This window comes from Engystomops pustulosus, chromosome 8 (assembly GCF_040894005.1).
Source record: "Engystomops pustulosus chromosome 8, aEngPut4.maternal, whole genome shotgun sequence".
Taxonomy (NCBI): domain Eukaryota; kingdom Metazoa; phylum Chordata; class Amphibia; order Anura; family Leptodactylidae; genus Engystomops; species Engystomops pustulosus.
Window position 1 is genome coordinate 32,990,072 of NC_092418.1, and position 142,907 is coordinate 33,132,978.

General features: G+C 44.0%; 1 long non-coding RNA gene across 2 annotated transcripts; it reads left to right on the plus strand.

Moving 5' to 3' along the window:
* Positions 1–35,531: 35,531 nt before the first annotated feature.
* LOC140076057 (uncharacterized) lies at positions 35,532–99,054 on the plus strand. 2 transcript variants are annotated; one of them, XR_011849508.1, is made up of 5 exons: positions 35,532–35,620; positions 53,355–53,468; positions 96,454–96,554; positions 96,667–96,793; positions 98,701–99,054. It is a non-coding gene; the product is annotated as an uncharacterized lncRNA (long non-coding RNA). The 2 variants fall into 2 exon arrangements; XR_011849509.1 differs by lacking the exon at positions 35,532–35,620 and adding an exon at positions 52,131–52,215.
* The last annotated feature ends 43,853 nt before the right edge of the window (positions 99,055–142,907 follow it).

Sequence of the window (142,907 nt, forward strand, 5' to 3'; positions counted from 1 at the left end):
AAAAAATGTGTGCTTAACATGCTCATTCCCAACCCATTCACTAGTGTTGTCTAAGGCAACTAATTGGCTTATGTACCCCAGCAACTCCTGACTACGACAACACTGGAATCAGGAGACAGAGACATAGCCTGGTCCGCATGGGGCATTCCAGGATTCCTGTAAAACTCTGATATGGTCAGCCAGAGACCTAGCAAAGTTCACTTTTTGTCAACATCTTACACAAATTATACCATACACAAATATATGGGTTTATAAAACTACTGCATAAAGGTTGTTTTTTTTCAAGACTGCCAGCAGGTTTCCTTGAAGGAGCTTTCTGGAATTACCCAGGTAAACCATGAAGAGATAATATTGGTGGTTTTCCCATGGAAATCCTAATCTGTTAGCCAAAAGACCCAGTATTTATTACTGATTTTAATAAGAATGGTGTAATACTTTATTTGTCCTGTGGAGGCACTATAGGAAAATTAAACAAAAATAAACACTTGCAATTAAGGGTAACCTGGAAAATACACGCAGCTTATCATTCGAAACTTCTTTAAAGGAAATCTACCATCAAATTGAAACATGATAAACCAGGGACACTTACCCATAGATCCAGGCACCATGACTGGGGGGATCTTCTCATAGTTTACAGTGATATACAGTGATCCTCCGGTGGAATGATGGCGCCATTCACTTGGGATTATGATGCGCCGAGTAGTGTCAGTATTGGGACCTGTGCTTACATTTGCCCCAGAATTCATATGGCAGTGGTTTTTGTTACACCCAGTGGAGTAACCACTCCTATCAGTATTCATGTGTATTGAAGTATGGCCGCTCCTGCCACTGTCTGAGAGCCACATTCCGTACACCTGAATACTGATAGGAGTGGATACTCCTCTGGGTGTAAATAAAACAGCTGGCAAGTGAATTCCGGGGGCAACTGTAAGCATTGTGCTTACATAAACATAAACAATAAAATCATGAAATATATAGTCTATATTTCATGATTTTATTGTTTATGTTTTTAATTTTAATTTTTTTTTTATATATATTAAATGGTTGAACCGCTGAAGCTATTTTAGCTTTTTTATAACTCGGGGTTACACCGCGGAAAGTTACTTTCTTTTTTTTTCCTTCACCTGGGATCCACAGAAAAGTTTTTCTCTAAATACCCAGGAATTTCTGACAGCCTTATACCGGTGAGACCTTCCACCGGCTGCACCCACAAACGCTGACTAACGGAGTTGTGCCTGGAAGCACAACCAACAATGGTGAGCAGGATTACCTTACACCTGTCTCTTTTTCTCTACTCTCTAGCACAATCCAAAGTGACTGGCACCATCATTGCATCGGGGAAGATCATTGTATATTTGTGTCCCGCCTCTTTCGGTGTTCCTTGTTGCGTGCCTCCGGATGTGCAGCCGCACCACCGATACTATACAACAGCTGGATATGCGAGTTGTACCTATCATACAACACAACAAGGTGAGCATAATCGAAATTCAGTACATATTCGGTTATTAATCCGACACATAGGGCACCTTCACCTTTTTTTCAGCTTTTTTTTCTATAAATCTTCTTATATTTGTAATCCATGGCATCCGTCCTTCTAAAATCTACTTCTAAAAATATGCTAATGAACCTGAATAAAACCTGGGTGGTTTCAAGAGCCTCTCAACTGTGTACTGTGCAGGAGCACTTACCCCCTCCAACTGTGTGTCGTAACTTCCTGTGCTGCAGTGATATTACATCTGACAGAGGGAGGGTGGAAGTGCTGAGGGAGCAGGGGGCAAGTTGAGACAGTGTAACATCCTGTGAATCTGCAGCATATAGGGGCTCTGGGAAGTTGATTTTAGAAGGAAGGAGGCTATGGATAACAAATATAAGAAGATTACCCCAGTCACGATGTCTGGATCTATAAGTGTCCCTGGTTTACCATGATGGATTTTGATGGTAGATTTCTATCAAGTAATAAGGGATTGACCCAAGTAGGAAGCCCCTGTAAAAAATAGTTTTAGAAGTTCCCTTAATACATCACATCTTAATATCTTTTTTTTAAGAGCTTATTCGATACTTGCCAAAGGACTCAGCGCACATATTCCCGGCGATGTAGCAGACAGACTTTATCACCCTAATAGGATGACATTACAGTCCTGGCCAATCCAATAGGTAAAGGCTCTAAAGAAAATGAAGAAAAATGACGGAGATGGAAGGGATTCCACTTTTAATCTCGGTTCTTCCCTCAATAAAGAACAGAGGAGATACAGGGACAAATACGTGACGGAAAGGTCAGTAAAAACATGATTCAGCCTAATGGACCAGATACAGCGCTCTGTTACTCCGCTTTGACACAAACCATGGATTCTGATTAAGAATCAGGACACTTTAAGGTGAACAGAAGCAATTTTGATAATTGAATTCATTCACAGTAAAAAATAAAGTGAAGCATTTTTTTTTTTGGCCACAGTATGAAAGTTGTAATATTTTATATCTGGCAGCTGTGTGGTTATATACACTCATCCTCTCAATAAAGTAATTGGAAGCATTGGGGACATTGATATTACTCAAAATTTCTGTGAATGGGTTCTCCCATCCAGGACAGGTATGACATTGATGATAAAATCAATCATAATGTTAACGATACAGATTCTGTAATGTTTACAGCGTCTTATACATAGGTAAAAGGAACATCCCCATCTCCTGTCTACAGCTCATTTGCAGATATTTATGTTCCATGTTCTATGTTTCCATGGTAGCAGACTACAAACACAAAACTTTGCAGGCTGATTCTGAAATTTAAACTGTAAATTAAATTTAGCATGGGTGAGAAAGAGCATGACTGTATGATACTACTGGCGGTCCCCTACTTAAAAACACTCGACTTACAGACGATCCCTAGTTGCAAATGGACCTCTGGATGTTGGTAATTTACTGTACTTTAGCCTTAGGCTACAATAAACATCTATAACAGTTATCACAGGTGTCTGTAATTAAGTTTTATTGTTAATCCTGGTTATCCATCATAATAAACCAGGGACACTTACTCATAGATCCAGACAACTTTCAAAATTATACTAATGATGCAGAAAGGCTACTTGGCCGTCCCCAGAGCCCCTCCCTGCTGTAGATTTTCAGGCTGTTACACTATCTCACTCTGCCCCTGTGCTCCTCCTTTGCAGTTCCCTATCCCTCTGCCTTATGTAATCTCACACAGGGGCAGTTTCAGACTTAGAGGTTGTGGATCCTCTGAACCACTGCGGACGATGACACAAGCCACTACCTGGAACCGGAGTCTAAGTGGTAGCGTATTTTCTCCAGAGCCTGTAAGCGGGTTGGACTTGCTGCGGCGTGGTACCACCAGGTCGTTCCACAGGCGCGACTTCTCTGCAGTGGAAGCCTAGGTAGAGGTACATGAAAGGCAGGCAATCTTGTAGTCGGGAACAGGCAGGAGGTCAGGATGGGCAGCACAGGGTCAGAGTCGTATCAACAGGACAGGGCAGGCGGCAGAGGAGCGAAGTCAGAAACATAACTGGGGTAACAACGGGAATTCTCAGAAACCGCGCAAGGCATCAAAACAGCTTGCTCAAGGCACAAAGAGAAGTGCTGGATTTTTAAAGGTGGAGGTGTTCAGCCAGCACTCATCAGCGGTGCGCTGGCCCTTTAAATTTCCTGAAGATGCTGCTCGCGTCCTAGGAGCTCGGCCGTGTATCTGAAATGGGGAGAGGTGAGTTGCACAAGTGCCGCGGCTGCGAGCACCGAGGGACACGGGTGAGCCCGCGACCGCCGATATGATATCGGTGGTCGCGGGACCACCCGTGACAAGGAGGTGTAAGTGCTCATTGCATATTGTAAGAGCCTGTAAAACTACAGAATATAGGGGCTCTGGGAACCGTCCCAGTAGCCTTTCAAGCTCATGGGCATAATTTTAAAAGCTGATTTTAGAAAGCCGGTGGTCATGTATTACAAATACTGTATAAGAAGATCACCACAGTCATGGAGTAGACGTCCCTGGTTTGATGGTAGAAGTACCTTCAGAGACGGCTAGTTATAGGATGTGGCCCTGCATCCCCCGTGGCAAGCTCTTCAGGTAACTCATTAGTATTGTAATTCTGAGAGAAAATAAACGGATATGAAAACATTAGTAAAACACTTTCATAATTTCACTTTCGATTATTAGCCGTGGGCAAAGTTTTCACCATGAAGACTTTTAAGGTCATTTTTTAGACCCGTCATAATGTTCTCTTCAACCTCCATTTACATCTCCTACAGAATAAGGAGCGGCGAAGAGTCGAAGACTCTCCCTCACTTAGATGTTAAATCTTTAAATAAGCCCCAGTAATGACTTCTTCATTCAGTCAAATGTTCATTTCGCTTTAATGAAAATGCATTTATCACAAATCATTGACCTCTCGCATCCGGCGTCTTAGATGGATGGTTTGCTGGAGGATCTTGTACGGAGGCATTTGTGGGGAATGGATCCTGTGACTTTCTACACTGGACACAATAAAGAAAAAAAATTCCCCTTAGCCAAAAAATTACAATATGCATTGAAAAAAAAAAAAAAAACTTCTGTCATGAATTTCATTAGCTCCAAGATGAACTCTGTGCATTATTAACAAGAAGACGCGCTCCGACACCCTGACAATTAACTCTCGTACATTATGAATAATCGCCGCGAACGGCTGAACAGAGGAATCGTAAGAAAGTAAATATTTGCTTAAATAGATGAAGGTTTAACAAGCGATAAAAGTCCTTATTTTTTCTGAAAAATGACTTGTTAAAACTAGAAAAATACTTAAAGGGGTTCTGTATTTTTTCAGTAAAAATAATATTGATGACCCATAATTAGGATGGATCAGGTCTGGGGAGGATCAACACTCACCGAACAGCTGTGGCTAAGGAGTAATAACAGATTACGGAGCCAAATGAACAGCTCTGTTCCTTGTATAGTGGCCAATGGAGGGAACTGCAGATATGCTCCTACTAAACTGAATAAAAGTTAGACTTCAGTCCTGTGAGCCAAGCTCTGTTCTGAAAAGTTTGATTTTAATGGCTGCGTAATCTGTGTGCGCTAAATAAAGGAATTATTATTACTATTATTATTAAAAAAAAACCTGCAAAGAAATAGGATAATTATAGAAATTAGAAAATTGTCAATTGACACATACTTGATTGACTTTCGATGTGATACAGGCGGCCCCCTACTTAAGAACACCTGACTTACAGAGGACTCCTAGTTACAAACGGAACTCTGGATATTGGTAATTTATTGTACTTTAGTCCTAGGCTACAATATGTCAGCTGTAACAGTTATCACAGGTGTCTGTAATGAAGCTTTATTATTAATCCTGGTTCTTATGACAATCCAACATGTTTAAAATCCAATTGTGATTAGGAAGAAAAAACAACAGGGCTATCGTGGGGCGCTAAACATATACTACCCCAAAAAATTCAAATACAACAGTTTTAAGCCAAAATTGTAGACAATCTTTAATAATCTAATAAAAATACACAATAAAGAGAACTATAAAATAATAAAATGTTAAAAAAAACCTTAGATGTCCAATCGTGACGCGTTTCGGGCGTTCCGCCCTTTTTCAAACATAGGACAATGATTGTCCTATGTTTGAAAAAGGGCGGAACGTCCAAAACGCGTCACGATTGGACATCTAAGGTTTTTTAACATCAAATGAGCTTTTAATAATATATAGTAGCCATTGGTTATGTAACACAGATATTCCACAATGCTTTTCCTGATGCTTCTTTGAGAAAATAAAATGGAAAGTAGCAATAGATATTTTTTTGTTTTTTATATGGTGGGTCATCCCCCGAGCCAACATTTATGTATACACAGTACATGATTACATAATGCATTATTGAATGATACATATCCACCAGTTTTCGTAGTCGATATGACCCCATGGCCAGTATTATCAGGAGCAATAATGTAAATTCATGGACCTGGCTTCCTGCACCCGAAGATACACACATTACAGGCAGTCCCCGGGTTACGTACAAGATTGGTTCTGTAAGTTTGTTCTTAAGTTGAATTTGTATGTAAGTTGGAACTGTATTGTTTATCATTGTAACCCCAGCCACATTTTTTTGATCTCTGTGACAATTAGATTTTGAACATGTTGGATTGTCATAAGAATCAGGATTAACAATAAAGCTTCATTACAGACACCTGTGATAACTGTTATAGCTGATTATTGTAGCCTAGGGCTAAAGTACAATAAATAACCCACATCCAGAGGTCCGTTTGTAACTAGGGGTTGTATGTAAGTCGGGTGTTCTTAAGTAGGGGACCGCCTGTATGGGCATTTATTTACCAATAAACTAGAGATACTTGGAAGAACAAACCTCTGCTTCATAGGGGAATATCTCCCAGCTCCACGAGGAAGTGATATTTCGCTGTGGTCACCTTGAGTGGCTGTGGTTGTCACATAATGGGGCACATTTACTAAGGGCTTTGCGCCAGTTTTCTGTCGGACTTTGCACGTTCTTTTTAGTGTATACGGCTTGCAAAGGTATTTAAGAGGTGTCTACGCCACAATTGTGTTACACGCAACCCTTTTGTGGCGCAGCTGTACTAGGCACCATGCGACACAAAATATGGGGCGTTAGAGTACTCAATCCGACCTTGCGCCAAATTTAACATGCAAAGTCATACAAAGGGGCACATTACTTACCCGGTCCTGATGCGATCCCCGATCCAGACGTTTCGACTAAGATGAAGTCTGGCGCGATTCACCAACATCGCGCGCCCCAAGATCCTGCATCTGTTGCTTCCCCGCTGAGGTCCGTCAGAGTTAACCTCCTTCTTCCCGGTGTATGTGAGTGAATGTCTTGCAACAAAATTTGCGATCCCGCGCGTTGTCCGAATCCGTCGGGCCCATCGGTCGACGGCCTGCCCCCGATTTGTGTCCCGCAAAATTTGATCGAGTGCGCCAAAAAGCCCTCTTAAAGGTGCACCAAAAAAAATGGTGCACACTGCCGGAGCAGTGCAGGAGGCTCCAGATTCCTGAAGAACTTGCACCAGAAATCCTGAATCTGGTGCCCCGAGCACTATACACAGGTAACTGCATATAGTACAGACTGCACTGTTCTTAGTAAATGTGCCTGTGCAATACTGTTGTTTTAATATTGGTAGGGTTTACTGTGGGTGGAATTACCTGTGTAAAACTCATTTGTTCTGCATTCTCAAAATCAGACACCTCCACCTATTGGATAATATTGGGAGTCAAGGAGGACAAGCATAATATATGGACCTAGAGTAGACGATGCTTTAGGCCGCATGCACATGAGCGTATGCCCGCCAGGCCGTAGCCCAAGTGATCCACGGCGTACGGTCCATAACACGGGGAAAGATAGGACATGTCCTATCTTTTTGCTGTGTACGGAGCGGTATGGAGCCGCATGTGTATGGCACTGTAACAACCCGTGTGGCCATTGCCGTCTATGGGGGACGTATGATGTACATAGGTCCTCCATGCGTTCATGTGCACGCAGCCTTACTCTGTAAAGCGACCATGCCGGTTTACAGAAGTTCAGATGTCTTCAATGGGTTCCCCAATAATCTCTTTGAATTGAATCTATTTCCCTTAGTGCAGGGCTGGGGACAAGTTCACATCCTATAAAGTTATATTATGTTTTATTATACATGCATATCAATAAGCCCAACATTATTGCATCATATCTATAATAGACATATCTACATATTAAGGCTGCATTCACACGGCCGTAGTAGGCTGATATACCTCCCCATAGATGGCTATGGCGATTCGGCGGTGGCACTGTACCAGGCTGTATACAGGGAAAAGATAGAGCATGATTTATATTTCCCCCGTGTGTACAGCCATACAGTGCTGTTTACTATGGTGCTGCTGTGTCTTCAGCAGCGCGAAATATGCTCGCCTGGCGCTGGGAACCTGTCATCCGATTTTACCCAATCAAATATCTCAGATAGGATGTGAAATGTCCTTTCAAGAATTCCCTCTTTTATGTGAAATCTCTTTTGTTTACCTGTAAAAAGTCACACCCAAAGTCGGAACATCACTTCAGATTTTCATGTTATTAAACCTTTAAGACCAGGCCATTTTGTTTTTCACGTTTCCATTTTTCAATCCATAACTTTTTTTATTTTTACGTTTACAGAGTTTTATGAGGCTTGTTTCTGTGTAACTTATTGTTCTTCCTAGTTCCAGCATTTCCCATTCCATGCCAGGTACTGGAAAATGGAAATATTTCAAATGCAATTAAATTATAGAAAGAACATATTTGCAACATTTTCTTGTGGATGCGGTTTTTACGGCTTTCACTGTGCACTTCAAAACACAAAGCTACTTTATTCCTTGGATAGGTACCATCATGAGGATACCGATTTTATATACCGGTTTTATTATATTTTAATAGATTTAACAAAAATGTAAAACCTTTTGTTCAAGAAGAATTCTCTTCATTTTGCCTATTCTGATGCCAATAACTTTTTCATACTTTGGTGTACGGAGCCAAGATGGTGGCGCCTATGTACAGTACAGACCAAATGTTTGGACACACCTTCTCATTCAAAGAGTTCTTTGTATTTTGCTAACTATAAAATTGCAGATTCACACTGAAGGCATCAGAACTATGAATTAACACATGTGGAATTATATACTTAACAAAAAAGTGTTAAACAACTGAAAATATGTCTTTTATTCTTATATACTACTTTGCACACTTGGCATTCTCTCGATGAGCTTCAAGAGGTAGTCACCTGAAATGGTTTTCACATCACAGGTGCCCTGGCAGGTTTAATAAGTGAGATTTCGTGCCTTTAAATGGGTTTGGGACCTGACCAGAAGTCAGGTAGATACACAGCTGATGGTGAGATATGCAAAAGTATGATCCTTTTTTTCAATATGACCCAACACGCATGTTTCTAGGTGCTATAGAACAGAGGATGAAGTGACACTCCCCTAGACGCCTCTAAACTTGACTCATTGCATGTGCAAATGGGATGAGAAGAGTCATATTTGTCTGCCTTTGGATGAGATTGTTTATAGGTAAATGGGTGGGATTCCATATAAAAGAGGGAATTCTAGAAATGACATTTCATACCCTACCTGAGGGGGCTGCTAGTTTAATAGGGTAAACCCTGGTGATAGGTTCCCTTTAAATCAACTTTATGGTAATGGATAGGTAGGGAGAGACAATGCAAGTTCACAGTAAATATCAGGTTTATATATGATGGAAATTTTCTCCTTAAAAAAATAAGGCAAAAGATTAATTCTATAATAGACAATCGTAACTATTGTCATCATCAGAAAATCCAAATCATGGATTGGTGCTTCCTTGCTGCAATAATTGCAGGTATTACCTATAGTATGGAGCGTGTAATAGCCGTCATCTCCACCATGTGTTTGTGCTCTGGGCTCAGGCATGAGGTTACTTTGTTCCAGGATTGTTTCCAGGGTATATCTCAGTAGGACAGAAGAAAATTGAGGACAATGGACAATGCATGATTTTCTTTTAATTCACATACATGTAACATGTGAATACTTATTGTCAATCTGCTGTATGAATCCCCTATTGTGATATCTCTATGGGAGACCCCAGACTCGTGGATGTATATCAATTTACCACTGTCTATAGTGAATAAAAAAATAGATTCACAGAAATGATAATGCAAACAACAACAAAAGGCTCTTAGAGCACAGAGAAATATTAGGCATGTGAGGTCGAACCTGTAATTGCAGCTCCTTCTATTGAAATGATTATTGATCGGTACCATTAAATGTAGCTCCAAGGGACGAGTACAAGCAGGAGGTGCACAGCTACAGGAGTTTCCTCAGGGGATTCATTTAGAAACACTCCATTAATCTATATCTTTGAAAATTTGACTTTATGATATTCAAAAAAAATTTGAAAAAGTTCCATGTATGGGATACATATATTAGATGGTCCTTGGGGTTCACTAACTTTTTAAAACACTTATTTTTTAATGGTTTTCCATAAGAATAGTCCTTAGAGAAGAGTTTTCCAGGTAACTATGATATGATGGTATAATCCTACATACAGCAGTAATAAGCAGAATGTATATAACAAACACTATTGATTATTGCAAGTTAACTCTTTATGTAAAATAAAGTAAGAAGTGCTTAGGGGAAGTAGGGGAAATATTTAAATGTACAAAGTTAAATGCTCCTCTGATCCAGGGCCCCACATCTACACCTGTAAAGGCGGCCTGCAAAGTTTGGTATACAGCTATGATGCAGCACACCCGTGGGTAGAGCCTATAGCTTTGGCCAGTATCACAGCTTTCAACGTAATGCCACCACATAGAGTCTTTATGCCAATATAGGATGGTAGCGATGGGTGGTTCCTTGCTGGACTGGAGATGAGGGCAGAGGTTAGTATTAGTTCTTTCTTATTTTGACACCACTATGGGCCAATAATAAAAAGTGTTCAATCCTAGATCACTAGAACAGGAGTTTGATTGGGTCCGATGTACCCCCATCACTCCCCTTGTAGCTCCATAGAGATGAATGCCATAGAGATGAACGGAACAGCCCAGCAATGCGCAACCGATTGCTCTGACCATCTCGGTGGTGCTACAAGTGGTGCGATGGGGGTACATAGGAAACCATTGGACCCCCATTCTTGTGATCTGTGGAGGTCCAATCTGTGGATAGGGCCTAACTTGCTTTGTGGGAAAACCCCTTTAAGGTACAGTAGTACTGGCGACCTAAGCAGAGCCCTAAAGAAATGACCCCTCAGCATCATCTCTTTCACCATACTGTAATCGATTTAGAGCAGTCAGACAGGTAACGTCCTTTTGACAATTTCCAAACCCAGTTTTGTCCCTCAGATTTCCAGATATAAAAGTGTCATTTGTTGCTCCACAAAACACTGTTTCAGTGATGACACTGAGGTTAAAACTACTCCATCTGACTCGACATTGGGTTCAGTGATCTAAGGCTCACATGTAACGGCACGGCCACAAAAAGGGAGGGAAGGAGACACCAGAATTCAGTGACTAAGAGGAGAGCCCCGATACTGGGCTCTAATTAGTCTAACAAGCAATAGGGATGAGCAGACCTAGTCAGGTTTGATTCAGTGAGTGTCAATTGCTGGTGTTAACCCTTTAAATGCCAGTGGCAAAGATGGTCAGAGGCATTTAATTGCTGGCAGCCCATTCACTGTTTGCTAGTCTATAGGGGAAGCCTATAACTTTTACATACTATTTGTAAATCTAGACCATTGTGTTCCCTATATTATCGTACGTTAAAGCGATAAAGCGGAAATAGATGATTTCAACAAACTGTATTTTTCAGCCTTGAAAGCAAATCTAGTAGCAAAATCCATCGTGATAAACCAGGGACACTTACTCATAGATCCACGCGCTGTGACTGTAGTTATCTTATTATATTTGTTATTCAAGGCCTCCTTCCTTCTAAAATCAACTTTTGAAATTATGCTAATGAGCACGCAGGGATCCATGGGTTTTTGCCAGACTCCCCAATGCTGTAGCTTCAAAGGTTATTACTCTGTGCTGCAGCACTTCCCACTGTGTGCCAAAACTTACTCTGCAGCAGTGAGACTACATCACAGACAGACAGAGGGGGAAGTGCTGGGAGAGCAGAGAGGGAGACAGTCTCCTGGAGCACCAAATGGCTTTGGTAACACTCCCCAGATTAGCATCATTTTAAAAGTTGATTTTAGAACTATTGAGGCCATGACAAATATAAGAAGATTACCACAGTCACGGTACCTGGATCTATGAGTAAGTGTCCCTGGTTTAGAATGCCTGATTTTAATTGTAGATTTTCTATAACACACATTGCCAGAAAAAAAACTTTTAATATAAAGTAGTTCAAATAATGTTAATTTTAGAAGAACTCGGTTCTTAGATTTTTATTTCATCTTTGATTCTAGGTATCAATATTTGCTTCTTTAACAAACTCCTGCATTTTAAGTAGATGAGAAGAAGGATAGCGATGTATCAGCTAAGATGAATCAGCTCACGTGGGTAGAAACAGATCTTCTTGTTCGTCAGATGACTAGAAACCAAATTGCTTTGCTGTGTCCTTGGCTGAGCCCATAATGGAGTAGAATGTGTCCTAGATAGAGATGAGCGAACATACTCGTCTGAGCTTGATGATCGTTTGAGCATTAGCGTACTCGAAACTGCTCGTTGCTCGGACGAATACTTCGCCCGCTCGAGAAAATGGCATCTCCCGCCGTTTTGCTTTTTGGCGGCCAGAAACAGAGCCAATCACAAGCCAGGAGACTCTGCACTCCACCCAGCATGACGTGGTACCCTTACACGTCGATAGCAGTGGTTGGCTGGCCAGATCAGGTGACCCTGGAATAGACTAGCCCCTGCCCGCGCTGCTCGGATCATTCTGTGTCTGGATGCCGCTAGGGAGAGAGCTGCTGCTGGTCAGGGAAAGCGTTAGGCTGTTCTATTAGCTTACTGTTAGGCAGGAGTGATTCTACAAGAACCCAACAGCCCTTCTTAGGGCTACAATAACATTATCCTTTTTTTTTTTTTGTTTGCTTGTGGCTGGGCTTGCTGGCACTAGTAGTGCAGCTAGTACCATATTGTGAGGAATTTGCAGGGGGACTTGCTACCGTTGTGTTTAGCTCTTAGTGACACTCATATCCACCTCAAACACCAAAGTGGGACAATTTATTAGGGGTTTGATTAGAATTAGGCAGAGCCTGCTGATTTATTTATTTTTTTACCTTTATTTCATTTTATAGCTCAAACTCATCTTGCAAAGCAGTGTGCTCTCATTCTAGGCTACAAAAGAGCCATAGGAGAACCCCAACGGCTTACTTAGGCCTACAATAGCGTTATATTTTCCTTTTTTTTGTTTGCTTGTGGCTGGGCTTGCTGGCATTAGTAGTGCAGCTAGTACCATATTGTGAGGAATTTGCAGGGAGACCTGCGACCGCTGTGTTTAGCTCTTAGTGACACACATATCTACCTCAAACACCAAAGTGGGACAATATATTAGGGGTTTGATTAGAATTAGGCAGAGTCTGCTGATTTATTTTTTTTTCATCAGGCACAGCACATCCAGTTGTGTGCTGTCAGTGTAGGTTAGAAACTAGCCATAGCAATAGGATAGCATCGTTTTGTTAAAAAAAAAATAAAAATAAAAAAAAATAAACACAAAAAAAAAAATTAAAAGTTTACACTTTAATTTGGAAAATGTTTAACCCGAGGGCTAGGGGTAGAGGACGGGGGCGTGGACGTGGGCGTCCAACTACTGCAGGGGTCAGAGGCCGTGGTCCTGGGCGGGGTGAGACACCACCTGCTGATGAGGGAGCAGGGGAACGCCGCAGAGCTACACTCCCTAGGTTCATCATGTCTCAAGTTACTGGGACTCGTGGTAGAGCACTGTTGAGGCCAGAACAGTGCGAAGAGGTGATGTCGTGGATTGCGGACAATGCTTCTAGCCATTTGTCCACCAGTCAGTCTTCCACGCAGACCACCCATGTCACCGAAATCAGCACTCCTCCAGCTCCTCCACCTCAGCCTCCTTCCCCCCAGTCTGCCCCCTCCCAGCAAAATTTGGCATTTGAACCGGCATACTCTGAGGAACTGTTTTCTGGACCCTTCCCACAGTCACAAACCACTTGTCCGGTTGCTGCTGAGCAATTTTCCGATGCCCAGGTTTTCCACCAGTCTCAGTCTGTGGGTGATGATGACATTATTGACGTAGTGGAAGAAGTGTGTAAAGAGGTGTCGGACGATGAGGAGACACGGTTGTCAGACAGTGGTGAAGTTGTTGTCAGGGCAGGAAGTCCGAGGGGGGAGCAGACTGAGGGATCGGAGGATGATGAGGTGACAGACCCAAGCTGGGTTGATAGGCCGGGTGAACACAGTGCTTCTGAGACAGAGGCGAGTCCTATAGCAGAACAGGTTGGAAGAGGCAGTGGTGGGGCCAGACGGAGAGGCAGGGCCAGAGCTGGTGCATCAGCGCCAAATGTTGCCCGTAGTGAAGCTCCCGTGGCGAGGGCTAGATTTTCAGAAGTCTGGAGGTTCTTTAAAGAAACACCGGATGACCGACGGACTGTGGTGTGCAACCTTTGCCAAACCAGGATCAGCAGGGGTTCCACCACTACTAGCTTAACTACCACCAGTATGCGCAGGCATATGAATGCTAAACACCCCACTCAATGGCACCAAGCCCGTTCACCTCCGGCCGGGCACACCACTGCTCCTTCCCCTGTGTCATCTGCTAGTCAGCCCCCTGCCCAGGACCATGACCCAAACACCTCCCGTGCGAAAACCTCATCTTCGCCTCCACGATCCTCCACAGCATCCACCAGCGTTCAGCTCTCCATACCCCAGACGCTGGAGCGCAAAAGGAATTATAGCGCAACCCACCCACACGCCCAAGCCCTCAACGTCCACATCTCCAAGTTGCTTAGCCTGGAGATGCTGCCCTATAGGCTGGTAGAGACCGAGGCCTTTCGAAACCTCATGGCGGCGGCCGCCCCTCGGTATTCGGTCCCCAGCCGCCACTACTTTTCCCGATGTGCCGTCCCAGCCCTGCACAAGCACGTGTCAGAGAACATCATCCGTGCCCTGACCAACGCCGTTTCTGACAAGGTCCACCTGACCACGGACACGTGGACGATTGCTGCCGGGCAGGGCCACTATATATCGCTGACGGCACATTGGGTTAACTTGGTGGAGGCTGGGACCGAGTCTGACCCTGGGGCTGCTCATATACTGCCGACGCCGAGGATTGCGGGGCCTACCTCGGTCCAGGTCTCAAAGGCCTACTATGCCTCCTCCTCCTCCCACCCCTCCTCCACCTCCTCCTCCTCCGAATTACAATCCGTGGGCATGGCGCCATCAGTCGGTAGCTCTAGGCACTGCAGCAGTGCCATCGCTAAGCGACAGCAGGCGGTGCTCAAACTGCTGAGCCTAGGCGATAAAAGGCACACCGCCCAAGAGCTATTACAGGGCATCACGGCGCAGACTGATCTGTGGCTGGCACCGCTGAACCTGAAGCCAGGCATGGTTGTGTGTGACAACGGCCGTAACCTGGTGGCGGCTCTGCAACTCGGCAGACTGACACATGTGCCATGCCTGGCCCATATGTTAAATCACATAGTTCAGCGTTTCCTCAAGACATACCCCAATCTGTCTGATTTGTTCACGAAGGTGCGCTGCATCTGTGCGCATTTCAGGAAGTCCAGCACAGATGCTGCCACTCTCAGGGCAGCGCAGCGCCGCCTCCAACTGCCCGCTCACCGACTGTTGTGAGTCGTGCCCACGCGGTGGAATTCAACATTAACCATGTTATCCAGAGTTTACCAGCAGCGCAGAGCGATTGTAGACTGCCAGATGTCAACTTCCACCAGAACTGGTAGTCAGGTCAGTCAGCTTCCTCAAGTCTACAATGAGGAGTGGACGTGGATGTCTGATATCTGTCAGGTGCTGAGTAACTTCGAGGAATCAACACAGGTGGTCAGTGGCGATGCCGCCATCATCAGCCTCACCATCCCGCTGCTTGGCCTGTTGAAAAACTCTCTGATCAGCATGAAGTCGGAAGCTTTGCGCTCGTCACAAGAGACGGGGGAAGAAGATTCCCTTGTTGATAGCCAAAGCACCCTTAGGTCTGTTTCTCAGCGCATATCGGAGGAGGTGGAGGAGGATGAGGAGGAAGAGGAGGAGAATGTTGGCGAGACAGAAGAGGGGACCATTGTTCAGTCCTTCACTGTTCAGCGTGTATGGGCAGAAGAAGAGGAGTTGGAGGAGGAGGAAATGGGCAGTCAGGCCAGTGAGGGGAGTGAATTCTTGCGCGTTGGGACTCTGGCGCATATGGCAGATTACATGCTAGACTGCCTATCCCGTGACCCTCGCGTTCAAAGAATTTATTCCAGCACCGATTACTGGGTATTCACTCTCCTGGACCCACGGTACAAGCAAAATCTTTCCACTCTCATCCCTGGAGAGGAAAGGAGTGTGAGAATGCATGAATACCAGCAGGCCCTGGTGCACAAGCTGAAACAGTATTTCCCTTCTGACAGCGCTAGCGGCAGAGGGCGTACTTCTGCGGGACAAGTAGCGAGAGAGAGTAGGCGAGCAGGCAGCTTGTCCAGCACTGGCAGGGGTACGCTTTACAAGGCCTTTGCCAGTTTTATGTCACCCCAGCAAGACACTGTCACCTGTCCCCAGTCTCGGCAGAGTAGGGCTGATCTTTACAGAAAGATGGTGAGGGAGTACGTAGCTGACCATACCATCGTCCTAAATGATCACACAGCTCCCTACAACTACTGGGTTTAAAAGCTGGACATGTGGCACGAACTGGCGCTGTACGCCTTGGAGGTTCTTGCCTGCCCTGCCGCTAGCGTGTTGTCCGAGCGGGTTTTCAGTGCAGCTGGTGGCATCATCACCGATAAGCGTACACGCCTGTCGACTGACAGCGCTGACAGGCTGATGCTTATCAAGATGAATAAAGCCTGGATTTCTCCGGATTTTCATTCTCCACCAGGTGAAAGAAGCTCAACCTGAATAATGTATGCACTCCTCCTCCTCATTGTCCTCCTTCTCCTCCTCTTTGTACACTAAAGCATAGGAAACTGGCTATTTTTTGCCAGGGCCAACTGGCTCTAGCTATAGTACTCTATGTATTTAATTTTTCTGGAGGGCCACCTACCCGGTCCTCTGTTTTAAGCAATTTTTGGGAGTGCCACATACAGGCACTCAATCTATTTAATTTTTCTGGAGGACCACCTACCTGCTCCTCTGGTTTGAAAACTTTTTTGGACTGCCACATACAGGCACTCAATTTATTTAATTTTTCTGGAGGACCACCTACCTGCTCCTCTGGTTTGAAAACTTTTTTGGACTGCCACATACAGGCACTATCCAAATTAAATTGTCTCCATAGCAGCCTCCACATGTCGTCTTTTTAGCTGGCTCCACACATTGTCTCCATTGCTACCTCCACACGTCATCGCCATAGCTGCCTCCAAAAGTCATCCATATAGCTGCCTCCATACATTGTCTCCTTATCAAACGAACTGTGTCAGGCAGAATTTTGGGTTGTTTTCATGGATTCCACATCAAACTTGTTAACTTTGTCGCCACCCTGCTGTGTAATCCACAAAATATACTGGCAAACTTTTATCATTTACCAATATTATTTCAGCTGTTTGGGGAGTAGTGCTGTTTGGGGAGTAGCCTAGAGACAGGGGCTTGGATTGGCGAAAGCACCTTTAATCTACTACTAGTTCACTGCCTCCATACATTGTCCCCTTATCAAACGAGCTGTGTCAGGCAGAATTTTCAGGTGTTTCACCAGATACATAGTGGAACTCGGCCCATCTGTCGCCGCCATGCTGGACACCTGAAGTTGCAATCATAGCAGCGCAATATGGATGCCTCATACTGTCGCTCTTAATCATGGAACCATTTCCGTAAAAACAATTAAAAATAGAACCACTATGCTATTCCATTATTCCTAGGTGAAATATTCAAACGACCCGGCCTGATTTGAAAATTATAATTTTTTCAAAGTAAACGCTTCTGGCCCCCAGGCCCATTTTGGGGGGGGAGGAGCCGAGAGACAGGGGCTTGGACAGGCGAAAGCTCGCCTGGCAGTGGACCGCCAGCTCCATCCCAAGATTAGGCAGCCTCAGAGGCATCCATGCATGCTGCCCCTGCTGTTTCCTGTCCATTTTGCCTCCAAGATCCTCCACAGCGTCCACCAATGTCTCATTTCAACTCTCTATACCCCAGACGCTGGAGCACGAGAGGATATGCAGCACATCATCCCCTTATCAAACGAGCTGTGTCAGGCAGAATTTTCAGGTGTTTCACCAGATACATAGTGGAACTCGGCCCATCTGTCGCTGCCATGCTGGAGACCTGAAGTTGCAATCATAGCAGCGCAATATGAATGCCCCATACTGTCGCTCTTAATCATGGAAGTCGTCTCCATGGCTGCCTCCACATGTCGTCCCCTTATCAAAAGAGCTGTGTCAGGCTCATTTTTCGGGTGTTTCACCAGATACGTTATGGAACTTGGTCACTATGTCGCCACCATGCTGTGTTATCGACTAAATATACCGTCAACCTTTTGTTCACATAGGAAATCATTTCACCTCCTTTGGTGAAACCTGAGTCCATTTAGGGTATGTCGCCATGAGACTCTCTAGCCTGCCACTGCTGCCGCTGCCTCTGCATGCCGTCCCCTATAGTGTCAGGGTCAATTATTGGATGTTTTAGATGCTATCTAGCCTCATTCGGTCACTCTGTCATGGCCATGCTGTTGCCCATAATTTTGGCATAATGGTGCGATTAAGCAGCCTCAGAGGCATCCATGCATGCTGCCCCTGCTGTTTCCTGTCCATTTCCATGGTGTTTCCATCCTTTTCTGAGGTTCGCAGAGCCTTGGTCCCCTTGAAAAATGCTCGAGTCTCCCATTGACTTCAATGGGGCTCGTTATTCGAGACGAGCACTCGAGCATCGGGAAAAGTTCGTCTCGAATAACGAGTACCCGAGCATTTTAGTGCTCGCTCATCTCTAGTCCTAGCCCATTACACATAAGTAGCCTTATATGCCTTGGTTTAGAGGAGTCTAAAAATGTCTTATAGGCTTAAGTTGTACTAGAAAACAACAAATATATATAATGTGACTTTAAAAGAAAAATCCAACAGTCTTATGAAAAGTGGACCTCGTATTTTGACAAACTTGGAATATATTAGTAGTCCAGTGAGTGTACAGGGAGTAACACTATTTCTAGGCATGATGTTACTTGTAGTCCACACCTGTAGCTTTTATTTTGCAGTTGTCTCTGAGTTGGTGGATGGACACCTAGCTGCTGTGACTTCTCCTCTCTATGTATTTTTCTATGTAAGCTTACATCTCAGAAACATCTATCATTCTTGCAAAGCAAGAAAAGTCCCCGGGTTACATACAAGATAAGTTCTTTAGGTTTGTTCTTATGTTGAATTTTTACATAAGTTGGAACTGTATATTTTATAATTGTAGCTCCAGAAAAAAAATATTGTGCCCAGTGACAATTGTATTTTCAAAATGTTTTGCTGTAATTGAAATAAATAAATAATTAAAATAAAATTGAAATTATCAATAAAGATTCAATACCTTACAGGTGATCAGGGAAGATTCATAGTGGGCAGAGAGGTTTGTCTGTAAATAGGGGGACTCTGTAAGTGGGGTGTCCTTAAAGGAAATCTACCATTAACTTTTATGCATTATGAACTAAACATAACTTGAGAATGCTGTAGCTACACTGATGCAGAAACATATCTTGTTTAATTCTTGAACTGAGTGGTTTTGCTGCAAAAACTATTATATAATTATGATAATGAGGCTCTGTCGCTCTGTGGCTCCCAGGGCGCTTCTCCTCACCCTAATTATGCATGGCTCCACTGTGGTATTCTTGACAGGCAGAAGTAATCAATCGCTGCGCCATCCCCCAGCTGCTGTCAACGGAAAGCAAGTCTGCAGCCAACTTTCCCAAGGTCCTGAATTTTATAATTCTTTTTTGCATAAAAACAAATGGTAGATTTCCTTTAAGTAGGGTACTGCCTGTACTACGGAAGGGTAAGTAGGTAGGTGATGTGTGAAGTAACTTGTGGTTCTCCCATAGATAGGAAATGGAGCTGCTGGACAACTTGACCCTCCATCTATGCACATTCAGGATAGTCTTGCTGCTGTGGATAGGGGATAACAACATAACTGGATAAGGCATATGGACAGGAACAGTAGTGGATTATTATAGCAGTGGGTGCAGAGGAAAGCAATCAAGATTATTAGGGGAATGGGGGGACTAGAACACAATGACAGATTTCAAAATTTAGGGTAATTCAGCTTAGAAAAAAGATGTCAGAGGGGAGACCTCAATACAATGGGGCAGATTTACTTACCTGGCCCATTCGCGATCCAGCGACACGTTCTGTGCGGTGGATTCGGGTCTTCCGGTGATTCACTAAGGTAGTTCCTCCACCAGATGTCGCTGCTGCGCTGAAGTTCCCTGAGGTCCGCCGGAATGCACGAGCCTATACCTGGTGAAGGTAAGCGCGAATCCCGCAAAAATTTTTTTTTTAAATGTGGCGGTTTTTCCAAATCCGTCGGGTTTTCGTTGGGCCACGCCCCCGATTTCCGTCACGTGCATGCCAGCGCCGATGCGCCACAATCCGATCGTGTGCGCCAAAATCCCGGTGCAATACAGGGAAAATCGGCGCAAATCGGAAATATTCGGGTAACACGTCGGGAAAACGCGAATCGGGCCCTTAGTAAATGACCCCCAATGTGCATATACCATTAACGGGCAGTACAAGGATCTTTCCAAAGCTCTTTTTATACCTGTGACTTGGCATCCTCTACACCTAGAGGAGAGCCGGTTCTACCATCACCATAGACAGGGGACATCTACACCAAGAGGAGAGCCGGTTCTACCATCACCATAGACAGGGGGCATCCTCTACACCTAGAGGAGAGCCGGTTCTACCATCACCATAGACAGGGGACATCCTCTACACCTAGAGGAGAGGTGGTTCTACCATCACCATAGACAGGGGGCATCCTCTACACCTAGAGGAGAGCCAGTTCTACCATCACCATAGACAGGGGGCATCCTCTACACCTAGAGGAGAGGTGGTTCTACCATCACCATAGACAGGGGGCATCCTCTACACCTAGAGGAGAGAAGGTTCTACCATCGTCATAGACAGGAGGCATTCTCTACACCTAGAGGAGAGGTGGTTCTACTATCACCATAGACAGGGGTATCCTCTACACCTAGAGGAGAGGCCATACTACCATCACCATAGACAGGGGCATCCTCTACACCTAGAGGAGAGGAGGTTCTACCATCACCATAGACAGGGGGCCTCCTCTACACCTAGAGGAGAGGTGGTTCTACCATCACCATAGACAGGAGCATCCTCTACACCTAGAGGAGAGCCGGTTCTACCATCACCATAGACAGGGGACATCTACACCTAGAGGAGAGCCGGTTCTACCATCACCATAGACAGGGGGCATCCTCTACACCTAGAGGAGAGCCGGTTCTACCATCACCATAGACAGGGAGGATCCGCTACACCTAGAGGAGAGGCAGTTCTACCATCACCTTAGACAGGGGGCATCCTCTACACCTAGAGGAGAGGCGGATCTACCATCACCATAGACAGGGGGCATCCATTACACCTAGAGGAGAGGCGGATCTACCATCAACATAGACAGGGGTCATCCTCTACACCTAGAGGAGAGGTGGTTCTACCATCACCATAGACCGGGGGCATCTTCTACACCTATAGGAGAGCCGGTTCTACCATCACCATAGACAGGGGACATCTACACCTAGAGGAGAGCCGGTTCTACCATCACCATAGACAGGGGGCATCCTCTACACCTAGAGGAGAGCCGGTTCTACCATCACCATAGACAGGGGACATCTACACCTAGAGGAGAGCCGGTTCTACCATCACCATAGACAGGGGGCATCCTCTACACCTAGAGGAGAGCCGGTTCTACCATCACCATAGACAGGGGACATCTACACCTAGAGGAGAGCCGGTTCTACCATCACCATAGACAGGGGGCATCCTCTACACCTAGAAGAGAGGTGGTTCTACCATCACCATAGACAGGGGGCATCCTTTACACCTAGAGTAGAGAAGGTTCTACCATCGTCATAGACAGGAGGCATTCTCTACACCTAGAGGAGAGGTGGTTCTACTATCACCATAGACAGGGGTATCCTCTACACCTAGAGGAGAGGCCATACTACCATCCCCATAGACAGGGGCATCTTCTACACCTAGAGGAGAGGAGGTTCTACCATCACCATAGACAGGGGGCCTACTCTACACCTAGAGGAGAGGTGGTTCTACCATCACCATAGATAGGAGGCATCCTCTACACCTAGAGGAGAGCCGGTTCTACCATCACCATAGACAGGGGACATCTACACCTAGAGGAGAGGTGGTTCTACCATCACCATAGACAGGGGGCATCCTCTACACCTAGAGGAGAGCCGGTTCTACCATCACCATAGACAGGGAGGATCCGCTACACCTAGAGGAGAGGCAGTTCTACCATCACCTTAGACAGGGGGCATCCTCTACACCTAGAGGAGAGGCCATACTACCATCCCCATAGACAGGGGGCATCCTCTACACCTAGAGGAGAGGAGGTTCTACCATCACCATAGACAGGGGGCATCCTCTACACCTAGAGGAGAGGTGGTTCTACCATCACCATAGACAGGGGGCATCCATTACACCTAGAGGAGAGGCGGATCTACCATCACCATAGACAGGGGGCATCCTCTACACCTAGAGGAGAGGTGGTTCTACCATCACCATAGACAGGGGGCATCTTCTACACCTAGCGGAGAGGTGGTTCTACCATCACCATAGACATGGGCATCCTCCACACCTAGAGGAGAGGCGGTTCTACCATCACCATAGATAAAGGTTCTTTACTGTAAAAGCAGTGAGACCATGGACCTCTCTGCCACAGGCGGTTGTTATGTCGGACTCTATGTACATGTTCCAGATGCCTTTCCGGAGAGCAAAAATATCACGGGTTATGGGGAAAAAAACATATGTTTAATTCTTAAAGGTTGGACTTAATGGCCCATGGCCACCCAAAAGCACCCAACAAATTTTATACCATCACCCATAAAATCAGTGTACACCTGTTCCTGCCCTCAATACACATGTACACAAGAGCCATTTCAGGACCTTTGAAGGTCCTCCAAAGGTCCTAAAACCACAGATTGAAATCAGACAGAAGGGACGCATCCTCCATTCCCCAAGAAGCTGGATTCAAGTAGTTTGGTTCTGTCTATGGCAACATGGAATGATGATCATTCTGCATGGAAACCTGATCCTGAACCATAAAGCTTACATGTGCTTCCTCTGGCAAATAAGTAGTTAACCTTGTTTTCTCCTATTGACTATTTTTACGGTTCAACTCTTGATTATTTTTGGTTAAACACGTCTCGGCCTCATCATATTATGTGCCGCCTGTGTACGTTCTGTACCTGTCATCAGCTGTAAATTGCTGGAAGAAGATTGCTCAGCATTATTACAGGCATTAAATGGAGCCTGAAGGCTGAATTTCCCGACTGCCGTTCAGATCTTTTAGCATCTTATCCTAACTGTATAGGAAGTTACCGTTAAACTCTTGAGGCTATTGTCCAATCGTACCATGAAAATATTATCCGTGTTATCAGAGGAATATTAACCCTGTTCTGACCGAGGGCCATTGATGACTTTTATAAAAATTTCCTCTATAGAAACTTTTGTGTGAAATACATATGACCTTATCATGGCACCAAATACCCTTATAGGGGCACATGCAATTGTTCAATGTCACAGAAGGTAAATAGCAGAAAATTTTGGCTTTTTATTTTTATCCAAATTAAGTATTCCCCAAAAATATTTTTGTCTCTCATTGTACAAGCTTATGTTTTCTGCACCATTTCTGGTTCCTCTTCTTTGCTGTGAAGTTTGGCTGTGTGACACTGTCACCTAACCCCGGGCTATGACACTTAAGGGGTCATTAATCTTTAGTCAGGACATCTGTGGTGTCTTTTTTATGGTTATTCCAGGTTTTGTGATTAGCATTACAGCCTTGCAGCGCTGGGGACCTGGGTTCAAGTCCTAGGGTCAACATCTGCAAAGAGTTTGTATGTTCTCTCTGTGTTTGCGTTGGTTTCCTTCGGGTCTTCCGGTTTCCTCCCACACTCCAAAACATACTGGTAGTTTGATTAGATTGTGAGCCCCATTGGGGACAGGGATTGATCTGGCAGCACTGCGAGAACTGTGTGGGCTGTATAAATAATTATATTATTATTTGTTATTTCAATGCCCAGCAAGTTTATGTGCAAAATGTAAAACATGTAAAGCATGTAAACTAATTACAATTCCAATTTCCATTTTAAAACAGGGTCCAAGGGAAAAGTAGCAAGTAGCTATGCAGCTGTACAGGTGGTCCCCAATTTAAGGACACCCGACTTACAGGCGACCCCTACCTACAGACAGACCTCTCTGCCCCTTGTGACTGCTGGTGAAGCTCTCTGGATACTTTACTTTAGTCCCAGGCTGCAATGATCAGCTGTAAGGTGTCTTAATCCTTGTTTCCATGACAGCACAAAACTTTGAAAATCCAATATTTTGTCTGGAGTTACTTTTATAAATTCCTACTTAAATACAAATTAAAGTTAAGTACAAACCTAAAGAACCTATCTTGTACCTAACCCGGGGGCTGCCTGTACTTCAATAGTGCACACAATCCTTCCTCTGCATCTGCCATGGACCAGGTGCAGATTTGCGCCTGAAAAAGTCGCAAAAACAGAGAAAAAAAATTAAACTTGAGGCAAATGTCACATGGAACGTCTGGAAAATAAAGATACGTAAGGCAGACTGCACAAAGTGGAGACCAAGGTGTAAATGAGAAATGACAGCAAAAGTCGCAGTGAAAAATCGCAAAAAAAAGTCTCAAAAAGTAAAAAAAACCCAGCAGAAATAAAGATTAGAGATGAGCGAACACTAAAATGCTCGGGTACTCGTTATTCGAGACGAACTTTTCCCGATGCTCGAGTGCTCGTCTCGAATAACGAACCCCATTGAAGTCAATGGGAGACTCGAGCATTTTTCAAGGGGACCAAGGCTCTGCACAGGGAAGCTTGGCCAAACACCTGGGAACCTCAGAAAAGGATGGAAACACCACGGAAATGGACAGGAAACAGCAGGGGCAGCATGCATGGATGCCTCTGAGGCTGCTTAAACGCACCATTATGCCAAAATTATGGGCAACAGCATGGCCATGACAGAGTGACAGAATGAAGCTAGATAGTATCTAAAACATGCAATAATTGACCCTGACACTATAGGGGACGGCATGCAGAGGCAGCGGCAGCAGGCTAGAGAGTGGCATGGCGACATACCCTAAATGGACTCAGGCTTCAAACCAATGGGTGGCAGAGAGGAACCAAAGGAGGTGAGCAAGAAGTGCTCAAATAATATCGGTACATGATAAAAGTTTGCCAGTATATTTTGTGGATTACACAGCAGGGTGGCGACAAAGTTAACATGGAAGCCATGAAAACAACCCAAAATTCTGCCTGACACAGCTCGTTTGATAAGGGGACCATGTATGGAGGCAGTGAACTAGTAGTAGATTAAAGGTGCTGCAGTTAAAACTATGTTAGTTGGATCTTGGCATGGAGCTGGCGCTCCGCTGCCAGACGAGCTTTCGCCAATCCAAGCCCCTGTCTCTAGGCTACTCCCCAAACAGCACTTTTGTATAAGATCAAGTGTAGTAGCGTTCTTATAAGTTTAGGATATGCCGGGTGAGGGGAATGTAAACAGATGCGCAAGAAGCGCATGATGCGCATGGAGCTGGCGCTCCGCTGCCAGGCGAGCTTTCGCAAATCCAAGCCCCTGTCTCTAGGCTACTCCCCAAACAGCACTTTTGTATAAGATCAAGTGTAGTAGCGTTCTTATAAGTTTAGGATATGGCGGGTGAGGGGAATGTAAACAGATGCGCAAGAAGCGCTGAAATAATATCCCTAAATGGTAAAAGTTTGCAAGTATATTTTGTGGATTACACAGCAGGGTGGCGACAAAGTTAACAACTTTGATGTGGAATGCCCTGTAATAGCTCTTGGGCGGTGTGCCTTTTATCGCCTAGGCTCAGCAGTTTCAGCACCGCCTGCTGTCGCTTAGCGACGGCACTGCTGCTGTGCCTAGAGCTACCGACTGATGGCGCCATGCCCACGGATGGTAATTCGGAGGAGGAGGAGGTGGAGGAGGGGTGGGAGGAGGTATAGTAGGCCTTTGAGACCTGGACCGAGGTAGGCCCCGCAATTCTCTGCGTCGGCAGTATATGACCAGCCCCAGGGTCAGACTCGGTCCCAGCCTGCACCAAGTTAAGTGTAGTAGCGTTCTTATAAGTTTGGGATATGGCGGGTTAGGGGAATGTAAACAGATGCGCAAGAAGCGCATGATGCGCATGGAGCTGGCGTTCCGCTGCCAGGCGAGCTTTCGCCAATCCAAGCCCCTGTCTCTAGGCTACTCCCCAAACAGCACTTCTAAGAACCTTTTGTATAAGATCAAGTGTAGTAGCGTTCTTATAAGTTTAGGATATGCCGGGTGAGGGGAATGTAAACAGATGCGCAAGAAGCGCTGAAATAATATCCCTAAATGGTAAAAGTTTGCCAGTATATTTTGTGGATAACACAGCAGGGTGGCGACAAAGTTAACAACTTTGATGTGGAATCCATGAAAACAACCCAAATTTCTGCCTGACACACCTCGTTTGATAAAGGGACGATGTATGGAGGCAGCTATATGGACGACTTTTGGAGGTAGCAATGGAGACAACGTGTGGAGGCTGCTATGGAGACAATTTAATTTGGATAGTGCCTGTATGTGGCAGTCCCAAACATTTTTCAAACCAGAGGAGCAGGTAGGTGGCCCTCCAGTAAAATGGAATAGATTGAGTGCCTGTATGTGGCAGTCCCAAAAATTCTTCAAACCAGAGGAGCAGGTAGGTGGCCCTCCAGTAAAATGGAATAGATTGAGTGCCTGTATGTGGCAGTCCCAAAAATTGTTCAAACCAGAGGAGCAGGTAGGTGGCCCTCCAGTAAAATGGAATAGATTGAGTGCCTGTATGTGGCAGTCCCAAAAATTCTTCAAACCAGAGGAGCAGGTAGGTGGCCCTCCAGTAAAATGGAATAGATTGAGTGCCTGTATGTGGCAGTCCCAAAAATTCTTCAAACCAGAGGAGCAGGTAGGTGGCCCTCCAGTAAAATGGAATAGATTGAGTGCCTGTATGTGGCAGTCCCAAAAATTGTTCAAACCAGAGGACCGGGTAGGTGGCCCTCCAGAAAAATGGAATAGATTGAGTGCCTGTATGTGGCACTCACAAAAATTGTTTCAAACAGAGGACCGGGTAGGTGGCCCTCCAGAAAAATTAAATGCATGAAGTATAGCAAGAGCCAGTGGGCCCTGTCAAAAAATAGCCATTTTCCTCTGCTTTACTGTACAAAGAGGAGGAGAAGGAGGAAAATGAGGAGGAGGAGGAGGAGTGGATCAATTATTCAGGTTGAGCTTCCTTCACCTGGTGGAGATTGGAAATTCTGAGAAATCCAGCCTTTATTCATTTTAATAAGCGTCAGCCTGTCAGCACTGTCAGTCGACAGGCGTGTACGCTTATCGGTGATGATGCCACCAGCTGCACTGAAAACCCGCTCGGACAAGACGCTAGCGGCAGGGCAGGCAAGAACCTCCAAGGCGTACAGCGCCAGTTCGTGCCACATGTCCAGCTTTGAAACCCAGTAGTTGTAGGGAGCTGTGTGATCATTTAGGACGATGGTATGGTCAGCTACGTACTCCCTCACCATCTTTCTGTAAAGATCAGCCCTACTCTGCCGAGACTGGGGACAGGTGACAGTGTCTTGCTGGGGTGACATAAAGCTGGCAAAAGCCTTGTAAAGCGTACCCTTTCCAGTGCTGGACAAGCTGCCTGCTCGCCTACTCTCCCTCGCTACTTGTCCCGCAGAACTACGCACTCTGCCGCTAGCGCTGTCAGAAGGGAAATACTGTTTCAGCTTGTGCACCAGGGCCTGCTGGTATTCATGCATTCTCACACTCCTTTCCTCTGCAGGGATGAGAGTGGCAAGATTTTGCTTGTACCGTGGGTCCAGGAGAGTGAACACCCAGTAATCGGTGCTGGAATAAATTCTTTGAACGCGAGGGTCACGGGATAGGCAGCCTAGCATGAAATCTGCCATATGCGCCAGAGTACCAACGCGTAAGAATTCACTCCCCTCACTGGCCTGACTGTCCATTTCCTCCTCCTCCAACTCCTCCAACTCCTCTTCTTCTGCCCATACACGCTGAACAGTGAAGGACTCAACAATGGTCCCCTCTTGTGTCTCGCCAACATTCTCCTCCTCTTCCTCCTCATCCTCCTCCACCTCCACCTCCTCCGATATGCGCTGAGAAACAGACCTCAGGGTGCTTTGGCTATCAACAAGGGAATATTCTTCCCCCGTCTCTTGTGACGAGCGCAAAGCTTCCGACTTCATGCTGACCAGAGAGTTTTTCAACAGGCCAAGCAGCGGGATGGTGAGGCTGATGATGGCGGCATCGCCACTGACCATCTGTGTTGACTCCTCAAAGTTACTCAGCACCTGACAGATATCAGACATCCACGTCCACTCCTCATTGTAGACTTGAGGAAGCTGACTGACCTGACTACCAGTTCTGGTGGAAGTTGACATCTGGCAGTCTACAATCGCTCTGCGCTGCTGGTAAACTCTGGATAACATGGTCAGTGTTGAATTCCACCTCGTGGGCACGTCGCACAACAGTCGGTGAGCGGGCAGTTGGAGGCGGCGCTGCGCTGCCCTGAGAGTGGCAGCATCTGGGCTGGACTTCCTGAAATGCGCACAGATGCGGCGCACCTTCGTGAGCAAATCAGACAGATTGGGGTATGTCTTGAGGAAACGCTGCACTATCAGATTTAACACATGGGCCAGGCATGGCACATGTGTCAGTCTGCCGAGTTGCAGAGCCGCCACCAGGTTACGGCCGTTGTCACACACAACCATTCCCGGCTTGAGGTTCAGCGGTGCCAGCCACAGATCAGTCTGCGCCGTGATGCCCTGTAATAGCTCTTGGGCGGTGTGCCTTTTGTCGCCTAGGCTCAGCAGTTTGAGCACCGCCTGCTGTCGCTTAGCGACGGCACTGCTGCTGTGCCTAGAGCTACCGACTGATGGCGCCGTGCCCACGGATGGTAGTTCGGAGGAGGAGGTGGAGGAGGGGTGGGAGGAGGAGGAGGCATAGTAGGCCTGAAACACCTGGACCGAGGTAGGCCCCGCAATCCTCGGCGTCGGCAGTATATGAGCAGCCCCAGGGTCAGTCTCGGTCCCAGCCTCCACCAAGTTAACCCAATGTGCCGTCAGCGATATATAGTGGCCCTGCCCGGCAGCACTCGTCCACGTGTCCGTGGTCAGGTGGACCTTGTCAGAAACGGCGTTGGTCAGGGCACGGATGATGTTGTCTGACACGTGCTGGTGCAGGGCTGGGACGGCACATCGGGAAAAGTAGTGGCGGCTGGGGACCGAATACCGAGGGGCGGCCGCCGCCATGAGGTTGCGAAAGGCCTCGGTCTCTACTAGCCTATAGGGCAGCATCTCCAGGCTAAGCAATCTGGAGATGTGCACATTAAGGGCTTGGGCGTGCGGGTGGGTTGCACTATATTTGCGTTTCCGCTCCAGCGTCTGGGGTATGGAGAGCTGAACGCTGGTGGATGCTGTGGAGGATCGTGGAGGCGACGATGGGGTTTTTGGGCCAGGGTCCTGGGCAGGGGGCTGACTAGCAGCTGACACAGGGGAAGGAGCAGTGGTGTGCACGGCCGGAGGTGAACGGGCTTGTTGCCACTGAGTGGGGTGCTTAGCATTCATATGCCTGCGCATACTGGTGGTAGTTAAGCTAGTAGTGGTGGAACCCCTGCTGAGCCTGGTTTGGCAAATGTTGCACACCACAGTCCGTCGGTCATCCGGTGTTTCCTTAAAGAACCTCCACACTTCTGAAGATCTAGCCCTCGCCGCAAGAGCCCTCACCACGGGAGCTTCACTAGTTGACAGTGGCGCTGATGCACCAGCTCTGGCCCTGCCTCTCCGTCTGGCCCCACCACTGCCTCTTCCAACCTGTTCAGGTCGAGGACTCTCCTCCGTCTCAGAAGCACTGTGTTCACCCGGCCTCTCAACCCAGCTTGGGTCTGTCACCTCATCATCCTCCGATCCCTCAGTCTGCTCCCCCCTCGGACTTCCTGCCCTGACAACAACTTCCCCACTGTCTGACAACCGTGTCTCCTCATCGTCGGACACCTCTTTACACACTTCCACTACGTCAAGAAGGTCATCATCACCCACAGACTGTGACTGGTGGAAAACCTGGGCATCGGAAAATTGCTCAGCAGCAACCGGACAAGTGGTTTGTGACTGTGGGAAGGGTCCAGAAAACAGTTCCTCAGAGTATGCCGGTTCAAATGGCAAATTTTCCTGGGAGGGGGCAGACTGGGGGGGAGGAGGCTGAGGTGCAGGAGCTGGAGGAGTGGGGATTTCGGTGACATGGGTGGACTGCGTGGAAGACTGACTGGTGGTGGACAAATTGCTCGAAGCATTGTCAGCAATCCACGACATCACCTGTTCGCACTGTTCTGGCCTCAACAGTGCTCTACCACGAGTCCCAGTAACTTCAGACATGAACCTAGGGAGTGTAGCTCTGCGGCGTTCCCCTGCTCCCTCATCAGCAGGTGGTGTCTCACCCCGCCCAGGACCACGGCCTCTGACCCCTGCAGTAGTTGGACGCCCACGTCCCCGCCCTCGTCCTCTACCCCTAGCCCTGGGGTTAAACATTTTTAAAATGAGAGTTATAACTTTTTTTTTTTTTTTACTTTTTTTTGGTTTTTTTTGTGTTTTTTTGTGTTTTTTGTTTTTTTTTGTGTTTTTTGTTTTTTTTTGAGTTTTTAGAACCAAACAATCCTATCCTATTGCTATGGCTATTTTCTAGCCAAGTATCAAAGGAAGCACACTACTATGCCAGATGAGATGACACTGAGTTAGTGCCTAATAGAAATCCAACCCCTACTGAATTTTCCCACTTCAGCCTTTGCTATGGATATGTGCGCCACTAAGCGCAGAACACAGCGGTCGCAAGTCTCACTACAAATTGCTCAGAATTGGCAAGTACATGCACTGCAGAAACTACAGCCACCAGCAGATCAACCAGAAATCAAATATATAGAACGCTACTGTAGGCTTCAAGAAGCTATTTGTATTCTCCTATGGCTATTTTCTAGCCAAGTATCAAAGGAAGCACACTACTATGCCAGATGAGATGACACTGAGTTAGTGCCTAATAGAAATCCAACCCCTACTGAATTTTCCCACTTCAGCCTTTGCTATGGATATGTGCGCCACTAAGCGCAGAACACAGCGGTCGCAAGTCTCACTACAAATTGCTCAGAATTGGCAAGTACATGCACTGCAGAAACTAAAGCCACCAGCAGATCAACCAGAAATCAAATATATAGAACGCTACTGTAGGCTTCAAGAAGCTGTTTGTATTCTCCTATGGCTATTTTCTAGCCAAGTATCAAAGGAAGCACACTACTATGCCAGATGAGATGACACTGAGTTAGTGCCTAATAGAAATCCAACCCCTACTGAATTTTCCCACTTCAGCCTTTGCTATGGATATGTGCGCCACTAAGCGCAGAACACAGCGGTCGCAAGTCTCACTACAAATTGCTCAGAATTGGCAAGTACATGCACTGCAGAAACTAAAGCCACCAGCAGATCAACCAGAAATCAAATATATAGAACGCTACTGTAGGCTTCAAGAAGCTGTTTGTATTCTCCTATGGCTATTTTCTAGCCAAGTATCAAAGGAAGCACACTACTATGCCAGATGAGATGACACTGAGTTATTGCCTAATAGAAATCCAACCCCTACTGAATTTTGCCACTTCAGCCTTTGCTATGGATATGTGCGCCACTAAGCGCAGAACACAGCGGTCGCAAGTCTCACTACAAATTGCTCAGAATTGGCAAGTACATGCACTGCAGAAACTAAAGCCACCAGCAGATCAACCAGAAATCAAATATATAGAACGCTACTGTAGGCTTCAAGAAGCTGTTTGTATTCTCCTATGGCTATTTTCTAGCCAAGTATCAAAGGAAGCACACTACTATGCCAGATGAGATGACACTGAGTTAGTGCCTAATAGAAATCCAACCCCTACTGAATTTTCCCACTTCAGCCTTTGCTATGGATATGTGCGCCACTAAGCGCAGAACACAGCGGTCGCAAGTCTCACTACAAATTGCTCAGAATTGGCAAGTACATGCACTGCAGAAACTAAAGCCACCAGCAGATCAACCAGAAATCAAATATATAGAACGCTACTGTAGGCTTCAAGAAGCTGTTTGTATTCTCCTATGGCTATTTTCTAGCCAAGTATCAAAGGAAGCACACTACTATGCCAGATGAGATGACACTGAGTTATTGCCTAATAGAAATCCAACCCCTACTGAATTTTGCCACTTCAGCCTTTGCTATGGATATGTGCGCCACTAAGCGCAGAACACAGCGGTCGCAAGTCTCACTACAAATTGCTCAGAATTGGCAAGTACATGCACTGCAGAAACTAAAGCCACCAGCAGATCAACCAGAAATCAAATATATAGAACGCTACTGTAGGCTTCAAGAAGCTGTTTGTATTCTCCTATGGCTATTTTCTAGCCAAGTATCAAAGGAAGCACACTACTATGCCAGATGAGATGACACTGAGTTAGTGCCTAATAGAAATCCAACCCCTACTGAATTTTCCCACTTCAGCCTTTGCTATGGATATGTGCGCCACTAAGCGCAGAACACAGCGGTCGCAAGTCTCACTACAAATTGCTCAGAATTGGCAAGTACATGCACTGCAGAAACTAAAGCCACCAGCAGATCAACCAGAAATCAAATATATAGAACGCTACTGTAGGCTTCAAGAAGCTGTTTGTATTCTCCTATGGCTATTTTCTAGCCAAGTATCAAAGGAAGCACACTACTATGCCAGATGAGATGACACTGAGTTATTGCCTAATAGAAATCCAACCCCTACTGAATTTTCCCACTTCGGTCTTTGCTATGGATATGTGTGCCACTAAGAGCTAAACACAACGGTAGCAAGTCCCCCTGCTAATTCCTCACAAAATGGTAAAAGATGCAAATTAAAATAAAAAAAGTAGAACGTTATTGTAGCCCTAAGAAGGGCTGTTGGGTTCTTTGAGAATCACTCCTGCCTAACAGTAAGCTAATAGAACACCCTAACGCTTTCCCTGACCAGCAGCAGCTCTCTCCCTAGCGGCATCCAGAGACAGAATGATCCGAGCAGCGCGGCCAGCGGCTAGTCTATCCCAGGGTCACCTGATCTGGCCAGCCAACCACTGCTATCGACGTGTAAGGGTACCACGTCATGCTGGGTGGAGTGCAGAGTCTCCTGGCTTGTGATTGGCTCTGTTTCTGGCCGCCAAAAAGCAAAACGGCGGGAGCTGCCATTTTCTCGAGCGGGCGAAGTATTCGTCCGAGTAACGAGCAGTTTCGAGTACCCTAATGCTCGACCGAGCATCAAGCTCGGACGAGCATGTTCGCTCATCTCTAATAAAGATACATTTCCCCTATTGAGTAATCCATGCCATCAGATGACATGTGCATGAGTGGGCTATGGGTACAGATACAACAAATCTGGGATCATGACCTAGACCAGGGGTATAACTACAGTGGTAGCAACCATAGCAATTGCTATGGGGCCCACAGTGTCAGGGGGCCCCGCCATCCAACCTAACACTAAAGAATAGAGGATGTGCACCATTATATACATATTTTGCTGCATATTGTACATTATAATATGTATATAACATATATGTGATGTATATATGCTGTGAGTATAAATGCTGTAAGTCTGTATATGGCACTATATATTGGTGTATGTGTGATGTGTATATGCTCTATATGTTGTAAGTGTATAAATGTGTGTATGAGTGAAGAACTGTATGCTTATGTACATAAATATATGTATATATATATATGAGTGTAATATGCACATTTTAAAGTGGGAAGGGGGGCCCCATTCTGAAGTCTGCTATGGGGCCCTGTCTTTGCTAGTTACGCCCCTGACCTAGAGTAGTGATGGCAAACCTTTTAGACGCTGAGTCTAAAAGGTTTGCCATCTAAAAGATTGTCGCATTGCAAAGTGCCAATACGACAATTTAAGTAGCAACTTATTACTCCCTGCTCTGTCACAGGTTTAAATTGTATAGGCACCTGAGGACACCAATACAGTAGAAAGAAGGAGAAGAAGTTTGGATTATCATTGTAGCTTCCTTCTAGGGTCCTGGGCTGCCTGGGACTGCAAGAGGCCTTGAGTCCTGTCTGGCGAACTCTGCGCTGGGGTGATGGCGCAGGTGCCCATAGAGAGGGCTCTGAGTGCCACCTCTGACACCCGTGCCATAGGCTCACCACCACTGACCTAGAGAGTATTCTGCAGCCAGAACAGATCTACATGAGGAAGACAAGGGAAAAAAGAAACCAAATCTGAAACCATGACCTTAATAGTACCCAACAGCCATGAGGGAGGCTATAGTCAAAGAATTAACAAATTTGAAACCATGACCTAAACAGTACAATACACATCTACATGAGGGCGTTAGGGTTGTAAATACAATACATTTGAGACCATGGATAAGAGATCTGAGACCAACGGAGAGCACCGTGTAGTCAGAGTGCATTTACATGAGGGAATTCCCAGTCATGTCTACTATCTGTCTCTGTATAACACGACAGGGTAGGGATATTGTAGCTTATTCTGCTTTGCTGGCTCCACTAAAACGACTTTACATCTAGTTGTGTACTAAGGATAATTGGTGGAATTTATTACTGTGTTGATAAATCACCTTTTAATAATTGGTCGATCTTGTGCACCAAAATGGGGTGCGTCGTCTTAATTTCATTGGCGCACAGGCTTTTCCAATGAGACCACGCCCCCTCTTAGAGGCCATGCCTCTTAGCCATTCTAGTCGGGAAAGTGGATTAACAAACTCCCCTGCTGTGGCTCGCTTTATGACGGGGCAACCAAATCCGGACACAATTCAATTCAATTCATTTTGAAGACACTATCGTTCCCTTAATCGCTCTGATTTGAGATGTCGAAAAATAGTTATTTACCATAATGTGATAATCAGGTGTCTAACTATTCCCCAAATTATTTCAAACATCACAATTTGCTGTGTTTTATGAGCTTCAATGTGAAAGTGTATGTACATGATCTGTACTCATTAACCATAATTAATTCTAACAAAGCAATTAACACCTGTTTCCAAAACACAGAGTTCCCCTTGAGGTTCCTAGCAGAACAGCAATGACTTTGTCTCTGGCTGTACTGTGACTCAGTGCTGTGCAGGAAATCCGAGGTTTGGTAAATGTGATTATTGATGCTTGTCCCTTTAGCACATTGTCTAAGCAGATCACACACATCATTATTCACGGACAGACGAGAGCGCTCATGGCCATATTGATCATACTGAAGCTCACATGCCTAAAAGATTGATACAATAAGCTTTGTTAGTACAATGGTAGTCACTATAAATGTCATATTATTTTGTATACTATGTATCATTTGTTGGTGAAAATACTGCATGTATAGGATTAAAAAGTTCAAGGGCAGTTACCAGGGGCGTCGCCAGGTCAAAAGATTCGGGGCTCGTGCCCCGGATCTTTTGGCCGGTGCCCCGGATCTCCACGGATCAGCAGGTCACCGGTCCCGCTGTCCAGGGAGATTTTTCCATTCTCATCTTTATCTGTGTCATCAGGACACAGATAGAAATTAATAGTGTAATGGTACACAGGACTGTCAGCTCCCCGCAGCACTACACGGAGCAGGAGACATCATTATGTGAATACATCGCGTCTCCTGCTTCCTGCAACTCAACACAGCAGCCGGGAGCAGGAGACGCAATGTGATGACGTCACCGCCGATCGTCCTGCACAGAAGACAGGATAAGCAGGGAAGACAGAGGTGAGGACTAGAAATTTTTTTTGTTTATTAGTTAACAGTGTGGGCATTACTTTATAAAAGGCATTTCTGTGAACAAGGGGCATTATGTGGACTAGGGGCATTATGTGAACTGGGGGCATTACTATCAACAAGGGGCATTACTATCAACAAGGGGCATTATGTGGACTGTGGGCATTACTTTATATGGGGGCAGTACTGTGAGCAGGGGGCATTATGTGAACAGGGGGCATTATGTGAACAGGGGGCATTATGTGAACAGGGGGCATTATAGTGAACAGGGGGCATTATGTGGACTAAGGGCATTATGTGGACTGTGGGCATTACTTTATATGGGGGCAATACTGTGAACAGGGGGCAATACTGTGAACAGGGGGCATTATGTGAACAGGGGGCATTATGTGAACAGGGGGCATTATAGTGAACAGGGGGCATTATGTGGACTAAGGGCATTATGTGGACTGGGGGGGATTATAGTGAACAAGGGGCATTATGTGGACTGGGGGCATTATAGTGGACAGGGGGCATTATAGTGGACAGGGGGCATTATGTGAACTGGGGGCATTATGTGAACTGGGGGCATTACTTTATATGGGGGCATTACTTGATATGGGGGCATTATTATGAACAGGGGGCATTACTGTGAACAGGGGGCATTATGTGGACTGGGGGATTATAGTGAACAAGGGGCATTATGTGGACTGGGGGCATTACTGTGAACAGGGGGCATTAGAGTGGACAGGGGGCATTATGTGAACTGGGGGCATTATGTGAACAGGGGGCATTACTTTATATGGGGGGATTATTATGGACTAGGAACATTACTTTATAAAGGGAGCATTTCTATATAAAGGGGGTATTACTGTGGACTGGGGGCATTACTTTATTAGGGGAGCATTTCTATATAGAGTGGGCATTTCTAAATATAGGGGGCATTTCTATATAGAGGGGGCATTATTGGACTGGGGGGCATTAATGTAGAGTGTGGGTAATACTGTAGCCTCCGGGGAATTACTGTGGGCATTTTACATTGACTGTGGGCAATAAACCGGTCATTACTGAGGAGTTTGGGGGCAACACTAAGGAATGTGGACAAAGGAATAAGGCACTTTTAGGTAGGAGTTCCTTTCAGTGGGCAATGTTAGGACAGGAGCCACAATCGGGGAAGGGGATTATTAGGAAGGAGAAACCAATTGGGGAGGGGGCCACAATTATGGGGCGTAAAGTGTAGGGTCTTTGAGGGGGCATTTGTTAGTGTTAGGAGTCACAGTGAGAGGGAATTAGGTGGGGTATACAAGAATTAAGTGGGTGGCATTATAGCACATAGGCCAAATGTATGTAACATTTATTGGGTAGGTGGCACAATGGGTGTCATTATTAAGTGTAAGTGACACAAGAGAGAGGCATAATGCAATGTATGGGACCATATACTAGGACGGGTAATTAGATGGTTCATTATAAAATGTGGCTAATGTACAGTGTCTAAAAGTGAATGTGGAGTTAAAGACGACCAGTCACCAGATTTTAACCCCTCTGACTAACAATGCCTGCTGATAAAGGGTTACAAGTCCTCTTCATATCACCTAAAATTACCTGCCAGTGGGTTCCTGTACCATAATTACAGTAATTTTTCTGATATGCAAATTAGCTTTTCTGACTCATCTGTGGCAGCCTTAGAGAGAAGAGTCAGAGATACCAGTGAGCCAAGCCCCATGAGCAGGACACGCCCCTCTGATGCCAGATAATATGATATATAAGGTGATTTAAGTGGATGTAAGCCAAACAATTTTTAGCTAAAAAAGGGCCTCAGTCAGTTATTAGAGCTCTATAGGAACCTGTCACTGGCACTATATGTGCAAATGTGGTGACGAGTTCCCTTTAATGCGCGTGGGTCATTACTAAGTTTGGGAGCCAAATTCAGGACAGTACAGGCGGTCCCCTACTTAAGAACACCTGACTTACAGACGACCCCTAGTTACAAACGGACCTCTGGAATTTGGTAATTTGCTGTACTTTAGTCCTAAGCTACAATAAACAGATTTAATATTTATCACAGGTGTCTGTAATTAAGATTTAGTGTTATTCTTGGTTCTTATGACAATCCAACATTTTTAAAATCCAATTGTTACAGAGACCAAAAATATTCTGTCTGGGGTTACAATTATAAAATGCATAGTTCCAACTTACATATAAACTCAACTTAAGAACAAACCTACAGAACCTATCTTATACGTAACCCGGGGACTGCCTGTATACTGCTACAATGTCCCACATTATAAATTGTGGGGGCCACACTGAGGGGGGGGGTGTTATACAGCTCAGGATTTGTAAAGAGGGCTTTTTATGGTGTAGGGCCTGGAATGGGGGGAATTTTACTAGGAAGCATTATTTGTATACTGACACTGGTGCTTAAAAATACTGTTACAGAGTTTTAGGGGTAGCAGCAGGATGACACTGTGGGGGGGCGGGATGTAGGGACAAGAGGAAACTGAATAACATAAGATGTGTTTGTGGTAAACAACACAGGTACAATGCGTTGCTGAAAGAGGATACATGGTGACGCCGGGCCTAATGCAGAAGATATAGAACAAGTACAATGTGAGGACATGTCACCCGCATTCAGTGAATGGAATAGGTAGGGATTTCGCCTGTGTTTCCTGTAACTGTATAGGTACAGGTATTGTTGGTGCAAGAACATTTAAGGGGGTTATGCACAGGAGTGGACAGTTCAGAAAATTTGGTACATATGCATTGGGGCCCGTGCCCCGGATCTTTTGCTACCCTAGCAACGCCCCTGGCAGTTACTGATATATGAAATATATATTCTACACATCATAAATACTGCTGGCTGTACACCGGGATATTTATGGATAACAGATTTGCACCAATGATTAAAGGGGTTGGACAGTATATTATATTGATGGCCTGTATCCAATAAAAGGCAAAACTAAGAGTGGGGCCCCTAAAATAAAACAATTCTTAGAACAGTCACAGTCAGGCTCCTTTAGCCCTGCACAATAATAACACTTGGTAGTTTACAAGCAGTATGTGATTTTATAGGAGACAGATGATAGGTAGATTGATAAAAAATAAATGTGAACGATGATATAGATTTACTTACATACTATTACTGAGCAGGGGTGGCTGTATATACTATAACTGGGGAGGGAAGGCTGTATTATAACTGGGGAGGTGAGACTGTATATACAATAACTGGGGAGGTGAGACTGTATATACAATAACTGGGGAGGTGAGACTATATACAATACTGGGGATGTGAGACTACATATACTATAACTGGGAAGGGTAGGCTGTATATACAATAACTGGGGAGGTGAGACTGTATATACAATAACTGGGGAGGTGAGACTATATACAATACTGGGGATGTGAGACTACATATACTATAACTGGGAAGGGTAGGCTGTATATACTATAACTGGGGAGGTGAGACTGTATATAATATAACTGGGGAGGTGAGACTATATATACTATAACTGGGGAGGTGAGACTACATATACTAAAACTGGGAAGGGTAGGCTGTATATACTATAACTGGGGAGGGAAGGCTGTATATACTATAACTGGGGATGGGAGGCTGTATATACTATAACTGGGGAGGGGAGGCTGTATATACTATAATTGGGGGGACTGTATTATAACTGGGGAGGGGAGGCTGTAAATGTTATAACTGGGGAGGGGAGGCTGTATATACTATAATTGGGGGGGCTGTATTATAACTGGGGAGGGGAGGATGTAAATGTTATAACTGGGGAGGGGAGGCTGTATATGCTATAACTGGGGAGGGGAGGCTGTATATAATATGACTTGGGAGGGGAGGCTGTATATACTATAAATAGGTAGGAAAGGCTGCGCGAGAGGGAAAGAAATGTCTTATTGAAAATTCTTACCTGTTTTGAGGAGGGACAGTACACTCAAGGTAACTTATGTATTCAGACATATTCAGCCACAATCAGGCCAAGAATGAATGGTTTTAACATTTCAAAAACAATGAAAGCTTCCTAATGGACAGAGTACCACTGACAGAGTCAAAAGTTGATTTTGCCTTTGACTCTCCTTTGAAGAGGTACTTGTTCCTTATTTGATGATTATAATTACTTAATTATTTGCCTTTCATGTTTTCTCAGGTAATTCAATTGCCTAAGTGCTAGAGTGGCAGATTTGGAGCCAGGGTTTTATCTTGCAGTTTAATTAAATTACATTTTATGTTCAGCTAATTAAACTTTCATAAACATCCTTACTGTAGTTGCACAGATAAGGTGATATTTTGATATTGTCTCTCCCTGTACCTGTTATGTTGTTGTAGATGGTGAGCCATGATGTTCCCTGTTCCCTTGAAGCGTTTCTGGATTTAAAGGGCTATTCCCATCCAGAATATATGCTGTTAATTTGTGATTAGTGTGGATCTATTAACAACTATACATCTTTAATAGTCTCCATCTAACAGCTACTCTTTGGGGCAGATTTACTTACCCAGTCCATTCGCGATCCAGCGGCACGTTCTCTGCGGTGGGTTCGGGTCTTCCGGCGATTCACTAAGGCAGTTCCTCCGACGTCCACCAGGTGTCGCTGCTGCGCTGATGTCCACCGAGGTCCGCTGGAGTTCACGATCCTATTCTTGGTGAAGGTAAGTGCGTGTCCAGCGACACTTTTTTTTTAAAAATGCGGCAGTTTCTCCGAATCCGTCAGGTTTTCGTTCGGCCACGCCCCCCATTTCCGTCACGTGCATGCTGGCGCCGATGCGCCACAATCCAATCGCGTGCGCCAAAAACCCGGGTCAATTCAGGAAAAATCAGCGTATTCGGGTAACACGTCGGGAAAACGTGAATCGGGCCCTTAGTAAATTACCCCCAATGTAACTACTCCTTACGTAGCCATGCTTGGCTTATCTGGGGTAGGGGGTGTATTGTAAGCTGAATAGAGCCTTTTTTCTCTCTCTGCCTTCTACACTACTTTTTCTGGCCAGGGATCTCCAGATCCTGTTTTTTAAAAATTGTAATTCTGAATTATAGTAGTTATCATTTTTTTCTCATGTTACGCTGCATTTTATATTAATATAGTATGTTGTATTGCAGCATTTACTCATATATGGACACTTTAACTATAAATACAGAAAATGTTGACTTAACTGTATAGATCCAGAAGATAGAATAAATACACCACCAGAACCAAGTTAAAGAGAATATTTTCATATTCTGCCATTAGAAAGCATTGCCTCTATCCCTTCATTGTCCCTCTACATGATGGAAACCTAAGCAATGAGGTCCTAAAGCTGTATGCAAATGACCTGTGAAATGTCCAATGAAGCATTAGCATATTCAAGCTGTCCACTCTATTCATGAGTGGGAGGCACAGCCACACCCCCAGTGCTTGACTGACAGCCTGTGTAATGATGTGAGGCTGTATAATGATGTGATGGCTCCATGTGCTTGCTGGTGGCCACGCCCCCTGCAGCCTGTGTGTCTGTATAGGAAAGATACAGCAGCTCCAGGCAGCCATGTTACAGCAGAACATGTCAGATTCATGTGTAGCTGATGTCTGTGTCTCTCACCTGTATATTAGGAGGATGCAGCATGTCAGCAGATGCAGCACACACACTAGCCATGCTTTACTATACATTACACACAGACATGAGCAGGGGGAGGAGAGGGGAGGGGTAACAGGGGTGACATCACTGCCTCTGACCATGTGACCAGCCTCATTTACATAATAGAGAATAGATGATTTTATAATGATTAATGTATGAAATGACTAGATAAAGGCTGGAATGGGATCCTTGTGAGCTGCTCCAACAGGTAGAGGTGACAGGACTAGTGACACAGACCTGATGACAGGTGTCCTTTAACCCCTTCCCGACGCGCGCCGTACTAGTACGGCGCGCGCCGGGTCCCGGTGCATGGAGAGGGCTCGCGGGCCGAGCCCTCTCCATAGCCGGTAAGTCTTTGCTGCATATTGCAGCAAAGGCTTACCGGTAACACCCGATCGCGGGTGTTCTCACCTCGATCGCCGCCGGCAATGCTGCCGGCGGCTTCAAAGAGATGGCGCCGCATGGGCGCCGCCATCTTGTTGTGGATCGCTGCTCCCCGATGACGTCACGGGGAGCGGCGATCCGTCGCCATGGTAACCTCGGGTGTTCCGAATACCCGAGGCTACTGCATTTTAACCCATGCTTTACAATGTGCTAATTGCACATTGTAATGCATGGGGAGTAAAATCCACATATACTGCCATACTGTAGTATGGCAGTATATGATAGGATCGATCAGACTACCTAGGGTTAGAGTACCCTAGGGAGTCTGAAAAATAGTAAAAGTAAAAATAAAAAAAAGTTAAAAAAAAAAAATTATAATAAAAAAACCTAAAAATTCAAATCACCCCCCTTTCCCTAGAACTGATATAAAAATAAATAAACAGTAAAAATCATAAACACATTAGGTAGCGCCATGTCCGAAAATGCCCGATCTATCAAAATATGATAATGTTTTTTCACTACGTTTAACCCTGTAACGGAAAATAGCGTCCAAAGTCGAAAATGGCATTTTTTTGCCATTTTGAAAAATATAAAAAAATTAATAAAAAGTGATCAAAAGCTCGCACAGTCCCAAAAATTATAGTAATGAAAACGCCATCAAGATTCGCAAAAAATGACACTATTCACAGCTCCGTACACCAAACTATGAAAAAGTTATTGGCCCCAGAAGATGGCAAAATAAAAAAAAAATATTTTGTTCAGGAGGTTTTAATTTTTTTAAATGTATGAAAACATTATAAAACCTATACAAATTTGGTATCCACGTGATCGTACCGACCCAAAGAATAAAGTAGACATGTCATTTGATTGAAAGCTGTAAAATCCAAGCCCACAAGAAAACGTCACAAATGTGGTTTTTCACCATTTTCACTGCATTTGGAATTTTTTTCCCGCTTCCCAGTACGTGGCATGGAATATTAAATACCGTCACTATGAAGTGCAATTTGTTATGCAGAAAATAAGCCATAACACAGCTCTTTATGTGGAAAAATAAAAATGATAGATTTTTGAATCTATAACGTCTACTCTCTCAGCTCTGACACCTCTCTGTTGATTTAGCAACACAAACATTTTAGGTCATAATTTCCTCCATCTTCTAACTTAATACTGTTCCCACAGTGTCCAATATAGTAACATTTCGCTCACATTTGGCAATATAGTAATGGGGCCCCCACACAGTAGCCAATATAATCACAGTACCTTTACACAGTAAGCCCACACTAGTTAGTAGTGTCAGTGCCCGTCTCAGTAACCAGTAGTGTCAGTGTCTGCCACCAGTAGTCAGTAGACCCAGTGCCTGCCACAGTAACTAGTAGTACCAGTATCTGCCCCAGTAGCCAGTTGTCAAAGTGACTGCTTCAGTAGCCACCGTGCATCAAGCCAGGCGAGGGAGCCGGCACACTGCCTTGCTTCTCAATGGCTCTACCAGCTGGTTGTGATTTTAGCAGCAATGTCATTGACTTTATATTGGGCTTACTGTACCTTATCTGCATTGATGTCTGGTCTGGAATTTTCTCCTGACTGCCTCACTATATGCCCACTGGCTGCATGTTTAACTCTTGGTGGCAAATCATTTTAGCTTGAGCCAGCTATCATAAACACCAGGACTATTTCCAGAGGTAGTAGCTTGGTGGCCATCAGTGCAAGAGTAACATCCAGAGATTCACAGAAATATGCTCTTATGAGGAGCCCAAAATGTTTAGTAACACAGTGGGGCTTATATACTAAGGGTCCCGCGGTTGCATTTTTGCCGGGTTTCCCGACTTTTCGGAGAACGCGCCGGGGATTGTGTCGCACTCGATCGGATTGTGTTGCAATTGTGCCGGCTTTTACATGACACAAATCAGGGGTGCCGGTGGGGCGAGTCGTCGGATGATCCAACGGATTCAGACTAAATGCAGGATTTAACATTTACATTTGTGTTGCAAGCCAAGAACTTACATGCACCGGGAAGAAGGTGAACTTCGGCGTAACTGAGCAGGGAGCGACACATGCAGGATGTCGGGTGCAGGATCTAAGTGGATCGCGGCACAGTGCATCATCGTCGGGGAACACACCTTGGGGATCGCGACTCGGACAGGTAAGTAAATGTGCCCCAGTGAGTCCACACCAGGCGTCCATAACAGGAACTTTAACTCATGGGCCTAGTGTTTACTGTCTCTATAGAAATCAATATAACAGTGTTCTTACATTTGTGCAATTTCAGTAAGATTTATAGGAGAAAGAGCTACACAAAACTGGAGAATGTGCCACCAGAGTCTTCACACAATGTAGAAGTTGGACAAACAGGTCTAACCTTCCCCTTTCAGACATTTGTGGCATAGCCTATTCTGTGGCCCTCTTACAGATCTATACAGTAGATGTCAGAATTGTTTCCCAAAAATTCTGTTAAATTCTGTACTTCTAAAATAGTGTCATACTATGCATGGATATGTCAAAAATGTAGCCAATTGTACCAATTTGAGCAGATTTTTTAATGCCTCATGGTCAGTAAACATACCACATAAAGTTCCTAACTCTTCATAAATTTCATGAGAACCTGTCATGAGTAGTGATGAGCACCGAATCTCAATGTTCAGGTAGAAACTGAACATCACAGGTTTGATTCCCCTGAACCCAATCTTCAGTCAGAAGTTTGGGTCCTTGTTTGTTTCTTCTCACTCCCTCTGCTGTTAGTCCCCCCCAATTTATTCAGACAGCAATCATGGGTGTTAACTGTTCAAATGCTGCTGGCAAAGCCACAATGCCTTTGAAATGAGTGTAGCATGCACGCCATCACTTAGGAGTGACAATCCTACCCAAAATGGTGCCGGTATGCATGTACCACACTGATTAAAATGTTGCCTGGGGGAATTTTAACAGTTAACACCCACAATTAATGACAGCACTGATCACAGATGGCACTAGTGGGTTTGTATAAAGATTTGGGACCAGATTTTTCAAGTTCAGACAAGTTTGTCCAAACCCAGATTTTAACTAGTCTACTCATCGCTAATTATAAGGATTTAAAGGGGTTGTCCACTTTCAGCAAATAATTGATGTTACAGGTGGTCCTGTGACCCTCCTCTTGGGTCGCAAGAACAGCCGTGTGCCTCCCTGTGCCCCCCAGCCCACTCACCTGTTTGTGATCTAGCCCTGGCTCCCGCGATCCAGCACACGCGTCCCCGCCTCCTAGGGCGTCGGCTTCTCAAGATTTATAGGGGCAGCACGACGCTAATTGACGCTGGCCACCTGGCAATCTAATAAATAGCCAGCCTCTTCCCTCATACTCCCGCCCGATCTCTGAGCCTTGTACGTTAGAAAAAGCTTATAGTGATTTCCCATTGTGACCTCGATTTCGTTCCTGTCTGCCTGTCCTGACCTACTGCTACGTCCCTGACTCTGATCCCGTGCTGCCTGTCCTGACCTCCTGCCTGTCCCCGACCACGGTTCTGTCTTACGATTCTGTACCTTGCCTTGGCCACCACCGTAGACAAACTTGTGCCTGTGGAGCGATTTGGTGTTACCACACCGCTTTGCGGTGGGCTCTGGTGAAAATCTTGTGCCTCTTAGATTTTGGTCCCAGTTGTCAGCTTACGTCATCATCCGTGGTGGTTGAGTGGGTCCATTACCCCTGAATCCTGACAATTGATATGGTTTGTGTAAAGAAAAGTTATACTATTTTTCAATATACTTTCTGTATCATTTCCTCACAGTTTTCTAGATCTCTGCTTGGTGTCCTAAAGAAAGCTTCCATGTCTACTTCCACCGGATAGAAATCTGTCCATGGTCATGTGATGTCACATGTGATGTGCATGGCTCGTTAGTATCATAGAGAGTAATCAGAGCCGTTTGATATAATGAGCCGTGCACCTGTGTGACATCATAGAGAGTAATCAGAGCCATGTGATATAACGAGCCGTGCACCTGTGTGACATCATTGAGAGTAATCAGAGTCATGTGATATAACGTGCCGTGCACCTGTGTGACATCATAGAGAGTAATCAGAGCCGTGTGATATACCAAGGTGTGCACCGGTGTGACCGTGGACAGATTTCTATCCACTGGAAGTAAACATAAAGCTTCCTATAGCAGGACAGGAAGCAGAGATCATTGAGGAATTGATACAGAAAGTATTATGGAAAATTGTATAACTTTTTTGTAATTGTATATCAATTATTTGCTGAAAGTGGACAACCCCTTTAAAGCACAAATTGCGAACGACCTGTTATCCAGGACATGGACAGGATCACAAATCTTACCTTCTATATTCTATTTAAACCTGCATTATGTTGAATTTTAAGGAGTCACAGGGCTGGAGAAGAGTCATTCTGCGGAGTCCCACCCTGACTTGATTGATGTCATGGGGAGACCAGTTACATCATTACGAGGCAAGTGCTGGATAGTAATTGATGAAGGGTAGTTTATATGATGACATAGCAATGACTTTCAAACTCCTGAGAAGGCAAGGGAAGGGTTAAAGTAAGAACACTCTGCTAATCCATACTTACAGACGTCCCTCTCTTCCAAGGTTTGTTCTGTAGTAATTGAAGCTCTTAACAAATCTTTAGATCTTGAAGTTTGCTGACAATCCACTTCATCCTAAAATTCTTTGAGCGGCATATTTCTCAGAGACTTTATGTGATATATTTGCCTATTTTTAGCTTAAATTACACCGTTTCCCCTTTACAAGCCTTTCTAAAAATGCAGAGCCCGCTTCCCTTGCATCAACCTATTTATATTCCTATGTCGTAACGATTATTGTAGAATCTTTTATGGCCACCACAAAAGCATAAGTCCCGAATGGAAATGTAATGGGTCGCAGCTTTCTAGTGGTTTGACTAAAAAATTTAATTATTTGTAGAATATCCATAAACCCGGGCATTCATTATTCCAGGCAAATGCGATTTACTTCTGCTGGTAATTTAGAGCCCATCGCCACAAAAGACACTCAATGGGATTGAATCTAATGTCTTCGGGGATAAATTTATCTCTTTTTATTACAAAAGGCCATAATTCAAAAATGAAAAAAAAAAAAATTCTTCAAAATAAATAAAACATAGAAACCTTGTTTAATTAAATGCCGCTTTTTCAATGAGACTCACAAAGAAACAACACTTCGAGAGAGTAAATTCTAGATATTCCAGATATCGCCCATGTATCCACCAATTTATCTACATAATTCACTTTTCTATCATGTGGTTATTCTATACAGTATATACAGTATATCCAAAAATGCAGAATTCAACATTGATCAGCAGATTTGGCAGTTTTTGCAGCAGTAAACAGCTGTAATCTAATGTGTGTGTTGTTAGTAGCAGCAGGAGTGTGAAAAATGCCTTTACATTCCAGGATTGCAGCTTGATTCGGAGCACTCTTGTACACTGGCGTGTGAGATCTGCGTTACTGTTGTAGGATTCAAACAGAAGCCTTCTACAACAGGGGGAGTGGATGTGTAGCATCACATTGAAGATATTTCACACACCAGAGAACCGGAGCGCTCAAAATCCAGCTACAATCCTGGAATATGAATGCATTTTTCCCAGTCTTGCTGCTATTAACAGCATAAACCAAGTATGTTGCACAGATAATCAGGGATGCTCCCTAATACTCGTTACAGATTTGTCTGATCAAAACTTCAACACTTTCACAACAACATAAATTCAATGTAAATATATACATCACCCATTGGTGAAGTGGGATATGGGGAGGGCCTTCTCCATATGCACCAAGTGTCGGCTGTTTTACATGACATCTATTGCTGCAGTTAAGCTAATAGGGTTCAGGTACGACCACAGCACCTAACCACACTGCTCGTGGGCAGCTTTAAACGCCGATCATCGCCCCCATCACATCTTCGCCGATCAGCTGCAATGACAGCTGGGAGCCTGTTAGTGTCTTCCATAGTTGTCATTAGAAAATCTGAATCAGACGGTAATATAGAAGCATTATCTACAATAAACAACCATACAATTGTATAGTTTATTTTATAAGTGATCAGACCCCCCAGGGCTCAAATACCATTGGGGCGGGGGGGGGGGGGTGAATTAATAGTAAAAAAGAAATAAAACAGTTTTAAAGAATATGAAAAAAACCCTAAAAATTAAAATCACCCCCTTTTCAAAAAGCACATAAAATAATTATAAAAATAAACTATTAAAATTATAAACAGGTTAGGTATCCTTGTCCAAAAATGTCTGACCTATTAAATTATAAAAATGAGTTTTTACCGGCTGTGAATGCTATAACGAAAATAAAGTCCATTTGTCCAAACTTTTTGCTTCTTTCCTGCTCAAAAGTGATCAAAAGGTCATATAGTTGTTAAAATTGTATCAATGAAAACACCCTCTCACCCCACAAGCAATGACACGTAACTCAGCGCTGTACACGCAGTAGAAAAAAGTTACAGACATCAGAAAACGGCAACGTTTTATATATATATATATATCAGTTAATTTAAATGTCAAGGTCCAGATGGGAATACCTCTATAAATATCTGCCTTTGTGGGGGAACAGATAGACATCAGCACAGTCTTTGTGGGGGAACCTGTCAGCTGGCCCAGCATATGCATAACCTAGTAATGGTTCCTTCCCTTTGGTCATTATGATATGCTACATTTTGCTGTCAGCATCCGGCTGATGTCATACAATAAGGAACATATCAGTTGAGCCACACATGGTGCGATTTATTGTGATGACTAGATTAAAGGGAACCTGTCACCAGGGACCTCATTTTCACTAAAGACAGATTGTAAAAGCCCAGGACACCTGCAGTGCAAAAATGCCTCTCTGCCTTTTCTAAGCATTTGTATTACAATATAATTGTGTGTTATAACTTACTCTTGCATTCTGACAAAATCCTGGGGTAGTCACAGGGGTTGGGCTTTGGTTTGGGTGCATTTCAAAAAACAACATGTGACTTGTCTGAGCTGCAGGCTGTCTCCATGTTTGTGCACCTGTACAGCTTGTCCCTCCCCCACTGATGTCATCTCACCAGGCTATGACCTCTGAGAAGGTGCAGGAGGGAGGAGCTGTACAGGAGCACAGAGGTGGGGGCTAAGATGTGAGGAGTGAGTAACACAGACAAGGCACATGTTGTTTTTTTTAAATGCATCCAAGCCAAAGCCCAACCCCTGTGACTACCCCAGGATTTTGTCAGGATGCAAGAGTAAGTTATAACACACAATTATATTGTAATGCAAATGCTTAGAAAAGGCAGAGAGGCAGATTTGAACTGCAGGAGTCATGAGCTTCTGCAACCTGTCCTTAGTGAAAATGAGGTTCCTGGTGACAGGTTCCCTTTAAGCTACTTCCGTCTCCTTCATTATTTAAGGTCAATTTTATCAGCTTTTTAAAAGCTTACAATATGACTTTTCAACACCTAAAAGCTTAGTGAGGGGCAGACCCCTTAAAAATAATAGCTGCTATTCAATAGGAATGGGAGGCATTGATTTGCAATAGCAGCTGCTACATACAGACGCAAAGAATATTGGGGACCAATCTTTAGGATGGATCATTTATATTTGGTATGAGACCCAGTACCCCTGCTGATAAGCTGCTTGCAGTGCGGAACTGCAATACCAAACACTGCCACTATATAATGCAGAGCAGTAAAGAGATCGGAAGGCTTGTCATTTCAAAGAGCTTCGGACCTCCAATAGATCTGTTATTTCTGACCTATCCTAAGGATATCTATGTCTCTGCAGACCCTTTTAGTATAGAATATACATTTTGGAATTGGATAGTTTGGCATTCCAGAATTCTAGACATGTGAAACATATATCATGAAATCCATTGAATATAATGTAAAGTAAGCTAATTTTCATGGCAGAAACCGAGATGATGTACGGAGCTCGGTTATCTCTAGAACTTTACTTTTCAGATCCATTACAATATTGTCACAGGCAATCGTTTAATGTAGAGATCTCTTTGCCAATTAGTGGAGAATGCCAGCGCATGGTGGAAGGAATACAAATTTGTTGGCACTTCTCATCTCATTAAGGGAGAAGGTTTCCTGAAAGTGGTGTTGATTAGATTAATTTAGCGGAAGGAATGAAATAGTACAATCCTGTGTTGCCAGGTTCTTGAAAGGGCAGTTAACATTTCTGTCCTTATGTCAGCCCATTTTTCACTTATCCTTACATATCTACGGATTAGGCGCAGATCCAGTTATATCATGAAACCGAAGAAATATCATCAGAAATAATTCAAAGAGTCTGCAAATTGTATAAAAGTGCAGGTGGTAGCTGAGAGGAGGACACTGTGTAAGTTGAAGTCTATTCTGGAGAATAGCTCCCATCCCTTGCATGAGACTGTGGTGGCATCGGGGAGCACCTTCAGTGACCGACTGCTTCACCCCAAATGTGAAAGGGAGCGTTATCGTAAGTCATTCCTCCCCGCTGCCATCAGGCTGTTCAACAAACAAGGCCCAAACAGAAGTAACCTGCGCCCCCCATCTAACCAGTCCCTGCAGGTCCCATCCACAGACTAAACATCAAACTGCCGATCATTGCTTGTCTCTTTTTTGTCTTTTTATCCCCCTTTTCTTTTTGTTCATTTATCCCTAATATTATTGTTGTCATAGTTTGTACTTCACTCTCTGTACCCTCTCTGCTGCTGTAACGCTGTGAATTTCCCCACTGTGGGACTAATAAAGGATTATCTTATCTTATCTTATCTTAATTCCATATTTGCTATATAGAGGTCTCTATACCAGTGGTGGCAAATCATGGTCACCATAATGGGAACCCAATAAAGCCATAATAGTCCATGGGGTCCATTGGTGTCCATTGTCAAGGATCTGACTATAGTGTTTACTTAATCATTTTACATTGACGGTGTGAAACAACACCGTATTGGGGTGTTATTTTAAGCTAATGACAAAGTTATTGGGGGTCATTTACTAAGGGCCCGAATCGCTTTTTTTCGTCCGGTTTCCCGAAGTTTTCTGATTTGCGCCGAATTGCCCCGGGTTTTTAGCGCACGAGATTGTATTGTGGCGCTTCGGCGCCTGCATGCATGGGACGGAAATCGGGGGCGTGGCCATTGGAAAATCCGACGGATTCGGAAAAATCGTGGTATTTTAAAAAAAGTGTCGCTTGACTTACCTGCACCAAGAAATAGAAGGTGAACTCCGGTGAACTCCAGCGGACCTCGGTACAGCAGCGACACCTAGTGGATATAGGCACACGGACCTTAGTGAATCCCGGCCAGACCCGAATCAGCGTCAGAGAACCTGCCGCTGGATCGCAATTGGACCAGGTAAGTAAATCTGCCCCATTGTCTCTATAGATCACAAATGAAAGTTTGGTCATCTAGTTGCAAGTAGTTATGAACAGACCCGTTTGCAGTTCGTGTCCACTCAATACAAGTTGCAAGACATGAGAGTAGTGGGTTGTATTGGTTTCTATGGGTGATCATTGTAACCTACTGGACTGGAAGAAGATAAGACTCCATAACCTCATATCGACTCGTTACCTAACCCCTATACCTTTCCCAAAAATAATCACTGACCCTAAGAGCGAAGACCACATTACCCTAACTAGTACATAGCTAACTCATACAAACTAACATTATGAGAACATTGAATGACATAAATAGCATCAAATAACTTCCAGTACTAGTAGTACTCACAGGCTCTTTGTGAAATACAGGTCTCGAAACTGCTCTTATTATATGCAGGAACGAAGCTAGAAATGGAGTGTTTAAAATATGCAAATGAGCTGGTGGTGCTCCATCGGCTTTTAATTTAAGCACATCCCATCGTCTGAGAGTTCAGCCTGGTCATGTTGAGCTTGGAGAGAGACGGTTATGGGTCTATACCAGTGGTGGCGAACATATGGCACGGGTGACAGAGGTGGCACACAGAACCCTTTCTGTGGGGACTCAGGCCATTGACCCCAAGACAGAGCTCACCAAACAGGACCCAATTCACCAAATGTTCCTGCAGACCCAGGCAATTTAAGAGATGCTGCAATCATCTATTTTAAAACGACACTTCATTGGCTGTTTGAAACTGCGGTAAAAGGGAGAAAGTGTTGATAGAACTGCAGTATCTTTGTAGGTCATCCTACTGGACCCTACCTTCTTACTGTACAGAGAGACCCTGGAGAGAAGCTACAATGATAGTCTGAATGTGCCCGCCTTCTTTCAACTGTATTAGTGGCATCAAGGGGCTGATACGATCAATAGATGTTGAAGAGCAGGTAGCAATAAGTTACTGCTTAAAATGCAATGTTGGCACTTTGTTGGCAATAAGTGGATTTTAGTTATAGTTTGGGCACTCGGTCTCTTAAAGGTTCGCCATCACTGGTCTATACCAAATATTACAGGCATTTGGGCTCAACCTACTGGTAACACAAACACAATCTGTGAATGCAACCTGGCATTTTTCATGGGATCATTGCTCCCCCATGATGTCACAGATAGAAAGAATCCTATAGGAATTTTGTCAGCACTGAATGCGGGTGTTACCGGTGCGGTTGAGCGTTCACATTTGTGTACAAAAAAACAAACTAAACTTTGACGTGCGAGTTTAGCAGAACTTGGCAAACCCGAACCTTTACAGGTCTGCTCATCCCTAATACTTACATTTAAAATACATGCTGGAAAAATTGACAACTGTTTGTACCAAATATATTACCCAAATGTTGCTATATGGGTACACACGGTGCCCATAGGCTATAATGCTAAACCTAGATTAATTTGCAACTCAGGAATTCGGTTGCATGTATTTCTTTATTTTAGATTCCATGTACGTGTAACGTGCACGGCTCGTTATATCACACAGCTCTGATTACTCTCTATGACAGTGATGGTGAACCTTTTAGAGACCGAGTGCCCAAGCTACAACCAAAATCCACTTATTTACCGTGAAGTGCCAACATGGCATTTTAAGCAATAACTTACTGCTACCTGTTTTTCTACATCTTTCAATCGTATCAGCCCCCTGAGGCCACCAATACAGTTGAAAGAAGATGGGCAAATTCAGAATCTCATTGTAGCTTCTCTCCAGGGTCTCTCTGTAGAGGAAGAATGAAGGGTCCAGCAGGATGAGCTTCAAAGATAATGCAGCCCTGTCTACACCTTCTCACTTTTCCCACAGTTCCAAACAGCGCTTTAAAATAGCACTGAGAGCAGCATCTCTTAAGTTGCCTGGGACTGCAGGAAGATGCAGTGAATGTGTTCCTGTCTGGTGAACTCTGTCCTGGGGTGATTACCTGAGTGCCCACAGAAATGGCTCTGAGTGCCACCTCTGGCACCCGTGCCATAGGTTCGCCACCACTGCTCTATGATGTTACACAGGTGGATGGCTTGTTATATCACACAGCTCTGATTACTCTCTATGACATAACGAGCCGTGCACCTGTGTGACCATGGTCAGATTTCTGTCCACTGGAAGTAAACATATAACCTTCCTATAGAATGACAGCAAGCAGAGATCTAGAAAACTATAAGGAATTGATAGAGAAAGTATATTGGGAAATTGTATAACTTTTTATCATAAAAACAATAACATTAATTTGCTGGAATGAGAATACCCCTTTAATAGGATACAACCTGAAGAATCAACAGATATTTCAGTGATTTGATTGTCTTTGTTTCCTCTCCTCCACAATAAACTGTTAGAATTTACCATTCCCGACCCATATGTGAAGTTTCTTGAGTCACAACATCATAATTAAAGCCTTTTTCTCACATTGGCAGGAGGATGTTGAACCAGTGTCAAAACACACCTCTTCATTCTGACGAACACTTTGTATCTCAGCTCACCTCAGCAGCGAGCCCAGTTCTCCATCTGGCGATGGACTGTATATCGAGGTGAGAGCGTATTCTGTGCCAGCCAATCCACAACGAGGGATGATGAACCACATCTACTGTAATATATTCCATTTTATACAATCTTGTATGACTGTATGGCACGACAAATGAAGAACAATTATTCTTGAGATCTTTGATAAAGAAGCCCACAACAGAAGTCATAAATGTAATCTGATATGCCACATACACAATTCATATGGAAGAGGGGGTCCTACAGGAATAACTATTGAGAGAGAGGTGTAGCTGTTTATCAAGCAGATTTATCAAGCTGTCTAAAAGTAAGAATGTTCTAAGATGCCCATGGCAACCAATCACAGCTCAGCTTTCATTTTACCAGTGCTCATGAATATTTTAAAGGGGAGCTGTAATTGGTTGCAATGGGCTACTAAGAACATTCTTACTTTTAGACAGCTTGATAAATTTGCCCCGTTGACTCAAAGTTGGCTGGCTGATGTTGTCTTTTGAGTAGGGGTCTAACTTGAAGAGTAAGGGTGTGGTTACCCTCAAGAAAGCTATATCATAAGCAATCCAGCATAGTTGAGGAGTCTGGTATATTGTGGCACACTGGGACATATGGTCGATAGGTGGTGAGGCCAAGGTGTTCAATGCTGGTTCTACTAAATAAATGCAAGGAACAGGTAACTGCCTATCAAGGTCATTTTTTGCAGTTTTTTTAAATTTAGGCCCTATGGATGCTGGCACTAACTGACGGGTCCATAAGGACCTCTGCATGATTTAGTGTCCCTGACAGGTTCACTTCTGCTATCAGATGGGGCATATGCATAAGATAAGCCATTACGGGAACCAAACCTATTGGTAAATAGTAAATAGGAAGAGAATTAAGGTCACACAGCTATGATTTACTCCATAACAAAGGCTATAAACATGGTTCTAGTCCCATTGAAAGTCTCAGATCTAATTGGAGAAGTCATTCTGTATCTATAGCATTTATACTATATCAATTTCAACTAGTACCAGAATATCAACTCAGATAATTTAATTTCTGGTACTCCATACATAGTAGTTTGTGCATTAGCAGCTGCTACATGTCCAAGAAACTATTGCGAACTACAGTGCAAAAAAGATGGGATTTATGCAAACTCCACCGAAAGGTGAATAGTCCGTAGCAATGAGGACATCTTGATGGTGTTCCCAACATAGGACTAAAAAGGAGTTTCTTACCTTCTCCAGACATTATGGAGGCAGCATGATGTAGCGAAATATGCTGTGATTTCCGACATACCTTAAAGGGGTATTCCGGGAATATGAACGTCTGACACAAAACCCCATGATGATATAAATAAATGAATACAACAATACTCAATGTTATTAGTCACAAAACGGAGCTAAAATAATATGATTTTATGATTTACAAAATTTATGGCCTCTCTAAAGTAGGTGGAGTTATCACTAAGATGGCCGCCACTGGTAACTACAAGTTCCATGATCCTTTAGTTCTCAGTTACCCCTCCTCCCTCCTATGCTCTGCTCCCAGTGATGATGTAACAGGTTTTCTTGCTCTGTTACCATAGTAATGATGTGTAACTGCCATCACCACAACACTGGCCATACTGGATGCACTGCAACCAACCGACAACAGCCAAACGTAGTGGTGATCACATGACCGGCCCAGGCAGGTGCAGGACATGTGATGTGGACATGTGACCAGCGGCCATCTTCTTTTCTGCGACGGACCGCGGGGAGGAAATTAACGGACTGATTAAAGGGCCAGTAGCATTGTAATTCTTCATTACAGTCTATGACACCAGCATTTTCTGCTAAGGGGAGCAAAATTTTAAATAACAACTAATTACACATTAGCTTATATTTTGAGTGCCCACTTGTATAGGAATTATGCTGATTCCTGGAATACCCCTTTAATATTTCTGGCCTTTACAATTTTTTAGATAATCCCAGATTAATCTGTATGCTAATGAGGCAGTCGATGCACCCAGGGTGTGTCCTCAGTGACATTCACGTGTAAATCACGTCCCCCTCCCCCTTCTCCCAATGTTGTCCTATGTTTCTCAGGTAGATATAGCAGCACCCTGACTGCAAGGAAAATGCCCCAAGGGCACCAACTACCTGCATCTGGTTTAATTGGCAGAATTTTTTACAAACAACATAACAGAATAATAAAGGTATGTTGGAAATCACAACGGGGTACATTTACTTACCTGGTCCTGACGTGATTCAGCGGCGCGTTCTCCGTCGAGAATTTGGGTCTTCCGGCGACTCACTAAGGTAGTGCACCTGATGTCCACCAGGTGTCGCTGCTGTGCTGAAGTCCGCCGGAGTTCGCTGGAGTTCATCATCCTATGCTGGGTGCAGGTAAGCGCGTGTCAAGCGACACTTTTTTTAAATACAGCGGTTTTTCTGAATCCGTCAAAACCAAGTCTATGTGTCACAGAGAGCGGCTGTGTAAAATTGGTGATTGAAAATGAGTCGTTTCAAATTCCTTTAACATATACATACACACACATACACAAATACATACACACAGACACACGCATAGGGGCAGATTTACTTACCCGGTCCATTCGCGATCCAGCGGCGGGTTCTCCGATGCTGATTCGGGTCTTCCGGCGATTCACTAAGGTCGTGCGCCCGATGTCCACCAGGTGTCGCTGCTGCGCCAAGTTCACTGGAGCTCACCAAGTATAGCTTTGCTGGGTGCAGGTAAGTGCGTGTTGAGCGACACATTTTTTAAAAAAAATACAGCTGTTTTTCCGAATCCTTCAGGTTTTCCGATGGCCACGCCCCCGATTTCCGTCGCGTGCATGCTGGCGCCGATGCGCCACAATCCGAACGCTTGCGCCAAAAACCCGGGGCAATTCGGCGCAAAACGGTAATTTTCGGATGACCTGGCGAACGCGATTCGGGCGATTCGGGCGTAAATGACCCCCGTTCTCTCAGGCTAAGAGGTAGTGGATCCTCTGAACCACCGCGGACGATGACACAAGCTGACACCTGGGACCGGAGTCTAAGTGGCACCTGGTTTTAACCAGAGCCCACTGCAAAGCGGGTTGGACTTGCTGCGGCATGGTACCACCAGGTCATTCCACCAGCGCGACTTGTCTGCGGTGGCAGCTAAGGTCGAGGTACAGGAACGGCAGCCAATCTCGTAGTCGGGGACAGGCAGGAGGTCAGGACGGGCAGCACAGGATCGGAGTCAGAGACCTAGCAATAGGTCAGGGCAGGCGGCAAAGGAGCGAAGTCAGGAACGGAACCAGAGTCACAACGGAAAATCTCAATAACAGAGCAAGGCATCAGACACAGCTTTCTCTAAGGCACGAAGATCCGGCAGGGTGTGATAGAAGAGGCAGGATTAAATAGCCTTCTGGGAAAAAGGCCAGCGCCAATTAACGGTGCGCGCGCGCAGGGACCACGGACGGGAATCCGGAACGGGGAGAGGTGAGTGGCGCCGCGCCATCGGGCACTGAGGGGCACGGGTGAGCCTACGTGGTATAGGTCTTGGGAGCACCCGTGATACATACATACACACAGACACATACACACATACTTACACACCCTGAGCTTTATATAGGAGATTTTCTTGCCTTCAACAGTTGTACGAAAAGAACATGAACAATTGGATGCTCTAAAAAGACAGATCCTGATCTCCTCATGCCACACAGAGAAGCGCTGGGGCTCCCAAAAGATATATTTAGAAGAAATATTGAATGTGAAACGAATATGACTCGATTTTATGTTGTATCTGTAATAACTGTCATATCATCACAAAACTTGGGAAATGTCTGCATCGCTTGTAGTACTGCACCAGTATAAGCAGCAGCCTGGGATTTCTTGTTCAATTTATTACCTTAATGTATCAACTGGGGCAGATTTATGTCAATAAACATCCACATTATACATGTCCTGCAATAGTATATCTCAATCTTACAATGGTACATCCATACAAGTCAATATAAGGGACATTCCCATGAGGCTGGTTATGTCATCATCTATACTAGGACATTGGGGCTTATTTACTAAGGGTCCCGCGGATCGCACTTTCGTCGGCTTTTAGAAATTTCCGGGATTTGTGCCGCTGTGACAGCTTTTTAGGAGGGGATTGTGTCACACGCGGCGACTTTCATGCAACAGAAATTGTGTGTGGGGGGGGGGGGGTGCCGTCGGACGATCCAACGGATTCGGACTGAGCTCGGGATTTAACTTTAAAATTGTGTTGCAAGACAATGTACTTACATACACCGGGAACAAGAAGGTGAACTCCGGCAGACCTGAGCGGGGAAGCGACTGATGCAGGAAATTGGGTGTACGAAATAGCGGCAAAGTTCATTCTCGTTTGACAACACACAGAGGGGACCGCGCAGGACCAGATAAGTAAATGTGCCCCATTATGTATACTACTCTAGGACATTACTACTACTCTAGGACATTAGGGCACATTTACTTACCTGTCCGATGAGCTCACAGAAAGTGCATTGTTCTGACGATAATGCACTGTGCCGTGATTCCCTAAGATCGTGCGCCCGATATTCTGCATTTCTTCTTTTCTTTTCTTCTTGGTGCATGTGAGTGCAATGTCTTGCGACACAATTTTAAAGTTAAATCCGGCGCTCATCCGACAGCCAGCCCCGCGATTTCTTTTGCATGAAAGCCGGTGCAGCCACGCCACAATCCAATCGCATGCGACACAATCCCAGTGCAGACCCCTGTTAAATACCTGTCAACTCCGTGCAAATCCTGAAAACAGGGCACAGTCCGCGACCCTTAGTAACTAAGCCCCATTATGTATACTACTCTAGGACTAGACGATGAGAAGAATCCTGTTCATAAGGATTCATTTATAATTGGAAACTAAACTGGTGCAGCACAATATCCCGTACTCTAGGTATATTCACATAAGGCAGCTCTACAATCACAGAGTGGACCACAGAGCGGCTGACTTCATCTGCATGCGCTTAAGCCTCTGACCGATGCGGAGGAGGGAGAGCCAAGGGAACATAACTAGACAGTGGGACAACGTGAGGAGCATCCAGAATGGAGAAGAGGTGAGTTTACAAATAATTACCGCACCACACGATATACCATTAAAGGGGTTGGCAACTCTTTATGTCTCTTACATTAGACATTTCTCCGCATGTAGAGTACCTTTGCCTCCATTGAGAGCGCCACCCTTTCTCTGTTCTCACCTTGCAGCCCTTCTTGTTTCTTATTCCTTCAGTCCTTCCTAATGGAAGTCCATCTCACTGTGACAGATACAGAAAGTGGGGGAGGGCAGGATGTGTCATAAAGTATGACAGCCCTAAAGTATGTATCAGAAATGCTAAATCACTTGATGAACATTTAGGAATTTTTATTATGGCACATGTAGTAAAATCATGTGAGGTGGCACTCTGTGATGAAACTAATTATGGCTAATTGTCGTGCTGCTGTTTGGAATGATACTAAGACCAAAAATAAAACTGAATTTAAGTATAAATAAACAGGCACTGACAATTAGTCTATTTATTTATTGTAAACATTTTAAATGAATTAATTTGCTCAAAATTTGTTAAGATATTTCCTTCTTGTTTACCAAATGTAATAAAAATAGTTTTCTTTAACTTTCTATGCATGATAAACATAAACATATACGTTTACAGCTATCAATGCATTGAGGGTGATCATTTAGATATTTGGTGGTACAAATGTCTACAAATACAAAACATAAAGTATAAAAATATTCAGTACATATAAAGATGTATGTGGATCCAGGGGTTAATTGCATGGGTTAGTAGGGCCCAACTTATCACCTGTACATAAGAAACTTTTCAATAGAGGTTACACTTGTATAAGACACTATACACACAGTAAGAGATTGATTAAGTGTGTAATAGAATTTGGGAGACTGCTTGTGTTACATGTAGTCCGGGTTGATACAAATGCTATGCAATGTTGATATATTGGGGCAGATTTACTTACCCGGTCCATTCGCGATCCAGCGGCGGGTTCTCCGACGATTCACTAAGGTAGATCCCCCGATGTCCACCAGGTGTCGCTGCTGCGCTGAAGTCCGTCGGAGTTCACTGGAGTTCACCAAGCTATCCTGGGTGCAGGTAAATGTGTGTTGAGCGACACATTTAAAAAAAAAAAATGGCGGTTTTTCTGAATCCGTCGGGTTTTCCGATGGCCACGCCCCCTGTTTTCCGTCGCGTGCATGCCGGCGCTGATGCGCCAAAATCCAATAGCGTGCACCAAAAATCTGGGACAATTCGGCACAAAACGGTAATTTTCGGGAAACCTGATGACAAATAGCGATTCGGGCCCGTAGTAAATGACCCCCATTAAGTTGTTCTTACTTATAGCTTAATTGGTCATTTATGTTTCGAGTTTTACTCCCAGTTTGATGTCTTTGTTTGTAGTTTGGCGGTTGAGTGCAGCTTGCAACACTCAGCGTTCTGAGGATTGTTATTATTGTTATTGTTATTGCGCATGCGTTATTTTTGCCGGTCATATGAAATGCTGCTGCTGATGTCACTCCTTCGATCTAGCGATGAGCACATTGAACCTTTGTATAACTGCTGGGTTTGTTGTGCATTTCGAAGTGCCTCAAAAATATTATTAAAGATTTGTCTGTTTTACGTTCCTGTGTCTTGTCAAGTGTTTACCTCATGAATATTGCTAGACGCGTTTCTAAGTGCTTCGCTTCCTCATCAGTAGCTTTACCGGAATCAATAGATTGAAGGAGTGATGAAGAATTGTGGGGCACGTTGCACCCTTTAGGCGCACATATTTTCTTTCCTGTCGGACAGAGCAGCCGCGACACAAAACTGGGGCAGACATAAATATGTGTGCAAGCAGTTTGCACATTCTTTCTAGTGCAAAGTCAGACAGAAAACTGGTGCAAACACTTTCATAAATCTGGGCCTATTCAGTATGTCCAGATCCATCTCATGGATCTCATCATCTCTGATCTGTCTCATCTCTCTTTTTCTATGTCAGATACTAGTACAATGTTCAAAAGCTAAATAAAAGTGTAGATAAACCTGTACCCTGATAATCCAAGTACATTGCCAGCACACAGCATCTCATAGCACTAGAGGGATCATGAAGTATCTGCTCAAAGAGTCCCTGTCCACACTCTGGGATATTACACTGACCATCACTAAGTGATGGGAGCTAAAACAGCAAGGAGTAAAATTGTAAAGTAGGGGGTTAAAGGGAGCCTGTCAGCAGAAATTGAAGTAATAAACCACTATCAGTATGTTGTCAAGCAGCTAAACACCTTCCAGATTGTGTTTCTTTCATGACCCAGTGTGGTGGAATCATTGAGAAAATCTACTTTGAAGTGAGATGATAATTGGTCAAGTCAAGGAGCTCTCTCTACCTCAGAAAAACTCTTCACTAGTATTAATGGTCCAGAGACATCACTAACCAGATCTCATGAAATCCGATGCATGATGTCAATCACAGAGGAGGAGGTGTTCACAGCTCCCCACCTTGACTTCATTGTTAAACTCTCCTCCTCCTTGACTCTATACAACCAATTTACATCTCACTTCTAAAATGATTTTTTAGATGACACACTGGGCCATGACAATATTCTGGTTGTGGTTTATTAGGTCAATTTCTGCTGACAGGTTCCCTTTAAAGTTATCTTTATTGTGTAAACATCACTAGGGGATTAACAATTGAGAACTTTCTTTCCTGGGAAAACCCCTTTAAGGGGTTAAATACACACGAGGATTGCAAAAAACAGGAGAAACAAGCACAGTACAGATAATTCGGATATTACATTGTTATACACCACAGTATATAAGGATTAAACATGGTAATACAACTTGTAATACAGTCCTGGGACGAGTCGTCAGAAATATAGAATAAAGTGAAGGGATAATTTGGCTTTATATTTTTTCTTACACTTGGGCACATGGTTGCTTTTGCAGACAAATTTAGCTTCTATCTGTTCTCCCCACGTCCCTGTTACAGACTATAGGTGTGTCTGGACAGACTTTTTAAAGAGGACCATAACCTCCATGACCCACAGCTTTATTATAATTGGAGACAAAGACTGCTAAATTGATTCCCCTGGTGTTACCCACAGCTCCATAAACTACAAGGAGCTCGGCAATGTGCCTATGGTAAGCAGAGAGATGAGCCTGCACTGTACACCATGGACGCTGGGAATGGGTCATTATAGTGGTTCATTGAGCACAGTCCAGGCACGGTGCATGGGCTATGATCCCCGCCGGTGCTATTATATGATACGCTCTATTGAAAAATGGAGCTAAGGTCACGGTGTATTTCAGCAAACATCAGGACATGAGTTGTATATCTGAGAACACATAATGGAGGGGAAGGAACACACTGCTTATTATGAAGCTGGACAATGTTCTTGTTATATCATTGGAGACTGATTGCCTCGGAGGACATGGGGACCATTATATACGACCGCTGCTAGAGCTACAAGGCCAAAACACGTGAGAGCACAAAGCTTAGGGTCAGGGATAGTGGAATTCTCAATTTGTAACAACAGGCTACCGAATTTGCAAGTGAGATGAAAGAAATGATACTACAATAAACTATTATAATATTTAAAGTACAATTAATATTAATATACCGTAATTATTTTGCGCCTTCCTGACACGGCCTAAATCTGACACATGTTGGGGCACCAAGAATGCTGATAGCAATGATAAGTAAGGCCAGGGCCAGCGCTAGCACTGGGCAAACAAGTGAAAGTGCCGGGGGCCCACAACTGCCGGGGGGCCCATTTAAGGCTGTACATAAGGAATCCATAGGGGTGGGGGGGGGGGTTATACCTAATGAATCTATAGGGGTGATAGGACTGCTTTATACAAAATAACCATGAGGGGGCTATTTGGGATGATAAATTAGGCAATATTTTAGGGAACAGGAGACTGTTTTAGTTTCTGAATTTTTAATGCCTCCATGTGAGTTCACTGCAAAGGGGCCTACTGAGGCTCTGTCGCCCAGTGGCCTACTGATAACCTGGAGCTGACCCTGGTTAAGGCACATAGGGATTATTGAGATGTGGTTTATTTTTCCAGTATCTAGTCACTTGATGTAAATAATGAGGATCATTGTGTATTAGTATAATTAATTAGCATGTATGCAATAAGCCTATGATGTCAAACTCTCTGCTCTGATCCCGGGCTCCCGCCCAACAGAGGTTTTTATACTCTACTGATCAGGTGGCAGCAACCTCCAACCAATTTCCAGCTTGCTTTACATTGGTACAAAGGATATCATTGGTTAATAACATTTTACATGTTAACTCTTGCCTTACCAGGCAGTGGCTTCTGGCTGCAATTACTAAGTTTCCATTTTACAGACCTCCTAGTGAGGTGATCAATCTCAACAGGTAGTTACTGTCATGAAGAAGGACATATTCGCAAAACCTACCTATCTCATACATTGGCAGTAAATAATGCCCCAAAGTCCAAAATGCTACTTTTTGGCTATTTCGCAACATATTAAAATTTTTATAAAAATTTAACCTACAATCTTCAAAATGGGAGCAATGAAAACGTCATAACTTCATAATTTTGGTATCCCAGTGATCGCGTCGCCCGAAAGAATAAAGAAGACATGTCATTTGGGGAGCACAGTGAAAGCTGTAAAAACCAAGCCCACAAAAAAATGTTGCAAATGCATTTTTCCACCATTTTCACAGCATTTTCAATTTTTTTTACCGCTTCCCAGTACACGCCATGTAATATTAAATACTGTCACTACGAAAATCAATAGGTTACATGGAAATAAAGCCATCACACAGCTCTGTACATGGAAAAATAAAAATGTTAAAGATTTTTGAAGGTGGGGAGTGTGAAATGAAAATGCAAAAAGGGGGTTAAACTTTATTATTAAAAAAAAGATTTTTCACAGTTTCCTTTTACTTTTTAACATTTTTTTAAACCTTAGCCTTTAGCAAGTGATGCAAGTGAAGTGTTCAAGTCCTAACTACTGCACTGCAATACATATGTATTGCAGTGCAGTGTATTGTATAGTCTGGTCCTGACCGGAGGCAATGCCTGACGTGTAGGTACATTGGGCAGCTGCAGAGTACACATCGGGTACACATCGGATCCCCCTAGTAAGCGGCGGTGAGGATTATGATCCACATGGGAATCTCGTTTAACATCGCAGTCATGTTTTACCATGTTGTGTAAGTGGTTATCACTAGAGATGAGCGAGCACTAAAATGCTCGGGTGCTCGTTATTCGAGACGAACTTTTCCAGATGCTCGAGTGCTCGTCTCGAATAACGAGCCCCATTGAAGTCAATGGGAGTCCCGAGCATTTTTCAAAGGGACCATGGTTCGGGAATAAAATGTGTTATTTAATTGAAAAAGAATGTCTTCTGATAAGTTATCAGATGTATGCAAACATCTGCAATCTATTCTTCACTGTTCCGTGCGTATATTATCTCCCGACAAGTTAACAGATGTGAAGAACAGTGAAGAATAGAATAAAAACAGTGACCACAGGATCATTTAAGTGAAAAACGCAGTGAAAAACACAGTGAAGAATAGATTACAGATGTTCGGCACATCTGCTTACTTGTCGGGGTGATACGCTGTCCCGGGATCCGCTACTCTTCTTCCTCTGAAGTCTCCCCGTGCTGCCCGATGGTGTCTCCTCCGTGCTGCCCTATGTCTGTCTCCCCCGTGCTGCCCGATGTCTGTCTCCCTGCTGCCCGATGTCTGTCTCCCTGCTGCCGTTCTGCGCGATGTCTGTCTCCCTGCTGCCGTGCTGCGCGATGTCTGTCTCCCTGTTGCCGTTCTGCGCGATGTCTGTCTCCCTGCTGCCGTTCTGCGCGATGTCTGTCTCCCTGCTGCCGTTCTGCGCGATGTCTGTCTCCCTGCTGCCATGCTGCTCGATGTCTGTCTCTCTGCTGCCGTGCTGCCCGATGTCTGTCTCCCCGCTGCCGTGCTGCCCGATGTCTGTCTCCCTGCTGCCGTTCTGCACGATGTCTGTCTCCCTGCTGCCGTGCTGCGCGATGTCTGTCTCCCTGCTGCCGTTCTGCGCGATGTCTGTCTCCCTGCTGCCGTTCTGCGCGATGTCTGTCTCCCTGCTGCCGTTTTGCGCGATGTCTGTCTCCCTGCTGCCGTTCTGCGCGATGTCTGTCTCCCTGCTGCCGTGCTGCGCGATGTCTGTCTCCCTGCTGCCGTTCTGCGCGATGTCTGTCTCCCTGCTGCCGTTCTGCGCGATGTCTGTCTCCCTGCTGCCGTTCTGCGCGATGTCTGTCTCCCTGCTGCCGTTCTGCGCGATGTCTGTCTCCCTGCTGCCGTTCTGCGCGATGTCTGTCTCCCTGCTGCAGTTCTGCGCGATGTCTGTCTCCCTGCTGCCGTTCTGCGCGATGTCTGTCTCCCTGCTGCCGTTCTGCGCGATGTCTGTCTCCCCCGTGCTGCCCGATGTCTCCCTGGTGCGCGATGTCTCCCTGCTGCGCCCGATGTCTCCCTGCTGCCGTTCCGCGTGTATCTTCCGACAAGTAAGCAGATGTGCCGAACATCTGTAATCTATTCTTCACTGTGTTCTTCACTGTCTTTTTCACTTAAATGATCCTGTGTTCACTGTTTTTATTCTATTCTTCATTGTTCTTCACTGTGTTTTTTTAATTAAATGCTCGATCTCGAGCAGGGGAAATACTCGTCCGAGCAACGAGCCGCTTCGAGTACCTTAATGCTCGAACGAGCATCAAGCTCGGACGAGTATACTCGCTCATCTCTAGTTATCACCCATGACTGGAGTTATCTCTGATCGTGGGTGTAACTGCAAGGTGTCATCTGTAAAGTACAGCTGATACCGCAACGCATCTGAGCCGGTGCCATAATTTAATAGCACTACACAGTGTGGCAGAGACGTCGCTATTGGCAATTCTTATGCGTGGACATCTCTGCATGACCGTGCTGCACGGAGGAGGTGATCAGTAAGTTCTGCAATGGGGCAAGAATAATAAACAATGGAGCCCAGAGGGGCTCTGTTGACACCCCCTAGAACCCCTAATGCTCCTCTGCCTAGATTTTAAAAATATTTTTTTCAGCGAAATGAGGGGATAAGAGAGAAAAATAAGACCAGATCCACACAAGGGGGCACACAGCAGCATGTAAGCGTATTTGTTTAAGTTTAGAGAATCCTTCTGGTAGATTTTCATCACGTCTGCAAAGTTTATGATGTGATTAGATTTATAATTATATTACAGTATTCTGATCTCACACAGGCAGATAATGGCCCAATACTAATGGGAGAATGGCCTATACGGCAAAGGCAAAGCTTAATAATCCACTGCCACTTAAGTTAAAATAAAATAGAATATTTATTAGTCCATAGTTTCAACTCAAACATTATTTTATAAATTATTACCCTATGAGAGCAGAATTGGGATGATGTTGTCTGCCAAAAAATTTGCATATTTATTAAAGTTTACATCAGGTCAGGCTTAGGAAGTTATGAGGAACCTACCATTCGATCTACTTTAATAGGTTGATTCCTGATGGTAGGTTTCCTTTAAAGCAGTTGCCCACTTCTAGTAAACCTTAACAAGGTAACTATAAGATCCTAATAGTGTCACTCATTTTATACTTATCCTGTTTATAGTTCTCTGTGAAGGCCATAGAACACAAGGACTGCCAGTGGATGGAGGTGGCCATGCACTCATGAGTACATGTACACAGCCTTCCCCATAACTACCCCCCTATCAGTGGTTGGAGGGGCATATGGATATTCTTGGCACATTCCCCCAACCACTAATATGGGAGTGTTTATGACAGAAGGAAGGGAGAGTATACAGTAATGACTGCATGACCCTGTCCATCTACCAGATGACAGCAGGACACAGGATGTCACAGGAAGTCTTGAGTCCTGCAGCCACCAAGTTACGTGAAATATGCCAAACATTGGTGAACAGTAAACTGTCACAGGGTAAGTATAATATTATTGATTCTATTGGGATCTTAAAGTTACCCTGTTAAAGGCGCTACGTTTAGGTTGCAGTCTCCTCTTAAGGTTCGAATCACACTTCTGACAGTCCTGTTAAAGTTTTGTATATGAGAGTGTCAAACTTCTTTAACCCCTACCAGACTCAGCCTGTTTTGACCTTAGGGACACGGTCCCATTTTTTAAATTTGCCCTGTGTCATTATACACTCACCGGCCACTTTATTAGGTACACTATGCTAGTAACGGGTTGGACCCCCTTTTGCCTTCAGAACTGCCTCAATTCTTCGTGGCATAGATTCAACAAGGTGCTGGAAGCATTCCTCAGAGATTTTGGTCCATATTGACATGATGGCATCACACAGTTGCCGCAGATTTGTCGGCTGCACATCCATGATGCGAATCTCCCGTTCCACCACATCCCAAAGATGCTCTATTGGATTGAGATCTGGTGACTGTGGAGGCCATTTGAGTACAGTGAACTCATTGTCATGTTCAAGAAACCAGTCTGAGATGATTCCAGCTTTATGACATGGCGCATTATCCTGCTGAAAGTAGCCATCAGATGTTGGGTACATTGTGGTCATAAAGGGATGGACATGGTCAGCAATAATACTCAGGTAGGCTGTGGCGTTGCAACGATGCTCAATTGGTACCAAGGGGCCCAAAGAGTGCCAAGAAAATATTTCCCACACCATGACACCACCACCACCAGCCTGAACCGTTGATACAAGGCAGGATGGATCCATGCTTTCATGTTGTTGACGCCAAATTCTGACCCTACCATCCGAATGTCGCAGCAGAAATCGAGACTCATCAGACCAGGCAACGTTTTTCCAATCTTCTACTGTCCAATTTCCATGAGCTTGTGCAAATTGTAGCCTCAGTTTCCTGTTCTTAGCTGAAAGGAGTGGCACCCGGTGTGGTCTTCTGCTGCTGTAGCCCATCTGCCTCAAAGTTCGACGTACTGTGCGTTCAGAGATGCTCTTCTGGCTACCTTGGTTCACTGTTGCCTTTCAAGGCATTTCCGCCCACAGAACTGTTGCTCACTGGATGTTTTTTCTTTTTCGGACCATTCTCTGTAAACCCTAGAGATGGTTGTGCGTGAAAATCACAGCAGTTTCTGAAATACTTACACCAGCCCTTCTGGCACCAACAACCATGCCACGTTCAAAGGCACTCAAATCACCTTCCTTCCCCATACTGATGCTCGGTTTGAACTGCAGGAGATTGTCTTGACCATGTCTACATGCCTAAATGCACTGAGTTGCCGCCATGTGATTGGCTGATTAGAAATTAAGTGTTAACGAGAAGTTGGACAGGTGTACCTAATAAAGTGGCTGGTGAGTGTAAGTGCTTATAGCTTTGGAACGCTATCCAGGGGATTTTGAGACTGTTTTCTCGTGACACATTGTACTTCAAATTAGTTTAAAAATTTAGATAATATCTTTTGTAGTTAGTTATGGAAAAAAATGAAATTTTGCAAAAATTTTGAAAAATTCTTTATTTTCAAAGTTCTAAATTCTCTACTTTTAATGTAGATAGTCATAGCATCCAAATAAATTCATAACTTACATTTCCCAAATGTCTGCTTTATGTTGGATGGTTTTTTAAGATTCCACATATTATACTAGAATGTTATGAGGCTCAGAACTTGGGTGCCATTTTTCAAATTTTTGGGAAAATCACCAAAACTCATATTTAGATGGACCTGCTCAACTTTTAATTGACTGTGAGAGGCCTAAATAATAGCTAGACCCTGGAAGACCCGGGCAGCTCTGGGGCACTTGGCAGACCTCGGGGCTGCCCAGAAGCGGATTGCGGCCCGAGGGATCCGATCCATAGGAGGAAGATCATGCTTGACCGCGGCGTGTAAGGGGTTAACACTCGCGATCAGAGCCGGCTCCGATTGCAGGTATTAGAGAGCGGTGTCAGCTGTACTTGGCAGCTGACAGCAGCTGCTTCTGGTGCCGGCTCCGTTCGTGAGTCCAGGAGCGGGAAGTATCTACCTGCAGGGGCATACTATAACGTCCAGGTGCGGGTAGGGGTTAACACAGACAAAGCACAAAGCTGGCAAATCAGCCCTGCCCTGAATGAGTGTTTGGCCACCGAGCTATACATTTAATCTTATAAAGGGCCTTGACACATCAAAATTATTGATGTGTGAGGAATTTTTGACCTTTTTTAAAGGGGTTGCTCAATTTAAACACAAATAATTGATATTGTTTGTGTAATGAAAAGTTATATGATTTTCCAATATACTTTCTCTATCAATTCTAAATAGTTTTTTCTAGATCTCGTCTTGTTGCCCTGCAATAGGAAACGTCATTCTTTACTTCCTGTAGATAAACACTGATCCATGGTCATGTGATGTCACACAGGTCCACGGAGTGCTGCTTCCTTGTCTTGTATCTTCTGCTATTTTTGGGATTTGGATCCGGATCCTTGTGAAGCTTGCACTCATCTTGAATTTTAAACCCGCTTTTTCATTGTGCTGCTCCCCCCACCCTCTTCTTTGAAGCTACTATGGATTCTGGAGCTGTGCACGTGAGTAAGAACCTATATGTATTAAGGACTGAACCTGTTTCACCTGTGGTATTTTCGTACACTGAAGACGATGTGCATCGTATCCTTGGGGGCTCCCTGGGAGATACTTCTTTCTTGAGTATTCCATCCAAAGTTGACGTCAAAAGACTCTTTGAAACGGAATCTAGGAGATTGATCACGTTGAAATTACATCTTTCTCTCTTGTGTGAATATTATAAAAACAAGATGATCCCACGTGGGCTCAGACCACAATTGAGACCCAACTTATTTTCGAATAACGCTGAATTCTGCCGGATTTTTGAAGGACTTACTAATAAATATGCATTTGATGTTTTTCTCCTAAACATCGATTTTTTACAGAAGGAGATTGAAACCACATCGAACAAACTTACCATATACGAGACACAGTTACAACAACTGATGGACGCATCCGAATTTACAACATATAAAGAGAAGTCATCAGGATTTTTTTCTAAATTTAAACATGACCAAGAGGAAACCAAGCGACACAAATGGCATCGAGACTCAGAGGATTATAAAGTGGGTAAAATTTATAATTGGCAACTCGAGGAGAAAATAGAACCAAGGGCGCAGAAACAACGGTATCCCAAGAAATCACCTAAACCTCCATCAGCACAATCAAATAAATCAGGAATGGCAAAATCCCAGGGACAGCCTTTTTTAGAGGTCGGCGATGCTCGCCCGAAAGGGGGAGGAGAAAGATCCGGCGCGGTGGAAGGCGGCACAGAAGGCAACCCCATGACACGAAGTTCCAAACTGAGGAAAACAACAGCACAGAAGAAATGAAATCTTCACAGAACGATCTGGTGGTAAATATTTTGTCTTATACATTGTCTGATTTACAAGTAAAACTTTTAAGTAAGGGGCTATCCTTCTGCCCTACCGGCAGGACTGATTGGTTGAAACTTGAGGCTGATCTAGCCCGTTTCTTTAGATCTATCAAACTTAAGGTTTGGTTCGCCCAACATCAGACCCCTGGGCCAACCAACCCCACTCTGGACTGTGTCCCTGATATATGTCTTAGAGATCTTGGCTTGTTTAACAAAAGTAATTTTATTCCATTTATTAATTCCTGTGCTGTTGAAACCTTCATTACATCAGTCAAGCATGATATTGAATCATTGAAATGTAAATGTTGTTCTGATTCGCAGCCCACCATCCGCAGCAATCTGTCCAGAGCCTCCAGACTGGCGCTCTCTGAGCTGGTCCATGACGACAATTTGGTTATCAAACCAGCCGATAAGGGTGGTGCAATTGTCGTCATGGACCAGACCAAATATCTGGCCGAAATCCAACGCCAACTCTCTGATGCTGATGTTTATTACAAGTTGTCTGAAAATCCCTTACCCTGGATCTCTAAGAGACTGAGGTTATTGGTCGATAATGCATATGCATCGGATACCATTGATAAAGCCACACATTTATTTCTCACTCCTGACAAGCCCGTCACTCCGGTACTGTATTGTCTGCCTAAAATTCATAAGAGGCTCATTGACCCTCCAGGCAGACCTATAGTGTCAGGAAGTGACTCAATACTCTCATCAGCAGCTATATTTGTGGATAAATTCCTCTGTGGTTTTGCCACTGATGCTAAATCCTACATCAGGGACACCTCCGATTTTCTCTTGAAAATTCAGGATGTAGTGATTCCATCTAACACCATTCTGGCTTCATTTGACGTCACTAGTCTGTACACATCAACCACGAGAGGGGACTGTTATGTGTAAAAAAAGCCTTATTGACCACTGATCTTTCTATGAATTGTCAGACATTCATATTGGATCTATTGGAAATTATTATGACTTGCAACTATTTTTTGTTTGATAATGATTACTTTCTACAGCTACGCGGGACAGCAATGGGGGCCAATATGGCCCCCACATATGCCAATATGTTTATGGCAGACCTTGAGGAAACGTCGGTGTATACGTCCCCACTCTTTGCACACGTGCTAGGGTGGTGGCGTTTCATCGACGATATCTTCCTGATCTGGACAGGGAATCTTGACATGTTCCTTACCTTTTTTGACTATTTAAACCAGATGGATCCAGATATTAAATTCACCAAATCTTATTCCTATACAAATGTACAGTTTTTGGACATTAATGTGTATGTGGAAGGTGATAGACTGAAAACTGATTTATTTGTGAAAAATACTGACCGTAATAACCTCCTGAGGTACGACAGTGCACATCCTAAATGTACAGTAAATTTCCTCCTCTTTAGTCAAATGGTCAGAGTCCGGAGGATCGTTGATGATCCCAAACGAGTGGACCAGAGGCTAGACGAGATGTATGCAAAATTTGTAGCCAGAGGGTTCCCCAAACGTCTGATACACAGACATCGTGAAAAGGCCAAACATGTAGACAAATCCTCATTAATGACACCTCGCACTAGGAACCAAACATCTATTGACAGGATTCCATTTGTATCTACCTTTTGTCCTCAGAGCCAATCCGTTTCTAGTCTGATCTCCAAACACTGGTCCATACTTTCTCGATACCATCATGAGATCCAGGCCTTTAAGGCCCCCCCTTTATTCTCCTACAGGAGACCTACAGGAGACCGAGGAACCTGAAAGATCACCTTGTTAAAAGTGATCTTGGCCCTGTCAATAAGAAACAGAATCTGGCACCAACTCTGAAACCGGGCTGTTACCCATGCATGAGCTGTGAAAATTGTAATTATATGCTTAAAGGCTCTTCCTTTACCGATCCTGTCTCTGGTAAGAAATTCACCATTAGACACCATCTGACATGTAGAACAGACCATGTCATATACGCTTTACTATGTCCTTGTCCGAAGGTTTACATAGGAGAAACCACCACTGAGTGCAGACTCAGATTGCACAATCACAGGTCGACAATAAATACATCTAAACTTGACCTTCCTGTCCCCCGCCACTTTATCGATTGTGGACACTCCATACAGCAACTGAGATTCTGTATTATAGATTACGTCCCACCCCTTCGCAGAGGTGGGGATCGACAGAAAATCCTTAAAAAGCGTGAAACTGAATGGATCTATAGACTCAACACCCTACAACCAAATGGTCTCAACATTGAATTTAATGTGAATACCTTGAATTAAGTTTGCCCTCTGATTCCCCTGTGCTTACTCACATATAGACAACAGTGTAACGAAGTGTTTGTTTGTCTTTCTGGTTATGTACAACCTCTATTTATGTACAATTATTCATTCATTTTTCTCTTCTTTTTCCCTATAGATCACCCTCTATATGGAATTATGGACACCCAACCCTGTGCGTTCCGTCTGCCCATTATTTCATCTCCATGTTACAGCTAAACAACGTTTTACTTTTTTATGTATGGTGACACTCGCGCATATGACCAATTTTGACACAGCTCTAAAGGGTATCGCACGGGAGGACAACGGTTATCTACTTTGATACACCTCTCCATGGATCAGAGTGATCTGCAAATACTGATCCTTGACTATTATTTATGCATCCCGTTGTCCCTCCCTTAAGTGCCTTTGTTTCCTTTACCTTACTTTAATACTGGCATTCGCTCTTACATGCCCTCTTCCAAGATGGCTGCTCCCCAGCCTGGACACTCTCGCGAGAGTAGAGGTATCCATGGGTGAGTGACGTCACTGTGTGACGAGATTGATCGCGGCGGTTGTCCTCAGGGCATTTCGCAACGCGATCTCGATGTCCCAGTTAGTCCCCCCGGGAGCCGCATGTGTCCTGAACTGAGGTGAGCGCCGATCCTTGATGTGTGGGCTATAGAGCTTTGTGTGCCTGAGCTCTTTGATTTTTTTCTAAAGCTGTTTCCCTTTCCTTTTGTTGTCCTGGTTGCCCAGGCAACGTGCTGGTCATGCGCTATTGGTCCATTTACTCCAGGCACGACGGAGCCTCGGGCTGACTGTCTATTGGTATTTAATGTAAATATTGTATTGTTTATTATACTTTTGACACATTGTAACACGGTCACACCTAAGTATCACCACCAAATACGACTTTATATTGTATCTTATTTCACTTATTGTTAATTGATCAATGATGTCACTTCCTGTGGGGGATAAATACCCACCTTGTACTACCACTCATTTATGCTTGAAAATGGCTGCATAGAGACAGCCGAAACGTTGCATCTGCCCACTGGCGAAATAAAAACACTGAAGTTTCCACGGAGTGCTGCTTCCTTGTCTTGTATCTTCTGCTATTTTTGGGATTTGGATCCGGATCCTTGTGAAGCTTGCACCCATCTTGAATTTTAAACCCGCTTTTTCATTGTGCTGCTCCCCCCACCCTCTTCTTTGAAAAGTTATATGATTTTCCAATATACTTTCTCTATCAATTCTAAATAGTTTTTTCTAGATCTCGTCTTGTTGCCCTGCAATAGGAAACGTCATTCTTTACTTCCTGTAGATAAACACTGATCCATGGTCATGTGATGTCACACAGGTGCATGGCTCGTTATATATCGCATTGTGATGCGTAACATCACATGACCGTGGGCGGGAGTTTATCTACAGGAAGTAAAGAATTAAATTTCCTGTTGCTCGACAACAAGAAGAGATTTAAAAAATTGTTAGAAAGTACATTGGAAATTTGTATAACTTTTCTTTATGCAAACAATATCAATTATTTACTGGAATGGGCTTAAAGTGGACAACCCCTTTAAGCTTAAAAAAAATTAATTTTAATAATTTGTCATTGTGTATTGTATACTATATTGCTGCATAGCCAGGAAGCTTCCCCTTACCATAGTAATAATCTGAGGACCCTTAGATCTGATCGAAAATCTTAGTTTAGTATTTTGAAGTAAAAAATTATAAAAACATGCTAAGACTTAGCTCCTTCCTCTGAACTTTGCCCTAGAGCAGTGATGGGCAACCTTTTGAGCTTGGTGTGTCAAAATTCCCCAAAAAAACAAGCATAACTCGGGTGGTGTGTCACCTTGACAAAAAACCATAATTTTGTGATATTTATAGTTTAAATAACAAATATTTATAATTATTTAACTTCTAGGGTACTTTAACCGTAGGTTGCCTGATTGATCCTACCATGTACTGCCATAGTACAGTATGGCAGTATATGGGGATTTTCCCAATCATCTATTACTATGTGTAAATCGCACATTGTAATAGATCGGTTACAATCAGACAGGTGTGGAAATGCTTAGTAACCTGTGAACTTTCTGTCATGAAAGTTCACAGGTTATAGCGAGGGCGCAGGCACCGCTGTCTGCATCTCTCTCATGCCCTCTTGGCATGGAGAAGGTGCGAGGAGCAAAATAATCGCAATGTCTGGCGATTTGCAAGGCGTTGCGATTATTTCAGGGCTTGTACATCACAAAACTGACACACAAGCCCTGATGACTGTCTTCTATCATACAGTGCACTGACCTTACTCACTGTATGATGGGAGTGGTTGTCCTCCCTGGTCCCTGCTGTGGAGCTGGTCAGTGTAGAGGTGGCAGCTGCTGGGACATCACACAAGGCAGCAGCGATGTGACCTCTGACTGTGCTGCCATCTTCCCCCCACCACAACTATCAGGAGCTGCAGAGGAGCCTCCTGGGTGTATGGCCGGGTCACCTCTCCTGCTGTGCCCCATGCTGATACCTGTGCTGACTGGAGACACTAGGCACAGCTCACACATGGGGAGGGGCCGGCCCGCGGGAGGAGGAGGAGGGGGGAGGGCTGGAAGCTCAGTGCAATCTCTCAGCCTCCCGGCTACTGCACCTGGTCATGTAGGATGAAACTTAACTCTCACGCAGCCGTGTGTCAGTGAAAATGGCTACGCGGTCAGCACTGACACGCGTGTCATAGGTTAGCCATCACTGCCCTAGTGGATCTGCATGAAATGTGAGAATTAACATGTTAACACTTTGGGCAGACTGACTGATCTGTGTGTACATCAAAGGGGAACAATGCTAAAAATAGGCATAAAATATGTCGGTTTTCTACTCGTTATAATACTAATCATAGTGCGGCACGGTGGCACTTCTGCCTTGCCGCACTGGGGTCCTGGGTTTGAATCCCACCCAGGTCAACATCTGCAAAGAGTTTGTATGTTCTCTCCGTGTTTACGTGGGTTTCCTCCGGGTACTCCGGTTTCCTCCCACACTTCAAAACATACCGTTAGGTTTTTTAGATTGTGACCCCCATGGGGACAGGGACCAATTTGACATGCTTGTGCAGCGCTACATAATCTGTGTGCGCTATATAAATAAAGGAATTATTATTATTAAGCATAAAAGTCAATGTCCGGTCCCTCTACAGAAGGAGTTAAATGGTAAATGATGCCGATATTGAAATCATTATCCTGGGGAATTTTACTAGAAATGAGCACAATCTCCATTGACATTAACCTGGAAATTAGTCAAATCAGATCATTATAAAATCCATCATCACATGCAAAAAGTCAGCGCCAAAAACTTCAGAGGAAAGACTGTAGTAATTACCACTTTATGTGAGGCTGAACTTCTAGAAACGAGACGAGGCAATGAAAGAGATAATGATCTGCAATAAATGACTGTCGCAGTCATTTGCTTTGATTCAGTAGAAGAAGATAGTGAACTATTTTAGATGTATGGCAGCGGAGGGCATCCCATCTAATGAGAGGCATGAAGAGACGGTGATTACACAACGTTTAAGTCATCATATTAGGTGTAAAAATAACAACTAGAACTCTATAGATTCATCATTCTGTACATTGTGAATTATTGTAGAGAAAGATCCAATAAAAGGTGGAAACCAGTAATAAGGAACGAGGGATTTATCAACAATAATTACTGTAAAAGTATATAATTTAAATGTATACAAAGTATAAAGTACTATAAAGAAAGTATAACCCTCCCCCCCCACATATATGGGAAAAGCTAACATCAATTGTGGGTGCAGAGGAACAAAATGTATCAGGCATAACGATTATCTTGTGGCTATTACTTAAATGACCAAAATGGGCAGGGACTGATTAAGACCACCATGAACCTGGCACTGTATAAATAGTATAGACCCTACAAGTCTGGAATCACTTCCTACATATGGTACTAGACGCTTCTTGGGGAATGGAGGATGTGTCCCTTCTGCCTGTTTCCAATCTGCGGTTTCAGGACCTTTGAAGGAGCTTCAAAGGTCCAGATGTGGCTCTTATGTACATGTGTAATGTGAGCATAAATAGATGTACGAGCATTTCATGGGTGAAAGTCCTTCTGACTATAAAATTTGGTAGGTGGTTTGGGTGGTCATGGGCCCTCTAGAAAGCTTGAGTCCCAGACTACGACCCAATCCGCCTATATTATCATCCACTACTAAAGATGGGGATATTCATGCATTACTTACAGAATAGTGGCTAAGGGGAGTCCAACACCCCTGCCAACTCATAGGCAAGTTGTGAATTGCACCCTCTCCATGTCAGGAGCTGTTAGGGAGACTGATCACCTCTCTAGGAGATCTCTGAGTGGAGAATTTAGTGATTAAAGCTTTAGCCACTGCCTGGAAAGGCAAGAGTTAACAATACCTAATGGTATTTTCCAATTATGTTCTTGTAAAGCAAGCTAATTGGAGAAGTGCTACCACCTGACCAAGGGCAAGTCAGGAGATTTAAGCCCGAGAGCTAAGATCCACCACTCGGACTCCATTTCTACCAGCTCAGCCTGAAGCTACTAGCCAGCTGCGTGTAACTTTTCTGTGGACCAGCAATCCATGACTCTTCCAGCTTGCTAAACCTGCAGTTATTTTTTAACCGTTGCCTGCTGTTAAATAAAGAACTGTAAGTTGATTTGTACAACGTTGCCTCCGTCTAATCCCTGCATCCAGGCTGCCTACCACCAGGGGCTTTCCCATCCATCACCCAGAGATTCCTTCTACAGATACCTTAGGGGTTGCCCCAGAGAGAAACCATTGTATCAGCCTCTCCCTCCATATTTCTTGCCCACTCCACCTGCTTGGGACCTGCCTGTCTTTAGTACAACCACCCCGGTCCCCATACCAAGCAACGTGACCACAGGGTGCCCAAGGCCGCACTAGCCAAGCATTACGGTATTCTGGGCCCCGGCCATGGCTTATAGGAATTTGGAAAACTCTTTGAAGCTAAGATGTCTAAACTATGCCCAAACCCAATCCAACCCAGTAAAGACTATGGTCTGCGAATGAAAAATTATGAAATTCCTTATGTTTAAAGCTTTGTGTGGAGATACACTTACAGAATATACCTCTTCCGACTTACGTACAAATTCAACTTAAGAACAAACCTACAGAACCTATCATATACACAGCCCAGGGACTTATCCTGTCTCCTGTTACAATGATAATGATTTGACTATGAAAACCTTCAAAAAGTGTTAGTAACAATTTATATTCTAGGATTGTAGCTTATTCCAGTGCACTGAGGGGATCCTCGCACTGCTGTGCTCTGATTTCTCTGCATTGACACAGCTCCTCCTTTTTGCTCTAAGGGACAGCTGTAGTATTCAACCAGTTGCTTGCTACAGCTTTTCCTCAGAGCAGAGGTGAAGTTCTCAGAACAGAGACCTAAGAGCACAGCAATGTGAATCCATTTAGAGAACCTTCAATTCTTCAACATGGATTTGTACAGTTCTGCTGACACTAACATACAATAAGGTGGAATTATACAACTGTCCGGGGTCAATACCTAACACTGTGGGGCAGATTTACTTACCTGGTCCTGTCGCAATCCCCGTGGTGCGTTCCCCGACAAGGATGAAGTCCGGCGCGATTCTTCAAGATCATGCGTCCATTTTCCTGCATCTGTCGGTTCCCGGCTGAAGTCCGCCGGAGTTCACCTTCTTCTTCCCGGTGCATGTAAGTGCATTGTCTTGCGACACAATTTGATTTGTAAATCCCGCGCTTAGTCCGAATCAGTCGGGTTGTCTGCCGGCCACGGCCCCCGATTTGTGTCGCATGCAAGTCGGCACGATTGCGCCAAAATCCGATCGGGTGCGGCAAAAAAACCACTTAAATGCGTCGCAAATCAGAAATAGTCGGGAAACCTGCCGAAAATGCGCTGTGCGGACCCTTAGTAAATGTGCACCTGTATGTTGCTCATGGTAAAAATTGATGACATATTGGGGGATACACTCATCGGCCACTTTATTAGGTACACCATGCTAGTAACGGGTTGGACCCACTTTTGCCTTCAGAACTGCCTCAATTCTTTGTGGCATAGATTCAACAAGGTGCTGGAAGCATTCCTCAGAGATTTTGGTCCATATTGACATGATGGCATCACACAGTTGCCGCAGATTTGTCGGCTGCACATCCATGATGCGAATATCCCGTTCCACCACATCCCAAAGATGCTCTATTGGATTGAGATCTGGTGACTGTGGAGGCCATTTGAGTACAGTGACCTCATTGTCATGTTCAAGAAACCAGTCTGAGATGATTCCAGCTTTATGACATGGCGCATTATCCTGCTGAAAGTAGCCATCAGATGTTGGGTACATTGTGGTCATAAAGGGATGGACATGGTCAGCAACAATACTCAGGTAGGCTGTGGCGTTGCAACGATGCTCAATTGGTACCAAGGGGCCCAAAGAGTGCCAAGAAAATATTCCCCACACCATGACACCACCACCACCAGCCTGAACCGTTGATACAGGCTGGTGGATCCATGCTTTCATGTTGTTGACGCCAAATTCTGACCCTACCATCCGAATGTCGCAGCAGAAATCGAGACTCATCAGACCAGGCAACGTTTTTCCAATCTTCTACTGTCCAATTTCGACGTACTGTGCATTCAGAGATGCTCTTCTGCCTACCTTGGTTGTAACGGGTGGCGATTTGAGTCACTGTTGCCTTTCTATCAGCACTGTTGCCTTTCTATCTCCTCTAACCTCTGGCATCAACAAGGCATTTCCGCCCACAGAACTGCTGCTCACTGGATGTTTTTTCTTTTTCGGACCATTCTCTGTAAACCCTAGAGATGGTTGTGCGTGAAAATCCCAGTAGATCAGCAGTTTCTGAAATACTCAGACCAGCCCTTCTGGCACCAACAACCATGCCACGTTCAAAGGCACTCAAATCACCTTTCTTCCCCATACTGATTGTCTTGACCATGTCTACATGCCTAAATGCACTGAGTTGCCGCCATGTGATTGGCTGTTTAGAAATTAAGTGTTAACGAGCAGTTGGACAGGTGTACCTAATAAAGTGGCCGGTGAGTGTATGTATCTTTACTTCTGCTAGTTACACTGTCTCATTTTTGCGTCTTTTGTCATTCTTGCGACTTCTCCCTGCGACTTTTGCTGTACGCCTTGGTCTGCATCTTGTGCAGCGCCTTATGTATCTTTATTTTCCAGATTTTCCCGTGCGACTTTTCACTTATGTATCACTTTTTTTGCTTATTTTAGCGACTTTTTAGACGCAAATCTACACCTGGTCCAGGGCAGATATAAAGGAAGGATTTTTTTCATGAACCCTGTTTTAACATGTGAATTGTAATTATTTCACATGATTGAAATGTTTAAAGTTTTGCATAGTAACCGTTTTTTTGAAAATTCATCAATTTTGGCATTTACATTTTTTTAAAATTTATTGGTTACTTCTAATGTTGAGATAACACGTGGCGTTTTGGTTGCAATTTGAAACACATTACAACAGCGGAGGAGAGGTGATTTGACTAATTACATTATTGTTAACTTTGCGTTTACAAATCACAATTTAAAGTGACGTTAACGCATATGTTAACATCACATTTACTATGCGTTTTGTAAATGCATATGTTAACAGTAATGTATTAAGGCAAATCACCTCTCCTCAGCTGTTGTAATGTGTTTCAAATCGCAACGTGTGACCTCACCCTTAACCAGCAGCCTCATATGTCATCATCTCCCTGGGGTGTGACTACAGTGCTTAGTGTCCACTCCTGTATATAACCCCCTCACGTGGCTTGTGTCCACTCCTGTATATAACCCCCTCAAGTGGCTTGTGTCCATGTGGATTTTAGACATCTGCAACAAAAAGTCTCAATAAGAAGCCAAAATTTGTGCATGCCCGGACAGGCAAAACTGAACATGTATCACAAGAAAAAAGACAGGAGCATACATAAGGCGCAAAAAAGAGCTGCCAAATGTCTCAAAAAATCAGCACAGAAAGACTAAACTATGATACATGCCGGCCATTCTCTTTAAAACTAATATCAACAACCTGAATTTTTAGGCACAACTGATTTATTTAGTGAAAATCTTGTTCCCTCGTCTAACCATGGACTTTCCTCACCTTCTTCTATTAGCATTCAGCCCAGGCAGTAGGGATTGACATGAAGGTGAAGGGTACAAGGAGCCGGTTGCTGTGTTCAGATCCTATCCACAAGTAATTCAGGGACATCTGAAGACATAAATGCACTATGGTAAATGAAGCAGCGGACTGCTCCGGCAGCCAGACATCTTGGACTGGAATTGCTTTTCAAACACAATTACAGACATTAGCTTTCCTACTGCCTCTTTAACTGATTTATCTATTATTAAGTAAATTGTCCAATTAGCATATATTTCCAAACTGGAAACCTAACTGGATCTCAAAGTAAATGGCGCAGTCAGAAATTACGACCAATGGAATTATGCAAATTATTGTAAATGTGTCACTATTTGAGGCTTTGCAGTATGGCACCATCTCTATAACCCAATAAATGTAAAGATTTAACGGTGCGTAAATTGTTATATATGATATACACACTACATGGCCAATGACATTGCACGTTATAGCTCTACGATTCTCCTGCACTGGAACTAAGAGGTCATTATTTCTACTTTGTCACATTTGGGGCTAAACATTGTGAAGTATGACCATTTCGAAGTAAGTGCTTCTTTTCCCAATTATATATTTTTGAAATAACTACTAGAAGGAATCCTAGATGCCCATTATATATAAGGCAATGCATGGGAACCTGTTGCTCCCTTCCCTGTGCAACACCCCTGCCAAAGCAGTGTGTTACCAAATAAAACTCCCATTAGTTGTTAGTAGAGATGAGCGAGCACTAAAATGCTCGGGTACTCGTTATTCGAGACGAACTTTTCCCGATGCTCGAGTAACGAGCCCCATTGAAGTCAATGGGAGACTCGAGCATTTTTCAAGGGGACCAAGGCTCTGCACAGGGAAGCTTGGCCAAACACCTGGGAACCTCAGAAAAGGATGGAAACACCACGGAAATGGACAGGAAACAGCAGGGGCAGCATGCATGGATGCCTCTGAGGCTGCATAATCGCAACATTATGCCAAAATTATGGGCAACAGCATGGCCATGACAGAGTGACAGAATGAAGCTAGATAGCATCTAAAACATCCAATAATTGACCCTGACACTATAGGGGACGGCATGCAGAGGCAGCGGCAGCAGCGGAAGGCTAGAGAGTGGCATGGCGACATACCCTAAATGGACTCAGGCTTCAAACCAATGGGTAGCAGAGAGGAACCAAAGAAGGTGAGCAAGAAGCGCTCAAATAATATTGGTACATGATAAAAGTTTGCCAGTATATTTTGTGGATTACACAGCAGGGTGGCGACAAAGTTAACATGGAAGCCATGAAAACAATCCAAAATTCTGCCTGACACAGCTCGTTTGATAAGGGGACGATGTATGGAGGCAGTGAACTAGTAGTAGATTAAAGGTGCTGCAGTTAAAACTATGTTAGTTGGTTCTTGGCATGGAGCTGGCGCTCCGCTGCCAGGCGAGCTTTCGCCAATCCAAGCCCCTGTCTCTAGGCTACTCCCCAAACAGCACTTCTAAGAACCTTTCGGATAAGATCAAGTGTAGTAGCGTTCTTATAAGTTTGGGATATGGCGGGTGAGGGGAATGTAAACATCTGCGCAAGAAGCGCTGAAATAATATCCGTAAATGAAAAAAGTTTTCCAGTATATTTTGAGGCTTACACAGCAGGGTGGCGACAAAGTTAACAAGTTTGATGTGGAATGCCCTGCAATAGCTCTTGGGCGGTGTGCCTTTTATCACCTAGGCTCAGCAGTTTGAGCACCGCCTGCTGTCGCTTAGCAACGGCACTGCTGCTGTGCCTAGAGCTACCGACTGATGGCGCCATGCCCACGGATGGTAATTCGGAGGAGGAGGAGGTGGAGGAGGGGTGGGAGGATTTGGAGGTATAGTAGGCCTTTGAGACCTGGACCGAGGTAGGCCCCGCAATCCTCTGCGTCGGCAGTATATGACCAGCCCCAGGGTCAGACTCGGTCCCAGCCTGCACCAAGTTAAGTGTAGTAGCGTTCTTAGTTTGGAATATGGCGGGTGAGGGGAATGTAAACAGATGCGCAAGAAGCGCATGATGCGCATGGAGCTGGCGCTCGGCTGCTAGGCGAGCTTTCGCCAATCCAAGCCCCTGTCTCTAGGCTACTCCCCAAACAGCACTTCTAAGAACCTTTTGTATAAGATCAAGTGTAGTAGCGTTCTTATAAGTTTAGGATATGGCGGGTGAGGGGAATGTAAACAGATGCGCAAGAAGCGCATGATGCGCATGGAGCTGGCGCTCCGCTGCTAGGCGAGCTTTCGCCAATCCAAGCCCCTGTCTCCATGAAAACAACCCAAATTTCGGCCTGACAAACCTCGTTTGATAAAGGGACGATGTATGGAGGCAGCTATATGGACGACTTTTGGAGGTAGCAATGGAGACAACGTGTGGAGGCTGCTATGGAGACAATTCAATTTGGATAGTGCCTGTATGTGGCAGTCCAAAAAATTTTTCAAACCAGAGAAGCAGGTAGGTGGCCCTCCAGAAAAATGGAATAGATTGAGTGCCTGTATGTGGCAGTCCAAAAAATTTTTCAAACCAGAGGAGCAGGTAGGTGGCCCTCCAGAAAAATGGAATAGATTGAGTGCCTGTATGTGGCAGTCCAAAAAAGTTTTCAAACCAGAGGAGCAGGTAGGTGGCCCTCCAGAAAAATGGAATAGATTGAGTGCCTGTATGTGGCAGTCCAAAAAAGTTTTTAAACCAGAGGAGCAGGTAGGTGGCCCTCCAGAAAAATGGAATAGATTGAGTGCCTGTATGTGGCAGTCCAAAAAAGTTTTTAAACCAGAGGAGCAGGTAGGTGGCCCTCCAGAAAAATGGAATAGATTGAGTGCCTGTATGTGGCAGTCCCAAAAAATTGTTTAAAACAGAGGACCGGAAAGGTGGCCCTCCAGAAAAATTGAATAGATTGAGTGCCTGTATGTGGCACTCCCAAAAATTGTTTAAAACAGAGGACCGTGTCGGTGGCCCTCCAGAAAAATTAAATGCATAAAGTACTATACCTAGAGCCAGTGGGCCCTGTCAAAAAACAGCCAGTTTCCTCTGCTTTACTGTAGAAAGAGGAGGAGAAGGAGGAAAATGAGGAGGAGGAGGAGTGGATAAATTATTCAGGTTGAGCTTCCTTCACCTGCTGGAGATTTGAAATTAGGAGAAATCCATGCTTTATTCATCTTGATAAGCGTCAGCCTGTCAGTGCTGTCAGTCGACAGGCGTGTACGCTTATCGGTGATGATGCCACCAGCTGCACTGAAAACCCGCTCTGACAAGACGCTAGCGGCAGGGCAGGCAAGAACCTCCAAGGCGTAGAGCGCCAGTTCGTGCCACATGTCCAGCTTTGAAACCCAGTAGTTGTAGGGAGCTGTGTGATCATTTAGGACGATGGTATGGTCAGCTACGTACTCCCTCACCATCTTTCTGTAAAGATCAGCCCTACTCTGCTGAGACTGGGGACAGGTGACAGTGTCTTGCTGGGGTGACATAAAGCTGGCAAAAGCCTTGTAAAGCGTACCCTTGCCAGTGCTGGACAAGCTGCCTGCTCGCCTACTCTCCCTCGCTACTTGTCCCGCAGAACTACGCACTCTGCCGCTAGCGCTGTCAGAAGGGAAATACTGTTTCAGCTTGTGCACCAGGGCCTGCTGGTATTCATGCATTCTCACACTCCTTTCCTCTCCAGGGATGAGAGTGGAAAGATTTTGCTTGTACCGTGGGTCCAGGAGAGTGAACACCCAGTAATCGGTGCTGGAATAAATTCTTTGAACGCGAGGGTCACGGGATAGGCAGCCTAGCATGAAATCTGCCATATGCGCCAGAGTACCAACGCGTAAGAATTCACTCCCCTCACTGGCCTGACTGTCCATTTCCTCCTCCTCCAACTCCTCCAACTCCTCTTCTTCTGCCCATACACGCTCAACAGTGTAGGACTCAACAATGGTCCCCTCTTGTGTCTCGCCAACATTCTCCTCCTCTTCCTCCTCATCCTCCTCCACCTCCACCTCCTCCGATATGCGCTGAGAAACAGACCTAAGGGTGCTTTGGCTATCAACAAGGGAATCTTCTTCCCCTGTCTCTTGTGAGGAGCGCAAAGCTTCCGACTTCATGCTGACCAGAGAGTTTTTCAACAGGCCAAGCAGCGGGATGGTGAGGCTGATGATGGCGGCATCACCACTGACCATCTGTGTTGACTCCTCAAAGTTACTCAGCACCTGACAGATATCAGACATCCACGTCCACTCCTCATTGTAGACTTGAGGAAGCTGACTGACCTGACTACCAGTTCTGGTGGAAGTTGACATCTGGCAGTCTACAATCGCTCGGCACTGCTGGTAAACTCTGGATAACATGGTCAGTGTTGAATTCCACCTCGTGGGCACGTCGCACAACAGTCGGTGAGCGGGCAGTTGGAGGCGGCGCTGCGCTGCACTGAGAGTGGCAGCATCTGTGCTGGACTTCCTGAAATGCGCACAGATGCGGCGCACCTTCGTGAGCAAATCAGACAGATTGGGGTATGTCTTGAGGAAACGCTGAACTATCAGATTTAACACATGGGCCAGGCATGGCACATGTGTCAGTCTGCCGAGTTGCAGAGCCGCCACCAGGTTACGGCCGTTGTCACACACAACCATGCCTGGCTTCAGGTTCAGCGGTGCCAGCCACAGATCAGTCTGCGCCGTGATGCCCTGTAATAGTTCTTGGGCGGTGTGCCTTTTATCGCCTAGGCTCAGCAGTTTGAGCACCGCCTGCTGTCGCTTAGCGACGGCACTGCTGCTGTGCCTAGAGCTACCGACTGATGGCGCCATGCCCACGGATGGTCGTTCGGAGGAGGAGGTGGAGGAGGGGTGGGAGGAGGAGGAGGCATAGTAGGCCTCAAACACCTGGACCGAGGTAGGCCCCGCAATCCTCGGCGTCGGCAGTATATGACCAGCCGCAGGGTCACACTCGGTCCCAGCCTCCACCAAGTTAACCCAATGTGCCGTCAGAGATATATAGTGGCCCTGCCCGGCAGCACTCGTCCACGTGTCCGTGGTCAGGTGGACCTTGTCAGAAACGGCGTTGGTCAGGGCACGGATTATGTTGTCTGACACGTGCTGGTGCAGGGCTGGGACGGCACATCGGGAAAAGTAGTGGCGGCTGGGGACCGAATACCGAGGGCCGGCCGCCGCCATGAGGCTGCGAAAGGCCTCGGTCTCTACTAGCCTATAGGGCAGCATCTCCAGGCTTAGCAATCTGGAAATGTGCACATTAAGGGCTTGGGCGTGCGGGTGGGTTGCACTATATTTGCGTTTCCGCTCCAGCGTCTGGGGTATGGAGAGCTGAACGCTGGTGGATGCTGTGGAGGATCGTGGAGGTGACGATGGGGTTTTTGTGGCAGGGTCCTGGGCAGGGGGCTGACTATCAGCTGACACAGGGGAAGGAGCAGTGGTGTGCACGGCCGGAGGTGAACGCGCTTGTTGCCACTGAGTGGGGTGTTTAGCATTCATATGCCTGCGCATACTGGTGGTAGTTAAGCTAGTAGTGGTGGAACCCCTGCTGATCCTGGTTTGGCAAATGTGGCACACCACAGTCCGTCGGTCATCCGGTGTTTCCTTAAAGAACCTCCAGACTTCTGAAAATCTAGCCCTCGCCGCAGGAGCCCTCGCCACGGGAGCTTCACTAGTTGACACATTTGGCGCTGATGCACCAGCTCTGGCCCTGCCTCTCCGTCTGGCCCCACCACTGCCTCTTCCAACCTGTTCTGGTCGAGGACTCTCCTCCGTCTCAGAAGCACTGTGTTCACCCGGCCTCTCAACCCAGCTTGGGTCTGTCACCTCATCATCCTCCGATCCCTCAGTCTGCTCCCCCCTCGGACTTCCTGCCCTGACAACAACTTCCCCACTGTCTGACAACCGTGTCTCCTCATCGTCGGACACCTCTTTACACACTTCTTCCACTACGTCAACAAGGTCATCATCACCCACAGACTGCGACTGGTGGAAAACCTGGGCATCAGAAAATTGCTCATCAGCAACCGGACAAGTGGTTTGTGACTGTGGGAAGGGTCCAGAAAACAGTTCCTCAGAGTATGCCGGTTCAAATGGCAAATTTTGCTGGGAGGGGGCAGACTGGGGGGGAGGAGGCTGAGGTGCAGGAGCTGGAGGAGTGCCGATTTCGGTGACATGGGTGGACTGCGTGGAAGACTGACTGGTGGACAAATTGCTCGAAGCATTGTCGGCAATCCACGACATCACCTGTTCGCACTGTTCTGGTCTCAACAGTGCTCTACCACGAGTCCCAGTAACTTCAGACATGAACCTAGGGAGTGTAGCTCTGCGGCGTTCCCCTGCTCCCTCATAAGCAGGTGGTGTCTCACCCCGCCCAGGACCACGGCCTCTGACCCCTGCAGTAGTTGGACGCCCACGTCCCCGCCCTCGTCCTCTACCCCTAGCCCTCGGGTTAAACATTTTGAAAATGAGAGTTATAACTTGTATTTTTTTTTTAACTTTTTTTTTTTTTTTTTTTTTTTTTTTTGTGTTTTTTAGTTTTTAAAACCAAACGATGCTATCCTATTGCTATGGCTATTTTCTAGCCAAGTATTACAGCACACTACTATGCCAGATGAGATGACGCTGAGTTATGAAAAAAATAAACGTAAAATAAAAAAGGAAATGGCAGACTGTGCCTAGTTGAAATACAACCCCGGGCCCTAATAAATTTTCCCACTTCGGTCTTTGCGATGGATATGTGCGTCACTAAAACACAGTGGTCGCAAGTCTGACTCCAAATTGCTCCCAATTTGATAGTAGATGCACTGCAGCAAGTACAGCCACCAGCAGATCAACCAGAAATCAAATATATATAACGCTACTGTAGGCGTAATTAAGACGTTTGTATTCTCCTATGGCTATTTTCTAGCCAAGTATTACAGCACACTACTATGCCAGATGAGATGACGCTGAGTTATGAAAAAAATAAACGTAAAATAAAAAAGGAAATGGCAGACTGTGCCTAGTTGAAATACAACCCCGGGCCCTAATAAATTTTCCCACTTCGGTCTTTGCGATGGATATGTGCGTCACTAAAACACAGTGGTCGCAAGTCTGACTCCAAATTGCTCCCAATTTGATAGTAGATGCACTGCAGCAAGTACAGCCACCAGCAGATCAACCAGAAATCAAATATATATAACGCTACTGTAGGCGTAATTAAGATGTTTGTATTCTCCTATGGCTATTTTCTAGCCAAGTATTACAGCACACTACTATGCCAGATGAGATGACGCTGAGTTATGAAAAAAATAAACGTAAAATAAAAAAGGAAATGGCAGACTGTGCCTAGTTGAAATACAACCCCGGGCCCTAATAAATTTTCCCACTTCGGTCTTTGCGATGGATATGTGCGTCACTAAAACACAGTGGTCGCAAGTCTGACTCCAAATTGCTCCCAATTTGATAGTAGATGCACTGCAGCAAGTACAGCCACCAGCAGATCAACCAGAAATCAAATATATATAACGCTACTGTAGGCGTAATTAAGACGTTTGTATTCTCCTATGGCTATTTTCTAGCCAAGTATAACAGCACACTACTATGCCAGATGAGATGACGCTGAGTTATGAAAAAAATAAACGTAAAATAAAAAGAAACTGGCAGACTGTGCCTAATTGAAATACAACCCCGGGCCCTAATAAATTTTCCCACTTCGGTCTTTGCGATGGATATGTGCGTCACTAAAACACAGTGGTCGCAAGTCTGACTCCAAATTGCTCCCAATTTGATAGTAGATGCACTGCAGCAAGTACAGCCACCAGCAGATCAACCAGAAATCAAATATATATAACGCTACTGCAGGCGTAATTAAGACGTTTGTATTCTCCTATGGCTATTTTCTAGCCAAGTATTACAGCACACTACTATGCCAGATGAGATGACGCTGAGTTATGAAAAAAATAAACGTAAAATAAAAAGAAACTGGCAGACTGTGCCTAATTCTACTCAAACCCCTAATAAATTTTCCCACTTTGGTGTTTGAGGTGGATATGTGTGTCACTAAGAGCTAAACACAACGGTAGCAAGTCCCCCTGCTAATTCCTCACAATATGGTACTAGCTGCAAATAAAAAAAAAAAAAAATTATAACGTTATTGTAGCCCTAAGAAGGGCTGTTGGGTTCTTTAAGAATCACTCCTGCCTAACAGTAAGCTAATAGAACACCCTAACGCTTTCCCTGAGCAGCAGCAGCTCTCTCCCTAGCGGCATCCAGACAGAGAATGATCCGAGCAGCGCGGGCAGCGGCTAGTCTATCCCAGGGTCACCTGATCTGGCCAGCCAACCACTGCTATCTACGTGTAAGGGTACCACGTCATGCTGGGTGGAGTGCAGAGTCTCCTGGCTTGTGATTGGCTCTGTTTCTGGCCGCCAAAAAGCAAAACGGCGGGAGCTGCCATTTTCTCGAGCAGGCGAAATACTCGTCCGAGCAACGAGCAGTTACGAGTACGCTAATGCTCGATCGAGCATCAAGCTCGGACGAGTATGTTCGCTCATCTCTAGTTGTTAGTTGTCCCATGGAGCCTGATCACCTTTGTGCACCATCTACTGTCTATAAATGGCATTGCAGCTGTTTAATAGCTGCTTTATTAGGAAGGTGATTTACATTGACCAATCTTATGTGATGGTTATCACCTCTGTTACAAAGGTGCTGGTTGTATAAACCCCTCAGCTTACCACTCCCAAGGGAAGTTTATATTAACCTTTGGGTCGGAAAGTTTCAGGCCAGTTTAGAGTAAGACCTCTGAGATAGGTTCTTCTCTCCTGAGCTTCATGAAAAATACACATCTCCGCACACAGCCTGAAGACCCCAGGCCTGTTGCTGGAGGACCCTGATCTATACCCGGGCCTGCCTAGGAACCCTGCTGCTGAAGAAGCCACTCATCTCCAGCCTCAAGCTACCTATAACAGGATGTGAGCAACCTTTTCCAAACTGCATCCAAGCAGCAACATTGGAGCAGTCTAATTGCTGTCTTCTGCTGTTGCTTACGTTAAAGTTTGCTGTGTTCTGGAAAAAAGGAACTGAGTTTTATGGTTGACATCCCTTGTCTCCTTATGATCCCTTCCTAAAGCTACATAACACCATGGGCCTCCTATCTACTATCCAGAATGGGATCCTCACACACCCATCGGGAGTGCCCCAGGGAGAGTTACTATATATCTCCCGCCCTCACTCACTTCTAATGCTCCCCTTGCCTCCTCCTCAACATTCAGCACTTTATGTCATGTAACCAGCGTGATGTCATCTAAGGTCCTTTACCACTATCATTTCCAAAATCTACCCAATGTATGTATCTGATCACATGAAATCACAGCATGCCTGCATGGAGGCATGGGGAGGAGTAAAAGTCCATGGAGGCTGTTGTGATTTCATGTGAGGATGGGAGGGGCACTGGACTCAGCCAAGCTGGACATGCCCCCTCTGACTCACTGTCTGCATGCCAGGTAAGATAGCAAAGTTGATTTTATGGAGATGTGAGGGAAACATTTTTAGATAAAAGTGTTTAAGAAGACTAGAGGGGTTAGGTCAGTGAAAAATTTTATTTTATTCAATGTCTCAGTTTTTCACACACAGTTTTTCCGTTTTTACAGGGTTTTTCGAAAGCAAACACTGAGCATAAAAAGTGTGTTAAAAAGATTTATAGCTGTGGTCTATCTTTTCTATGGTAATGTATCAGTTTTTGATGCTTCTCCATGGATTTGTATGGGAGTTTCTCACATGTGAAAAAGTAGAGTATGTTAAGAATTTCACGTACATTAATTAAAAACGAACGCATAACAAAAGATGCAAATAGGAACAAACCCATTGAATACACCGGGACAGAGTGCAATAAGAGTTCTGCACATCAAAAACATGCGCAAAATAAAAGAGACGACTACGAGGCGACATGATTAATTTATATAAATATATGAATGGTCCATACAAAATATATGGTGGTAAGTTGTTCCAGATTAAATCAAATCAAAAGACGAGAGGGCACTGTCTCCATTTGGAGAAATCAAGGTTTAATTACCGGAGGCGACAGGGCTTCTTTACCAGGAGATCTGTCAATCTGTGTGGTCACAGCAGGGACAGCAGAGAGCTTCAAGGAGGTTTTTGATGCCTTTTTAGACCTAAATAACATTGATGGTTATGTTATATAGAATTGTTTCCCCACAATCCCTTCCTCATCCAATCCCTTCCCTTCCTTGGTTGAACTTGATGGACCTGTGTCTTTTTTTCAATGCAATAAAATTGTGGCTCCGATGGCTTTAGGCGACCCCTGTGTTTTGATCGTTCGACCCCCACCGGGGTCGCGACCCATAGGTTGAGAACCACTGGTATAAACTATGAAACTATGAAATGCATGTGAAAAACGCTAATGTGACAGGGGTCTTAAACACGCAACAAAATATTAAAAGTGAATCTATAAAGTAAACAGTATGGACATAAAATGCTGCCATTGAAAAAAAATATCTCACCCCTGCAAAAACGAGCTCCATACAGCATATTATGAGTTTTGTAATTCCACGATGAAAAAATAAGACCTAAAATAAGCAAAACTTAAAGGGAAAATTTACTTACCGTATTTTTCAGACTATAAGGTGCACAAAAAATCCTTTGGCAGAAATCAAAGGTGTGCCTTATAGTCCAGTGCACCTTATATATGAACCCTACTTACAGACAACAGCTGCCTTGAACTGTGCACAGGTCTGTCACCTGCTGGTCATTCATTCTTATAATCAGGTGCGCCTTATATATGAACCTAGATGGTTTAGCAGGCATTTATTGATGGTGCACCTTATAATCCGGTGCGCCTTATAGTCCAAAAAATACGGTAGTTTCTTTGGATGTCACGTTTGCAAGAACTGTTTGTTGTTTTACTCTGAAAAATAATAAAAAATTTTGCTCAACTGCAGTGGATCCCCCCTTACTAGCTCAAGAAGACCTGTTTTCATAGAGCTGGCTTTGAATTTAGTCTTTTTTTACATATGCATCAAGCAAGCCTCAGGTCTGGGAGGACAAATAACATCTAGCAAATTGTTCCTATTTGCCTACAGTATGTGCTGTTCTAGATCCGAGCCGCTCTCTGAGAAATGAATAAGAACATTAGCGGAACAGACAAGTTGATTAAGATCACGAGAATGAATTCAATAGAAACTTATCATTTCACGATTGCGCTATTGATTTATTTTTCGGTGCAGGGTATTTGTGGCCTAAATAAGACTGTTTAACCTGATTTGTGATCAGATTAGAGAAGGAGATTCTAATCAGATTACGGGTTCACAGGAAAAAGTGACAATAATGAATGGCTTGTGAGGGACGCTGGGAAATGGAATACCATGGATCTGTGACATCGAGCCTCTCCTGCTACCAGTCCCTGAGATTACATTATATTCCTGTCGTGGATTTAAAAATTGAGGATACAATCACTGGACCTAATGAAATCAAGAGGCAACCGTAATATAATATGACTTGGCATTTATTGGGTTTATTGTGTGCATGGCCGGGTTGCACATGGTTATAGTATGCATGGGGTATAGCAGGGGTCCCTCTCCCACTGAGATATGGAAGTAAAGATTGTGAAGGCAGGGATGGTGGTCATAAAAATGCCTTTCCTTATCAAAATTTAACGTTAAAATTATATTTTAGACTTTAATGTGCCAAATGCATCAGAATTTTAAAGGGAACCTGTCACCAGGAATGCTCGTTTTAACTGGTGACAGGTTCCAATATCATATGCTATTCTGAATTAAAAAAATGCCTTTGTCAGGATTATAATGGTTTATTTTACATTATCTGGCTCCCTGCCAGCAGTGTGGGGTGAGTCCCTTGGGAGGGGCAGCGGCAGCCTGTGGGTGTCCCGCGCCATCAGATTAATGGAGCAGACGGCCGCGCATGACTGTTCTGCTCCATTAATCTCTATGGAGCTGACCGAGATCGGTGAGCGTGGCGCTCGGCAATATCCGTCAGCTCCATAGAGATAAATGAAGCAGGACGGTCATGCACGGCCATCTTCTCCATTAATCTGATGGAGCAACGAGGGCTCCGACGGACCCTTCGTTTTCGTGATCTGTGGGGGTCTCAGCACTGAGACCCTCACTGATCAGCAAGTAAGGCCCTAACTTTTCTTCATCAGAAAACCTCTTTGAGGGGGCTGCCTTTCAAGGTAGCAAAAGAGGCAATGTTTTTCTTATCTCATCCTGGAAAATGTGTTTGCATATTTCGTTAATACGGGACCAGTAATTTTCAACATCATTGAGGCACCATAACAATGAGAAAGCTTCCGAAATAACTGAAACTGTGTAAGAAAAGTACAACATTACTGAACAAAAAGTAGAAGGGATGCGAAGGAGAATCTTAATAAGTGCAGCTATTTTGCATTAGTTCTATTTTTCATGCATATGAAGCAGGTTTCTTAGGCTCCGCTCTTTAGAGGCGTACAATGTGTCTCAGTAATCTTCATGAATTTCGGCACGTTGTGTTGTGCATTACTCGGGATTTGCCTTTTCCAGGGTCTTATTTTACATAATTGTTTTTATGAGCGTTTCATATCTGAATGTAAATGCTGATAATATTTTTTAGGGGTTATTATCAATGTATTTAACATGGAGCCGAAAAATCGGATATGTACATTTTATATAAGCCTGCATTCAAGTACAGGCAGTCTCCGGGTTACGTACAAGATAGGGTCTGGAGGTTTGTTCTTAAGTTGAATTTGTATGTAAGTCGAAACTGTATATTTTATTGTAGATCCAGACAAAAAAATTTTTGGCCCCAGTGACAATTGGAGTTTAAACATTTTTTGCTGTAATGGGACCAAAGATTATCAATAATACCCGACCAAATAATAAGTCGGGTGTGTCCTTAAGTAGGGGACCACCTGTAATAGTGTCAGAGCTGAGCTACATTACCATTATGTGTCATATAGCAATCTTTATGTGAACCCATTTCGTCTACCATCAACAAGGTATATATAAGGGGATGTCATTTTAGGGACTAGCATAATGCACTAGTGTCCGACCACTGGGCGTCTGACTGCCGAAATTCCCAGTGATACCAGTAACGGAGCTGAAAGTCTCCTAAAGTGCCAGGGTGCATTCATAAGAAACACTACTAAGGACTTAACACTCCTCAATGTTGGTCCCAGTAGATTTCACAAACTCAAGTGCTTACCACACAGCGCTCTGAAATAATATATACCCACAACTGTCCAGAGTGTGACCCCCTCAATATATAATATTACACCCTTATTATATTAATATAAATTACTAATATCACACCCCCTGAATAGATGTATATGCTACACATGTTAAAGTAACACAACATAAATAAATAATTCATACAATGTCCTTAATTTTAGTATAATAGTTACTTTGAATTAATTTTATTATACAGCACACCCCCATTGACATAGCCCCTAATTTATGTACTAATAAATCAATTTATTAATTAATTAGCGGTGGTTCGACAGCTGGTACAAAGGGGTCTCCAATGAGGTAACCAGCCTCTTCCCTGGAAATTACATCGAAACAATCAGGCAATATACGGGTTATTGTTTTACCAATTCTTTTATTTCTTCCAAAATTCACTTTAGGACTAAACTACTAGTCCCATCTGGTAGGGTATAACATTTCCTTTATAAATTCCCTCTTTTATGTGAAATTTCACCAGTTTACCTATAAAAAATCTCCCCCAAAGTCAGGCAAATATGACTCTTCTCAAATTAACTGTCGGGTTCAGTGATTGCAGGGGTAGGGTCACTTAAGAAGACCTTATCTTTGGTTCTATCTAGAAAAATGCTTTTTGTGTCATATTAAAGATGGGAATCTCATCTTTAAGATGCAATCAAGCTTACACTGTACTCTGTGAGCTACACAAGTGGACATCTCCAGTTCACATCTCCAGCTCACATTTCCAACTATGTCTGGATCTCTGGTCCTTTATTTCACAAAGCCATAAGCCTGATGAGATCTGAAAAATTAGATCTTATCTTTAATATGACACATACAGCATATTTCTAGGTGCTACAGAAGAGAAGATAGGGGCTTCTGAAGTGAAACCGCCCCTGCAACCACTAAATGTGATTAATCTCATGCGAAAATGAGGAGAGAAGAGTCATATTTGTCTAACTTTAGGGGAGATTTTTTTTTATAGATAAAAGGGTGAGATTTCTCATGAAAGAGGGAATTCTATGGCATTTCATACCTTACTGGACTCATAGTTTAGTGGGGTAAAAGCTGGTGACAGTTTCTCTTGAATGTCTATTTTTTTTTTAACGAGTGGTTTTTAAGTAAAAATAAACCACCCCCTTTTAATGAACCTTTATTTGGCATTCCACAAATTAACTTTTATATAGTTTATACTTCTTTATATACAAAACCCCACATTATTTAATTTATATATGGCACCCCCTATGCATTAATTAATATGCAGCACACACTCATGAATTGATTTATATATGACGTAATTTGAGGCTACATTCACACGACCGTATGATTTCTCCAGTCCTGTATTTACGGGCCGTATATACGTGACGTTTTTCATCCGTATGCAACCCGTATTTTATACGTCCCCATAGACTTCTAGGGCATACGGAACTGAAATACGGGAGAAAATAGGACATGCTCTATATTTTTATACGGCCAGTATACGGTACGGTACGGAACGGAGTTAACAACGGCAATATAAATGGTCAGACGTATTGTCCATTGAAATGAATGTGGCCGTATGTAATCCGTAAAAAAACGGTACGGTACGGTACGGATACGGCTGTTTTCATACGTCCGTGTGAATGTAGCCTAATACAACAATAAAAAAGACTTACTTTCACAAGATCCTGTGGCTGCCTTTTCTCCCCAGGTAACAATAGTATCTGCATTTTAAAGACAAACTTGTAATTGATTCTCTTATTAGTAGTACGGACCTGACAAATAGCTCTTGGCAGGTCCATACTATGTTTGGGCAATTGGTTGTCCTGATTGCCCACATTATAATCTGCCATTTGTAACCCCCTTAACGGGGTGGCCCAACAAATACATAAATAAGATTGTAAACATATTAGACTACTATAGCGACCTGTGGCTTCCCTGCAGCAAAGTCTAGATCCTCATATGTTTGTTACAGGGTGAAATCCATTGGACAATATCTTCAGACACTTCCGTAGTTTTTTGGTAGAGTGGTCCCACGTTTGCAGTATTGCCACTTGTGTTGACTCTGAGGAATAGTTTGAACTAGTTATGGGTGAAGTCATTAAAATTCAGGTTCGGCCAGGATTTTAAAATCCTGTTCAGCAACCAAACCCAGACCCCAACTGGTAACAACAACATCAATCACAGGGGTTAAATGTTTAAATGCCCCTGGCAAAGTCACCGGTGTCATGTAAACTGCTGCGGCTGCCAGTGCTCCACCACTAACATGCGGTTAGTAATGTAAGCAGCCATTTTGCGCTTGGCTATTGCTCATCATCGGGGAGCAACACTGCTATCCAAAATGGTGGCGACCAATGCCACTGGCAGGTTAGTGTCAGCACCAATCTCAGGCATTAACTGAAGGGGGAGGAGTTGAGCCTAACTCCGCCTTGAACTTCTGGTCCTCTCAACACTAGTTGTGACCCTTCAACCAATTTCCTCTCTATAAATTTGATTGTAACCACCAAGCCCTTATCGATGGGGGTCCTTTATGACTGGGAAGGCCTGATCCTCATACATATTGGGGCTCATTTACTAAGGGTCCGCGGACCGCACTATCGTCTGAATATCTGACGATTTCCAATGTGTGCCGCATTTAGAAGGTTTTTTTGGCGCATGTGATCGGATTTTGGTGCATTGGCGTCGGCTTTCATGCAACAGAAATCGGGGGGGTGGAAGCACCAGGAAGCGGAAGGTAAACTCTGTCGGACCTGAGCGGGGAGCGACGCATGCAGGATATCGGGCGCACAATCTATGTGAATCGCGGCACAGTGCAGGATAGTTGGGGAACGCACCTCGGGGATCGCGACTCGGATAGGTAAGTAAATGAGCCCCATTGTCAGTCTGACCCTGGCTTGAGTTAACGTCATGAACCTATTTATTTTGTAAAGTCGCTTTGGCCAACAAGCAGATTCATTGCGCTTCTGTTCTCTTATTGAATAAGCCTGATTAAATCTGACTCCTGGTTCCGCAAAAGCTGAAAAAGGATTAAGGACCTGCACATTCGGGCTGCCCTGATACACGTTACCGTATATTAAATTGTGCACTGGAGTAAAAATCAACATTTATTAAATGCAGCAATATGTTTTTCTTCCCAGGTGCTGATGGTATATGAAGATCCTGGTAAAACAACAGAAATGGAAGAAACTTCTGCAAGAAATGAATGGATTTATTTTATAGATCTTGTCTTCCTTTGATGGTATCAGCCCCGTGCTCCTATTGTGAATCAGATGAATGATGTGGTGTTCTGTCACAGCGGAGGTCATTTCTGGTGACAACATCATAATCATTGCCTTTCTTGCATCCAACAGCTTCCAAAATGCTATCAAATCTAAGGGGAGCAAAAATGGCTTGATATCATCTCGTGAAGGTCAGCTGGAACCTTAACTGATGGCAAAATCGGAACAGAAGCTTTGCCCTACATAATGTGTTTCTTAGGTAAATTGTTCCTATTGTTGTGAAAAACAAAAAGTTTACGCTCCTTACACTGCACTCCCATTACGATTCTAGGTCTTTTTCTGGAATACAATCCAATTGTTATTAGGATATGTCATTATTACCAGATTTGTTAGGGTCCAACACCATTTCTGTACCATTTCAATTTTTATTATGCCTTTATTTATTAAAACATGTTGTTTTTAAAAATGATATTCCCACAAAAACCACAACGTTTCTTAAATGTACTCAGGATAACAAAATAACACATTCTCTAATTCACTGTTATTAACAAAAAAATACAGAAATTCACAGATATATTTCCAACCTGTCTCAGCCCAGGTGTACACAATTTCAGTTGCCACGGTCTCCGACCCTGTATCTTCTGATTTTAGGGTTGGCAGCCATCTTGCCTGATGCTGGGGAACTGAGCTTCCCTCTCCCTCTGCTCCCTGCAGTGGCTTCTCCCTCTGCAATCCTGGACGGACTCACACTGATACACACTCACTGCCTGCCCAAACAGCAGCAACAGCAGCGAGAGGAGAGCTAAAAGTTACAGGCAGATAAGTTCTTTATCTGTGGAAAGGGGGGGGGGGGCATTTTCCCCTAACCATAAGTCTCATACACAGGATCACATTTTGTAGACAAATCTTTTTAAAATATTGTTCCAAGTAGTTGCAAAATTACGGAGTTGCTACCCCTAAAGTAAAGCTTCAGGGGCTAACTGCGTTATTATTCAGGATCACCTCAGCCGAAACCGAAAATGGAATTCATGGAGGCATTTAAGTTTGGGAGAAGTCGTCATGAAGTTATGGGTCTGATGGAGCAAAGGTTATCACCTATGACAGTGATGGTGAACCTTTTAGAGACTGAGTGCCCAAACTACAACAAAGACCCGCTTATTTATCGCAAAGTGCCAACACAGAAATGTAATTTGTGATTTATACTCCCTTCACTGTCACAGCTTTCACTGATACCAGCACCTGAGGACACCAATAAAGCAGAAAATAGTCCCTGGTAGAGCTGTCACTTTAAAATACCTCTGTGCACAGCAAGTCCTGGGCTGTCTGGGACTGCAGGAAGATACTTGGAGTAATCTCTGCTGATGGCCTGAAAGCCCACAGAAAGGGCTCTGAGTACCACCTCTGGCACCAGTGCCATAGGTTCGCCATCACTGACCTATGAGTTCCTAGACTCCACTTCTTACTGTGTCTGATTACTACTGGTGTCAGTGAGTAAACCTCTACTTTGTGAGACAAGTCTGAGCATGTGTGTCATTCAAAATGTTTAAGTGAACCATGTCTGCTTTTCTTTATAACCCCACCCACCCCCCGCGCAGGGTCACATAGAGTAGTAGACAATTGCTCCATATGGTTGTAATATTACAGAGCTACTATAGCTAAAAGTGAGGCTGCATCTGAGAGAATACAAATGAAGCAACAATTATTATTATCTATTTGATACATCATTGATCTGGGCAGGGCTGCACTTCACTCCGTGGAGCACCTGTGATTGTTAGCCATACATTATAGAAATAGCCCACAATATAATAAACATATTACATATATCCCAGCATCTTCTGTAAACATTTCTTTATGGAAAATAACAACATTTCTTGTTACTGAGTTATTGTTTTAATTATTGCTTTGTTATTGTAGTAAAACCTAAACAATAAGAACTAAGTTCTGGAATCCTGGAATGTTTGTAGTGTAAAATCCCAGAGGATGATGCTACATCAGGTATCAGGATTTCCGTAATCTGATGCTTATTTTTCTTATAGTTGTGGTGTAAATATTGATTCTATGGAAATGTCTTTGAGTGGTAAACTAGTATATTTTCCTTTATATTATTGTAATGTCTCTGATGTTGGGAGATTCATGTGTGTTTATCCTGAGGTGTCTATGTTGCAGCAACAGAACGATCTGAGGAGCTGTGATGGATGATGTCTCTCTATGCTCCAGATTCTGCAGATTCGGGTTATTCTCCGCAGACATTTTGGAATCGACCATGATACATTCCATGCTTGGCCAGGCCACCATTTATTATGTTCTATAGGACTTCTGGTGTTCTCTTCAACTAACTCACTGATCTCATCCACTTCAAACTCCTCATCCTCCTCTACGATTGTCTCAAGATTTGGGCATACTGAGACGAGTCCAAACTTGGGCCAGAATATTGTAGGAGCCCACTTTACCATCAGTCTCAGTTTAATTATTGATCTGAGTTTGAGTATGGTTCTGGCTGTTGTCAAGAACTTCGCTTTTACCACTAAGAAACTTTTTAAGTACAATGTTAATTTGTTTTTGCATTTTAATAGAGTTTTATATTTTACAGATTTTAAAAGAAAAGAATTAACCTTCCCAATAAATTGTTTGTTGTCTGTGTCTTTTATTAGAGAGGGGGTTGGTCAGGCAGGTCAATTTCTTCCCTGGGTATTCGAAAACAAAAACACCAACTAACTGTATCGGGGATCATTAAAACATGTATAACTTTATTAGAATGCTAATTAAAATATAGGCTTAAATATGTGGAAGCCCAATAGATAGTTTTCCCCTAATACAGGCTAAGAGTTGGGGAAGACCCCTGGTGGTGGCAACTAGTCAGTACACTTTAAAGGATCATAAGCTCCATCTGAGAAGAGAAGACTCCACAGAGCCAGAAGGTATTACACCAATGAATGTACAGTAACACTAGTTACCAATATTTCTAACCCAGGGTAGTGTCCCCAAGTCCACTAAAGTGCAATTTATAGAACCATAACTACACCTTGTAAGGTTCTAACAACAGGAATAAAAACTCCAGATAGTCACTATATGTCTGTCGTATTGTTGGATCAACGACTGACCTATATAGCAAGATTTTAATAATACACTAAACACCTGACGCGTTTCCCTGCTGCTTTTTACCGCAACAGTTCATCAGAGGTGACTTCAGAAATGGAGTATAATGTAGTGTCTACAGAATAACATTTAGAGGGTAACCCCCTGTTTGGCATAAACTTATGCTCAAGGAGTGAAGTGATCGATCTAGTCAGCATAGTAGCTCATGCCAAAGACAGTGGGTCAGCATATCGTTTTTGTGAGATTACCATTAGAGATGAGCGAGCACTAAAATGCTCGGGTACTCGTTATTCGAGACGAACTTTTCCCGATGCTCGAGTGCTCGTCTCGAATAACGAGCCCCATTGAAGTCAATGGGAGACTCGAGCATTTTTCAAGGGGACCAAGGATCTGCACAGGGAAGCTTGGCCAAGCACCTGGGAACCTCAGAAAAGGATGGAAACACCACGGAAATGGACAGGAAACAGCAGGGGCAGCATGCATGGATGCCTCTGAGGCTGCTTAATCGCACCATTATGCCAAAAGTATGGGCAACAGCATGGCAATGACAGAGTGAGACCGAATGAGGCTAGATAGCATCTAAAACATCCAATAATTGACCCTGACACTATAGGGGACTATGCAGAGGCAGCGGCAGCAGTGGCAGGCTAGAGAGTGTCTTGGCAACATACCCCAAATGGACTCAGGCTTAAAACCAATGGGTGGCAGAGAGGAACCAAAGGAGGTGAGCAAGAAGCGCTGAAATAATATTGGTAAATGATAAAAGTTTGCCAGTATATTTTGTGGATTACACAGCAGGGTGGCGACAAAGTTAACAAGTTTGATGTGGAAGCCATGAAAACAACCCAAAATTCTGCCTGACACAGCTCGTTTGATAAGGGGACCATGTATGGAGGCAGTGAACTAGTAGTAGATTAAAGGTGCTGCAGTTAAAACTATGTTAGTTGGATCTTGGGATGGAGCTGGCGCTCCGCTGCCAGGCGAGCTTTCGCCAATCCAAGCCCCTGTCTCTAGGCTACTCCCCAAACAGCACTTCTAAGAACCTTTTGTATAAGATCAAGTGTAGTAGCGTTCTTATAAGTTTGGGTTCTGGCGGGTGAGGGGAATGTAAACAGATGCGCAAGAAGCGCTGAAATAATATTGGTAAATGATAAAAGTTTGCCAGTATATTTTGTGGATTACACAGCAGGGTGGCGACAAAGTTAACAAGTTTGATGTGGAAGCCATGAAAACAACCCAAAATTCTGCCTGACACAGCTCGTTTGATAAGGGGACCAAGTAAGGAGGCAGTGAACTAGTAGTAGATTAAAGGTGTTGCAGTTAAAACTAAGTTGGATCTTGGGATGGAGCTGGCGCTCCGCTACCAGGCGAGCTTTCGCCAATCCAAGCCCCTGTCTCTAGGCTACTCCCCAAACAGCACTTCTAAGAACCTTTTGTATAAGATCAAGTGTAGTAGCGTTCTTATAAGTTTGGGTTCTGGCGGGTGAGGGGAATGTAAACAGATGCGCAAGAAGCGCTGAAATAATATTGGTAAATGATATTTTGTGGATTACACAGCAGGGTGGCGACAAAGTTAACATGGAAGCCATGATAACAATCCAAAATTCTGCCTGACACAGCTCGTTTGATAAGGGGACCATGTATGCAGGCAGCTATATGGACTACTTTTGGAGGCAGCTATGGCGATGACGTGTGGAGGTAGCAATGGAGACAACGTGTGAAGGCAGCTAAAAAGACGACGTGTGGAGGCTGCTATGGAGACAATTTAATTTGGATAGTGCCTGTATGTGGCAGTCCAAAAAAGTTTTCAAACCAGAGGAGCAGGTAGCTGGTCCTCCAGAAAAATTACATAGATTGAGTGCCTGTATGTGGCAGTCCAAAAAAGTTTTCAAACCAGAGGAGCAGGTACCTGGTCCTCCAGAAAAATTACATATATTGAGTGCCTGTATGTGGCAGTCCAAAAAAGTTTTCAAACCAGAGGAGCAGGTAGCTGGTCCTCCAAAAAGATTAAATAAATTGAGTGCCTGTATGTGGCAGTCCAAAAAAGTTTTCAAACCAGAGGAGCAGGTAGCTGGTCCTCCAGAAAAATTACATAGATTGAGTGCCTGTATGTGGCAGTCCAAAAAAGTTTTCAAAGCAGAGGAGCAGGTAGGTGGCCCTCCAGAAAAATGAAATAGATTGAGTGCCTGTATGTGGCAGTCCAAAAAAGTTTTCAAACCAGAGGAGCAGGTAGGTGGCCCTCCAGAAAAATTACATAGATTGAGTGCCTGTATGTGGCACTCCCAAAAATTGTTTAAAACAGAGGACAGGGTACTTGGCCCTCCAGAAAAATTAAATACATAGAGTACTATAGCCAGAGCCAGTTGGCCCTGGCAAAAAAATAGCCAGTTTCCTCTGCTTTAGTGTACAAAAAGGAGGAGAAGGAGGACAATGAGGAGGAGGAGTGCATACATTATTCAGGTTCAGCTTCTTTCACCTGGTGGAGAATGGAAATGCGGAGAAATCCAGGCTTTATTCATCTTGATAAGCGTCAGCCTGTCAGCGCTGTCAGTCGACAGGCGTGTACGCTTATCGGTGATGATGCCACCAGCTGCACTGAAAACCCGCTCGGACAACACGCTAGCGGCAGGGCAGGCAAGAACCTCCAAGGCGTACAGCGCCAGTTCGTGCCACATGTCCAGCTTTGAAACCCAGTAGTTGTAGGGAGCTGTGTGATCATTTAGGACGATGGTATGGTCAGCTACGTATTCCCTCACCATCTTTCTGTAAAGATCAGCCCTACTCTGCCGAGACTGGGGACAGGTGACAGTGTCTTGCTGGGGTGACATAAAACTGGCAAAGGCCTTGTAAAGCGTACCCCTGCCAGTGCTGGACAAGCTGCCTGCTCGCCTACTCTCCCTCGCTACTTGTCCCGCAGAAGTACGCCCTCTGCCGCTAGCGCTGTCAGAAGGGAAATACTGTTTCAGCTTGTGCACCAGGGCCTGCTGGTATTTATGCATTCTCACACTCCTTTCCTCTCCAGGAATGAGAGTGGAAAGATTTTGCTTGTACCGTGGGTCCAGGAGAGTGAACACCCAGTAATCGGTGCTGGAATAAATTCTTTGAACGCGAGGGTCACGGGATAGGCAGCCTAGCATGAAATCTGCCATATGCGCCAGAGTCCCAACGCGCAAGAATTCACTCCCCTCACTGGCCTGACTGTCCATTTCCTCCTCCTCCAACTCCTCCAACTCCTCTTCTTCTGCCCATACACGCTAAACAGTGAAGGACTGAACAATGGTCCCCTCTTCTGTCTCGCCAACATTCTCCTCCTCTTCCTCCTCATCCTCCTCCACCTCCTCCGATATGCGCTGAGAAACAGACCTAAGGGTGCTTTGGCTATCAACAAGGGAATCTTCTTCCCCCGTATCTTGTGACGAGCGCAAAGCTTCCGACTTCATGCTGACCAGAGAGTTTTTCAACAGGCCAAGCAGCGGGATGGTGAGGCTGATGATGGCGGCATCACCACTGACCATCTGTGTTGACTCCTCAAAGTTACTCAGCACCTGACAGATATCAGACATCCACGTCCACTCCTCATTGTAGACTTGAGGAAGCTGACTGACCTGACTACCAGTTCTGGTGGAAGTTGACATCTGGCAGTCTACAATCGCTCTGCGCTGCTGGTAAACTCTGGATAACATGGTTAGTGTTGAATTCCACCTCGTGGGCACGTCGCACAACAGTCGGTGAGCGGGCAGTTGAAGGCGGCGCTGCGCTGCCCTGAGAGTGGCAGCATCTGTGCTGGACTTCCTGAAATGCGCACAGATGCGGCGCACCTTCGTGAGCAAATCAGACAGATTGGGGTATGTCTTGAGGAAACGCTGAACTATGAGATTTAACACATGGGCCAGGCATGGCACATGTGTCAGTCTGCCGAGTTGCAGAGCTGCCACCAGGTTACGGCCGTTGTCACACACAACCATGCCTGGCTTCAGGTTCAGCGGTGCCAGCCACAGATCAGTCTGCGCCGTGATGCCCTGTAATAACTCTTGGGCGGTGTGCCTTTTATCGCCTAGGCTCAGCAGTTTGAGCACCGCCTGCTGTCGCTTAGCGATGGCACTGCTGCTGTGCCTAGAGCTACCGACTGATGGCGCCATGCCCACGGATGGTAATTCAGAGGAGGAGGTGGAGGAGGGGTGGGAGGAGGAGGAGGCATAGTAGGCCTTTGAGACCTGGACCGAGGTAGGCCCCGCAATCCTCGGCGTCGGCAGTATATGACCAGCCCCAGGGTCAGACTCGGTCCCAGCCTCCACCAAGTTAACCCAATGTGCCGTCAGCGATATATAGTGGCCCTGCCCGGCAGCACTCGTCCACGTGTCCGTGGTCAGGTGGACCTTGTCAGAAACGGCGTTGGTCAGGGCACGGAGGATGTTCTCTGACACGTGCTTGTGCAGGCCTGGGACGGCACATCGGGAAAAGTAGTGGCGGCTGGGGACCGAATACCGAGGGGCGGCCGCCGCCATGAGGTTTCGAAAGGCCTCGGTCTGTACCAGCCTATAGGGCAGCATCTCCAGGCTAAGCAACTTGGAGATGTGGACGTTGAGGGCTTGGGCGTGTGGGTGGGTTGCGCTATACCTCCTTTTGCGCTCCAGCGTCTGGGGTATGGAGAGCTGAACGCTGGTGGATGCTGTGGAGGATCGTGGAGGCGAAGATGGGGTTTTTGCACGGGAGTTGTTTGGGCCGGGGTCCTGGGCAGGGGGCTGACTAGCAGATGACACAGAGGAAGGAGCAGTGGTGTGCCCGGCCGGAGGTGAACGGGCTTGGTGCCATTGAGTGGGGTGTTTAGCATTCAGATGCCTGCGCATACTGGTGGTAGTTAAGCTAGTAGTGGTGGAACCCCTGCTGATCCTGGTTTGGCAAAGGTTGCACACCACAGTCCGTCGGTCATCCGGTGTTTCTTTAAAGAACCTCCAGACTTCTGAAACTCTAGCCCTCGCCACGGGAGCTTGACTACGGGCAACATTTGGAGCTGATGCACCAGCTCTGGCCCTGCCTCTCCGTCTGGCCCCACCACTGCCTCTTCCAACCTGTTCTGCTATAGGACTCGCCTCCGTCTCAGAAGCACTGTGTTCACCCGGCCTATCAACCCAGCTTGGGTCTGTCACCTCATCATCTTCCGATCCCTCAGTCTGCTCCCCCCTCGGACTTCCTGCCCTGACAACAACTTCACCACTGTCTGACAACCGTGTCTCCTCATCGTCCGACACCTCTTTACACACTTCTTCCACTACGTGAATAATGTCATCATCACCCACAGACTGCGACTGGTGGAAAACCTGGGCATCGGAAAATAGCTCAGCAGCAGCAGGACAAGTGGTTTGTGACTGTGGGAAGGGTCCAGAAAACAGTTCCTCAGAGTATGCCGGTTCAAATGCCAAATTTTGGTGGGAGGGGGCAGACTGGGGGGAAGGAGGCTGAGGTGGAGGAGCTGGAGGAGTGCCGATTTCGGTGACATGGGTGGACTGCGTGGAAGACTGACTGGTGGACAAATGGCTAGAAGCATTGTCCGCAATCCACGACATCACCTCTTCGCACTGTTCTGGCCTCAACAGTGCTCTACCACGAGTCCCAGTAACTTGAGACATGATGAACCTAGGGAGTGTACCTCTGCGGCGTTCCCCTGCTCCCCCATCAGCAGGTGGTGTCTCACCCCGCCCAGGACCACGGCCTCTGACCCCTGCAGTAGTTGGACGCCCACGTCCACGCCCTCGTCCTCTACCCCTAGCCCTCGGGTTAAACATTTTCCAAATTAAAGTGTAAACTTGAAAAAAAAAATGTTGTGTTTATTTTTTTTTATTTTTTTATTTTTTTTAACAAAACGATGCTATCCTATTGCTATGGCTAGTTTCTAACCTACACTGACAGCACACAACTGGATTTTGTGCTTTGCAAGATGAGTTTGAGCTATAAAATGAAATAAAGGTAAAAAAAAAAAAAAATCAGCAGACTCTGCCTAATTCTACTCAAACCCCTAATAAATTGTCCCACTTCGGTGTTTGAGGTGGATATGCGTGTCACTAAGAGCTAAACACAACGGTCGCAAGTCCCCCTGCAAATTCCTCACAATATGGTACTAGCTGCACTACTAGTGCCAGCAAGCCCAGCCACAAGCAAACAAAAAAAAGGAAAATATAACGCTATTGTAGGCCTAAGTAAGCCGTTGGGGTTCTCCTATGGCTATTTTGTAGCCTACAATGAGAGCACACTGCATTGCAAGATGAGTTTGAGCTATAAAATGAAATAAAGGTAAAAAAAAAAAAAAATCAGCAGACTCTGCCTAATTCTACTCAAACCCCTAATAAATTGTCCCACTTCGGTGTTTGAGGTGGATATGTGTGTCACTAAGAGCTAAACACAACGGTAGCAAGTCCCCCTGCAAATTCCTCACAATATGGTACTAGCTGCACTACTAATGCCAGCAAGCCCAGCCACAAGCAAATAAAAAAAAAAAAGTATAACGTTATTGTAGCCCTAAGAAGGGCTGTTGGGTTCTTGTAGAATCACTCCTGCCTAACACTATTCTAATAGAACACCCTAACGCTATCCCTGCAGCAGCAGCAGCTCTCTCCCTAGCGGCATCCAGACACAGAATGATCTGAGCAGCGCGGGCAGGGGCTAGTCTATTCCAGGGTCACCTGATCTGGCCAGCCAACCACTGCTATCGTCATGTAAGGGTACCACGTCATGCTGGGTGGAGTGCAGAGTCTCCTGGCTTGTGATTGGCTCTGTTTCTGGCCGCCAAAAAGCAAAACGGCGGGAGATGCCATTTTCTCGAGCGGGCGAAGTATTCGTCCGAGCAACGAGCAGTTTCGAGTACGCTAATGCTCGAACGAGCATCAAGCTCGGACGAGTATGTTCGCTCATCTCTAATTACCATATGTAGAATAATGCATGAATGAGTTATAGTGTGTGTCTACTGCTGACTGATTGTAAGACTCTAAGATGACTAAGGCACCAGAAGAGAAACCAGTGAGAGTGTGTTGAACGGTGTCCTTAGAGAGCTCTAGATAAGCCGCTACTAAATTTTTAGATAGCATCAACTTGAAACTGGACTACTGATATGTTTAAGCCCACGAGTTGAAAAGAAAAATCACGCACTAACATAAAAGAATAGCTAACTCCAACGTAACGGAGTGTCTTATCTTTCAGAAGCCAGAATATCATAGGGGTCTGGTGATTAGAGTTGGACCTCATATGGGGACACGCCCTGGGGCCCCCACCAACCTTAATCCAGCCCTCCGTGTAAGTGATCCATGTCTGCCTTCTGAAAAGCCTCCCCCGTCCTACTACAAAAGTTGTTGATCTATATGGTTGTAATATTAGTGTAACTAACCATAAAAGTAAGATAGAATGTAAATGAAGCCACAATTAGGCTCTAGTTCTCATTGTAATCTCTTTATGAAACATCATTGATCCGGACAGGACTTCATCCTAACTAGAAGCTCCATTTCACCATAGAAGTGAGGAGAGTAAAATAATAAGACAAATGCACCTGGCACCGTGGAGCACCAGAGCTTGTGAGCCATACCCCACTCCATATCCAACGTATAACATATATCCCTCCACCTGTTCCAAAAACCAGAACATTTCTTGAAGTTATTATTTAGATTACAGTATTTTTCGGACTATAAGGCGCACAAAAAATCCTTTGATTTTCTCAGAAATCAAAGGTGCGCCTTATAGTCCAGTGCACCTTATATACCAAACTCAGCTGCCTTGAACTGTGCACAGGTCTGCCACCTGCTGGTCATTCATCCTTATAATCAGGTGCGCCTTATAGTCCAGTACGCCTTATATATGAACCTAGACATTTTAGCAGGCATTTATTGATGGTGCGCCTTATACTCCGGTGCGCCTTATAGTCCGAAAAATACTGTATTGTTTTTTTACATTAGTAAAGAAATAAGTTCTGGAATCCTGGAACGTTTATAGTGTAATCTCCAGGACGATGAAGGTATGGAAATATCTTTTAGTGTTAAACTAGTATATTTTACTTTATTATAATGTCTCTGATGTTAGGAGATTCGTGCCTCAATGCTGCAACAACAAAAAAAGAGGAGCCGTGATGGACGATGTCTCTCTGCGCTTCGGAATCTGCGGATCCTGGTGTTTCCCCTCAGACTTTTTGGAATTGACCTTCTCCTGGGTGTATCCACTGTTGGCCAGGCTGCCCTTACTTGACGTTGTGAAAAGATTACATATACCGTGTTTGACCAGGCCACCACTCTATGACATTCTATAGGTCCTCTGTTGTTCTCTTCACTTAATTGTATGATCTCCTCCACTTCAAACTCCTCATCTTCATCCTCTTCCACGATTGTCTCTAGATTTGGGCATCTTGAGACGTGTCCAAACTTGGGCCTGAATTTTGTTTGAGCCTGCTTTACCCTCCGTCTCCATTTTTTATCCGGAAAGTCCTCTTTCTTCTCACCTGTCTTCTTCATGACAATATTTTAGTCTACAACAAAACTGAAATGAGATAAAAGTATCTGCACACATTAAATTTCAGGAGAAGAAAGCCGTGAAATGCAAAGAGTCAGACATTACATGGGGGAGATTTAAAGGGAACCTGTCACTAGCTGTATTTTCACAAAAACAGCTAGTGACAGGTTCCCATAGAGCCCTACTAACTAACTTCTACCATTCCTTTAGCTACATTTTGTTCCCCTTCATATCCCCATGAATAAACTTTGTTATCTTACGTGGCATACAACTAGATTTCACGAGAGTGTGATCTCCTCTCCTCACTCACTTCTAATCTTGCCCTATACCCAAGGCCAACCCAAGGCCAGATCTTTCTTCTGTTAACATCACAAGTGGATTCAAATTTTGGCAAACCCCTTTAATGCTGTATACACTTATAAATACACATATGTAGACACAAACGCTCAGACACGGACCCAGACTAATGAAGCCGTCTGTCCTTTTCATTGTATTAAGATCTATTACTCCAGCAGTCTGGCCACTGGTCGACATGATACCTACTTGTGTTGTTATTTAATTAGTCGTCTGTTCCAAACTCATTTTATCATCGATGTGAAAGTTAATCATAGCGTAAAATAAAGAGGCTTTTGCGCATGATGTAAGAAGTGAGAGATTCATTAGGCGGCAACCTGTTTTCATTATGTGGTTTTCTTTATCAAAGTTTTCCGAGAATATTGGAAAATGCATCGGCACAAATGAAACAAGACAAATAATAAATGAGGATTCCAACTAATTAAAGCTGGATACTTTGTTCTCGTCGGATTTCAGAAAAGCCATTAACAGAAAATTAGCTAGATTTTCTTCTTTAAATTAGATATTGATGATAGGATTGGGTTCTCTATTATGTTTTGTTATTTCTCTGGATTTGAGAAATTCATGGCTGTTTACGGAAAACTGCAGTCCGAAATTTGTAAAATTTCTATAATTTAGAAAGTGTATTTTGAACCCTTAACTGGGTCAGGGTAGTTCTTCTGATGTTAGACCTTTGTAGGTCACAGCATCAAAAGAACTTTGCAGAACATTGCATATGGCAGGGGCCGTGACTGGGCATCTTGGGCATTGGCATCCTACAGCTATGATCAAGGGGCACCAATGACATCACTCCAGAGGTGGGAGTCCTATGAAGAACTCCCAGGCTTCCTGTATTATCTTTCTATTAGGTCATATTGAATTCATCTCATGTCAATGTGGGACAAAATGAATGAAAAAAAACATTGGAAAAAAGCACTAAAAATAAAAAAAACACCCATTCCTTGAAAATGAAAACAGCACACAGATTGTTATTCAGATCCCTGTACCACTCAGGCCAGAAAATAATGATAGTATTTATTCTATATGACATAAAACTTTTTTGCAAAAAGGAAAAACAATGCCAAATTGACATTTTTTAAATTCAGGCAACATATTGGGGCACATTTACTTAGCCGTCCCTTGCGTGATCCCCGCTGTGCGTTGTCCGACAATCATGGACTCCAGGGCGATTCACTAACATTGTGCAGCCGATATCCTGCATGTGACGCTGCCCCGCTTAGGTCCACCGGAGTTCACCTTCTAGCTTGCGACACAAATTCAAATGTTAAATCCCGCGCTCAGTCCGAATCCGCCGGATCGTTCGATGGCCTGCTCCCCGATTTGTGTCGTAGAAATCCGATTGTGTGTGCCACAATCCCCTTTTAAATGAGGTGCAAAATGGTAATTGTCGGAATATCCGACATTTGTGTGGTCCGCGGACCCTTAGTAAATGGGCCCCATTATGTTAAAAAGCTTTATGAACTCCATGGTTGTACAAATAAAAACTACAGGTCTTAATGTCATAAATAAGGCTTTACACAGCCACATGAAACATTTTTTAAAGTTATGGCTTCTGGAAGGCAACAATGCAAGTTTTTTTTTCTCCTCCAAAAGGATTTCATTATGCAAATGGCAATCATAAAAAAAAAAGTGGTATTCACCCAAAGAAAACATGTTTTTATGTTATTAAGGTTTCACTATAAATGTAGCAATTTTTTATTAGAAAAAATGTTAGACTTGCATTCAATTTTAAATATGCCTTAATGAAAGTAAATAAACATTAATCAGTAGGATATAAAAAAAATTACACTAGTAAAAATTTTAATTTGTCCTGCAAAAAAGACCCCATAAGGTTATAGTGATGGAAAACTTTTAAAGTTATAGCTTGTAGAAGGCATTAAAGGGGTTGTTCGAGAGCATAAAAAAACAAATGGTGGCCGGGAGGGGGCTGGTTAAAAAAAAATATAAAAATTTTACTCTTCCTGTGCTGCCATGGGGCACGGATCGGAGTGTTGGCATCGAGGAAGTTCATAGGTAAGTTAATGTTTATTTTTTTTAACCAGCCACCTCCTGGCCACCATTCGGTTTTTTTAATGCTCTCGGACAACCCCTTTAATGAAAAAAAATAGACAGCCTACTCATTAAGGTGGAAACCACGTGCGGTAATAAGTTAAACAATGGCCAAGGGCAAGACTTCTTGATAGGGCTATATTATTAGAAAGAGGAAGATTAGGAAGCTAAAGGGAACCTGGCCCTATTTTAGGAAACAGGCAGGTCCAATACAGGTCAGGGTCAGCAAACCATAAGCTTCTGGGGATGAAGATGACCTGATATATTGAAAAAACAGATGTGTAAACCACTGAACAGAGCAAATTGTGGCTGAACCTCTGTTGAACTATGTGTCATAGTCCAGGGAAACCTTCAGAAAAGGGGTTTGGTAGAAGTGTGGCCCTTCCTTCAGAGATGGTAAGACCCTCCGTGGTGGTCTTTAGGTCTGGTGTCAATAGCTCTAGTGTTCAGTTGGTTAATCTTACCAGTCTTAGGTTGCTGTGAGAAGTGACAATGAAGAGGGATGTTGCCCTTGATGTATGTAGCAAAGGAGATGTAGGTAAAGCAATTCAGCCGGCAAGATCTTGGCTCAGTTTACATCAAGCTTAGTGGTTGTGTACATTCATCTCAGGTAGGGACAAGTCTATTACACAGCACAGTCTTTGATACCTTTTAGTCCACGACTCCTAGCCAGGCTTGACTCTGACTCATCTACCAACTGACTTACTGTCCTCACACTGAGCGTGTGTACTGTCTATGTCCTCCATGTCCAAGCTGTCAGTGTTGCGGAGCTTTACTTTAAAGGCATGATACCAATACATATAAAAGTGCTTTCGAAAATCACATAACAGGCACACAAATGGCACGACACAACATAAAGCGGCAGAGAAATTAATGACTTACCCTGAACAGTAGTTGGAAGAGCCGAAACATCAACTTTTTATGGTCTACATCAACTTAAATGGTCTCAGCCATGTCGTCATGGGTCCTGCATGTTTGGACACATGATGTGGTCTAGATAGGCAATATTGGATTGTTATATGGTATGTTGAATCATTTGAGGTCTCTAGTTCCCTATTTATAACACGTGTATGCTTGGTATAGTTGAGTGCACATGTAATCAGGGAGGCCAGAAAGCATAGCCTTCTTAACCATGTATGGCCACTTTAATGTCTTAATAACTACGTGTCTACAGGTTCCTGAGGTGTAAAGGCCCATTTTTGGCCAATTTCTGTAAAGAAGATAACATGCATCTTATGATCTCCTATCATTATTGACAATGGTTGGACAGTTCAGCAATGGAATATATTGGGTCAGCTACGGCTTTGTTGCTCTCATTCAGCTGTAAAAGTCTTTCTGAAAGGTCAGCAGTCTAAAAGTCATATTTCCCCTCATTCAGATTAGATAATAAAAGATTGTATTAATCCTAAAAATCTACTTGTCAGGGATCATTGTGGTCCTAAAGCATCCGGACAGATGACATTTTATCTCATTAGGAAGACAGCTGACCATGTCAAAAGACGAGATCTTTTACAGTAATGCGATTTACGATAAGGATACGGCTATATGGCCCTGTTCACATCTCTGACGGGTTCTCTGTTCAATACTTTCTTCACGGATTCTACATGGTTCCTACTAAAGAAAACCTCATTAGCACTAACAAATCCTAATGCACATTTTGTCTTTAATAAGTTAAAGGGAACCCGTCATCAAGAGACCATTTTCTGGCTCCCCCGTGTTCCCATAGAAAATAGTGTACACAAAAGTTTTTATAATAAAACTGTCTTTTTCCGAAAAAAAAGATAAGTTAGATGAAAGTTTACCTCTCAATATGAGAAGCTGTGTCCCTAGTCCCCTGGGAGTGGCCAGTGAGGATTGGGGCAGACATGTATGAGAGAGGAGATATGGGGGACATATTTGGGGGAGAGATATTTGAAATCGATGCATGACAGAGCCGTTACAAAAGGATGAGGGGGTAACCACTTTTCACTGGCCACTCCCATGGGACTAGGGACACAAGTCTGAATACAGAAAGGTACTTTCATCTAACGTATCTTTTTTTTGGAAAAGGCCAGTTTTACTATAAAAACTCTTTGGCAATGTGTACACTATTCTCTACGTTAACATGGAGGAGCCAGAAAATGAGCTACTGATAATAGGTTCCCTTTAAATCGTCTTGATTGGATGATATTGACTGCAGTGGCCTCCGTTGTATTTGGTGGTTTCAGGTAGAGACCCGTTTTCATCCCTCCCTGCTACCTTTCCCCTCCTCTTTTACCCCCTAAATGTGTGTTGAAATAATTAAATACCCCAAGAGTATTTGCTCAGAGCAGTTTTAGGCTACATTTAGGAGAAACAACTTGCTCTATTGATCTTGCTAACATTGACCACCTTGTATTTATCCATCGCGAGCATGTATGTTTTTTTTGTCATATAAGAAAGATATAATTATGATCTAGGATACGTCTGGAGATTACAGATTTGTATCTTGTTTTATACATGTAATATTGTATGATAAAGGTACAAACAAATGAGCGTAAGTACGAGTGTAGCAGCCATAACAGGACCGAGAAGGTCGGGTGGGCCGGCACAGCTGTAGGCCCCTTTTACCCTTTTGTAGACAGTACTCAATGCAGCATTGTGGCCACTATAGTCCTATTGCACCCCAGGGAAAATCAATGCTGTCTGTGTCTTTAAGTCACGGATACTATTGATTATGTGTGCACAGCGCACAAAACCTACTGTTTCTTGTCAACTTCCAGTAGTACACAGGCAGCACTATGTGATGGCCTCAACCCATAGCACTACCTGTATAATTGAGCTAGAACATGAGCAGAGGAGGAGAAGGAACTGCATGAGGTTAGCAAGAAAGTTGAAATATTTATTTTATTTGTCCATTGTATTATTTGAAAAAGGGGCACTCTGTGTTGGTTACCTTGGGGGGGGGGGGGTGTGTAAATGTAATCTATCGGGGGTATGTCCTGTAATCTATTTAGGGGGACATGGCATGGAATTTAATAGGGGGGGCATGGTAGGTAATATATTACGGGGAATGGTATGTAATCTATTTGGAGTGGCACATTATGTAACCTATAGGCATTTATTTTGTTGGGAGGGGTATGGTATATAATATATCATGTGGATTTCTATAAAATTGATAGGGGGTTCTTTACCCCATATATTAGAGCGGCACCTGTACATGATTTATTATTACGGTGATAAGGTCCCAATATACCATATATTTTAGGGGGCACTGTATATAATTTATTTCGGGGCACTGTATATCGTTATTTTATAGCATATCATTTATTGGGGGATAATATAATATAATTCAGGGGAGCAGTTGTTTAAAGGGTGTACTGTAGATAATCTCATGATGGAGTATACAACATATATGACATATTCGGTGGTGGCACAGCATGGTCCCTTGTGTTGAGGGTGGGGAGTATATATAGCTGAGGGGTGGAGTGTTGTTTTGTGACATTATAATGTAAGTGACTTTGGTATCTTTAGTGACTCTATCACTTTAATTTCAACCCCATGAAGGATTTCATGGGGTTGAGAACTATTGGCAGCAAATTCTACTAGGATAAGTCACAGTGGGAAGAAGATGCCATACAGTTCTTAAAGCAATGGAGAAGACATGTCAGCTGTATATACCTAGATGTGAGCAGTCCTGTGGTCACCGACTTTCTAGTATCTATAACAAGTGTATAAGTATTAGTGTGTGTGTCTATGAGTGCATAAAAATATGTATTTTTTCCTATTTAAGAGGAAGGCCCCATTCAGAAGCCTGGTATGGGGCCCAGCCCCTCCTAGTTACGCCCCTGCTGGCTGTGATTGTTGGTGCACCCATTGTCCTCATTTTCTGCTGTCACTACGGCAATGATTGACATCTGCTGAAGCCCCTCCCCCAGTGTGCTGAAAAGCTAATTTGCATAGAGGTGAACATTTTTTTTGCTAAAATTACAGGCAAACCAGAGAGATATGACTTAAAAGCTTATAAAATACCCAACGTAATGCTACTCTTACTTTTGGAGTATTTGAGATGCTGGCAGACTCCATGACGCCATATCTTGGCAGTTCAGTCAACTTTGTGAGCGAAATAAGGAATATCAGATACAGAGAGTGTAACAATCTATTTAGGCGTGGTGTCTTATTTCTGTATCCATGGAATAGTTTGTTAATTTATCACCTTAACAATACCTGGAATAGTTGTGAGAATAAACACCGTATAGCATCAGCATGGAAATATATTGATTGCATGGAAATATTTGACAATCTGAATACAGACAGTCCCCGCGTTACGTACAAGATCGGTTCTGTAGGTTTGTTCTTTAGTTGAATTTGTATGTAAGTCAGAACTGTATATTTTATAATTGTAACCCCAGACAAAAATTTTTTGGTCTCTGTGACAATTGGATTTTAAACATATTGGATTGTCATAAGAATCAGGATTAACACTAAAGCTTCATTACAGACACATGTGATAACTGTTATAGCTGATCATTGTAGCCTGGGGCTAAAATAGAGTAAATTACCAACATCCAGAGGTCCGTTTATAACTAGGGGTCGTCTGTAAGTTGGGTGTTCTTAAGTAGGGGACCGACTGTAGTTATAAAGGTGTTTGACACCTGTATCATAGAGGATAGTGGTCCCTCAGTAAGACCCATTTTTATATGACTGGTTAAAAAGTAGGTAGTGCAGCAAGTTGACCTAACCTGCCAAAAAAGTAAGGACATTATGATGTGTCAGAATTATTGGATTGGTTTAAAAACATTACACAGTTGGATAGGAAACACTGAATATAATCTTGGAAACCATTTGAAATGGATTTGCCAATAAATGCGTTTTATGAATCGGAAAATAGATTTTGACAGCTGCCATTTTTCCAGCGTTACAGGTCACTATAAATCCCATTGACACCATAGAAGAGGAACCAACCAGGTGAGGTCTCCATTTCATAGGACCCAGGGACCATTTATCTTCCTATTAATCCTCTGACTGAGATATCATCAAAGTCACAGATATTACAGATCCTATAGAATTTTTCTATTGTCTATTCTTTCATCCAAGAATATACATGTGTCTCCATGTTCAACTCCCTGACCTTCATCTGTCCTATTCAGAGTGACACAAGGAAACGCAGTGATGGGTTCTCTCCTATTTAATTCTATATCTTTACAAAACCGTAAGAAACATATGTTGCAGTCTTTCGTTTCGGTCTTGTTTACACCTGCTGAAGTGGATTATCCAGGTCCCCAGCAGATGTAATTATGGCTCCAAGTTGATCAAGTTCGACCTATTCAGTTTCCATTCTGTGACTGATTGATTTTCTGGAGTTTCTGTCTTTCGTCTTAATTGTACGGCCAGAGGAAAGTAACAGCTTCCCACGAGCTCCAGAAAATACTGCTTATCCTGGGATACTCTTACTGCTCATCATTTCTGTCTCTTTTAAAAGTCCAATGTATAGGAAAAGGTCTAAATGCTTCCAGAATTTGAGAAACTATTCAGGAGATTTATCATAAGGTTCTGCGGTAAAACAACCAGAGCTCAGCTTAAATTCTGTAAACAGCTGTGTGAAACTGAAAGCTGAGCCCTGATTGGTTGACATGGGCATCTAGAACAGCTTTGCTATCCTTATGTAAAATCTCCCCCTTTTACTCTAAATATTAGATTATGAGGCTTATTTGCTAAGGGTCCCGTGGCCACATTTTCTTTGGGTTTCCCAACTCTTCGTACAAGGGATTGTGTCACACGCGATTGGATTGTGTCGCAATTGCGCCGGCTTTAACGAGACACAAATTGGGGGGCGGGCCGTCGGACAAACTAACGGATTCGGACTAAGCGCAGGATTTAACAATTCAATTTGTGTCGCAAGCCAAGCACTTAAATGCACCGGGAGGAAGATGGTGAACTCCGGTGGACGTGAGTGGGGAGCGACACATGCAGGATATCAGGCGCATGCACAGTGCATCATTGTCGGAGAGTCCAGTTCAGTGGACAAAGAGGAAATTTCCAGTCTCACTTGCGCCACTGCAGAGGGACCGCAGAAAAATCGCTGATCCTTCAGCCTGTCGCAAAATGTGAATTAAGCTCTTTACTACCTCTCCCCTCTCCCCATATCCGTCAAAACGTTGAACTAATTTCAACTTAATTTCAAAAATATAAATGTGCATAATGATGCACATCTCTAGAAAAAACTTAAAAAATTAACAGAAATAAACTTTTTCAAAAATGTTGCTATTGACCACGGACCAGGCACGGCATCTATCTTTTTTAATGGGCAGAACACTACGCAACAGTGAAAGCGAAACACTTCAACAGATCTATTTACAAGGCTGTGAAAAAGTAGAGCACGTCCTAGTTTTCAGTTTTTCATAGACAACTGATAAACTATCGTCTATAAGAATATGTGGAAAACCAGAAGCCATGCGGGAGCCCCCCGACTGAGAAAATGGCCATTTTTCATTGTTGAGCCGCTTCTGCATGGCATCTGTTTAATAGGTGATTCTACAAGGACATGTGTATGTAGCCTAATGCTCTATATACTGTATATTACAGAACCTGATGCTCATAATCCATGACCCTCTATATTTCCCATTGCTATATCACTAGTGTTGACCGCGGAGGAGTCCACATCGGGGAATCAATATCACGTATTGTCAAAAGTAATAAAATCTATCTAGACACAGAAATCCCTTCTAATTGTCGTCTGGACGTATGAAAAGCGTATACATGCACTTTAAATGTCATAGTAATATCTGCTGCATACAACAGATGTGCACTGAAGATTAGATCTTCTTCTTCAAGTCTTATAAATGCTGTTGCAAAGACCCTTTGAAGACCATGTCCTCTGATGTCTCAGCGTCCATGGTAGAATCTTAGTTTTTGGAACACGAAATTAAAAATACAAAATTTTTCTTATTCCTTCTTATTTCTGTTTTGGAACTTAAATGTTATACCATAGATAGAACTGGTGTCTGTCATTTTTTATACTTTATTTAGAAAAAAAATAGGACAAAAACTCTCTACTGCACCTCTCAAGAGGTTGTCCGGATTCAGAATTTATTTTAATTTTGTTTAACAATGAAGTTATACTTACCTTCATCCTAACCCTCAGTCCAACGAGGTGTTAGGTTCTGCTGGTATCTGTATAGGCTCGGCAGTGATGTCTTGATGACCGGCCGCACTCCTTACAGTGTAATGTGATATTTGTTGGAGGTACATCTATGTACAGAGATTCTCCCAGTGTGAACACACCCCTACTCTACTGTACCTTGCCAAGTGTCACAAACACAGTCTTCAAGTTTATTCTCTGTTTATCCTGTAATAATATGGACATGTATAGCAGTGATTTTCAACCTTTTTTGAGCCACGGCACACTTTTTATACTTAGAAAATCCTGGGGCACACCACCAACCAAAATAGCACAAAATTACACTAAAACAGTCATATTATACATATAGTTAATAATTTAGATTCTAAATTTATTTTACTCAGTGTGAAACCTGGGCCTGTTTCGATAAACACAAAAGGGATATCCTGGCAGGAATGGTGGAAAGACACACACAAAGCTCTTCCTCAACAGTTCTCAGTTTCTCCCTGTTTTTAGTATATGGTGCTGATTATTATGTGGCTCATATACTGCAAAATAAAGGGGTACAATGAGAAGTACTATGGCCATGAGGCCAGAGTACAAGTGCCAGCTCATATACTCAGCATATGAGCTGGTACTTGTAGTACTCCAGCCTAATGACTACAGTATTTCTCATTTTACATTTCTCATTGTTATATGCAGTATACTGCTGGAGTACTACATGTACCAGCTCATATGCTGAGTATTCTGCCAACAGTTCATATACTCAGGCAAAAGCTCATATAGTCAGCATCATTGGTGGGCATTACCTTGGCGGTGGGCAAATGCGAGAGTCTCTCCGCTCTCAGGATGATGCTTCGGCCTCGGTGATGTCATTTTGTCGCGCGAGCTTCAAAGCTTGCACATGTGTTATTGTACACGTCTCCTACATTGTAAGAAGCCGAGACTGCGCATTGCCGGGAAACAAAACACAGGGGGCACCATAATTTGGGGAACTTTCCCCGCGGCACACCTGACCATGTGTCGCGGCACACTAGTGTGCCACGGCACACTGGTTGAAAATCACTGATGTATAGCATGTTTACTTGGTGTCCTACATCATCCTGCTCCGCCCCTGAGGCATCAGAATGGTGGCATTTTAGAGAAAGCCAGTTGGCATTTTATCGCAGAACAGACTGTAGCCAAATATAGAGCAAAGGAAGCAGTGGTAGAAAGATGGAGGGCACCAGGTAAGTACTGTTATACCTATATAGGGTATACCTATATAGGGAATGGTATTTTATTAAAGGAAATCTACCATCAAATCAAGCATGATAAACCAGGGGCACTGTGACTGTGGTTATCTTCTTATATTTGTTGTCCATGACATCTTCCTTCTAAAATTTACTTTTAAAATTAGGCTAATGAACCAGAAGGGCTCTGGGGGCATTAACGGAGCCCCTCATGCTGCAGATTCACAAGCTGTTACAGTATGTAACTCCCAACTCTCTGCAGTGAGATTACACAGAAGGAAGGGGAACTGCTGAGAGAGCAGAGGGGCAGGTTGAGACAGTGTAACAAACCATGAAGCCAGAGAACTGAGGGTCTCTGGTACCCCCTCCCCAGAACTCTTCAGTCTCACTAGCATAATTTAATCAATTTAATCAATAACAGTTGATTTTAAAAGGAGGAAGGTTATCACAGTCACAGTGCCTGGATCAATGCCTGATCTTTATATGTACGATATTGATAGACTTTCTTTCAAATAACAATAATAAATTTGATAACATAATGGGGCACATTTACTTACCCATCACTGGCGCGTACCCCGATGTGCATTGTCCGACCGCAATTCACAGTGCCGCGATTCACTAAGATTGTGCCCGATATCCTCCATGTGTCGCTTCCCCGCTCAGGTCCGACGGAGTTCGGCTTCTTCTTCCTGGTGCATGTAAGTGCATTGTCTTGCGACAATCAGTCGGATCGTCTGACGACCCGCCCCCCGATTTCGGTTGCGGACCCTTAGTAAATAAGCCCATATGTAGTTATTTTAATGTATCATGTATAGTCGTTTTTTTTTTTGTTTTTGACAGATTGGAGGGCCATTTTGAACAATAGGTCTAAACACAGCTGCAACTCTGAGTTGATATACAAGAGATTGAACATAACCCATGAGGCAAACAACGGATCATAAGCCTCTAACAGGTACCCAGTTCAGTCCGCTCAGCAGAATTATTGAAAGTCATAAAGAATAATGTGTTTGCAGATAAGGCCCTCAAGCAGCTCCTGCTAAATCGATAGTCATACTTTTTTGCCAGCTTCCAAATACTTGAAGAAATCACTACAGAGCAGAGGAGAGCGAGTTCATTCAATCAATCAACGCGCCGCGCAATATCACAGAAACGTCTAATGGGGTTGGTGGAGAATTTAACAGCATGAAAAGTATTAATCAAAGTCTAAACTGTACAAACTTCAAGGGTTAATCATCCAGCTCCCCGCGAGGGTGTTATGAGATGGAAGCAGGGTTCAATGAGTTCATTACATGATGGAAATCCTGGGGAATGGGACAAGACGCTATTCTGTGGATTTGTCTTGTAATATCCTTGTATTCAGGTCTTCAGAAATTGTACACACTTGAAGATAATGTTTCGTGATTCTGTCCTTCATAGTTGATGACAGAGATTGTGAGGAAAGTCATGAGCAGCTTGTTGGAATGGGAGCGTAAAGCCATGAACTCTTTTGACATTTGCGGTTCATATTTGAGGTCCTACGAGAAAGTAATAATTCATAAACAGCTCCAGGTTGCTTCTTATGGAAGGGGTTTGTAAGAGGAATTACCAGAATTATGAGTTCCTTGTCTAGTACTGTAAGTTTGATATGACTTCTAGGGGAAAGACTATGTAAAAGTGTTTGTAATGGGGTCACAAATGAAATGGGAAGATTTTTCCGGGGGTATTGAAGGGGTTTCATCAGCTCAGATAGAGTGGAACCAAATTGAAGAACTTTATGCACAAAGAGGCAATCAACTTGAAGGTTTCAAAGTTCTCAAGTGAGACAACTAGAACGAGATACAGGAGGCAACAGATTGGTATGAACCGGGAAGACGTTGCCACCACTTGGATGACATCTACAACATGTTACTGGCACTTTGTACACAGTTCTGGGATCAGTTTCTACAGCGGCATCTCAGTAACTATTACACCATCTCAGTGTTAGGCTACATTCACACTGCCGAATGGGGGACGTATATATGTCCGACGTATATATGGCCGATATACGTCCCCCATAGACGGCAATGGGTGCACGGTGCACTACGGGAGTGGTACGGTGCAGCACATGTGCGTATTACATGCGCCTTGCGCCATACATCCCTGTGGAGAGGGGCGGGGGTGAGAAGCTCTCACCTCCTCCTCCTCTCCCCATGTGCTGCCGTGTGCTCGCGGTGCTACGGTACGGCGGGCAACAGCAGTCTGAATCTAGCCTAATAGTAACATTTATATACTTATATACATACACATACAGCATATTCACACCATATACACACATACAGCATTAACATACATGCAGTATACACACACACACCCCGTATGCGTATATACAGCATATACAAACATGCATACAGTACCATATACATACACATACAGCAAATATACACATCCAAACAATTCCATATACAGAGATAAAGCATATACACACCCAATACTCCAGATGCCGGGCCCCCTGATATTATAGGCCCCATAGCGGCTGATATGGCTGCTACCGCTATAGTTAAATTTAGGTAAATGTAGGTAAATTTCTCTCAATAACAATGGGACTGTCGATAGTATTAAAGGGAATCTGTCAACAGGGACCTCATTTTCACTAAAGACAGGTTGAAGAAGCCCATTACTTTCTGCCTTCTCTAAGAATTTGCATTACAATATAATTGTATGTCATAACTTACCTTGCACCCTTACAGAATCTTCTGTGTAGTCCCAGGGGTTGGGCTTTGGTTTGGATGCATTTAAAAAAACAACATGTGACTTGTCTGTGCTGCAGTCTCCTCAGCTCTCAGCCCCCACCTTTATATTGTAATGTAAATGCTTAGAGTCAGCAGAAAGGCAAAAATGCACTGCAGCTGTAATTGGCTTCTATAACCTGTGAAAATGAGGTCTCTGGTGACAGTTTCCTTTTAATGTCACATATATTTCTGATGCAGCATTTTTCTTCACACTTAGGCCCCTTTCACACTTGCGTTTTTCACGCGCATTTTCTGCGTGTGCTTTTGACGCGCAGAACTTGCAATGCTCTCTGACCCATTGTAACCAATGGGTCTTTTCAGACTTGCATTTTTTTTCACGCACACATGCGCGTTTTTTTTAACGCGCGTTTAAATCTCGACATGCTCTACTTTTGCAAGTCACACGCTTGAAAAACTCACCATACAAGTCTATGGAGATGCATCAAAACCGCATTGCACTCTGAGACACTTGCAAGTGCAATGCGTTTTTCACGCATCAATTGCCATAGAAAAGCTAGAGCTCAGTCCTGAGTCCATTTCACGCGCATTTTCTGCGCGTGAAAAACGCATTGAAATTGCATTGAAATTGCATTGAAAACGCGCATGAAAAACTGAGACACTGAACAAACTCTGACTGAAAACTGATTGCACTCTGATGCAAAATGTGCGTTTTTCACTGACCAAACCCTGATCGCACCCTGATCAAACTCTGACGTGATCTGCAACGCGAGTGTGGAAGGGGCCTTACATTTTACATGCTGGGAGTTGTCTCACATTCTACAATTAGACAGGGAGCACTTTTAGATCGGACACAGGTGACAATTCTGCACCATTGCTCCAAACTTCATAATGACATCTCCTGGCCTTTAATTATTGCAGCAGTTTGTTAGGCCCCTTCCACACTTGCGTTGCAGATCACGTCAGAGTCTGATCAGGGTGCGATCAGGGTTTGGTCAGTGAAAAACGCACATTTTGCATCAGAGTGCAATCAGTTTTCAGTCAGAGTTTGTTCAGTGTCTCAGTTTTTCACGCGCGTTTTTGATGCAATTTCAATGCGTTTTTCACGCGCAGAAAATGCGCGTGAAATGGACTCAGGACTGAGCTATTTTTCACGCGCGTGACTTGCAAAAGTAGAGCATGTCGAGATTTAAATGTGCATTAAAAAAAACGTGCATGTGTGCGTGAAAAAAAATGCAAGTCTGAAAAGCCCATTGGTTACAATGGGTCAGAGTGCAATGCAAGGTCTGCGCGTCAAAAGCATGCGCAGAAAACGCGCGTGAAAAACGCAAGTGTGAAAGGGGCCTCATCCAAATTACACAGGTACATGTCCACACTACACCCCTAAAATACTCGCGTGAAAAACGCACCATACAAGTCTATGGAGATGCATCAAAAACGCATTGCACTCTGAGACACTTGCAAGTGCAATGCGTTTTTCATGCATCAATTGCCATAGAAAAGATAGAGCTCAGTCCTGAGTCCATTGAAATTGCATTGAAAACGCGCATGAAAAACTGAGACACTGAACAAACTCTGACTGAAAACTGATTGCACTCTGATGCAAAATGTGCGTTTTTCACTGACCAAACCCTGATCGCTCCTGATCAAACTCTGACGTGATCTGCAACGCAAGTGTGGAAGGGGCCTAAGGCCCCTTTCACACTTGCGTTTTTCACGCACGTTTTCTGCGCGTGCTTTTGACGCGCAGAACTTGCATTGCACTCTGACCCATTGTAATCAATGGGTCTTTTCAGACTTGCATTTTTTTTCACGCACACACGCACGTTTTTTTTAACGCGCGTTTAAATCTCGACATGCTCTACTTTTGCAAGTCACGCGCGTGAAAAACGCACCATACAAGTCTATGGAGATGCATCAAAAACGCATTGCACTCTGAGACACTTGCAAGTGCAATGCAAGTGCAATGCGTTTTTCACGCATCAATTGCCATAGAAAAGATAGAGCTCAGTCCTGAGTCCATTTCACGCGCGTTTTCTGCGCGTGAAAAACGCATTGAAATTGCATTGAAATTGCATCAAAAACGCGCGTGAAAAACTGAGACACTGAACAAACTCTGACTGAAAACTGATTGCACTCTGATGCAAAATGCGCGTTTTTCACTGACCAAAAACTGATCGCACCCTGATCAAACTCTGACGTGAAATGCAACGCGAGTGTGGAAGGGGCCTAAGTGTCCCTGGTATCAATTGAGACCCCCTATAGCTCCTGCACAGCTTCCGGTATCTGCAGTATTTGGCCAGTCTGTGACTGGCATCTATGGAGCCGTGTGGATGCACAAAATGCTGCTAGCCCCATGACCCAACCAAGATATTAGAAGATATTTATTAGGTTTAATACTTTTATTTTTATAATCTTTTTTCCCAATAAAAAGTCAGAGCAGATGGGGTTCAGGTCACAAAGTTGTTTTTGTAACGTTACTATTAATAATTCTTTATTTATATAGCACCTACAGATTACGCAGCGCTGTACAAATCATGAATAATTGTTTCCTGTCCCATGGGGCTCACAATCTAAATAAACTACCAGTATGTTTTGGAGTGTGGGAGGAAACTGGAGGAGACCCACACAAACACAGAGAGAACATACAAACTCTTTGCAGATGTTGACCTGGGTGGGACTAGAACCTAGGACTCCAGCGCTGCAATGGAGAAGTGCTATCCACTGAGCCACCATGATGCCCTGCTAGAAAAGCTCTCCCTCTAACTGTCCACTAAATATTTTGGTGAATATATAAACCAGAATCAGAATGATAAAACCCAACATATAGAGAAATATGAGCATCACTTGCTGCAGGTCTGGAGGGCCATGTGCTTCCCTGGATGGAGGTCTCTGACTGTCTCACCTTCCTGGGTACTTTTTGTCTGCCTTGTCTACTCTCTGACACTGATCAATACCCGCAGGTCCCCATGGGAAACTTTTTTTTTTTTTTTACAGAAGCTCATTAAGGACAAACCGAAAGCAAGCGGTGGCTCATTATTAGGTTTTTGGCCATTGAATGCAATTGAAGTTTCTTGCTGTGTCTTGACATATCTTGGATAGCATTGAATAAAAAGACTGGATAAAACTGGGTAAAATCAATAAAAACAGCTGGAAGCGCTTTGGCTACGGCAGGTAGGACATCTTAGGTCAACTTATAAGGATTGCCCGGTCACTAGAGGGGGTACTAAGGCAGTCAACTGGATTTTTAACAAACTTTGCTTAAATCAGAACGTATAAGTGAATATAAAATATTTCATATCTTTAATCCGCCCCACACTTGATTCTAGACAGACCATGAATCTGAAATCTTCTGAATCCATGTTGGTTTTCCAAGTATCAGATCACACAGGTCTATAAAAACTAAATGATGAAAAAGAGACACTGACGAACAGAGACTGCTGCAGATAACATTAAGTTTTCTATCTCGCCCTAATTGCCTTATTTTCATCCCTCCTGGTCAATATAATCTACAATCTTCTAAATAGTACTGCTACTGCTTGTAATGCAGTTTGGTCCAGACGTTGACCCTACATTTTTATTTTCTGTCACTAAAACTGAAATCTATCAGATCCATTATAATGTCCGTTATTGAACTTTCAAAGGTAGTCTCCCACATGGATACAGTGCTTCTAAACCAAGCACACTTACATGCTGATGTGTGACTCCAGAAACAGGAGCCATTCTTCCTGTTGCTTATAAAAGTTTTTTAAGAAAAAAAGACATTTTAAAATGATACAAACGAGCCTCAGGGGCTCCTGTCTATGTTATAGAAGCCACTTCTGCTTCCATTGCCTACTAATTATACAGATCTCCTTTCAGGGAGGAAAAGAGGTTGTCAGATGCACGAAATTGAGGTGCAAATAATCTGCAGATAATGGAACCAGTAGGGCTTATACAGAATGGGCAGGAGCCCCTGAGGCTCATTTGCATAATTTTAAAAGTGTGTTTTCTCCTAAATTTAACTATTACAAGAAAAACGAAGTATCAATTCTGTTTCAGTAGGCACACACCAGCATGTAAGTGTACTTGGTTTAGAAGCCATGCATTCATGTGTTACATTTCCTTTAATGGTTAGTATCTGTTTGCACCACATCTGTTGGCGCTTCTGTTATCTGAGCAGAAAATTGGACTATTTTCTGCTTGAATATAGTGCATTTTTCCATCTTAAGTAGCCATTGTAATCAATAGACAACTTGACATCTAGAGATCCGTCCGTTATCGTTGTATTAACATAAGATAACAGGGAGGTCTGAATGCAGGTGTGAAGTGGGCCGAATCTCAGAGTTTTCTCCAAGTGTAGTGTATAGGATACAAGATAGCAGCTGGTCTCCATACATAGTATCATAGTATACACCGGCTCCACTAGAATTTGAGACTGAGCTTGCTCAAATGCCACATATAAAGGTCACAAATATTGTTATTCTTTAATAATAAAAGAAAATAATCCCTTTATTTATATAGCACACACAGATTACGCAGCACTGCACAGAACTTGCCAAATCAGTCCCTGTCCCCAATGGGGCTCACAATCTAATCAACCTACCAGTATGTTTTGGAATGTGGGAGGAAACCGTAGTACCTGGAGGAAACCCACGCAAACACGGAGAAAACATAGAAACTCTTTGCAGATGTTGACCCAGGTTCCCAGCACTGCAAGGCTGTAATGCTAACCACTGAGCCACCATGCTGCCCTTTATTCTTTATGTCCAGACATTGATAATATGATGTTATTTCTTTTGTGTCAGAAGATATTCAGTAAGTCGTTACTTGTAGCTGGACTCATCATTTATTCGATGTAAGTGAAGTCACCAATCTCAATCCAATCCAGGGATTCAACATTCTTCACGTGAAAAATCATGTGATATGTAAATATGGAGGCAAATAATATAATATGGAAGACTAGAGGACATTTACCCCTAAATAGAGATATGATACAGAGCAATAGGAAATATTTAGCAGCAACAGATACTAATTCCTACTGCATTTTACCAAAAGTGTAACTTTATAGCCCCATCATCAGTATTATCGTGGTCCTAATCAAATCTAAGTAAATTATGACGTATCTGTCCATTTCCAATAAAGATAAGTATTTGGTGTTTATATCTGTCAATGACAATGTCACCGCAGATGAAGCTTTATACAGGAATCAATAGCGCGCTCAATACGTGTCAAGCGGTGACAAGGAAGGACAGAAACCATCACGACAGCCATAGGTCAGCGAGTGCAAGAAGAAAAATAACAGACCTCAGCGCCACCTACTGCACGGCCATCAGAATGCGCAAATAATGGGAAAAGTTTCTGATGTCAACCCTCAACCTGAAACATGTAAAGATGGTGGCAGGACCGGTTCAAGACAAAGTGGGGCCCTGGGCAAAACTAAAAGTGGGGCCCAAAAAAGAAAACTATTTTATGACCAGTCACAGTCAGTAAGAGGCTCCATTTAGTATGGTAAAACAAACTGTAATATGGGAGAATTTTATAGGAGATGGATAGATGTTAGGGAGATTGATGGGCAGCACAGTGCCTCAGTGGTTAGCACTACAGCCTTGCAGCGCTGCTCAACATCTGCAAAGAGTTCTCTCTGTGTTTGCGTGGGTTTCCTCCGGGTCCTCCGGTTTCCTCCCACACTCCAAAACATACTGGTAGGTTGATTAGATTGTGAGCTCTATGGGGACAGGGACCGATCTGGCAAGCTCTGTGCAGCGCTGCGTAATCTGTGTGCGCTATATAAAGGAATTATTATTATAATTATTATGATAGAAGATAAATATGGAAGATGATAGCGATTTCTAGATGCAGAACTATAAAGTAGATGATATATTCAGTGAATAGATATGAGAGATAAATACAGTAGAAGAGATTGAAAAATAGATAGAGAAAAAGCGAGATATATAAATGGTCAGATTATAGGGGATAGATAACTAGACAGATAGATATATAGACAAGAGATAGATGATAAGCATCTTCACCTGGGAATTCAACCAAGGGGTATTAACCCTTTCATCGCCCGGCATTTCTGGATATTCTGTCGCGTTATTGACCAGAGCAATTTTTATAATTTTGATGTTTAAATTTTGACGAAATTACAGCAAAAAGTAAACCCAACAGACCACATATTTTCTGCAAGCAGACACTTGCCCCATTTTCAAAATTGCATTAATGAGTTTATAGACATAGACGCCTTCATGCAATTTTGATTCAAGCTGAAACATTTTATAACAATACTTAAAATTTGACTTTGATGGCAAAAAATGTGCTCCAAACAGAAAATATTTACCTTCACATTTCCTAAATGTAATAGATGAACATGTGTAGAGTTCACAAATGTCCCATATTCATATGTTCACATAAATAAATCCACATAATATCACTAAAACTGTAATAACTAGATATCTGCTTTTCAGCTAGAAATGTTAAGACAGTCACAACCTGCAATAAAGCAGAATGAAAAGTAAAGGCGCCATAAAACCTATAGAATTTTGAAAGCAGAGAACCAGGCGATGCATTTGGCAATTAACATTCAAAGGGCCACATGTATCACTCGTTTTTTCTGTTGTTTTTGTGCCTTTTCATTCAGGCGCACTGTTTTTGCACCATTTTTGTGACTAAATGCCAAAGTAGCCGCGCAGCAAAAATAAGCAGCTTTCCCTCATCTATCTTACCAATCCAGATGTTTTGCTGCGCCTAATGATATTCATCACTTGCAACGTTTTCATTTAGGCGCAAAAACACTCCAGCCCGAAGGTGGCGTTAACTGAGAAGAAAGCACTGAGCCCCTTTGCAGAAGAGCTCATTTCTAGCAGCAGAGCTCAGACAGACACTGCAGAAACTAGAACATATAATACAGACATGAGATACTCTGCAGACAGGAGCTGCAGACTCTATTTACAGTTCATCACTTTCTATTTACAAAACATTCTGCAAACTCCTGAGCTCAAGGCAAAGAGCTGAGAACTTTGCAGAATGTTTGCAGATACTACAGACAAGTGTCCCCCATGTAATTCTGCACAGTATCACCAGTGTGTCTGAGGGGGATAATGTGCAGAATTACAGGGTTGCAGCAGGAGACCAGCACTGGGGGATCCCCTCCCGGAGAAGCCCCTGCTGAGGAGGTCACTGGGTGCTGGGTGTCACACACCTGGGTGCTGCTGTGAGCGCTATCTTCATTCTGGGCTGTGGGAGAAGCAGAGAGGAGCTTGTAGCAGGATCACATGTAAGTGCCCGAATCTAACATTGCGCCTAAAGTGCGCCAAGATTGCGCCTAAACTGTGTTAAAGTAAAGTGATTGATAAGAGGCAGGAGATTACCTTATCACAGTTGGTAATAATTCTGGCAAAACAGTGCCAGAATTTAGGCGCAACTACTACACTTAGGTGCACAAAAGTGATAAATGTGGCCCAAAATTTCCTCTAAATTATGTACAAATCCAGAATACTTATATAAAGAAAATCTACTTTCCTAAAACAGCAAGATGTGAGGAGATCATACAGACCCCACACCAATATATTCACCAAACTGTGCAGCAAAGGGAACGTTACATCCACAGGAGACACCAAACTATTTTTCTATCCCTTACACAATGTAACCCAAATAATAATTATATCCATAAACCTCTCTAATGAGATAATAAAAGTCACTCTTAGATGTGCACCATTGTATTAGCCGCACAATAACAGAACCCTCCGCGCTTCATAAGAATGAGTGTGAGAACGTCATAACATAATAATGGAGGATGGTGTGACATTACAACTTTATTCCAGAACATGTGTGTGTTTGGTGTTACATATAGCTTTATGGACATGTTCTGGGTTGTGGTGTATATATAATAGCGACATTAGGCGAAGAGGATTGAATGTTCATCGTATCAGTCAGTTTTCACCAAAAATAAAAATCTATCACGAAATAAAAGGCAATAAGAGAGAAAGTGTGTTCTTAGATAGTTCTGCATAGAGAAGGGTTAAAACATGAATAGTAGTTGATATTATTCCTTATCAGAATGTAGTAACATATAAAGTGATTATTTCCATCAGTGTCGGACTGGTGTACCTTGGGCCCACCAGACAAAATTTTTTGGGGGGCCCCCTCCAGACCCCCCCCCCCCGCACCCTCACCCTTCATGTGGTATTGTGCTGTGTACTGCTGCTGTAGCTCCATGTATGGCTGTGTACTGCGACTGTAGCTCCATGTATGGCTGTGTACTGCGGCTGTAGCTCCATGTATGGCTGTGTACTGCGGCTGTAGCTCCATGTATGGCTGTGTACTGTGGCTGTAGTTTCATGTAAGGCTGTGTACTGCAGCTGTAGCTCCATGTATGGCTGTGTACTGCTGCTGTAGCTCCATGTATGGCTGTGTACTGCGACTGTAGCTCCATGTATAGCTGTGTACTGCGGCTGTAGCTCCATGTATGGCTGTGTACTGCAGCTCTAGCTTCATGTATGACTGTGTACTGCGACTGTAGCTCCATGTATGACTGTGTACTGCAGCTGTAGCTCCATGTATGGCTGTGTACTGTGGCTGTAGCTCCATGTATGGCTGTGTACTGCGGCTGTAGCTCCATATATGGCTGTGTACTGCAGCTGTAGCTCCATGTATGACTGTGTACTGCGACTGTAGCTCCATGTATGACTGTGTACTGCAGCTGTAGCTCCATGTATGGCTGTGTACTGTGGCTGTAGCTCCATGTATGGTTGTGTACTGTGGCTGTAGCTCCGTGTATGGCTGTGTACTGAGGCTGTAGCTCAGTGTATGGCTGTGTAGTGCGGCTGTAGCTTCATGTATGGCTGTGTACTGCGGCTGTAGCTCCATGTATGGCTGTGTACTGCGGCTGTAGCTCCATGTATGGCTGTGTACTGCAACTGTAGCTCCATGTATGGCTGTAGCTCCATGTATGGCTGTGTACTGCGACTGTAGCTCCATGTATGGCTGTGTATTGTGACTGTAGCTCCATGTATGGCTGTGTACTGCGGCTGTAGCTCCATGTATGGCTGTGTACTTGATAGGGATGGATCCTATATCCCCTTATGCTCCCCCTTATTCAGAACATGTTTATGTTATATCTCTCAGGTCATCCTTAGGAGAATTGAGCTGAATAAATAAGGTTGCATAAAGAGTATAAATATTGCTTGGTTTAGATGACCAGAAGAGACTTTGATTAAGCAACTTCTGGTTAGTATCAAGAAATAATAACCATTAAGGTAGCTTGTGCCAGCTCGCACCTGGCACTTAATGGGAAAATCAATAATGGACTTTACACATATCAGGATAACCTCGTCCTGATATGCCCTGTAGACACGTAGGACATATGTTAATTATTAAATATAGTTAAATGAAAACTGACCAATTGTTATAATATTTCCTAATGGTTCGATGAAACTATCCAATAATTGTAAGACAGCTTAACATGTAAACGCCCTTCTTTTGGGTATATAAGACGATGTCATGCACCAATAAAGCAGAGTTTTATTCTGAGAACCAGCGTGTGTTCTTGTCTGAAATTCTCGGCGAGCTCGTCATCATCCTGAATTTGGCTCCTCTCCAATATACTGAATTGTCCCCATTGAGGACAACCCTAACATTAAATGGCGCCCAACGTGGGGCAGTTGGAAACAGATTGACTTCAGTACTGCAGACCCGGCAACACAACAGGCTCTTTGGCAGCGGACACACAGACAACCCCGGGGATGGTAAGAACCTTATTCTTACACAAACTTCTCTGTGTCTCCTCTATCTCAAAGTCTGCCGCCGGATTTACGGTACGTTATAGATAAGTCTTTCTTCTTACTGCTCAATATTTATTGACAAAGAACCGTAGAGTATCCCTGAGATAATTATAAGAGTATATTGGAGAAGGTTTATGTTTGTGCCGCTATTATATGTTGTTTGTTTATGTTGTTGTATGAATGGTGTATGACTGATATGAGTCCACCTCGAAGGCAACTCCTGGCCAGAAAGACTAACCTCTTCCCGTAATACTGGCTTGTCCGGTTTTCGTGTGAACAGACGCCCCTGCTGGCTGGTTTAAGTTGCAGATTATTGTCACTTCTCGGAGACTGTTAGCGGAAAAATTGTTTAAACCCGCACTAGAAATAACTTTCATCATAGTAAGCTGTAAAAGTTTAGTTAATCTTACACTCTGGCTGATGTATAAGAGATATGTATACGCTAAATTTACTTTGAGTTTCTTCCGTGCTTACCCAAGGAGCCTAGGGGATTTAGTGACGTGACTCCGGTGTAGTCACTTGGCCAAGTCACAAATCATATTAAAGGGCCTGCACACCAACGCACTGAAATATGCTCGTTGAGCTCAGTTATAAATAAGTGGGTACCGCAAGTTGCAGGACAATAGAGTAAAGGCAACCTAGGTAGTTGTGGGCTTCATAGCCATAATACGGAAAAGGGCATTTTTAGAGGCAGCCAGAGAAAAGACAGCAAATGTATTTCACACCAACGGGTACTTCTGACTAATATTTCCGGGATATAGCAGGTGGAATAAGGGATAACATTTATTTTGACAAGGAAAGACCTTATAAGCAGCTTTAGGAAGTAATAAGCAAAGTTATAAAAAAAAAAAGAAAAGAAAAAAAGAAAAATAAGAGAAAAAATAAAAAAATGAGTACACGTGCTCAACAGTTGGTTAATACTGTATGGGAAGCACTATCAAAAGAAGCTAAAAAAACACTTCTTAGCAGAACTGATGGATTGGTGGCAGGAAAGGATAATAGAGACACTTCTGGATGACGAAGATCCAAATAGTACTGAAGAACAAATCTGGGACCAGGTTGTACAGGCAGAAGAAACAGCTGAGCTAGGTCAAGTAAAATATTTCCCAAGGAAATGTTCCCAACAGAGATTCAAGTGTCCCACTTGTGGGAAACTATGGGACCTTCTAGGAGAAGTTATAAACGTTCAAACCGCTCCCATAGGAGCACCAGTACAATTACCACCCAGTGTCCCCATTCTTTCAGGGTCTCAGAAAATGGTTACATTCCATTTTCCAGATGGTAGAACAATTCACTTGTTAGTAGAACCTGATGTATCTGGAACAGTCACCTACCAGACACATGTGAACCCATCTCACTCTTTTGTTGGCACCTTGTATACACAAGGAGCTGAAGGGATTGAAGAATGCAGCAATAATCTATGCCCAGTACCCTAATTTTCCAACCCATGACTAAAATATCACGATAATTCTACAGATGGGTTTCCCCTGGGTCCAAAAATTTTGGCTGCATTTACTTTTAGGAAACAACGATATATTTGGTGGATGTCACCACAAGGAGTCCGAAAATTTTAATGGTTGGTTTTCTAAATTTCATTTCAGGAAAATGTTCTTTCTGACACATGAAGGTAATCGAGTCACTAAGTAACACATGGAAGTTTAGCTCTGTACTACTTTGAGTAGAGTATTGTATTAGAAGCCTTGGATCTGCTATGTCTGCACCCTCATGCAACAATTGTATAATTGATTAGACACATAGCTTTTCCAACTCTCCACAGAAGTTTAGAAGCCTTCGTTTATTTTCACTCACTCAGTGGACAGGATGTCCAGGTAGCTGACTCAACTAAATCCTATTACATGTAGGCGTTTTATTACATTGTATTGAATTAAGGCAAAAATATTATAAGAATTTAAGTTCAGAGACTGCTTCTGAAATTATACCCCATTATGTAGTAACTACTTCACCATTTCCATTTTGCATGGTTTGCATAACTTTTTGAATATAATGCAGCAAACTTTCTCTTCCTGTTCAGAAACTTACATTGCAAATTGCAGCACTCATGGCAACAAAATTTTAAGTGCTTGACATTGAATCCCATTAATGTGATCGATGCAATGTCAACAGGGGGGGAAGATAGATAGAAAGTATAATGTTTAACAATACTTTTTGGCATTATGTTTTACCGTTGTTTTACCATTTTAAACATTTTTATTTTATGAAATACCTTCTTTTTATGATAAAGTCATCTAATGAGTAAACAAAGGTGGTTTCGGAAAGTCATCCGATGTCTTGCAATCACCACTATAGCTGTTTGGTACCATTTCAGTCTCATTTTGCAAGTAGAAAGAGGGTATAAGATATCATATGTATAAATTTGTGCTGCATCATTCTGGTATTTATATTTAAAAAACTTCTTTTTATTGTATTTGTGATATTGTTTCAAGTTTAATAATTAAAGAAGAGCTTACTGAATAAGATGATATATGAGCAAATAAGACCTGTAACCATACACTGTGCTGTCACTAGACTTTATACCACTGCATTCTCGAGTCAGGCATGAAAAAAAAATTATTTTCATCATTCCTCTTATTTTTAAATCATAGCACAGGAAACTTAAGGATAATAATCAGATTTCAAGTTTTTGTAGATGGATAAAACCAGCATCGGAGAGGACGGACAGTTCCACAGTGGGTATGAAGTGGTCACACAACATGATGTAGTAAAAGCAGAACCACTCCTTCCTCACATGTCTGCACAGGAGGAGGAGCTGAAGGCCCTCATTGGAGCGCATAGAGTAATGTCTCAGGTAAATACATACAATATTGTAGGGAGAAAGACAGGGACTTCCTCACCTCCATAGGTAGACTAGTAGAACATGAGAACGTAATCAAATAACTGATGGAACATTGTATATTACACAAGAAGTAGACATAGTAAAGGTAAAAGGCACATACAAAACTGGCCACTAATGAGGCACAAGGCAACCACAGGGTGAATAAAGCGGAAAAGGTGACAACCAGGAGGACAAGAGCGGCAGAGGTCCCAGAAACCTCACAGATCAAGGTAAGCACTGAGCCTAACCATGCATTTGACTTCAGTATTTTACAGTCTCTGACCTGGCAAACCACCGGGGAAGAGAGGAAGATCTGGTCGAGAGCTGGCACTCAGGGGGAATCAGGTCTGTGGAAGAAAGGACAGAGGGTACACCTACCAAGATCTATGTACCCTATGATGGCTGAAGCTGCTCAAGGTCCAACTCACCTGTTTAAAGTAGCTATGTGCTCTCTAGTGGACATACAACGCTCCACACCTGGGGTCATTACTACAACAGCCAGGTTTACAAAAGCATATCTCACATGTGCATAACTACGATAATATAGGAAAAATCACACACCTAGACACCTCTATCTGTTCCAATGACTGCTAATTGACCTCATGCAACTAACCAAGGTTGGTAGTATGCTCTTGTGTGTGTTGATCTGTTCTCAGGGTGGCCGGAAGCTCTCCTGATGCGTGAAGGAAACTTCTACAGAAGAATTATAATTAGTGAAATTTCTTTAGATTTGGCATAACAGAGGTAATTAAAATTCAGCAAGATATGCAAAGGATAGACAATCTATACCTAATTTAAATAACCAACACAATAGAGTGAAGTAAAGAATTGACTAAAGGGAATAGGGCCTATTAGTCTTCTCCAAAAGACAAAGGTCTCTATTGCTTGAAATATATATATACCAGAAGGGAGGGCCCCAACAAAGTATTTCCATGCTAAAAGCTATCCCAATATAGGAAAATGAGATCACAGAGACTCGTCACAGAACAAAAAAAAAAAAAAACTAGAGGATAAATAATGACAAGATAATTATAAGTAAATCCAATTGTATAGCATTTGCCACTGCCAGTTCTAACGAATACATCATTTAAACTTTCTGATGACCCAAAAAGACTCACAACATACTGTGTATTTTAGCTATGTGAAGGGCTTCGTATGAGCCCATTTATTATCTATGTATTGTTTTTTAAAGTTGCGCCCACCAGTCATAACATACTGGGTAACCCCATGAGTAGGAGAACAATCCTTGTTTCCAGGAAACTGGTAAGGTGAAACATGAAGCTCAAACTTAGATTGCTAAGTAAACTGGGCCGAGGGGTAAGCTAAATGTAGCTCATTGGTGTAAAGAGAGGACTGCTCCCTAGATCCAAGAATGTATATAGATGATATTCGAATTCCAAGAGATATCTCTGATAAGTTTAAAGCAGGAAACTTAATAACTGCAGAGCTGGAATTAGTTCTCGATTGGTCAACATATTGACTATTGATATTTTGACTTAAAGTTTAAATAAATATAGACATGTCCTTAGTATAAAAAGGAGGGGTTAAGAATTTGGATTTTATCATTGTTTTTTTATTATTTCCATAGTATAGTCCAATATTGGAACATTAGCACCGTGATCCAAAGAACTTGACGAAAACTCCAGCATTGATGATATTTTTACCCACCGGTTGGAGTTTTGGCTGAGAAAATGGAGCAGTATGGTCTAGTCTCTTCATCTCGTCAGCCGTCGTGACAGCAACACAAGTCACCTGTTGTTACTGTATTGCTAACTTACTGTAATAAGGACTTATATAACGACTGATTGAAACATCCATCACTAAGACCGTGTATCCACTAGGGAGATGATGATGATGATTATGGAGAGAGAATGTTGTGAGAATAAGATATGAGACTCCCCTACTCTGGGGAATTCAGTGAAGAAACATAATTTGAAGTCTGACAGTGGTCTTTTACCATTGAAGTACGTAGAGTGGAAAGAGCCTCATATTTGTTCTCAAAAGGAGGGACTGATAGGGATGGATCCTATATCCCCTTATGCTCTCCCTTATTCAGAACATGTTTATGTTATATCTCTCAGGAAAATCCTTAGGAGAATTGAGCTGAATAAATAAGGTTGCATAAAGAGTATAAATATTGCTTGGTTTAGATGACCAGAAGAGACTTTGATCAGTTATTAAGGAACTTCTGGTTAGTATCAAGAAATAATAACCATTAAGGTAGCTTGTGCCAGCTCGCACCTGGCACTTAATGGGAAAATCAATAATGGACTTTACACATATCAGAATAACCTCGTCCTGATATGCCCTGTAGACACGTAGGACATATGTTAATTATTAAATATAGTTAAATGAAAACTGACCAATTGTTATAATATTTCCTAATGGTTCGATGAAACTATCCAATAATTGTAAGACAGCTTAATATGTAAACGCCCTTCTTTTGGGTATATAAGACGATGTCATGCACCAATAAAGCAGAGTTTTATTCTGAGAACCAGCGTGTGTTCTTGTCTGAAATTCTCGGCGAGCTCGTCATCATCCTGAATTTGGCTCCTCTCCAATATACTGAATTGTCCCCATTGAGGACAACCCTAACATACTGCGACTGTAGCTCCATGTATGGCTGTGTATTGCGACTGTAGCTCCATGTATAGCTGTGTCCTGCGGCTGTAGCTCCATGTATGGCTGTGTACTGCGGCTGTAGCTCCATGTATGACTGTGTACTGCGGCTGTAGTTCCATGATTGGCTGTGTATTGCGACTGTAGCTCCATGTATGGCTGTGTACTGCGGCTGTAGCTCCATGTATGGCTGTATACCTCTCCTGTAGCTCCATGTATGGCTGTGTACTGCGGCTACAGCTCCATGTATGGCTGTGTACTGCGGCTGTAGCTCCATGTATGGCTGTGTACTACAGCTGTAGCTCCATGTATGGTTGTGTACTGTGGCTGTAGCTCCATGTATGGCTGTGTACTGCGGCTGTAGCTCCATGTATGGCTGTGTACTGTGGCTGTAGCTCCATGTATGGCTGTGTACTGCGGCTGTAGCTCCATGTATGGCTGTGTACTACAGCTGTAGCTCCATGTATGGCTGTGTACTGTGGCTTTAGCTCCATGTATGGCTGTGTACTGTGGCTGTAGCTCCATGTATGGCTGTGTACTGTGGCTGCATCACCATGTATGGCTGTGTACTGCGGCTGTAGCTCTTTAAGTAAAAGAGCTATCCCAAGATAGAAATAGGGCCTTTCCCCCACCCCAGGATAGAAATAGGGCCTCTCCCCCACCCCAGGATAGAAATAGGGTCTCACCCCCACCCCAGCATAGAAATAGGGCCTCACCTCCCACCCCAGCACAGAAATAGGGCCTCACCTCCCACCCCAGCACAGAAATAGGGCCTCACCTCCCACCCCAGCATAGAAATAGGGCCTCACCTCCCACCCCAGCATAGAAATAGGGCCTCACCTCCCACCCCAGCATAGAAATAGGGCCTCACCTCCCACCCTAGCATAGAAATAGGGCCTCTCCCCCACCCCAGAATAGAAATAGGGCCTCACCTCCCACCCCAGCATAGAAATAGGGCCTCACCTCCCACCCCAGCATAGAAATAGGGCCTCACCTCCCACCCCAGCATAGAAATAGGGCCTCACCTCCCACCCCAGCATAGAAATAGGGCCTCTACCCCACCCCAGCATAGAAATAGGGCCTCACCCCCCACCCAGCATAGAAATAGGGCCTCACCTCCCACCCCAGCATAGAAATAAGGCCTCACCCCCCACCCCAGCATAGAAATAGGGCCTCACCCCCCACCCCAGCATAGAAATAGGGCCTCACCTCCCACCCCAGCATAGAAATAGGGCCTCACCTCCCACCCCAGCATAGAAATAGGGCCTCTCCCCCACCCCATTACAGACAGTACACACACAGAGGGCCTTACCTTTGCAGCAGCCGCGGGAACGCGCCATCTCAAGGGCCGGCGAGGATGGGGTGACGTCACAGGAGCAGGAAGCAGGCCTCGGATATCGGAGCGCCTGGGCTGCGCCGTCACTTGAGCGCCGGGGCCGCGCCGTCACTTGAGCGCCGGGGCCGCGCCTTCTCCTGAGCGCCGGGGCCGCACCTTCTCCTGAGCGCCGGGGCCGCGCCTTCTCCTGAGCGCCGGGCCGCGCCTTCTCCTGAGCGCCGGGGCCGCGCCTTCTCCTGAGCGCCGGGCCGCGCCTTCTCCTGAGCGCCGGGGCCGCGCGGTCCCATGAGCGCCGGGGCCGCGCCGGCACCAGAGTGCCGAGACCCAGCAGGCGTCAGGGCCCACTGGAGGATTCTCCGGTACTCCGGTGGGCCAGTCCGACGCTGATTTCCATTATCTGTGAGGAGCAGCAGGTCCTGTGTGCAGCAAATTCTCCCTGTAGCTGCCGGCTAAGAATCTGGAGGGGGGGGGGGGCACACTTCAGAGGGCTGTATCTCTGGCTCTGTGACACATAGAACCTCACTTCTTTTTTCTTAATATGAATCTTAATTTATATCTGTAAGTGTCAGGAAAATGGAGATATTAACTGTTAAAATGCCATCGGTAGTGATTTTTATATATAAAAATGTCACCTGATATTCTCATTTTAAACCTGAATATCTCTGGATCCATGGCACCTAGAAAGAAAATTTAAGATTCATTTGAAAGAAGAGATTCTCCACTTTCAGGGGGCCCAATTGCCCACTTTGCCTACCCATAGCGCAGGCCCTGGATGGTGGGGCACATTTACTTACCCGGTCCAGTTGCGATCCCGCGGCACGTTGTCCGCCGCTGATTCGGGTCTGCCAGTATTCACTAAGGTCGTGCGCCTGATATCCAGCAGGTGTCGCTGCTGCGCCGAGGTCCGTCGGAGTTCACCTGCTTCTTCCTGGTGCATGTAAGTGCTTGTGACACAAATGGTTTTTTAAATTCCGCGGTTTTCCGAATCCGAATCTAGTTGTCCGACGGCCACCCCCCCCCCCCCCCCCCGATTTCTGTCTTGTGAAAGCTGGGGCCAATGCCCCAAAATCCGATCGCGTGTGCCAAATTCCCGGTGCAATCCGGCGCAAATCAGAAATCGGCGGGAAAACCCCACGAAAGTGCGCGATTCGGACCCTTAGTAAATGAGCCCCGGTGAGATCTTATACCGCGGGTTAGTGATGACTCGTAGTAACCATATTATTATATACTAACGATTAAGGGTGAATGGTAAATAAAGTAGAATTGTAAAACCTCCAGTATACTAAGAATATCTTCCAAAAATAAAAGTTAACAGAACTTAAAAAAAAATTTAGCGTCAGGGCTCGAAATATACAGACAATGTGATAATGAATTAACAACGGCGCAAAGAAGTGCAAAGAATTTTTGAAGTGATGATACGGAATGATCACCCCGGATTTCCATATCTTCTCAAATTTACATGAATGATTTCAACAGAAGAGGACTACGACTCGTATTAAAGGGGTTGTACAAAGTTTAATTGTTGTACTGTATCCACAGGATAAATGTGATCATTGAGGGTCTAACTACTGGGACCCCTTTCAATCACAAAACTGGGGTGATTAATATAGCGACAGGTTAAGCGCGTGTTTTGCAGCTCCATTGAATACTATAGGACAGTGATGGCGAATATTTAAAGAGGGGCATATTTATCAGGACCTCTGCACCACGTCAATGGCGTATAAGCCCTGAAATAATCGCTAACGCTTGCTTATTGCTAGCAGTTGCGATAATTTGTTCCTATCCGCCACTTTCACGCCATGAGGGGGTGGCACGGCCGGCGGAGCAGAGGGCGTGGATGGCCGGGAGTGGGTCGGCGCGGGGCGTTACTGTCCCCGTGCCGGCGCACTTGCTGCTGCCGGTTACTTTTCCCATGTTAAAAGTCGCCAGCTGGGTTTATATCTACGACAGGCCCTGCCTGCAGTAGAATTAACGCTACACAGCCGCCTGTCCCGATACATCAAGAGGCTGAAGTGTCGGCTCATGATAGATATGCCCTAGAATGTCCAAAATACAACCAAAACCCACTAATTTATCACAAAGTGCTAAGTGTTATTTATGCAGTAATTTATTGATCCCTGTTCTGTTACAGCTTTTAATCGTATCAGCATCCTGAGGACACCAATACAGTAGAAAGAACACAGAGAAATTCAGGGTCCACCGGACAGCCCTGGAGCTACAATAATCATCCAGATATCTCTGCACCTTTCCACTCCTCCTGTAGTCCCAGGCAGCGCTATTGCTTTAATATAGCACCGAGCATGGCAAGTCCCGGGCTGTCTGGGACTGCATGAAGATACGTTCCTCTCAGATACGAGTCTCCTCTGGTGATGGCCTAGGTGCCCACACCGCCCACACCACATTGACTTTTCACATGTGATAATCCGCTGGCTGTGTTTATTTCTATGCCAGGCAATAAACGCTGCGCATCACTCTGCCTGATACAGCAAAGGGGGCGGAGCAAAAAATGCAGAGGCGGGGCTATCACACGCTCCGGCATATGATAAATATTCCCCAATGTCTACACCTTTATCTATTATATTGTCTCAAGTCGGTTCTGTTGGAGTAGATATAATGGCCTAGTTTGGCTGCTGCTATGTTTAGCTGCGGTTCATTTCAATCCATCATCACAATAACAGCGTTTGTATATGGCGAGGAATGACGCACGGCGAGAGCCAGCAGGATAATGCTAAACGCCGGCTTTTGTACCTAACAAAGCAAATGCAACGTGAAATAAGTTTATTTTTGAGCTTCTATTTTTGCACACACGACCTGCTGCATTGTCATAGAAATACAGATCAGACAATAACATTTCAAGGACACATCATTAATGCAAAAAAAGAAAACTGCACGGGGAAAAGTGAATACCTGACATTATTCGAAAAAGTTAAAACTTTTTCCAGTCCTAAGGTGGATTGGGAATGGCAACAACAAGTCATGGCAGTATATGTAGCCTGCAATAGACTATTGTACGGTCATTACGCATTTTAGGGTAAAACTGTCTACTCCATTTTCCAGGATGCTCATGTATGAATGGGGGGAAGACAGTTTAAAGCGGTATTCCCATAAAGACAAGTTTCTTAAATATACTCAGGATAACAAAATAACACATTCTCCAACTCACTGTTATTAAGAAAAATGCAGCATTGCACAGATAATTCCAACCTGTCTCTATCAGTCCTGCTGTACACAATTTCAGTTGCCCCTAGACACGACCCTTTAATTTCTAACTTAGGGTCGGATGTTGGATTTCTGTGTGATGGCTGTGGAGCTGAGATTCCTGTCTCTCAGCTCCCTGCACTCTAGCCCCGCCCCCTGTGCTCTAGCCCCGCCTCCTGCACTCTAGCTCCCGCCCCCTGCAGTCCAGAACAGTAGTGATGGGAATTGCGGCTCTTCTTAGTGAGCTGGATCATTAGGCTCCGCTCAGTAAGAAGAGCTGGCTCTTCTGGCTTCTAAACGGCTCCCTATTATATATATATATATAATAGGGAGCTGCAGGCCAGTCATTCAAACCACTCCACTTTTAACCCATTTGTATCAGGTTAAAGGGGGGGGGGGCGTGGTGAGACGGTTAGGGGTGGGGGTATGTGAGCCATTGACTCACTAAGGTGAGCCGGCTCCCGTTGTTCATGAACAAGCGCCGGTTCTTTGTGCGGCTTGTTCCCGAATGACAAATCACTAAAGTAGTAGGAACAGCAACCGGAGCTGAAGGCTGATACACGGCCTATGATCTGCTCTGCTCCTCCTGCTTTATAACATGCTGCCTGCAGATAGGAAACTATATACAATCTGCTCACGTCCTCCTGCTCTATAACAAGCTGCCTGCAGACAGGCCAGTATGTACCACGGGTATGAAACACAAGGGGTGCACTGTGGCAGCTGTGGCGGGAACTGTGGCTTCTTTGGGGGCACTGTGACTACTGTGGAGCCACTCTGGCAGCTATGGGGGCACTGTGGCATCTGTGGGGGGGGGGGGGGGGCACTGGCAGCTGACGCAAGCACTGTGGCTACTGTAGGTGAACCCTAGCAGCTATGGGGTAGACTTTGGCATCTGTTAGGGGAACTCTGGTGGCTGTGGGGGGCACTATGGCAGCTGTGGGGGCACTATGGCTATTGGCTACTGTTTGGGGGGCACACTTACCATGGTGGTGTCTGAAGTCATTCAACAACATGTTTAGCTTTGTGGTTGCCCTGAATTAGCTGAGTAGATTGTGTACTGGTGAAGAATCAGCCTGTGCATCATCTAAGGCCCCTATTACAAAACTGTGTATCACAATTTGTGGCCCGATATAGGTCCCCATAGACGCCTTTGGCACCCGGCTGCACACCAAATGCATACACACATACATACAGCACACACAATACTTATACACATACATATGGACCACATACAGACACGTGCAAATATTCTCAATGTCAGGCAGTCTTCCTATCCCAGGGAGCAACACCTCTGACTTCATGCGGCCCAGTAACTGCTGACCACTTGGGGAAAGTAGAGATTGTGGATACATGTGATGGCTGCTCCTAGTAATGCAGGGGATCAAGTGCACCCTGTGTTATCCGCATCTCTGTCATTTTGTGTCTCCTTCTTATCGTGTTTCCTGCTGTTGGTCCCAGTACTTTATAGCTGTATTCATTAAAATGATTGCACAGTGTACTATGTGCAGTTTACCTGTAGAAAGGAGTCATGAAATGCGCCACACGTTCTTCATTAATCTGGCGCCCACTGCACTTCTCCAATAGAACCATTCTTCTGGTGCACTTTCTTCATGCTGTAGGTTTGT